This window comes from Gadus macrocephalus, chromosome 14 (genome assembly GCF_031168955.1).
Source record: "Gadus macrocephalus chromosome 14, ASM3116895v1".
Taxonomy (NCBI): Eukaryota; Metazoa; Chordata; class Actinopteri; order Gadiformes; family Gadidae; genus Gadus; species Gadus macrocephalus.
Window position 1 is genome coordinate 8,499,241 of NC_082395.1, and position 144,179 is coordinate 8,643,419.

The window sequence follows — 144,179 nt, forward strand, 5'->3', positions numbered from 1 at the left end:
ACATCTGATGTTTTTGCAGTCCATATTTTCAGCCAGATGAAAATGGGATTCTCTTTCTTCCCCCATCTCGTTTGCTCATCTCGTTCCCATCTCTCTGGCATAATAAGCACACCAACTTGCATGCTGGAATGGTAGATTGGCCCACTGTTTGAGGGTGCCTGTGTTTCGCAGTTCATAGAGTGAGCACTGCCAGAACATATCACCACGGAGTCCGGACTGATTAAACTGGTGGACTGGGGGCCTTCCATCAAGACACCATCAAACCCACCTGTTTGTCTTGTTGTTTAAGGGTGGGTTGGCAGTTGCCACATTCAGTTTGTCTCCATGTCTACACCTCCGAAAAGCTCTTTGAAAAGCAAATAGCCCCTGGAGTTGATGGAACATTTATCTCCATTTTCTACTTCATGGTTGACAGAGCACCAACAAGTCCTATGTGACCCTTTATGTTAAATTATAGCTTCATCTGTGCCCAAAAGGGTACATGTATAATACAGATAGCACAGGTATGCATTGGAATTAAATCCCCTCCACCTCCACCAATCCACCATCCCCTCGGCATGCATTTATTAAATACATCAATGAAAGCTATGTGAGATAAACACAATCAAATATCGTAACGGTGTCCATACTACACACCACCTGGGTGGCTGCAAATCTCCACCTAGGTGGCTTGTACTGGGCTCCACCATGACAAGTTAACAGGGTGGTGATGTTGGAACTGGTTATTGCATAGTTTTAGTATAGCGATACAAAGCAGATGGTGTAACATGCTCCCATGTAGAATATCTTCTTGAGTGTATGTGGTGATGGCTGGATTAATCTGTGCACATTGAATGAACAGCAGGTGTGCAGCCACACCCAGCCCCAGAGTCCAACTTTCCAACTAGGGGGAAACTGTAAAGCTCCTAGGCCAGAAACCAGAAAGAGAGAGGGGTGGAGTTTCCTGTTATTTTACAGAGATACTCTTCCTAGATAAACTAATTCACGAGTTGCAAGATGGAGGTTACAGGATACGACTTTAACAAATGTATTTGTACAGTGGCCAGACTGCTACATAGGAGTGATTAAAAGTCTTTGCAGACACTTGGACTAAGGACGTTGGTGTCCGGAAGGACGTTCGGCTTGTCTTCCCACTGGCTTGCAGGAAAAGCTTAGTTAATCAATGCTGGCCAGGTTTGTGGTCAGTTTGCCAAGGAGGGATACGACCATGGGAAGACAATCCTATAATTGTAGTTATCAGTCCTCTTCTGGAACCAAGATTTTATCACGTTTGTGGTGTTTGGCCTGGTTGTTTCGAGAACTCTCACAAATAAGGCTTTATCCTACTTATTTAAAATCTCACGGCAGAGAAGCTCGCATTTTATTTAAATTTCATTAGCTTCACATTTGATCATTTTGCTGAAAGCTGGGATTTGTAAGAGGTTAATTTGTTATAAACAGCCTCACTAACTCTCACTAGAAAAAACAGAAAACAATTGTCTGATAAGGTGTCAATTCAACACTGCGTAGACCGGCCACTGTAGAGATACACTTATTAAAATCCCTTTCAGAAAACCTACAGCGCGAACCAGTTCGTCTTCGGTAGAATTTCTCCGTTACTGCGTCACCCCGCTCCTTCCGTTATTCGGTCGTTCTCACGTCACTCCGGAAGTAGAACGAGAATTGAATTATGGCAGGTGCCATGTTATCCGGAACATTTGATATTGTTGAGGCGATGATAAAGCAAAGCACGGACAACGTACACTGTCGAATCATTGATTCACAGCCCAGAATGTTGCGTTCAAAGCAAGTAAGGATCCAATCCAAAGTAAGGATTGACGTTCATTGCAGAGCCTACATTAATACAAACACAGAAGCATTTTTTCACATTATTGACATATACGATCCGTGATCATGGTCAGCGTTCACCGATGTATTGTGTTAGTATGTTTACCAGCTAAACTAAGTCACATCACTAAACTGTGCATGTTAACTTATCCTCCTGTTTGGTAGCCTATTCCTAAATCATTATTTTTTTTGAACAGTAGGCCTAATACTCAATACTATATTCCGGTGTACTATAATTTACCATCAAAGGGAACAAAATGAATTAAGCTATAGGCCTATACTTAATCATACGGATTAGTGCATCGGCCATGGGTCTTAGGTGTGAATTATATTGATTATCTTTACTTCAACTCGAATGCAAATATAATGTGGTAATTTCTATTGAGTCTACGTGTATATTGTATTGTGTTTATTAACCTTGTGAAAGGAACTACCATGAAAAATACATCTCTTTGGATGAGAGGTTGAATGCAGTTGAAGAAGGATGATCTTTGCAGATTGACCAATTCACTTACCTTGAACTAAGTTAATGCTTCACATCTACTCTTATACTTAGAAAACTGATACATAGATCGGTTGTTGAACGTAGTAGATTTATACATTGCTTTGGCTACAACATTGACGTTTTTTGCCTTTTACCTTTTTTTGATTTGTTGTGCTATTGGAACTATTGTTAGCTTCCAAACCAAAATATTAACCACAATCAACTATTTCACATATGTGGCCAATGGATACAAAATATAAACAAGCATAAAGGGGAAAACTGGTGTCATGCCATTCTATTGTAACTGTAATTATAGCTTCCTGTGGAAGTTGACACATCTTTCCCAAAATAGCCATATATTCTACCAAACACACGGATCAATTAACCCGAGGTCATATTCTTCTGACCTTCCCTCTCTGTCTCCCTCTAGAGTGAAGCGGAGTGTGCTGCAGTCCTTTGGTGCAGGTGTTGTGTGTGAGTGAGCAGAGACGAGTGAAAGCACCAGCCGGGGCTGGCTGAGGCAGCAGAGGAGAGAGTGTATAAGACCGCACAAAGAGCTTGAAGGTAGGTTTAGTGATCAATGGCATTGATCAGCCAGTCAATGCCACAGTCTATATCCCCCTGTGTTTATGCTCTCTGAGCACTACTGTGTTAAACTGAGCGTGCTCTAAGCAGCCACCTCAGGGAGCCCTCTGAAAGCTTGCCTCACCCCCGCCATTGATTGACATGTCGATTAGCTGGGAAGCTGTCGACAGCGCTGTTGTTAGGCATCTTAAACATTAATGATGATTGCAAGCGGTGGCCTAGAGTTACACCCCTGACGAAGAGACAGTGACGTTTCTCCCCACAACCTTATGATACCATTGACAAGTGGCTTTAGCATACAAAAGCTTTTCACGAAATATTGAATACTTCAGAATGGAATGCTTCCTTCTATGGTTGCAACATCAAACGGAATGAAAAAAACTGACGATCCTCGGAATAATATCACTCTGTAACTGAAAGGGTTCATTACGATTTCGATATCCTGCACACTATACTTTCATATGGTATGAATAGAGATCTCGCTTGCAGTATTGCATGGGTTTATTTGTATTTGCTTACTTGCGGTACATCAATCTGAAATGAAAATAATTCTGATCGATAGATATGATGCTTTGAGTAAATCTCACTATGGTCGTACCTTTCAGCTGTTCAACCATAAGGCATGTACGAGCGTATTTAAACTGTTATCAATAATACATAATATACATAGAATCTATAGATTAAACAGTCTCCACAAAAAATCAATGCATTAACTTAATTTCTCCCTAATAATGGTCCATCAAATAGTCTCTATACAAATAGGTCTTTTTTTTGGTATTGTAACTGACAAAGTGTGTGGTGTGTGTGTGTGTGTGTGTGTGTGTGTGGCATGCCCGTGCAGGAAAAGATAATTGCATGAACTATGCACTCTCCCACCACAAGCCTCAAGCCCTTATCCTCAACCTCAAACCTGTTTCCCCTTTTGAGCATAGTTAACTGCCTGTAAACAGTTTGTGTAAAGCGGTTAACAGACTATTTATAAGAGCTCCAAGAGCCGACCCAAAAACGTGTGCCCAAGTTAAACTAACTTTGGTTTTAATAGACACACTGCAATAGGCCTGGCTGTATGAGTCAGTGGTCTTGAAGTGGTTTAAAGCCCAGTCTACCTACCACATAGCTGGAATAACTTGTTGTCCAAGCACACAGATCTATTTTAGCGTTTTTTCTTATTCCATACTATCCTATCTTCCTCTAAAAGAATTCTCTCATGGCTGTCGGCTTGTGTAGAGCTTGTAATGGTCGGTCAAGGCGTTGAAACTTGTGCCTTTACAAGATTGTCCTTAATCTTCCGTCTCCCTCATGTCACCTCCAAACGTGTGGAGGCTGATATGATAATGATGTGTGGAGCTGTAAGGGGTGTTAGAGTTAAGCTGACTGATTAGGCCCTGCATCGATTAGTCCATCACTCGTCACATACATGGTAGCCTAGTCTGGCCAGCATGCAGTAAAGGGGGGGTGGAGGGGGTGGGGGGGTGGATGGATGGTGGAACTGCCTTACTGAACTGGGATCAATTCTCATAGATACTACAAGAAAACATTGCTTGTAGTGATGCCCACACATGCACTCCTGCTGTTTTCACCCCCTGAAGTGAATGATTATTGAGTCAAATATATATGTTGTGGAATATTCCTTACGCAGTACTGTCACTATACTACAAATCTTCCTTATCATTAACCAACTTTTCCATCTTTTCTACATTCTTTCCATTGTATTATGAATTACCAAAATGCAACAGTATGTTGAATGAAATATTATTACACAAAACATCTGCTAAGGGTAATACAATTTCGAAGATAAAAAAAATATTTCAACAAGGCGCAGAAAACTCATTTGAGAAGGTTGTTGGAAAAAGTGGGCAGCAGATGTGAGATAAAAAATAGGAGGTAAAAGGAAAGAGTAAAGAGAGTGAGAGTAGACAGTTGGGGGTGGGAGAGGTAGAGCGTGGGGGGGGGGGGGGGGAGTCAGAGAGGAGGAGAGCAGCTGAGGAAAGGTTAGGACCCTCGCATTGCCTGAACATTCTGAGCCTTTTAATCCAGGAACAAAGTCATTAAGGTTCACCGCTACAGAGGAGGCCAATTAAAAACCGTGTAGGCTTGCTTCTGGAGAAAGGCATCATTTGCTGTCGGAACCCTGGCTGTTTTAATAGACCAGTGGGAGCCCTCCCTTGTGCATCGGGGGAATCAAAACGCCTTGCAGACATCTCTCTGAAATGTTTTTCCTTTTTTCATCTTGCTTCCCTTTAAACATATTCGCTTTTACTGAGGAATAGGCTAATGGTGAAATGTTGTAAGCCATGACAACCCAGAGTTTTTTTTATTGTTTTTGTGAGATACATATTTACTGGCGTTGTTTTTTATAGTAACAACCAAAACAACCTTTTGAGATTGTTGAAAAAATGCAATAAAATTATAAAGTTTTTTTTTCTTAGTATGTGTTTTGATATGCAATCTCTATTATACTTAATTATAATCTACTAAATTGTTGACTTTCATAACTCGCTAAATCTTTCCTGATACTTAACCACCACTTCCACCATTCCTCAATTGTACCACACAAACTCTGTTTTAATCAATGAGCTCCAACATCTTCCTCTTTGTTGGAATGACTACAAAGGTTGAAGAACAGACTAAGGATTGATCTTGGCGCACTTGTTCACCTCCATAATTGTAATATAAAATCCTTTCTGTTCATAAGGATTAAGACTTAATCTGCTATTTTACCAATTTAGCATAAACAAAAGATTAATATTCATATGACTCAGCCCTCTGCAGTCAACTAGAATTTAGTTTAGACTTATGTTCTGTGCATTCACAATGTCAAAAAAAAAGTGTAAAATGCAAAAAATACCACAATAACATACTCAAAATATTGTTTAGTACATCATGCAAATATATATTTTTTCAGCACTTTTCGCCCAGATTCTATAAATATTGCTATTCCAGAGGTACTTCTTTTATAATCACAATCTATTCAACAGTTTTTCCTCCCAAACTTACCATTCTTTATATTCATGATAACAACATTAGAAAGATTAACCATCCAACCATAATAATCCATTCATTTAATGCCGGGCTCCTCTCAAATATGAGCAGCTAAATTTATTGCACATTATCTAACTATCTTGGCTATGTTTTGGAAAGGATGAGACTTGTTTCAGTGGGCCACCATGTGAGACAACCAGGGGCGTTTCTAGGATATTCGAGGCTTAAGCGTAAAACATACTGCCGCCGTAGCCCCACGGCGTGCATTTGTCGCGTGTTAGGTGCCGCCCCTAGCACCAATAGGAGGCGATACGCTGCAGCGTCAACAGGAAGACCCAGGCATACAAACTCGTGTTTTCAGGGGCGGAAACGTTGTTCAATAGGACAGTGGCGCGAAGGGTCGCGGAGCGGCTAGCCGCAGCTGGTGTGGGGGTTGTGCATAGAAAATAATAGGGCCGGCTACAGAAATGTTTTTTGATGCTTCTTTATGCACTCTGGCACCCTATTTACATTCAATGAATGTCTTAATCATAGGACACTTTTTATTCATTCACTTTTTCTCATAACATTAGATGTTGTTAGTAGTTAGTAGAGTAATAGAGAGTATTGAGTAGAAGCAAAATACCTCACAACGGCTTTCATTTAACATTTTTGGACATGCTACTGTACAGTACTAGAGAAAGACGGTTAAATGTATTTATGTTAATATTACTTTATTAGAATATGTAATTTTCTTTCACTCTCACACACACACACACACACAAACACCCACACACGCATGTACCCACACACGCATGCACGCACGCATGCATGCATACAATTCATACAGTTTAGTGCAATGACAAGCCCTGTAACAGGTCGATCTCTCTCTCTTCCGCTCTCTCTTGCTAACACAAAACGTGCAAGTGCCAAGAAGTATGTATATATGCTACTTGAATGACACACAGAGGTCCCAAAACGTACTTGCGTTTTTGATTAACAGTATCATATTACTTTTGAGGACTTCAATGCATTATCAGAATGACAGAGAAAACAAAAAAGATCCAGAGCTATTCATAAAACATTGGTGCCTATAGCCTAACGGCACCACTGAGGACAACTTCTCTCTCAAGTTTAGACGGGTTGCTGTAATTGTGGGGACTATTAATTATAAAACACCATACCAATCTGTACTTTTTTCTACTCAGGAAATAGTCATTTTGGCCCTGAGGCCTCTCTGTCAAAGTTATTGTTGTGTAGGTGTTTCTGAGAAGAACAAGTGGAGCCGAGCTTCTTGACTCTTTGCGTGAATGTTATGTAACATAGGCTTCTGATAGCGTGTAATCTCTAGATTGTATTAATGTCTATACATAAAATAACCATGTCAAATACATTTGAATTGAGTCCCATATTTAATATGACTCTTCCTCATTCAAAGCAACGTCAATAACAATGCAATACATAAAATACATGTTGCCAGTTGCCCAACTACCGAAAACAATTACAAGCAAGCAGCAGTTTTACATCCACCATTAAGTAGTAAACATTCATAAGTGTCAAACAAATTATGATTTGTTTGATTATTTTATCATTTATCTGGCTCCGGCAACAAAAAATGTGGGACTTTGACCGCACACTACCTTGCTTCTTTGTGCAGGTTTACGGGTAGCCGCAGGCCAGCTCCTTTTATCACGTGCATTTATCTGTATGTTTCTATTAATTGTACAACCATGGATGTCTGCTGACAGTCGATTTGGAGGAGCGTGTGATTCCGATGAGTGCACAGCTTACGATCATTAATGTAATTAACGTTTATTAAGAAACACCAGTTAACCGGAGTGTGCTCTATGTCAGTTATATGTTATACCCTAAACCAGCACTCTTGGAAAGTCTCTTGTCCAATCAAATCACTTGGTTGGAACCAACTGTTTAACAATCCTTATACCGGTACTCGATGGTTATGATGTGTTGGACTCTTATATTCCTACTCCTGCTGACTGTATGTGTTTGTTTGTGTGTGTGTGTGTGCTGTCACAAAGAGACAGAGAGCACTCGTATATAGTATGTGTGTGTACGTTTCATTTGAGTGTGTGGGTTGGCTTCTCTCTGTCTCCCTGTATATATCGGAGATGGCACACCGATTTGCATTGCCTTGGTTCAATGTGGAACAAGGGAGAGAGCTGGAATGGCTAAATAATGTATGTATAGAATAGTGTATATATTGAACTGGGAAATCTCACATTTTCACAGAGGTTTGTCAGAACACGGTACAAGACCACAGTTGAAGGCAACTGAATCATCATGCCACAGCCAAACCCGCACGTCAGCCTTGTTGATTGATAGCTCTTTTCTCTTACCCCCGCAACCTCCCCCCCACAATCCCATCCCTTATCGACTGTGCTTTGCTGCCTCTTTATTTTGGCGTCTTTTTGTTGTTCTATCGCTTTCTCCCTGCCTCTCTGCAGACTGCAAGCTGATATCATGCTTTGAAAAGGTAATGATCCCGGTGTGTTGAGATTATGTATGAGCGGCGCGCAGTGTAATGGCCTGGCTTTTTATTGCCTGCCGCATACTAATCCCACATCTGAAGGAATGAGATGACACCTGCAGGGAGATTTGTACGCGCTGTAGCCGCACATGAAAGAGCGACCATTAAAAATGATCAAAGAAATGACTGCACACCCACTGCACAACACTGCTCTCACGCCTGGTTAGGTGTACATCCCTCCTGCCCCAACACTCATCCAGAGACTCCATGCAGATGTATACAGTTGCAGTTATAGATGCACACACGCAAACACACACACACACACACACAGACACATACACACACACACACACACACACACACACACACACACACACACACACACACACACACACACAAATACAAAGGCACACATCCTAATTAGCATTTTTCACTTATGGATATTTTCCATAGGATTCTCTCTGGATTTGTCCTGAGCCTAGTTGCCCAAGGCAGTTGCAGGATATTGAAGTACCTGTAGGTATGACATCTAAGCTCTAGATGGGTAAAAAAAAAAGCGCCATACATTTCTTCCTCACTACAACCTATAAAGGAAATTAAGAGTTTCCTAAATTCCTTGCAATGTATAATTTATTTGTGGTAGTTCTCACCTCCTAGATCCTACAATTATCCTACAACCACCATTAATTAAATATTCATCTCACCTCATTTAGGCTTCAAAATTGAATAAACTAAACAGCCAAACTAGCATTGATTTGCATGTTGATTGATTTTGCAAGTACATTATGTTTTTCCCCCTGTGCATCAAGTCGAGTGCAGCATTTCCATTCTGGCAAGACTGCACAGTGTAAACCAGACAGTTCTTATCAGGGACTCCCATTGCACACTGTTTGAATTATGACATTATACCACTGCAACCTGCTACCCCTCTCTATGAATTCACTTTCAGTGCGGGACCACGCTGATGAATACCATTTAATTTCCTATAGAGCCCAGAACAATAGCTTCTCTCTGTTAAGTGACTGGTTTCAAATTACAACCTTTTCTCAATGGGCCATTGGAATCTGCACATGCAGCAATAAAATAAGGTATTATTTCTGCAATAAAGCGTTGGAGGAATTGTGAACAGATGAATTCCTAAATTGTAATTTTAAATAATTAATTTTAACACCTTTCTGTGGTTATCACTGGAATCCATTTTTGGCTGGATGTGCCCCAGCCCCCCCCCCCACCCCCTCACCCCCTCGTTCCCTCAGCAGCCCCATGCCAGCCCCATGCTTGATCGGTAATTTCACTGACTTTTCCTGTGTCAAGGAGCGATGAATCACCTTGCATTAGGTGGTGTGTTCTTGAGATGCATGATATATGCACAGAAAGGCAACCTGATGTTTATTCATGACTTTCAAGGCATGGCATTGACTCGCCCACTGATTTCCTTTTAGGGAACAAAACTATGTCGGATTGAAACTTCATCTTAAAGACGTACAGACCCAAAGTAGAGCACCTCCTTTCTCCTCCCATCTCATCCACTCTCTCCTCCCCCCCCCCCCCCCCCTTTCCTCTTCTTTTAAAATTTCCCCTGATATTATTTCTGTCAGATTAAATTTATTTGACCCTTAAAAAAAGATCACTTGCACTGATTTCCTTCAGATTTTGCCCAACTCTTTTCCAATCTCGCCTCTGTACTTTGCTAAGGACTTTGATGAAGAGACGACTCTTGCTCGGTTTTTGAGTAGCTGGCATGTTAATGAAGCACTAGTAATATGAGACTAAAATGCCCTGCAGACAGACAGACCGACGGATGGACTGAAGCATGCGCACGCACGCACTCACGCACACGTACAGACACACGTGCACACGCACACACACTCATCCAGTTCTGGTTTCAAAACGGAGGTACGCTGGCATACTTTGGATAGCACTCCTCTCTGTGCTCTCCAAACGTGTGAACCCACTTATTTCACTTATTATTTCCCATGGTTCTTCGTCTTTCGCAATGCTACACATTCATCCAAGCTTTGTTTGTATGTCGTTTTTTACTTTTGACCTCGTTTTTTTACTTTTGTCCTTTATCTGGAGAGTTACAGGAGTTTAAGTTTTCCCCTCCCCTCCTCCCCAGCATTCCATGTCTCCACTTCCCCCGTTGCTCTTCCACTGCTGGGGCTACCTTCCTACCTGTAGCTACCTGGCTCTGGTCCCTACCCTGATCTACCCCTCCACCTGTAGCTACCTGGCTCTGGTCCCTACCCTGATCTACCCCTCCACCTGTAGCTACCTGACTCTGGTCACTACCTTGATCTACCCCTCCACCTGTAGCTACCTGGCTCTGGTCACTACCTTGATCTACCCCTCCACCTGTAGCTACCTGGCTCTGGTCCCTACCCTGATCTACCCCTCCACCTGTAGCTACCTGGCTCTGGTCCCTACCCTGATCTACCCCTCCACCTGTAGCTACCTGGCTGTGGCCAATACCCTGATCTACCTCTCCACCTGTCACTACCTGGCTCTGGTCACTACCTGGATCTACCTCTCCACCTGTCACTACCTGGCTGTGGCCACTACCTGGATCTACCTCTACACCAGTTGCTACCTGGCTCTGGTCACTACCGACTAATCTGAAAAATAGGCTCTAAATTAGCCATTGAGATTAGGAAACCAGAAGGGGAAAATATTGAATGTCAAACTGAATTCATCATCACATATATAATGGTGTGTGTTCAGTCAGTCTGAAATAAACCAAATATTCTAAATATCCTCTTAAATTAATCAATCACATTTTACAATAGGCTATAATATAAAACAAACTACGTGTGTTGTGTTGGACACATTGAGTTCTCAACTGCTTGATTCGGTATTATCATTCTTTCATATAGTTATATACTTAAAAAGGTTAATATCCCTTCATCGCGTGGAAATAGGTTGAGCGGGGTTGCGGTTGTTTTCGTACGCTCAGCCCTCGTGGGTCTGTACCATCGAACGACTTGTAATCACACCCGTGCACGTTTTAGCCCTCGCACAGGTGGGTCTACAGTACCATCCACAAAGGCTCCCCTGCCATGGTATGACCAATATAAAAATCCCTGTTATTACTGAAAACACTGCACATGCTTGACCATGCTTTAATGCTCAGCTGAACATAAAAGTTTCACTGTTTTATGGAACTGCCTGAAATATAAACCCATTTGCTGCAATCAGCCCCCTACTGCCAAACGTATCCTATTTATCGCACACTATTTATCGTTTCTTTCAAATAACCTACACTGCCCAATGACTAAATAACAGGAGCCAATACAGATATACTCTTTGTCAACGAGACCCGGCATCAAACGCGATCTTATCAGAGTTTCAGTCAACTTTGTCCACCTGGCTATAGCTATATCCACAAAGCCAGAGACTCTAGGCAGGGGGTTGGACTAGCTGTAGTCTACAGAGAGGACTGACATGATCCCCACTTTTAGAACATGCTAAAGGTTTCTTTGAACATCTGGCGTTTAAATATCTGCAACCTCGCTTCATGATAGCCCTGTTTCTCTTCTGTTCCTCCTAAACCAAATTCCTCCTTCAATCCTACCCATCCTACCCATGCAAAGTAATCATTCTGGGCGACATCAACATTCATATTGACCACCCCTCCCAAGCTGCTGACTTCCCTACTCTCCTGGATTGTTCAAATCTTGTCAGAGGCCCCAATCAACATGTGGACACACCCTTGATCACCTCATAACTGATTGTGAATCAGGTGGAAGCATGCAGATCATATTCCTTAATATCTCCGACCATAAGGCAGTAGCTATCGACCTGCCGTTTGCTACCCATCTCTTAGAAATTTGACTCTCATCAACACAAACAGCCTTTCTGACTAGATCGCCAACTACTACTCCAGTGTAGCAACCCCCCCCCAACCCCCCCCCCCCCCCCCCCCCATCTTGATTTGTCATTGTCTACATAAATTTGCTGCTCTTGACCTTCATGCACGACTTCAACATTTTAGACCCAAACCAACGCCCAACTGCCTTTATCTGACCACTCTGTTGCCTCTCGTCTTACCTGTTCGGCATAAAAGTTGCAATGAAACACACCGCGAAGACTACCTGCCAACCACACAGTAGCGTGTACGGTCTGCGCTTGCGCGAGATGCAGGTGCTAGTCTCGTGGCACTAGTCCGGGGCGGAATAACACATTCTGCATAATCAGCGTCAGCGTGCTAGTGAATCAGCGTCAGTGTGCTAGCAGCACACAACCAATCAAGAGTATCCGATGGCTCAGATCCTCACCCGTCAACACTCTCAGACTTGTTGAATCGGACCAGACAACGTCCGCGCGGTTCCATGAGGGTCCATAGCCTGGCCATCAGAGAACACCAGAAGCCCTACTCTGCTGCCCTTAGCAAGGTGAAGTCCACCCAGTATTCAAATCAAATGAAGAAACAGCCAGGAGATGAAAACAAACATTTCCATCGTAAACTGCATTCTCAAACCAGCTCCAATGGCCTCAGTAACCACTGAGTTTGACAAATTTGTCCGCTTTTTTTAAAAGAAATGACATCAGGCACAACACAAGCCCTTCAAGTACTTCATGCACCTATTCCACACTAAAGCATATATAGAGTGAGTTCAAGGAAAGAGTCTATACCGTTATCATCCACAGCTTGAGAACGGGCAATGAGAGTCACAGTGCTTACAGATAGAAGAACATAGTAGAAATATACCAGCACACATGGTTTAAAAAAGAATATTACAAAGATGACAAAACTCTCAACAGAGACTTCCCTGATAATAACAAGATATGTGCGTGACATGCAGGCACAGCGTTTGTTACAGGAGTAGAGAATGTTCGGACAAGGACATTGATAATTTAAAGGAGGATACATGGCACAACTCCCAATCCTGACCTAGTATACCTGCATCCCTCAAGGCTCAGTCCATGGTCCCATTCTCTTCCTTATCACACCTACGTTGATGTTACCTAGTTATATCTCAAAGCCATCCTTGAGTAGATCAAAGCTAAGATCCGACAACCTTCTCCAACTTAGCAGCAGCTAAACAGAAATTCATCATCAAACCCATAGTAACACCATAACCTCCCTCAACATTGCTGATGTCATCCTGGCACACTGGCAGCTGTTGTAACAAACATTGTGTTACGACCAGGCTCAGCGAGCACAACATAGACAGGAGTCCTCAATTGATTAAAGGATAAGCAAGATATGTATGAGAAATAAGATGAGAATACTATACCAATATAACATGTCATCTGTATAATCAGTGGCGAGTGTAGTTTATGGATGATTGGAAAGTTTGCTTTGAGGATATTGTTGTAGATGGCTGATGTGGATCCCCATATGAAGCCTGCAGGCCATACCTTCACAGGTGCACCCCATCAGCTGACAACCCCCTCAGCTCCGCCCACTGGCTCCATGCACAGATAGGCAACCAGGAGAACCAGCAGGAAGAGGGAGGAAGATAGAGGGTCGTCAAACCTCGGCCTCATCGAGGCCTATCAAGAACATCTGTAAAATATCCTTCTACCATCTCTGCAACATCGCCAAACTCCACCCTGCCCTAACAACAGCTGAGGCCGAGTAGCTCGTTCATGCATTTACAAGCTACTGCAAGAGTCTCCAAACAAACTGCTCCAAAAACTGCACAACATCCCAACAAGCAGCACTGCCCGGATCCTGGGAAGAGTCTGGAACCATGACCACATCAACCTCACCCTCAAGTCTGTCTCTTGGATATCAATCACATATCACAATGACTGCTTGCTCACCATACCAAGATGCCCCCACATGCCTCACAGACCTCCTATAGCTCAACAAATTCCCCAGGGCCTTCAGATCTGCAAGCTGTAACCTGCTCGTAAATTTTTCTTGTAAAGCGTCTCTGAGATGCCAAAAAGCTCTCTATTATTCCAATCGATTATTATTATTATTAGGAATTTCCAACTATTGGTGTGTGTGAGCTCAACCACATCGACCCATTTCTAGTTCAACACACCCCATAGAACTGTGTGCAACTAGTCACATTCCCAGCAATGGTATAAAGGGCTTGGATATGCTCAACCACAACCAGTAAAGGCATTTGTGAACTTATAAGCTTTCTAGTAATTTTCTTTCTGTCGGGTTTAAGGTTAGTAAAGTAACAACAAAATCAAGTGTCTATTTGTCTAGTAAATTTGATTTGAATGGAAGATTTACCTTTTCTATCCATCATAGTTGCATCAGTACATTCATAATAGGGTTCTTCCTTTGAACCAACTGTGTCCATTTATAATCCGAATGACTAAGCTTGTATCAGCACATGCACCCAAATTAAACAAAAGGGCATAGTGCATGACTATCCTTTAAAATGTGTACTTACACTAGCCCGAAAAAAACACAGGTTTGCTGTTTGTATGTGTTTACATGTAGTACGTTTTACATAGTCCTGGGGCTTGAGCCTGCCGCGCCACCTGTCAAGTAGCAGGGTCGATGCACACATCATGTTCTTCTTATAGAAGTAGCTAACCGAATCACTTCTTGTGTGGTATTAAGAACCTACGTAATATAAGGAAGAAGGGGATGCAGGTAATATACCACAAGCATGACAAACACACACAAACAAGGCCTATTTATATCACACGTGGCATGGGTAAGCGTGGTACTATAGACAAGATCAGTCTTTTATTTTGTGGGGCTTTTGTTCTTAACATATGTAATGCCGCACTAATCAACGCATGGCAGTGAGCGGTGCCTATTCGAACCTGATATGATAAATAATGCAAATGGAGCACCCTCTGCAAATGCCAGACAAAATAGTGGGTAGCGGAGAGAGGGCGAGGAGCCGAGTGGGGAGGACGAGAGAGTGAGAGCTGGCGGAACCAACTGATTGTTGTGCTGTCAAATTGATTTGCATGAAAAAGGGTGGCCTAATTGCAGCACTTAACTGCAACGTTCAGATAATACAGAGCAGGATTACTTAAGGACACGGAGGGGCTTTCATTAAGAGGAAGGATTTCCTGGGTGTCTTTGAGAGACACTCCAACAACTTCTATTTCACAAAGGGCCCTTTTTACTACAGCATTTCACCCAACACGTCTCGTATGCTGTATTCACCATAGTACACACATACAAACTGCTCTCTGAGCAAAATATTAGTCTTGACTACCATATTTCTGATTAAAAGCACTGGTGTGTTTTTATTTGTTGAATAAGGGATGTGTGTTTTAAATTAGGCAAAGCGATATATGTTTTAGTGTGGCTATTATAGGATTTGACCGGCCTGCTATGACCTCAGGTTAATTGTTGACATTATCTGTGTCGAGATTTCAATCTGCCGATATTTTTGTTCAACTCTGCCCCTCTTGCGCTGTGAGTGCGTGCCGAAATTGGGCAGTTGGACAGCCAGCCAGTGTTTGGCTTCTCTCATAGCTGTATCTTTGTTTGTTTAACACGAGTAAGCGCATACGAACTGGTTGTGTTCTTAAATACTGCCCACAAATGAATGAATCCACAAGTTTTGATTCTGTGTAGTACCCAACACTGCCCATGCTCACGAAACTAGAGAATAAGGCGAACAGTTATTATTCAGAGCAAAGATGGGGGCTTTTATTTACGCAATGGGATATTTCAGAATTCTGAGTTTAGACCAACATTTCAATAAGGGTAACTGTTGGAGAGGTCTTCTTTAACTGATTGGAACGCAGCCTAAGCATACAATTTTAAATCAAAATGAAGTGCTCAGTTCCTGTTGTATGAATGTGTGAATAACAAGACTGGCACCTGAACACAAAGAGAACTTTTTCCCACTGAGCCAGTCAAATTTAACCGGTGGGTCGAAGCAATAACAAAATCACAGTTTGATTCAAAATTCAAAACCAAGCTAATGACCAGGACATTTTAAATACAGGCATTCTATCTGCACTCCTCTCCATCTCCGCACAGTGGGCATGTAAACACAGAATTGCAACTTGTGGATTAGCTCCTTTGTTGGATGTCAACAGCTCACAAACTGCCCAATTTCAGTATACACATACACCAGGAGCAGGGGTAAGTTTATCAAAAGTCATGTCTGATTTACATCTGGATAATGACAATGTCAACAATTGAGCTCGGGTCTTAGCAAACCGGCCAAAATTCTTTCATCATGCTTTGCAACCAGCCAATGTGAGATTTTAAACAGCTAGAGGTTTTTACATAGACATGTCCATTTCCCACATAAAACCAATTCCAATTGCATATTTCTGGCAGAATTTGGAATTTGAACAAAGGCTTTCCTATAGATTGAGTAATGTCCTTTCGGGTAGATTAGTTGGGGAAGCTGTGCAATATGCCTTTTTGTCCTTTTTACATTTTTCCAATTTCCTCCTTTCCTCACTCACCTTTCTCTACAACCCTGACTCCCATTACTGTTCCTCTACTTTCTTTAATTCCCATCTCCCATCACCATCTCTCCACTGTCTCAGTGTGATTATCCCTCCAGCTGCAACACGTGTGTCTCTTGTGATGGTAGGCAGGCACATCGTGTAGGTCCTAATGAAGCCAACGTGAGCAGCACAGAGCCTAGGGCTGGAGGAAGTCTGGTGTTTTACTTTGCCCCGAGATTGGCTAACAAGTCCACCACATTGAACAATGTATGGAGGAATAGGCACTTAGTTTTTTTAATGAATCATGTCCTGAAAGCCTCTACACAAAAAGAAAGCTAATCTATAAAAAGTCTGAGAAATAAAAAAGGCAGAGAGGTGCTTTTAGCCGTAAAAAGGCACATTTCCTCTTTTTGTTCTGTCCGTGATCGAGGTAATTCTCTGCATTTGCTCTGAAAACACCACTAATGTCTTTTGCTCGTGTGAACAGGGAAGAAAGAAAGGGTCTCAAGGTCCCTATTAGAAGCCTTTTATGTCAATCATTTTCATACTGAGTATTCATCTATTTCCATTCCTCCTTGCCTCCCTTTAGATCCTTAAAACTGGACATAAAAGCAGAGATGCTATTAAACCTAGCTTAACTCTTCTCGCCAGGTGTTTCTCTGACTTTCTGGAAAAGTCCCACATTTATAAAGCATTCTTTTCAGTCTGCTTATCTAAAAGCCGTCATTTTATTTTGAGATCAAAGATAGTCCATAGCAATTATGTCTTAATTACTGTAGCACAAATGGCGCACACCAAGACCAGGCTGTAAAATATGTTCCTTTATCATTTGTTTTTGCCTGTGAAGGTCTCTCGACAGGTCTTATTGAAGTTATTTCTCACAATTTGCTGCTTAAATCTGACCACGGTGTAGTTGATCAACTGTTTGACAAAACAAATGAACCCTATACTGTAGCAAACAAGGTATAAATGATTAAGCTACAATATACTTATTTGGCTATCGAAATGCCTTGGGCAAATGCAAATTAAGCATTAATTACCAGAATAATTTTGTATAATCAGTATTTAAAAACACCAGCATGAAAACGTTAAATGCTCTTTGTTTGGGTGGTGATGCTACAGCCTCTACTCCAAAGCAGGGAAGGGCTGAGGTTGGTGGTGGTGGTAACTGCCTGTTGTGTAATGAGAGAGTGAGCTGTCAGAGGCACGCGTGTAATGGTTCCCTTGCTGGGTGCCCCGTTCAGGCCCTATGGGAGCACGGCAGAGACACACCATTTCTTTCAAGCCTTCTCCTCTCCTCTCCTGTTTCCCCTTCGCTCCAACCTCTCTCTCTCTCCTACCCCCTCTCTCACAATCGGTGATCTCAGCAGAGACCATGCTAGACCTCTTGTATTGTTGTTGCTCTTTCTGTTTCTGTCATCAGCAGGACAGGCATTTGTCTTCAAGATACACATGCATGTACAAACAGGCACATGCACACCCTCACCCACACCCTGGCATACACACACACACACGCACGCACGCGCACAAGCGCACACACACATGCACACACATTGAATCTCAGTGGTAATTTGGGAGGCCTCCTAGGAACCCTTCTTTACTGCTTGCTGTTGAATGTACAGCTGTTCAGCAGAGCAGTCATTCTAGCTTCACCGAATGTGTCAGACAGGCTGCACAAGTCGCTTCTATCTGATGGTACATCTCTTTCTACCCTGACATCCCTCATTATGTTGCAACTACAGCACTGCCACAGGCTGCATCCGGTTCATATTCCTCCCCCTACCATACACTCCTCGAAAGGAAGGGGAACGTCTAGGTCCATAAAACTGACCACATTCGTTTGTAACTCAAATGTTATCAATGTGGTCGAACGAGCATAGTAATGCAGGTGCTTCGGTACACCTTTTCAGCTCTTGCTAAAATCATTCTCATACTGGCTTTTGAGGCTATCATTATATTATGTAGGTTGATTGGTTGAATGACATCTGACCTCCACCCCACTTTTTAAAAAGATGGTAAGATGTAGCGGGCCTGCTCGATTGCTTTAGCAACACAGCATTAATACTGATACTGACTAACCAGGAACCAATTAATCTACAGACCTTGAACTCAACAGCAGTTAAATGAGAGAGCCTTGCTATCCAGATGGTCTAGTGTGGCCGACACAAGTATCTCTCACAAGTGAGAGATAAGTCAATTATCTGTTGGAAACACAGTAAAAAGATTTGTATTTAGCATAACGACATTTTCGTCATCCACCTTCGGAAAAGTCTGCTTTGCTAGTATAATAGCTTTAGAAGGACAACAACTTTTGCATAATAATATCTAATACTAAATAAGCTTTGATATGGCATACATAATGGCATTCCTTTGTATCATAGTATAGCAATCGATAGATATGTATTCACAAAGTCACAGACATTGTTTGGACTGTTGCACACATTTTCACGCCTGAAAATGGACCTTACTGACAAGTAAACATTTTGATAGCATAGGGAAAAGAGTTGTTGTTTCAGAGAGAGATGGCATTAAACAGACAGTAGCGAGGGCATGGGAGAACAATCCAGCAATACAAGCCCACACTGTGCTGCATGCTAAAGAAATTCCTTATGCATATTAAGTGGCACACTCTGCATAATATCTGCACAATGTGACACGCTCGGCCATACACGGACACCCAAATGGTGTGGCTATACCTTAGTGGTTTTTAATCGCTATCATTTGCATTCTCCCCAAAACCTGACAAGACTCATTTAAACTCTTTAGCTGTGGGTGCCATGCACGGTCCCACGTGTCTCGTAGCCTTCTGCGTATTAGCACTGCTCCTTGACTGCGCAGCAGAGGTGTGTGACGATACCAAACGAGGTCCTCGTTACCTCCCACTTGGACGGTGGAAGCCTTTGAAAGTACTACAGCGACATCTGCATGTGCCATGGCAATAAAGCGCCAGTCTGATACCCACTATTCGCTATATGCGCTGGGTTTCTTCTGCCAGCCTCCGCACTGCCCCCCTCTTCCACAGCCCTGCGGCACTCATTACTCAAATTGCTAAACAGGGCTAATTGTGTGGGGCGTGAAGCTGACTTCATTTGAATATTCGGTGTATGGCTTAGGGGGAATTTGACTTACAGGCGTACAGGAAGGAATTAGTTAGGGAATCGGTAAATAGGCGTTCATAAATTTGAAAAACGCAAAGTCTCTTTTGGATTATAATTATACCTGGGAAAAATTGCGATTGTCTTTCCTTTGAAGAAAAAGTCCATAACGTTTTCGGGGACTTTGGATGTTGTTGTTTTTTATTCAAGCCATTTAGAATTCTATTATTCCGAAAATGGGAAATGGCATTGGTTTGATGCTGAAAATACAATTGCATTAAAGGGAAGATAGTGAGCACTGAGTCCGTAAACATTAGGATTATGGGCTAAACTGTACCTGAAATGTGAGGAATGGGTATCTTTGTAATAATGTGTGGATTTAGTTTTTTCACAGTTTTGAAGATATCATAATCACAGTATTACTTTCTCTTTTCTGTCGTATTCATGATCCAATATATCTGTGGCGCAGTCACCCCTGTCTCCTTGTCTCTGAGCATTCAACCAATTTGGCTAAAATCTGCTGCCAACAGTCATTAGCCAGCGTCTTCTTACCCAATAAAGAATGTTAAAATATTACAGTTGATCAGACCAAATAGACATCAGAACAGGATTTTTATACATCCATAACTGCAGTTGGTTAAAAACAATCCCCTTTATAGTACATTTAAAAAAAGCAATCATTAAACATTTCCCGATTCTAATCGTATCCGTTTCTGCTACATGGATATATATATATATATATATATAGATACATATCTAAACAGACTGTATGCGAAACGACCTCCCTCACAGATTGTCTGCCCCTTAATTATTCCGCATCTTAGCTTAGCCGAGCCCACTTTTTTAATTAATGTCAAATTAGGCAAATTAGCATTCGGCAGGTTGCCAGAAAGCAGGCGCGCGGCTTTGAAGATTGTCATCTCATAATGAGTTGCTTTTTTTTTCTTTTACACTTTGGTCTCCTCCATTTCCACAATCTCGCTCTCCAGCGGCGGTTGCCTGTATGCCTTAGCGATTTAATGATATGCAAATGAAATATGCATAAAACCATTCTGCTGCAGGATGATTAAGCACAGAGGACATTAGCCAGTGCCCGCCACAGTGTCTGTTTTCTCCTCTTCATTTCGCTTCAGCCAGACGCCGGGAAACGGCGCGCTAATGACGCTCAATACTATTAATGTGCGAACGCTAATCATTTCAACATCACCAATAATATCCAGTGGAGAAATTAGAATCCAGGCAGATTTTCGTCTCGCTCCAGTTTTAAGTTGTAAGATCCAGAGCCATGGGTGGCAGATGTCTTCATTGGTGGTGTGGTTGTGTAGAAAGAAGGCAAAGAATGAGTCTTTTCCAGAAGAGAGCACTTGAACATCACTGGCAGTGCAGTACCTTTTCTTTGCTTGTTTGTGAGGGCTGGCATTATTTGACTACTGGCATATAACGAAGGAAGAAAAAATATGCTCCTTCTTGCCTTCTCCCTCACTCACATACACTCACTCCACCCCCATTCCTTCCTGCTTTCTCGTGCACAGCTCTTTTTTTTTGTAATCCATTTGTGTAATGAAGACATGGCACAATTAGCATCCCCCATGGAATCAAATAAACGACTTGATCATCCAAAGCTCATTAGCTCCGAAAGATTATATCCACATGCGATTTGCAATGAAGTGTACGGGGGAAAAAATAGCAAAATTACAAATTAGATTGTATTTCGTTCGTGATCGCGATTGTGTGAGGTTATTGTAAATGCCCAAAAGATGCCACCATTCCATCTGCCCTTGCTGTGTGGAGGCAAAGCAAGACTCAGACATATTGGTGGTGCATGCCAAGGTAGGGTAGCAAGCACAAAGATCTTTTAATCCCTCCCTTTGGATGACTTCTTCAATTATTCATATTCCATAACCATGCCCCTTGTCCAGAAATCCAAGAAGAATCCAAATATTTAGGCCAATGGAGGTTTCCAGAGACTGATGAATTCCTAATCATCCCTTCAATTATTGTATTCTTATTAGCAATTTAGAAAAAAAGCGGGTGAAAATCCTAAAATGTATCAAAGCCTATAAACCCACAACACAAGGCACTTGGTATGTTGGCATTGGCTGTGCTTCACAGGAACACAGGATCCAAACATTTTAAGATTGAAGGATGTTGAAGGATGTTGAAGGAGGTTGCGAGAGGTTTCCATGGCCCAGCTGCCCCCACCTCAGTAGCTTCCAGGCCAGCAAAGAGGTCACATATTCTCAAGTGTCCCAACACTGCATACCCTCCATATCCTTTCCACTGTCCATCCTGGATCTGTGCCATCCTTGCCATCTAGTCCTTTTGGTCCAGTTTCAGTTTGGAGCCCATTAATCCATTTGGAGACTGCAATAAACGTAGATAAGCCATAGGCAGTCCTAGTTTTTCTTGTTCATGATGAAAATGACAAATTTAGTAAGGATAACTGTAGTTTCCTTTTACCTTTCCCATTTCCCTAGCAAAAGTCGGTGGCGAAACGAACCCAGAATGTGTCATTACATCCAAAAACAGTTAAAATGACGAAAAAATAAGTCCCATCTGTCCGTTGATTTTAATTAGTTTTGGCACTTCATTAGTATGCGTCCTCATGTTTGCTGTTTTTTTTTTTTGTAAACAGCTGCCATTGAGCTTCTGGCATGGTCCCTAGGTCTGCTCTCCCTCCCTCTCTTGTCACATGCAGGCTGGCGATTGGCAGATTGGCAGCGTATTGGACAGCAACGCCTTTAGTAGAGATCCTACACCACCAACAAGGCTGGCAGCCGCTGCAATGAAAGACGATGGTGGTGAAAATTATGAGGCAAAGGACGGGCTGGGGTGTGGTGGTGGTGGGGGCGGGGGGCGGGGGGGTGTTGGCACAAAGAGGTACCCGCTTTACACCCTCCTTCCAATTCCCAACAGCTCGTTGCTTTTGTCTTGTTCGTCATGTTTGTTGTTTTTTTCCACCCTGGCGGGTTCTCCTGTTGGTTAATTAGCCCAGAAATCCTTTTAATCGTGTCCGTCACGCTAATTAACAAAGCAAACTTTGTTGTTGTAATTAACCGTTTGAACGCTTAATTATCCTTTCTTCTTTTTCCCTCTAAACTTAAAACAAGCGACCCGTGCATCGTATCCAATCGCGTTGATTTGGTTAAAACGCTGGCGTCCCCCTCGCCGTTTGTTTCGTGGCAGATGCCACCATATTTCCCAGTGGCACACCTCTTAAGCCGGGAGATCGCCGATAGTTGTCCCGTTGGCATTTTCCAAAGCGATGACTGTGGCATGAGTCTACAAACAAGGCTGCTCACGTTCGGAATCGGTCGCAATTGTCCAAAGAAGTACATCCTCCTCGATTGCCAACGAGCAGTTGGCATGGCGTGTTCTGCCCTGCTGGCTGGCTGATTGCTTGGCACAGAGTTGTGCCTCAGCTGGTAAGAGACTGAAGAGAGGGAGAGGGAGCAAGTGGGAGGGGCCTCATCTTATGCCACCGCCGCCACCCCCCCCCCCCCCCCAGTTATCTCTAAAACAACAACAACCTGAAGTTTATTATTTGTTTTACATCGCTGCCGTTGGTCCCAGGTGCCCACTTCTCCGCCAATTTTCTCCCCTTGCGTTGATCGTGGCATGGGTCATGTGCCATCTTGAGTCATCTGCTAAAATACTTCATGACGGGTAACCGCACCAAACCCTCCGACAATATGGCACCAGGCGATAAGCGTCACTTAAGTCCTGGAAGCACTCCAATAACTCTTTAGTGAGTATCTTGTCTTGGGTCTTCTTCTTGGTCTGCAAATGTTTGTATCTTTTTTCCAGGGTGGCATCAAGTTGATGAAGGATTCTGGCTCTTGATTCCATGTTTTCCTTTACTTACAATCTTTTGCAATAAATTCCCAACACCGTGGCACGCAGCTCACCAAATGGCGCCGCCCGATCTGTCTGTGTCCCCAGCTGCATCTAACCATCTACCCACGGGAGCAAACCCAAGTCTGCCTGGGTACCACAATTGGATGGATGGCACTGTGCCAACTTCTCTCTACCATCAACTGCATTCGCTCTCTGTTTCTCCCATTTGCCCAGCCCCTTTCTCCATCAGCCCCCCCCCCCCAACCACCCCCGTGTAGCCAGCCTCCTCTCCTCTCAAGCGTTCTTACCACACGCTTAGTACCCCCACCCCCCGCTCCCCCATTGCCCATGAAAGCCATCTTCCCACTCACCACCCTACCCCCTTTTGTTCTATGGAGTTGACATTAATTAACGCCTCAGTTAATTGATTCTTAAAGGCGATGAATAAGGCTTATGTTTCTCATTAATCAGCTACTTATGGTCCGCTCTGCAGCATATGTCTTTAGGTTGCCTTCGCTCCATTCTACTCGGTCCTACGTCCACTGTTGAAAATAGTTTAGGGAAAAGAGAGCCAAGCCCGGGCATCAGCAGCTCTTATCGTGCTAAAAACCAGGGCAAGTATTGCTTCTATACTGAGTGGTCACCAGGGAAAGATATGATTGGATTGTAGTCTGGGGAAGTTTATATTTTTCTGCCTGAGAATGCAGTGCTGGAAATTTGCTATTTTCAATCAGAATCCTGTTGCAGCAACTTGCCATCCTCATTGCTATAGATTTTCACTCCTTTCCTCTTAACCACCTCTTCAGACTCCACACACCTCCTCCTCTCTTGCTCAGCCTATACTCATCGCATCACCAAGAAAGATGGCACGTATCCCATGCTTTTTACCGCAGTGGGTTTGTTTTTACTTTTCACGTAAAGTGGATTATAGATTTTTTTAAAAGATTGACCATGTGTTTGGATAATTTGCGATAGCGCACAGTACGTACTTGCGGTAATTATCTTTTTATACATCGTCACATCGTTAGCATATTTTTTCTTAATTCCCTTGAATTAGCGATATATGTCAAATTTGATTAAGTCATTATTCAGCTATATTGCCTTTTCTCTTCATTGGCTTTTGTTTCAGGTTTTCGCTCGGCGCTGATGAGGTTGAAAGCGAGAGACGGAATTTATTTTAATAACGTCCCCCCACCCGTTGACGAAGATATGCCCACCGCCGTTAATTAGCAATCCCACAGCGTTGATAGTCAAGGTAGAGTAGACAATTAAAATGGAGAAATGCACATGCTTATACATACTGCATGCTAAGCTTCTGCTCTTTAATTGCGGAACATTCTAAATTCAAACATTTGGTCCGTTACCTTTCCACGTCAATGAAAAAGTATTTGGGAAGCAATCACACTGTGCACTGCTAATTTCCTACGAAAAAACCTTTTGTTTTTTTTGCATTATTTAATAAAAAGGAGGAACTGGGCAACAAGGGAAATTCATTATGCAAATGGTGTGATATTTGCATAATGTCTTATTCCAAGCATATGCAAATGAAGTGTATAATTTATGAGCGCCTGTGTCTGTCTCATAGTGTTCCCATAACTTACAAAGAGATTCCCCCCCCCCCCCCGCCACCCCCCCGTTCTTGTTTCTCTCGTCCTATCCAAGCTGGCATGACATGCGCCACACTCGCAGACCAGACTCACTAAACAAGCACTGACAAAAGGGCTTGCAAGCTGGGTACTATGACTGGGTGGGGAAACGAAAACTTGTCTGGTAGTCTTGATGGGAGGGAAAAAGAAGGGCGATGGTAGTATGGGAGGAATCGTTAAGGATGGTGGGGGAACATACATCCTTCTACAAAGGCTCAGTAGCAGAGGTTAATCCCGTAAAACAACTGCAGAAGCAAATAAGTTGAGCGACAGACGCACGAGAGCGAATGGGTGGAGCAACGGTGGCTTTTTAATTATTTTTTCCTCGTCGCCTCGTTAGTGGAATGTAATTCTTGCAGTTTTTGCGGTGCTATTCCATGATGCCATCGTTCGAGCTCCATCTCCGGAGCTGCTTCTTCTTCTTCTTCTCAGGATTTCTCAGGACACAAATGAGAGAAGCAGCTGAGCCAGGGGTAGGATGGAGGGGATGCAAAGGATTGAGAGGAGGAGGACGCGGAACGGTGGAGAGAACTGTGCACTAGTGGGCTCCGTTTTGTCCCTAACCCGTACCTCTGGATGTCTCTGCCCAGACTGGTCCGACCCAAAGTTTACACTATTGTAAGGCACTGGGTACACCTGGAGGATCGGACACGCTTTCTTTGCCATAATAGAGTATTTTCTGTTAAGCAATGGGCTCTCTAATGCCTAACTGGAATTTTCCTTGAAGCTGCTCCATTTTTTACATACACAACGTGATTGATCTGCTTTGCATTCTGGATCAGAGGCTCTAGGATAAAAAAAAAGAAAAAGTAAAGCCTTAATACGGTCACTTGGCTGAGTTTTGTATCGCTGCTAAACTATTTTTATAGTGGATTCGTATGCGTGTTGAAATCTTCTGACCTTTTTTTAATGGTAACCCAACCAGCGTTTACACTGTTTCCCAAGGTGTGTGGCATAACAGAAATGCCATGTTACTGCCACTGTCAATGTGTTTGGGGGCATGCGAGTGTGCTCTTGTTAGTGTAATGAGTAAATTGTTTGAAATGTCCCTACACCATGTGAGCTCTGGGATACTTTCAGAGATACACATAACTTCATGCAATGCTACTTTTCTGCTCATGAGGCCAGTTGGAATTCCCTTCTGAGTTTCTCTGCTTGTTGTGATATTGACACTATAGTGCATCTCTAATGCATTCCTGATTGTATGATGGTTGCTGATTTGTTAGCTCTGTGTTTATTGCCTATTCTATTACTTTATTGAGTATATTGCTGAAATGTTTTTTTTAAGTTATTCAAAAGTCAATATTTATTTTGTTTAGTTGTTTTTGTTGACATATGATTAATGGTTGAGTCGTTGGGCAATATATGGTAATTAATACAGTAGAATGAGCTCTTCAAGGTTGTTTACATGAAATTCAATTGAAGCTAAACTCAATCAGAAACCAAAAGTGTACTTTTACCTTCATACCTGTATGTTTGGCAACAGAAGTTAACCTCAACAGCAAATTCCCAAAGATTGAATAAGATGTGATCTGACTGAAAAGATGCATTTTGTGTTTGGAATACTTGATGATTAAAAATGCGTACTTCATTACATGTGTATATGTTTATCAGTTTGTGCCAAAGCCCCAACATTAACAATGCTACCCTATATTGTCAACATATTTCAGTCTTCATCATCAAGTTATCGCTCTATTGTATCCATGAAAATGTAAATATCAACTGACTATCAAGCTGGTAAAAAAAATACTTTGTGTTATAAATATAATACATAGTGTGTGTGTGTGTGTGTGTGTGTGGGGGGGGGGGGGGGGGGGGGTGTTCGTCCCTCCATAGACCAACCATGCCCTTAAAGTATTTGATCACAAGAACACATGTGCTATCTGCCTACCCCTTTGATTATGGCCCTCTAATCATCTATTTATTTTTTAATTCATATTTCTATCTTGTTTAACTCAATTTCAGCAGTTGTATTGTATTATATGGTTTGTTAACTGTCCTTGTTTCATCTTTTAAATAATTCAATAAGTTGGTCCTCCCATATCATAGATAAATGACATATTTTTACTTATCTGCTTCTATGTTCTTCCATATGTCAGATCTTATAGCATTGAGCTTGATAAGCTGTTCACTACTTGCTTTTGACATCTGACTTGTTCTTAAAGTGGCTTGACTTGTTCTTATAGTGGCTTCGCTTGTTCTCATAGTGACCTGACTTGTTCTTATAGTGGCTTGGCTTTTTTCTTATAGAGGTTTGACTTGTTCGTATAGGGGCTTGGCTTATTCTCTAAACTTTCAGAGGTCAGAGATAGGAATTAACATGGAAGCACTTTTCCTAAAAGCCATTGCAAATCTAGCATCAAGCCCAGCTGTTTACAGCTGGTGATATCAAAGACGGCTATCTAATTTGATCCCCTGTGTTAGAGATATTGGCAGCAGCTGGTGAAGGGCACATATCTCATCAGTTTGAGCAGGAGTTCTTCATACAGGGAGGCTAAGGAAGGAGGTTTGGTGGTTGATGATATATCCGACTCTGAGCTATGTCCCAGCTACGCGCTACACCGTCAACCTGATTGCGTTTCATGACCAGTTCTGATCAAACTACACAAGATACAATCTATTAGAGATGAAACGGTAAGAAAATGTCGTATCAGGATTATAGTAGCCGAAATTATTATCGTTATCGTTCATCATATATATAAAGAATGTGCTGAAGTTGTTCAAAAAGTACTTAAATACATTCACCAAGTTTTATATTGAAAACCAGACCAAATGTTCTTTTTCAGGAGGAGCTTTAATCTCACAGTCAAAGTTAAAGAAAATGTTCAATCAATCAATCATAACTCTTGCTTCAACGTAGCCCAGGGACTTGAACCTCAGAACTTGCTTACTAGCCTTGCTAGCATTAGCAGGTTAGCCTGGTCACGATAAACTAATTGGCTCATGCAACCACATGCTTTTTCTTCAGAAAATGCAAATGTCCACATGTGAAGTCGGTTGTGAAGTAAGCCATGCTATTGTCATTCTGTATCTTTTTGGGAATATCTCAGTGCAGTGCGTGTCTAGTTGTTTTTGCAGTGGCGTCACATAGTTAGTAGTAGTACCACTCCAGTACTACTCCGCCGACAACCACTCCAGACAATTGCAAAGCAGCAGACAATTGCTATGTCTGTATGTAGAGTCATAGGCTCACCATTCAACTCCTATCCTGCAACCCAGCCATTGATCAGCACCACGGACAGCAGCCGAAGCGCCCCATTGGTCAACGCTAATCTAAGTGCCTGCACTGGCCTCAGTCAAACCACCACAGCAATCATTTTTCAAAAACCAAATATCCAAAATAGGTGTAGCCAGCCTACAATAATAAATCGACGCAAAGGTATTTTACACACTATGTGGATAAGCATAGAAAAAATAGCCATTGCACAGCATTATATTACATCGAGCCAAATTATATAAACACGCTATGGCTGATAGAATAGAAGAAGCTCAAAGGAAAACATCCATGTTTTAAATTGCTTAAGTTTCATTGCTGGAATTGCTCAGATAAACCAAACATAATAATAGCCGGTGGTAGCTCTGCTTTCAGGGATTATACTGCCCCACCCTAAGCCCCGCCCACCGAAGAAGGTTATTGTTTACTAAAAGAGTGGCTTCATTTTTTCTTATATAGTGGCTTCATCTGTTCTTATAGTGCTTCAACCGTCCTGATAGTGACTTCACTTGTTATTATATAGTGGTTACACTTGTCATTATAGTGGCTTCACTTGTTCGTATAGTGACTTCACTAGTTCTTGTATAGTGGCTTCATCTGTAATTATAGTGGCTTCAGTTGTTCTTTTGTAGTGGCTTCACTTTTTCTTAATTAGTGGCTTCACTTATTCTTACAGTATCTCAAGCAAAACTTTGCATCCTTCCCATAATTGTAACAAACAAAATAGCACTGTACTGTGTGTGTGTGTGTGTGTGTGTGTGTGTGTGTGTGTGCGTGTTGCACCTGGCTGTTTTTCTCCTTGTGAGTGTCCTCTATCTATCTTGCAGCCTTTTCAATCTTCCCCACCATCCCCATCCCCACGTATGCATGTGCGTGTGTCCGTGCGCATGTGCATACGTGTGTGTGTGCGATGAACCAGAGAAAAGTGCCACGGGGTAAACATGTCCACTGCTACGTCTGTGCTCCTGGATGGGTGAATTAAGCATGCACCACCAGGCTGAGTGGATGGATATTCTCCCAAGCACACACGCTGGTACACTCACCAACATGCCCACAACTGTACCTTTAATGAGGCTAGGCCAGAAGCATACACCAGCCCAAGGGAGCTCGGTGCTGTGTTAAGAAACTGTTAAATGTTAACTTGAACATGCAATCCACACTCACACACTTGTAAGCAGAATCCTGCATTATTAAATGTGTGCCGGTAGGGTAATTAAGACTCTTGTAGTTCCTTCATAATTCATCTGCATTAAAAGGGGCAATTGTTTTGCTGGTATAAACGAGAGCTGGCACATGATGTGCTGGTCGATGAGCCAACATGACACTTGGCATGGCTGTCTTTGTAATTCTGTCTGCAGGCTGTGTGGCTAAATGACTGTGGAAGTGATAGAGGGGTTAATCGGTTGATTACAGCTAAAGTGCTTGACCTGGCTCAGCAGCTTTACCACAGGCCATATGCAAGGAACACTGGTTCTGTTTACTCAAGCGACTTGCACCCATCTTAATATTTTCTTAGAAACGGTTGAACGATGAAGACAACCGTTTTCAGAACTTCTGCTAGTTCTAGAATCTAGATATTTATGTTAATTAGGCAGGGCCTTTATTATTTAGAAATACCGGGCAAAGGTCAATGATTGTCTCATATATAGCAAGCAATACCAATATGGAAGATACTTGTAAAATGTGTGTGTCTCATGATATATCTTACCCATATTTGTGCATTGCAATTTCTCATACATGATCGTATTGGGTCGACGCATGTTCTGAAGTAAAAACATAATATCATTAAAAGCAAAGTTGCATTTCATCACAGACGAAAGCTTGATATGTACAAAGCATTTCCCACACAACAGAGCATAAGCCTATGTAATTATCTTCAATAAATGATATACATAATAAAAGAGCAAAAAGTAATCTTATATTAAGAGACAAATTATAAAGCTATACTATGCAAAATAATAAAAGCTCCATTAAGCTTCAACTTATTATTATTATTATGTCGCCATTTAAATGTTAATGAAAATATGGTGAGTAGATATTGTTGCATATTCCTGTCCAATTAATTATGCATGAAACAAAAAGATAAATGAAATTTAATAACGATGAGCAGTGAAGAGTGTTCAACTGAAGGATACTAATCTTTTCTTGAATAGTTTATGGAAAGGGAAGACAAACATTGCTCCACTGTTGTGATGAAAATGAAGAAGCTGGTATTCTAATTGATGCTCTCTGGTTAGGCTGTATAATGGCTAAGATAACAATATTACAATTAACTTATCACCTATTTACTAGGTATTTATGTTATTTAGTTGCCAGTATTTTCCTGTGAGCAGTAGATGAGAGCAAGAGACTTATTCCCCAAACTGCCTCACCGTGATCTCCATAATAACACTTACCACATAATGCGTAGATTAATATTGATAATTTGGATTTAAGTCTTAGCCAGTAGCTGATCCTTTTATCCACCCTAAAGATCAGAACAGTTAGTAAATGGTTGGATAATAATTGGACATAAGCGGGCCATTGATCATGAATACTTAGTTACTCTCCCCCAATAACTGATTAAATAGGTTCTTACAAATGTGCAGCTATTGAGTGACATGTGCAGCTATTTAATGACACTAGCAGGCAGTGTGCTGGAAATGGAGAGCAAGTACAGAACATATTTGTTGCTAATATATGTCATTCGTATATCTTCAAGAAGTAATGACTATGACCCCTTTATGTTAAAAAGAAGCATAAGAACATTTGCTAATTACAGTAGCTCAGCATATCAACTATTTGTGCTCAACCTTTTCTCCCCAGTTGAAATAAGTGTTTATCCTATACAGTAGGCGTACTTTAGTATAACAGCACTTGGGTTAGTAAATAAATCAAAACAACCAACTTGAATTTGAAGTATTATTCCTGAAAAAATATGAACTATTTACAAAAATTTAACGTGTAGAGTCAAAATAGTCACAGCTCATCTTGAGCATCTACTGTCTCCTGGTAGCCACGGTACTGCCCATCTTGTGCTGGGTAATTAGCTCTGATGGCCTGGACAACACAGAAAGAAAGAGACCAACATTAGGAAAGCAAGATAAATTATGCTTTGAGTAGCCTATACAGCATTACACAGACTTCAAGCTAACGTAACGTAGCCTATGCTCTGCCAATAAGATCGGCTACTTTCGGATAGCTACATTGTCAGTTTCCCCGGGACTCAAAACTATTGTAGTAAATGTGTTAGTAAAAAAACAAAACACTTACTCTACGCTCAGAACTCTGTTTCTCCCGACGGGCTTTGCCTAGCGTTTCCAGTTCACTTTCTGGGTCTGGAAATATGTATCCAATACCCAACTGTTCAGATGAGGCGTAAAGCCTGGTTGAGAGGTTACACACATGGCCCCGGCCTCACCAGATTCGCAGCAGCCTCCTCCTCTATGTGTGTCAATTCTTCCTGGCTGTATTCTGGCTCCAACAATAGATTTTCAAAATCCACTTGGCTGTTTCACATTGCAAATTCCTCCTCTAGCTAAGCGGTGAAGAAACATGGCGGACATTGTGTTTACATCTCGTACGCAAGCTCCCGCCCCCCCTCATTCCTTATTGGTGGGCTCACAAATTTGCGGAAACAGTGGTTTGTAGTCCTCGGCACTTCTAGCAGGCAAGCAAAGTTCTCCCGAGATGACTTCAAACGCGTCATTTGACGTCATCTCGGGAGAAAATTATCTAAAGAAAGCTGGGCCAGGGGAAGACTGGGTTAACTTTTTTTATGTTACAACAGTGATTTTATAATGATAGAACGCCGGTTCTGAATGGGTGAAGTATCCCTTTAAGTTTGAGTCCATCACATAACATTAGGTTTGATTAAAACAAATCACACTTTCCATTTATCAATACACGCATCGCATGGAGTATGTGGCTGTTACAGCCACATCCTGGTCCACTTTTAGTCACTTAGGGCCCTATCTTGCATCGGCGCAATTGACTTTCTCACTGGCGCATGTGTCGTGTCTAGTTTGCAACTGGCGCAGAGCGTTCTTTTCCCTCCTGCGCCACACGTCGGTAAATTAGGGAATGATCTTGTGCCCCAAGGGGCGGTTCGGCGAAAGGAGGAGGCATGTTCTGGCGCAAACGTTCCCCGGTGCTATTTTGCAGTTTCAGAAATCACTTGTGCCACAAACCAGGAAATACCAGGAGGCGCATTGTTCAGATGCGATTTTAAGGGCGGATGCATAATGTTGCTTGTGCACCACGCGCATGCACTTTGCTTCTCTCATCTACCTAGCCACACATTCTTGGTAAATTATTTGGGAAAGAACAGCTGATACAGTGGTAATAAGTTGTACTTTTAAATCAATGCATCTGCAAACACCGTACAGCAAACACATATTTTCTTGACACAGACATCATGTACATGCCCATACCTTTTAGGATTGGTGAGTATTTGATCGTGAGAAAACATTGTTTTACCACGAGTGAGTGTTAAAAAGAACGAATGCGGGCGCGCGTGTGTGCATCCATCTGTTTAAACACACACAAACTAAACACGTAACGCATTATACAGTCAATGCATATTAGGAACACAAGTCGATAACGATAATGCATACAATACTGAAGAAACAATGTTTATAATGTATTGCTTATATCATTAAAATAGAACCACAGTTACCGCATATCATATGTGTGGTAAGTTTTCTTTGCCAACATTTTTTTGAGGACTCGAGATGGGAGCTGGCACTCTCATTGGTTTATTGCACGTTACGCCCAAACCACACCTACAGATAATTAGGCTACTTCAGACCAACCCTTTTTAGATTTGCGCCGGGGGAAAGATAAAATAGCACCGGTAAAATATCGCCATAGAACCACCCACAAAGCTACTTGCGCTTGGCGCTTCTCACTTGCGTTTCAGACTGTTAAAATAGGGCCCTAAGTCACACATTGTGTGTTCATTGACATCCTGGTATTCATACAAGATACATGTTGCCTATTAATGGTATGTGGAAAAAAAAACAAAGTTAAAGTCTGGTGTTAGTAAATTAAAAAGTTCATAGTTGCTACACCTTGCTATTTTAAAATGTGGTGTTCTTGTTTGTCTGCCTTATTTGTTGCATTTCAGAAACACAGGAAGTTCTCGCAGAGCTCTTTAAAAAGGTCAGCTCGGCTCCTTGTTTCCCAGCATTGACATTTGATAGACAAAGGGAGAGATTCTGCGATTTGTGGAGATGATGCCAAAGCTCATTCACATGTTACACAGAGCAATCTGAATATGTGACACAAAGGGTTTCTACCCCTCCAGGTTTCAGCTTCACGTTCACCCAGCCCTTCCTTCAGCAACGTTCTTTACTGTGAGACACCTTGTGGGTTTTACATGTCATTTCACTGAAACGGTAAACATTGATTGTTTGGCACATCAACTTGCGAGCAAGCGTGTTGAACAACCACCCAAGTTGAATTGCGCGTCACAAACACGCAAATTCAACCACACCAGGAACCAGAATGCTAGTGTGGTTATGGTTTAGGTGAGCTCCGTTCTGCGAGAACGAATAGAACCGACTGAAGCCATTCTATCCATCGTGGCCCAAAACAGACTACCATTCCTATACCTATCCTGCTCCTTTTAGCACAATGTTTTGTGCTTCCTGCAGTCTTGAGTGCAGCATGCTGTGGTAGCTAAAGGCACTCGTTAACGGCAATAACTTATCTCGCGTTTGAAGCTAATGGAGGAATACTGGCCGCAGTGAAAAATAAATTACATTCAACCCCCCCACACCACCCCCCTCCCATCGTCCCCCCATCTCTCTCTCTCTCCACCCTTCTTGACCTGTAGTGTGATGTAGCAGCGGTGAGAGTGGGCATTACAGTATTAGAATTTATCTGTGCTGCATGACGCTGACTGATCCATTTGGAAATAATGTACTGGGGGCTGAGCATTACAGGGACCCTGTAGCTAACGGGCTTGCCCGTGGCCCACCGATGTAGATCATTCAAGCTGGCCGAGCTCATCAACTCCTACAGTTCTTGGCAGGGCAGCACAGTCTGACCAGCCGTTCAAGGTCTGCAGTAAAGCCTCCTTCTTGCAGTAAAAGAATATAAAACATGAATTACTTGATCCTGGTCTCATTCTTGTTACACACTTATTCTCATTCACCTGTTTAGCCTCCTTTTCATTTATAAAGGTCTTTTTTTTTACTTTTTTCCCTCCCTATTATTAAATGCCATGAACCAAACAGGACCCTGGCATTGTGTTAAGGGAACTTGTCTGACCATTCGCCTTGAGTCAGTTATACTCTGCTAAAGGGATATGCTATTATGGATCCATCCCTTTTTTTCAGTTTTCATCGATTTTGAGTCATAACTGAATACGTTAATACCCTTGTTTTTGACCATAGTTTTAATGTGTATCATGCAATCCAGTTAAATCTCTGAAGCTCTGCCCAGGTATTATATTACTTTATATTTGATTTATATTTGGATGTCAAACTTAGTTTGAAAGCATACCAAATGCATTCTAGCAAAAAAAATTAATAGCTGTTTTTGACCAAAGCACCTTTTCGTAGGAAACCAGGCTTTAGACACAGGGGCTGCCTTGATGAATCCCAGCTACAGAGAGGTCAGAGACGGCTATTGCATAGCAATGTGTTTTTCGCAGTAGGTAGGGGTAGAGAGGAGACTAATAAGATCATAAGAGTTGAGGAAGAGAGGGTACCCACGGGAGCCGGCAAAAATGTTTTTTTAGTAACATTTTTAAAAGAAAGTGGTTTGAAAATATAATGATGTCTACTTTGAAATGCATCAGTAATAAGGAGTGTACTGTTTTGTTCTCGGATATGGAGGCGGATTGCAATTCCCCAGTCCAGTTGAAGTGCGGGGGTTAGAAGGAGCGATAGGTGAGAATCACGAATGGGAAATGTGTGATTGCGAGAAGGAGGCATTTTTATTTCCTTGGTCTTTGTCCAGGTGTGCTGTGCAGGCGAGGGAATAAAGAACGATCTCATTATTTGTTCTTGTTCTCTTTTCTCTTAATATAATAATGTGCTTTATATCTTGTGTTCTTTTGTGCATTCTAACAATGATATTGAGCACAAAACGTTTCAGGCCATGGATGAATGATGAACAATTTTGTACGTCTAAATTATCTGATCTTCATAATTCTCCCAACTCCATATGAGGATGCAGACTATTAACCCAATGTATTATCTATTATACATTCTGTAATCAGAACGGTCTAATATGATACATATATAAGCCAAGTAGCCCTATGTTTTTTCTTGATTTATTTATTATTGTAAGGGACTGCGAGATGCATCGTCCACTGCAGTATCAAGCAGATTTTTTTGCCCCTCGAATATTTGACCAAGCAATAGTCAGCAGTGCTACCTAATATTTTTATGATACACTGTAGCCAATATATGGAAGTCTGGTACTTAAATGTAGCTAGTAATAAGAATCTGCATGAAGATATGACTTGTGTCTACCCCATTACCCAATATAATTGAAATGATCACAAAGTGTGTGTGCATGTTTGTGTGGGGGCGGGTTGGATGTGGTGATGTGTGGGTATATGTGTGTGTGCGTTGGTGTGTGTCTGATGACATCTTAAGTGTGAAATCTCTTCCAATGAGAGCATATGCTGAAGTGTCAGGGTGGGGTGTTGGTTGAGAGCAGTCATGGCTATTTTCTGACTCACTAGCTGTGCGAATGGGTAGATTAGCTGTGCACTGTCCTGTAACATAGGTCGTTACGACAGTGTAGGAGATCCATAGGGAATTGAGGTCAAGGTCAAATCTTGGACAATGACCTCCACAAACCTGTCTGGCTCTTTCTGAACTCCACTACCAAGGTGGGCTGCTAAAATAATTCAGGAAAAAAATTAATCGCTTGAGCAGGCTTTGTTGAAATTCAAACTGCAGAGATAGCTATCATCTACTGGTCCACCATTAAAAGGTTTAACTGTGCCAGGGCTGCAAGAGAGATCCCATGCAACCAGCCCAATTTCAGATAATCGACACAAAAATTGCACATTTTAGTGTCCGTTCATCGTGGCTCCGGTAGATGTTTTATTTTATTATCTCTTTCGTCTTTTTACTGTGGATAATCATTTGTAATTTAGCAAAATACATCATACCATTACTGCGTGGCTTGGTTCAGACTGGGCTCGTTATCTCACTGCCCAAAAAAATGAAAAATGTCTAATTTTTGGGATGGTAGACAGATAAAAGATGTCAATTATAGAGCAACAACTCATCCAAATCGTCAACTGTAAATGTCTAGTTTGTTGTATCTATTTCAGCTGCACATGTGCACCACAAGCGGCCCCCATGTGGATGTCCCAACGCTATCAGTCTGTGCTTTGATGTGGTTTATCTTTAAGCCTCACCGCCACCCCCAGCCATCCGCCTGCCCCCCTCGGGGTCAGCACCTTTGATGTTTCTCATGTGCCCTGCCAAATAGAATATTTAATAAGGAGTCATTATCATTTTGATTTCTTGCTCAATGGGAAAGGGTGACCTCTGGCATTTAGCTGAGGGTATCTCATTGAAGGAAGGGGTAATTGAAGCAATAAGGATGTGTGCATGGTTTAGGGTTTGGTCGAAGCGTGCAGGCAGTATCGCTGTTTATAATTTGTGTTGACATTTTTTTTTTTCTTTGGTAGGACAAAAGAGGATTTATTATCTTTTTTCGTGATATATATATTTATATAGTCAAGGCTAGACACACATATATATATATATATATATATATATATATATATATATATATATATATATATATATTATAGGTTATGGAATCACAAAAAGTATTTTATGTTAGAAGAAATTATCATGCTGATCCAAAGCCAGCAATAATATTTTTGGGTGCTTGAATACCTGAATAATTCCAAGACGAATGTGCTAGCATACTTCACAAGCTTTTGCATCACAGTTTTTGCTGCAGCCATGTTTGGTAGCAGACTGCATACTGTTCAGGCTCTAAATGGTTACTCTCAGGTCCCGGTACCGTTGGTAATACTTTTTCACAGTTGTTGAGAGATGAAAGACTCTGCGTTATGGCAAGGTTCAGAGGACCTCTTTGCTTAAGCAGTGCCCTGGTTGTGCTGTAGATAGCATCAGGTATACAGATAATGAACACTGAATAATAATCCCTTTGGTGGTGCATGGCTTCTCACATTGGAGCACCGTCAAGGGTAATCAGGCTACCTAAAATACCCAAAAGCTTGAACTGTTAGAATAATGTTAAATGTTGCAAATATAAGTCAAGATCACAATTGATCTGATGAATACTTTCTAGGTCCATTCAAAATCACATGGGAGCGGGACTCCCTGAGGAATTGTAATATGTTTTCCATATGTTGATATTACTTGAAAAGCAGTGTGAAAGAAGCTCCTCTAATGGGATTGTGAGGTTCTTGGTATACAAGACTTATTTATTCTGTAATGATTGAATACCATACATGCATACATACAGTTAATTTTTCCAACATCGAAGCTTCAGATGGTTTTAGATAGATAGATAGATAGATAAATACTTTAATAATCCCAGAGGGAAATTATTTTTGTCACGAACGACGTTGAGACGTTGTTTGTCAGAATGTGTCCTTTACAATTATGTTATTCCTACAAAAAATGTTACTGCATTGGTCCATTCCTTGAATTGAGTGTACAGTTCTATGAATTTTCCGTTGATACATACAAAGAAGATCATTTAGATGTCACAGGTCACAGCTGTAATTGCTCCCACGCAAACATTTACCGACGTTTACCGTACCAGGCATTCGCTTATTGAGGTTCATGGAAAGAGTCGAGTCGGTAGCAGCCGGTCCTTAAAAAAAAATCCTCTGGGAATCGGAAAAAAATACGCTCTGTTTCTATCTTTTGTCATTTCCACACATGTGGCACTCAGCCAAGACACGTTTTCAGTCAATTAGCCGGAATTAATTATAATAGTTTGCCGTTTTCATCAGCTCATAATGTGGGTGTAATTACTGTATTATTACTGGAATGGTTTGATTGCAGCACAAAGGAGACCAAGCATCTTAGTAAGGTCTCATGCAGCATTGCTAATTGAACTATCTTCATGGCCTTTTTATTTGGCGTTCTTATTTCAAAATGTGTGCAAAGAAAGTAAACAAAAAAGATGCAAGAACTTCTTCTTCTCTTATTGAATTAGGGAGGTCAAGGATAACAAACAAGTGTGTAATTGTGGGTCAAGCAACTAAGATATTAGATTGCCCAATTAGAGTGTGGTGCCGTCGATGATAAGCTGGTTTCTCCTTGCTGTAAAGCACTACGACCTTGGAGTTATAGAAAATAGCATGGATATCGTTCAATCGCTGAATGGGCTTCTGTCTGTGATAGCTCACACTGGAGTCACATAGACAGTATCTTTCCAATGCACGCAAGCGCACACATCCATGCACGCGCACACACACACAGGACACGCACACAAACAAACACACACACACACACACACACACACATACAGTACACACACACACACAAACACACACACACACACACACATACACACACGCTGCACCAAACTGTTCCAAGTGCATCATACATGGACGAGCATCTCATCTTAATGGGCAGCATCGTTTGCGCCATGGAAGGAGATACTTTGCAGACGGTCGTTTTCTTTGCACAATTCCCAGCAGTTTTTCTTTTTGTCTTTTGTTTTAAATGCATCCTCAACTGGGGGGATGCGCCCCTTCCCCCCCCGATGGCAGCCATTCCCCCCCCGATTTCGCTGTGCCCCCCCCCCCCCCCCCCCCCCCCCTGTACCCCTCTACCTCATTTGAAAAGCGAGCCAAAGTCACACAACATTAGTTGAGTGGTGGCTGCAGCGTGGCGCTACAGAGGGCCCATTACTCTTCCTTGACAGTATCAAAGAGAGCAGCGGAGCCCTGCCTGCGCCCCGGCCTCCCCGTCGTCACTCACCACGCGCACCACTCGCAGGAAATTGCCTCATACTTCAGCAGGCAGGAGGTGACACAGCAGCGACACCCCGCGCACGTGCCACTTTCCAGGCCCAGGGCACGGGTGGGACGCACGCGGAGGCACGCGGACACGCACCGATGGGCACATACACACAGGGAGACACACATTAACCCACGCACACGTATGCACGCATGTGCTAAAGCTCGAATGCGCGTGCATGTGTGTGCGCACACACACACACACACACATACACACACACATATACACGCATGCATGCACACACACACACACACACATACACACATACATATGCACGCATGCATGCAACTACACTTACACACAAACACGCACATATGCATGCATGTGCATAGATCACACAGCGGGGTTTGGGGCGGAAGAGTGCCGTCCAGAGGGGGTGGAGCCAAGCAGGACTGGGCATGGAACTCTGCGTGCTCACTCTTAGACCTATGGCCACTGATTGAGTATGATTACAGGTATGGGTCGCTCATTTCCCACCGCAGTAGCACTCATGAGAATGTTTTTAAAAGACTACATTTGACCTGTGTATTGGATCGGATTTTTACTAATACTAACACAATTGTGTAGAATATCTGTTTTTTGGTTCATGATAGCGTTGAATGTATAGAACATATATATATATACACAAAAGAGGGAGTGCTGTCTTATCTGTATATCATTACGGCTGTGATTCGGTCCGAGGAACAAGGCCACAGGCCGAGTACCGAAGTTAATCACAGCCGTGCACATAGTGCTACATTTTCAGTATGACAGCACTGCTGTGAGTGTGATATGGCTTTTATACATAAACAGTTCCACAAGCACCATTTATTAGTTTACAGTCAGAAGTTATAACATATTACGATTTGTTTGTTTATTTGATCGTTTATTCGGATCTGCCAACTCAAATAGTTCCACAACTGGACTAGGACTGGACTTTTGCCAAGCGAAACATAAACATTTTCCAAACTTTCTGCTTTGTGTAGGGCAACACGTGACCACAGGCCAGCTATTTGTGTCATGTACATGTATTTGTATCTTTCCATGAATTGTGCAACCCTTGGAAATACGGTCGGTTAATTAATGGCTACGAGAAACACCTGTAAAGCGGAGTGATACATGTGTAGTTAAATGTCCCAGTGCTGTTTTACTCTATATCAGCATCCAATGAAAGCCTCTTGTCCAATCAAATGACTTGAATCAGAACTTATTGTTGATAATATGTATAAACGAGAAAGGAAAGGGTGCAGCACAAGATAAATGGTGTTGTTTTGGTGTAATAATCGTTATCTGGTGGATTCTGGCTAGCGATGTGTGGAGATTAAGGGTGACATAGGCAGGGTTAGGAGTGAGCATGGTATGCTATCTCTACCATACAACCAAGAACACAGCGAGCCCCTTATTAGAAGGCAGAGCCTTGAGGTAGATTTAGCTCATGTTGGAATCTTCGTATTGCCCACACATGTTTTAAAAGTGGCCTCTGGTCTCTTACCCCTGTCCATGACAAAAGATGGGCTGATCAGAATGTAGGCAAATGCTACCATGATAATGTGTTTGCCAGTAAGTGCTATGCGAGTGATGCACTCCCTTGAAATGTTTAAAGGTTGAGGTTTATATAAAAATAAAGTAGGCTTATAATGATGTGTTTCAAAATCAATATCATAACTTGCGTTATACCATCACAATGCTACGGTTAGGAAAAGCTACAGGCTCCGGAATCTGCAAAAAAGGGAATTGTTTGTTGTTAACATATAGTGAGCGTGTTCATGTATTTTTGTATCGGAAGGGGGGGGGGGGGGGGGGGGGGTATAGGAGGCACCCAATTTTCTCAAGGCAGAAGAGGTAGTTACATATCTGTTTATACCATCCCAGAGTTTCCCTCACTATACAAGGCTGCCGCCCTCTGCACAGCTCTCCAGAGGATCCCACCATGTTTATTGCAATTGTGAAAGCGGCCTTTGTTTGTGATTGTATGTGCTCTTCATCCCCTTCCCCTTGTTTATCCACTCCTTTCATTTCATGGTGCGGTGGCGGGGGGGGCAGTGGGGCTGGGGTGGGGTGGGCTGGGTGTGGGGTCCTCGGGTGGCGGGTTGGAGGAGCGGGGCACTGTGATTAGGGAGAGGGAGAGTGCTTCTCAGCAGGCCCTCTCTGTTTTGTATTCATCAAAAGAAACTGCCTTTGATTCGCTCCCTCTTTGACGGGGTGACATCGCGGTCTGCAGCACAGCATCCGTCGCTGAGGAAATTGTGCTCCTACCACACCCCTCTCTGCCATCCCCACTTCTTCAGCCCCCTGCTCCTCTGTGCCACCCGGCGCCCCATCTCCACTATTTCAGCACCTACGCTCTCGGCCTGACCCCCCCCGAAACCCTCCTCCAGTGCAGCCCTTCGGGCAAACACCACGCCAGCCTAATTATGTCTCCATTGTTATTGCTATTTTGTTTTTTATTAGGAATGTCTGTTTGCCAAGGAATCTCTAAAGGTTCTCTGTTAAGACTTTGCCCCCACTTCTTGCCCTTGACCCCCCTCCCCCCTCTCTCGGGACCCACAGTCGGACCAACGTGGTGAAATACAAGAGGATGATTGATGCCAAGAATACAAAGTGAAATGAGGACATTTTAGTTTCAGAATGGACCAAAACACGATTCTTGAATGGTATGCCTTATAAATAAAATGGTAGACCGAAGATTAGGACATTATGGTCTTATTCCAATAAACAGGCTTGATTTCACAACTCTGGTTTAGCAGAAGTAGAATAGGAGTTGTTATTTCAGTTAGTTTAAACCGTTTTGCTAGCATGTGTCATGTTAACATGTATGTAATGTTTTACCTAATATTTTCAAGTTAGCATGTTATAACATTTGCTTTAATGGTTGTGTGAATGAATACCTTTCTGTCTTGATGGCAAAGCATTTGATTGTTATTGGAGCCTGTGGCCAAGTTCTTAGAAAAGTACATGACCATCCATTCATACTAGATGACAGAAGCCATGCAATTGTTGACACAGAAGCCCATCCTAAAACTACCCTCAGCTACCACATCAGTCATTGGGTTGAGTCTGTGATAGCTCACACTGAAGTCACATAGACAGTATCTTTCTTACCGCACACACACACTTGCACACACACACACACACACACACACACACACACACACACACACACACACACACACACACACACACACACACACACACACACACACACATGCGCAATTGCGCACGTATGCAAGCGCACACACAGGCAGACACACAAAGACATACGCTGCACCAAACTGTTCAAACACAGCTCTGCGTGAGCTCCCAGTGGCCTGAGCAGGACTAACAACACATATATACGATATACGCATAATAACGAATACTTTTGTTTGAACAGGACTGCTCTGTCCCGCAGAGACCAAGCTGGTTATTAACATTGTAAATTATTAAAGCAATTCCCAACTCTTTAAACAATACTGCTGCAGTGTGTGTATGTTTGTGCAAGAGTTTAAGTTTACTGTCTGAATGTATGACTTCAATACCATTCTAGATTATCCGTATAGCAGTATTCCCTTTTATATAGTGCAGTGTCTTTTTATGATTTATTGGAAGGGACAGGCAAACTAAGGTCATTTGCTGGTTTACTCTCCATCGCAGCAATGGCACAGCTAATAATGTGACGCGTGCCCAAGGTTACTTTCTGAAGAGAACATGTCTGCGCAGTGTTTCACCCCCAGTCTTTATTAGACACTCACACACACACACACGAGACACACAGAGACAGGCAATGCATGCACATTTCTTCTTTGAATTTTCTAATCATATGCCATTTGCCAACACTTTGTCCTGTGGCACAAAACAAAGTATGAGCCATTGAAGTTTAGCTTCCGAATTCCGAATGTACCTGTATATTTATACTTTATTGAGATTATTTGGGTCGGGCCAACCTTGTAGTGTTGCTGCACATCCTTTGTCTTCTTGTCCTCTGGTATCCAGCTGTGCTATGCTTGATGGAGTGAGTTTGTGTACCTTCTTTTAGTTTGTTGTTTCTTGCTCTGGCTACTTTAACTTTGACAAGAAAAGCCCACAAATCATCAGTGTCCCCGAAGCTTTCAAAAGCTTTGTGCCTTGGTGATCAACACAAGCGCGGCAGGTGAAGAAACGTCTTCAGAGCAACAGCTTGTCACAGTGCACGCGTAGTGATGCGGTACAGAGGTTACACCACCTTCTTTTTCCCCCAGTGGCCATAGGCATCCGTTTGATTTTGCTGTCAGTTGCAGTGTAGTTTGATTGGAGTTTGACGCTGTGCCGCGACCGTGTGATTGCCCTCCTCGGCAGATTACACCAGGCTGCTCAAGGTGAACGCGATGGGGGTCCTGTCTACATGCGTGCATCTTATCACCATCCCCCTTAATGGCCTTTGCTTGGCTCCGAGGCGTCCTCTGCAGCACTAAAGCTAATGTCAACCTCTGTCATTTCAGATGTTCACTTGCCCCAATAAGCAGTAAGTAAGATGTTCAGCTCCTCTTTCTCCTACTCCACCACTTGATAGAAAGAGACGAGTAGATTGGACGAGAGGAAGCAACGTTGAAGAGGGTGTTACCGTTTGCAACGCTGCACTTTGTGTCAGATGTGTCGTGTGTAGGCGTCCTGCACGGTCATCTCTGAAGGCCAATGTTGGGTTTGTCAGTGTCGAGTCGGAACGCAGCTTTGGGCGTCTGTCTGCGGACTTGCACATTAAGCTCCATCGTAGCACCCATAAAACCCATAATCCTGGCCCAAAAAGGAGCACCGTAGCCAAGTTGGGTTTCTCAAGATTTACTGATCTTTTCTCCAACACACACTCACCTTTTCTAGTTGCAGATCACACTTCCGCCCCCAGCCAAGCGGGCAAGTGGTGGGTGCTTCCAGTTTGTATTATCCCCCATCAAAGTGACACTGTCCGGGGAGGGGATTTGATACCTCATCCTCTTGGATCTGCAGACTGCTTGGCCCTAAATGCCTCATATCCTATATATTAAATTTAAAATTAACATTTAGCAACATTGACTAGAACTAAGAGACCTGGTGGGGGAGCTTGATTCGCCAAAGTCTGTCTTTTGCAGGCTTAATGTTTTGCTCTTGTGGCCAAATCCAAAGTGGTTCAACAAGATCTACGTGATGGACTGTGATGAGCTTCCATCTTCCCAGATGGTTCTGTGTAACAAACCAGCTTGCGCGTCAGGTTAAGAGAAGCGTGTTTTGAGGAAAATGTTGCCTTTTTTTTTACCTTTACGATGTCTGAGAGAGGAAATGAATGAAGCGTTGCTTCACAGCAGCGACCCCAGCCCTCCTTTGAAGTCAAGGGTTGGTTGACATCAGAGGTGCAGTGGCGTGTTACGTCTCTTGGATATACAACCCATCTGCAGAAATATTGCTATAATCTAAAGAGCATATATACCCCGTCTCCCTGCCACACACGATGTCTTTGTTTGTGTACCCGGGGTGGGCTTCTCTTCTCTATCTGACAGATGACTGTAGCAATGCATGTTGGGAAGAAATAAAAAGAGTCTAGGGGGCGTGGTTGTTTGTTTTGCTTTTTTGAAGCAGCTACCAGATTGGGCATCACTTAGGTATTCAGTGCTTTAGTAGGCCTACTTTATTATAGGTAGGCCTACGTTTTTTTTTGGAGCGCTGCTATGGGGTTCTTCTGAATTATCATTTTGTTTTATCCATCCAAGGGGGTCTGTTCTCCCTCAGTTGTGTGTAGTCAAGGTTTGGGTCGGGGCTCTCAACACAACCACAGTTTGGCAGCTCCCCCTCTCTGCTCACCAGACCGCGTCTCCAAACGCAATACTTTTCAAGATGGAAGGAATAAACATATGCGTGTGCTTGGCACAGGTCCGGGTCCACGTGTTTGGATGTAGCCAAAAATAATAAACAGGCAATGTTACCATCGAAGCAGATAGAACATGATCCGGCAAAGCGGTGGCCTCATCTTATCAGCGACACATATTGCTATCAAGTGAAATCTTTTAGTTTAGCAGAACTGAACAGATCATGATAAGTCCCAGGGACATTCAAAAATATCCTATGGCTACATATGGGAACACCTGTACCTTACTTGGACCAGCTTTAGCAGAGCCCACTGCAGGCAATTATTTGCCGGCGGTCAGCATTGGGCCTATCTGCAGGGATTAGCTGGGGGATTGCTGACCTAGGAGCTGGCCAGCCGTAATGTGGTCACACCTGAGTGAGTGAACTCTAGGCTCAACTTGGGCTACAGATAGACTCCTCTCGCACGCGGGAGAGAAGGGGGTAGGTAGAGAACAGTACATCTGGCCTTACAGTCACAGCTGCAGTGGCTGTTTGTATCCTACCAATCACCTCCAATAGAGGTGAAACTTCTGCCATGAACTTCTGCATAATGCAGATAAACTCAGGTCACTGGTCATAGGGAGAGATAGAGAGGCTGTATTTAACTAGGTAGTTTCATACATCGCCTCTATGCTCTGAGGCAAGAGCTGGGCTAAAATGAGCCTTTTGTGTGATTGCATGGATCAAAATGGGCTCGCCCATGTGTGACAGTAAGTTGATGTTTCTTTGTGTGTGTGTGTGTGTGTGTGTGTGTGTGTGTGTGTGTGTGTGTGTGTGTGTGTGTGTGTGTGTGTGTGTGTGTGTGTGTGTGATTATGTGCAGATTTGGTTAACTGTCGTTTGAGCAAAACAGCGAGAGCGAGAGAGAGAAAATGACTTGAGTTTACTTGAGTGCAAATGTGAACCAGGACTGTATGTGCAAGCCAGCGTGTGTGCATGTGTGCGCATTTATGAGTGTGTGCAGGCACACACACACGTCTGTATAGGTGTGTGTATCCGTGTGTCTGGTCTGTCAGCAGTCAACGTGATTGTGTTTTGATGAGGTCTCAGTGGTGCGCCAGGCTCTGGCCTTGTTGAGATTCTTGCCACCCTTGCATCCCCCATCGCTTTCCCAATTGACAGTTGATGGGATCTTAGATGGAATGTGTGAGTGTGAATAGCCTGCAATATACATAACAGTCTCATTTCTGTGTTCCATTCCTCTTCTTGCCGTGTACCTCCATGCTTTTCTTTCCCCTCCACTTCTCTTGCCACTCAGGCAACAGTCTCTCTTTCTCTTTCTCTTTCTCCCCCGTCTCTCTCTCTCGTTCTCCCTTCACACCTAGCATACAATTCACTGGGTGCAGGAACATTGCCGTGTTGAGCATTTGTTCTCGATTGGTCCCATGTTATCAAAATGACCGCAACTCACGATTTCCATAAACTGCCGTCATGAAACTAATCGTAATGTATTCGCTACGGTTGATGCAAAGGATGCACGTTATCATCTATGTCCATCTTGCTGTCTGTCTGTCTACATCTCACTATCTATCTACAGACAGATATGGATTTATATCCTGTCTTAAGTAGTCACTGCTCCTTGCCCTCACTGTGTGAAATGTTCCGACTTGGCGTTACATAATTTTTGCTCATGGTCTTATTTTCTAAGTAACTAGCTCTTGGATATGACGATACAATATCAAAACATAACAATTGAATGAATTGCACATTTATGTATTCAAATGGTTTAAGTTGTATTATGTATACGAAGCCGTTGGACTAAAACATCCCAGTCAGTAGACCAGTTCCCATGGGAAAAGAGTAGATTTGATTTGCATAGTCTTTGCATCATGTGTCCAGACCCCCCCCCCCCCCCCCCCCCCCACGAGCGCGCAAGCACGTCTGTCTATATATACGCGTGTATATATCTATCTATAAATATACACTGACATACATGCACATGCATAAATAAGGCGATTCTATTGGTGTGGGTTCTACGTTATACGTCGGTGTGTGTGTGTGTTCCCGTATCGTAGTGCTGCAGTAATGAGCCTGGGCAGCCGTCCCGGCTCCGGTATTAAACGCACATCTCCCTCCCTTAAAAGGCAGTAAAGCATGTTGGAAGGCAGTGAAATGTTTACAGCGCTGCGGTCGGCTCCTGCAGCATGCCTGGCCGTGGAGGATATTACTGCAGCTCGCAACCCTAATCACTCATCCTTGACCATCAATCAGCCCCCCACCCCACCCCCCCGTTCCCTATCTGCCTCTGCAGTGGCTGCACTGAAGTCCGCATCACAAGGACACATTTAATGCCTTCTCACACAGTGCTTGTAATGATGAACCCCAGTTAAATAGTTTCCCCATCATTGCTGGTTTGTGTCAGGTGGGGATCCATAAATATAGTATTGGGTGCTTTTGGTTTGTAACAAGCTGGTAGATGGTTGGGTATGATGACCGAAGGGTCTATCGACAATGTTTACTGTGAATAGATAGTATACAGCAGACTAGTAAAGATGGTGGATCAATATACGGTTAAATCCATGTTTTATATCCCAATACAAATAAACAATACAAAAATATATATACGCAAGAGTGTAGACAATATGCTTGCACACATACTTTTTCAAATGAACATAGGTTACCTCAGTGTGTACAAGGCAAAGACCCACAATTTTGAAACAGCAATACATTGGGTGATGAAACCTTTTGATGGCTTATTTTACCACTTTAACAGACTAGGTTAAGCAACACAATTTGGGTGTTTACTGTTATGTAAAGTAAATAAGAAAAGAGAACATGTCTAACATGAAATTATGAGTTTATTCTGGTACTGTGTAATCCAGCAATTTTGTCGTCGCTTAGTTTTTTGAAAAATGTACTTTTGGTATGTATTCTTGTACCAAGGTATCAAAGACACATGTGAGAATACATGACAACATATTAATCCCCAGCATTTGGTAACTATTAGTTCTTTCCTATAAGTTATTTAAAACCTTTCTCTTTCAAACTGTGAACTGAAACCTTAAAGACCCAGTCTTTCACATTAAATGTTATCTTTTTAAGGTTTTGTACCTTCCCAGACAAGCCAAGATGGGGTTATAATGTATCTTGGAGTGGCTGTGCCTATCAGCCCTATCTAAAGCTATGTGTTTTTGTTCAATAAGAACAAATAAAAGGCCTGGCATTGTTTATTAGTAATAGTAGAATAAGGGTCATTCCAGCGCCATTTGATATTTCTGTTTTACAAATACAGTTCTTGGTCTGCATAAAATGAAATGACTGAAATTATGAAACAATGTGTTGTCCATTTCATTGTTCTTATCTGTGAGCGTTTCATAGTCTTTGTCTTGAGGTACATGAGAAAGTGATGGCCAGCTCTCTGCCTCTGCCCCTTTATTAGGAAGTATGAAGGCACACACACACACACACACACACACACACACACACACACACACACACACACACACACACACACACACACACACACACACACACACACACACACACACACACACACACACACACACACACACGTACACGCACATATCGGCATGGACATACCCTTACATGCACGGATGTACAGAGAAAAACAATCACCAGGACTGTATAATGTGATATATGTCTGCATGCCCTCTTTGGTGGCCATAAAAGTTAATTAAAGAAAGGGATTTTTTTATTGTGCTCTGTTGCTCAAGCATAGAGCGGTAGCGCTAGGCAGCTGCTTAATAATAGTCTCCCCCAGAGCTGCTGCAGAGCCTCACTTCATTCAGCTGTCAATGGAGGGGTACACCTGAATAATAGCTCTGTGTGTGTGTGTGTGTGTGTGTGTGTGTGTGTGTGTGTGTGTGTGTGTGTGTGTGTGTGTGTGTGTGTGTGTGTGTGTGTGTGTGTGTGTGTGTGTGTGTGTGTGTGTGTGTGTGTAACGGAGAGATAGCACATGCGAACACATATGTGCTGCAGTAGTTGATTGATAGATGATTGCATATTCAATCCAACTCCTGGCTAGTGATGCCTTCATAGTGTTGTATTCTATTTATTTTATTGCTTCTGTTGAGTGCGATTGGTCCAGCAGGCATCATTTATAGTTGGATGCCAATTGCATGAGCTCAATCCACGAATGACGATTAAAGTTGAAACGATATACAACATTTGCATGACTTCCCTACGTACATGCTGTTTTCAAATTTACATAGTTTGCTATAGTGACATGTTGACAGTATTTCCAGTGTTGTACATATTTCTCTTCACAATAATGACAGAATTTGATTCGGGGAACTCAGGAAAAGTAACATGCTTTATAGTACCTGTGAGGTACTATAAAATTGTTTGAAGCAATTGAGAACAAACATAAACATACCATCATATGTCCCTTTAAATCTTGTAGCATGTTGAATGTAATTCAACCTACTCCATAGCCTGATATAAATAGCTGGATTGAGGTCGTTTTCAACACTTTGGCCTTCAAAGGCTTTGCAGCTCAAAAAACTTCTCAATAAAATGTGAAATGTAAATAAGGGCCTTTTTCTGCACTGCTTGGCCTTTATCAGTCTGCAGTATCTTTCTTATCAGGCCCTATGCTGTGTTACTCTTTCTATTGCAATCCTGCCTCCACTATAATGATATTTGTGCCGCTGTTCTCTAGGGTATTCTCAGAGGGTCCCAGGGGACTTCAGGGGGATTCTCTGATTTTGAACACTGGGACACAATTTATTCTCCTAGAAACAGCATAGGCCGCATTTTCTGAAATATAAAAAAGACGAAAAGATGCATATCTTTATTTACAAACGCTTTTGACGTACGCATCCATATTTTCACCTTATATGATTAATTGCTGATTTATTTATTGTATGATTTTAACTAGTCAGTGCCATCCCCTTCAGTTATTTGAGTGATGACCCAACAACCCAAATATATGATAAAATGTCATGTTATTATATGAGTTGATATGAAGTTGTCTGGCAAGTTTGTGACCATAACAGAAAGTGGAGTGCTATGTTTTAAATTGCAAACAAGGGCTTGCACATAAGAATACATCATGGGATTTTTTTGTTGCTGATACACTGCCATTTTGAGAGGACTCAAGAGAATTGTAGGACTGTAACATTTTAAATCAACATAAATATACCTTAACCATATATGCAATGTGGTTTTGCCACGTCTCGCAGGAGAAACGCTGTGGCAGTTTCAAATACAAACATGGCTCACCATAGCAACTCATTATTTCATGACTAATAACTAAACCACAACCAAAAATCCTTTACTACCAGCATAATAACTGACCTTCCAATGCCCTTATGCTCCCAAAATGGAAATGGTCATTGCGTGACGTTACATTGTACAAGCCCTGTATACTATTAAGAAATCTGATGGCCTTGAGGCTGTATCCTCAGCTATCCTTCATATTTTTTTAACATATTGACATATTGATCAAATGCAGGATTTTTCTAATATAATAATACAGTCCAAGATAACCAAGTCTAACAAGTATCTAATGGCAAACATTGCAGAGTAGGGAACCCGAATGGCCAGCACAAATTCAATACAGCCCTGGAGAAACGATCAGGTTAATGCCGTAGGGTTGTGTGTTTACACAGGACTAACAAATATACAAAACGGGATCACTCAATACTGAGTCTATGTGCAGGTATATTTGCACATACCAGGTAGCCTGTAAATGCAGCAAACAAAGAGCATACCATAGTGTGGGGAGATGTGTTTGGGAGGGATACGGGGAGCAGCCCGGCAACAGAAGAGGATGCATTAAGCAATTAAAGTTTGAGAGCTGCACAACCATTTGATGTGAGGATTGTATTCCCGCTGCTATTGCCGCCGATCACGAGAAAGCCGTGCAGAGAGAGAGACAGAGAGGGCAGAGCAGAGATGTTGTGCTGCACACGAGCACGCTACCCTGTGACAGTTTGTCACACACAATCACAGTCAACTGAGTACACACACCGATACACAGTGGATACATTACAAATCCCCTGTTCGGAGTCGACACGCTAATTGTGTGTATGCCCTCGGTAATTATGTGAGCCCTAATGAGATCCCCCAGAATGAGACGTTCCTCTGCAGACTCTGTGATTAACACGCCTCCACTTCAATGAGCGCATGCATAGACTTGCACATATGTGTGCAAGTCTTTTGCATTTATAATTACATTTGCATTCATATTTCATTAGCAACAAAGGCTGCAACGTGTTGTGTGTGTTTTTTTTTCCCCCACTGGAATTGTGGGGCTAGGTTTGCAGCATTGCATGCAAGCTCATCCATGATTCATCTATTGCCTGAGCCGAGCTGCCACTGCTTTGCTCTTCAGAAGCATTTATCTGGCCTGTCCGTGGGAGATAAGCTAAAATACTGCAGCTAGGATACAGTATGGATGAAGAAAGGGGCGAGATATGGAAAGGAAAACAGTGGGATGATGGATCAGTGTAAGCCTTTGATTGATTGTGTGTGTGTGTGTGTGTGTGTGTGTGTGTGTGTGTGTGTGTGTGTGTGTGTGTGTGTGTGTGTGTGTGTGTGTGTGTGTGTGTGTGTGTGTGTGTGTGTGTGTGTGCGCGCGCGTGTGCGTGTCATGTGTTAGATCAGCATGTGTGATAGGCATGTTTTCTAGCCTGCGACTGCGGTCCCCCCTTACCCCTCCCATAACTTATTTATTTTATTTAGCTTTGCTTCGGAGGAACGAGGCGCCTGTGTGTTCCTTTTCAGCCCTCTCTCGCCACACTTCTTCCTGAGCCCTGATGAATGGTAATTTATGCAGCATGGCTGCCACAAAGCCACCAGGGAGGGGGAGGGGGACCTCTCCCTTGATTACCAGCAGTGAGATTCGGGGAAGGGGATGTGGGAGGCTGTGGGAGGATGTGGGAGGCTGGGGGGAGGCTGGGGGTGGGGGAGCTGACCTGGACAGACACCTCATTTAATTTAATACATTTGAGCGCGCAGCAGTAGGGAGCGGCTGCAGGGAGCGACGGCGAGGGAGGGAGATAATCAAGAAACCGGGCCCTTATAAATGTGCGCTGAGATGACATGGAAGAGATTGGATTTGGAAACGAGGAGCAAAGAAGAGCAAAGCCGAGCGCAGCAGGATTGATTGATTCCATTCAAGTGATTGCACCGCTGATAAGAAATGAGTTTTTTTTTCCCTGAGAGGGAGAGGGATCGGATGATATTTTATTTTTATTTAAGTTTTTATTGCCACACCTATTCCTTACTCAGCAAACTGGGCGCACAGAGTCGACGACTTGCAGAAATAAATAACAACATATTCCTTGTTATGTGGTGGAAAGTGCTTAAAAAAGTCATCAGATTGTAGACTTGACGCAGCAAAAGGCTTGTGACCAAAATGTCTCCCCCGTCAGTGTATTTTATCTGATGTACTGTATATACACTGGAGTATATTTCTAATATAGAACATCTCCATCAGATGTGCTGTATTATACTGCAGTGTACCTGAAGTACATTTCTAAAAAATAAGTATACAGTACAGTAGACTTATACTTGAAGTACATTTTGTACATTTGAACTATCTACTTTAAACCTGCAATCAGAGATTATACAGAACACCAAATTATTTGTTAGAACTTAAAAGTGAAATAGTTAAATTGTGCTATGCATATTAATAAAACTATCAATGTGAAAAATTGAGGTTCATTGTATCTTTATTGGCCGTTTTCATGTGTGTTGGATCACTGTTCAGTACTCAATTACAATGTATTGTTAGTACAATTTGTGTTTATATTCTTTTATATTCTATTATTCATTCACATGTCAGCCAGTGTTAAAACCTATTTTACCAGTATGTATTTGCAAGGACTTTCAGGGTAGGACACGCTAACGTGGCACATGCAACCCTTGATTACTGAAGACCATGCCACACCTAAGACTAGACCCAGTGGTGTGTCCATCCAGACTCATTGAGTTGGGGTGTGTCCGAGGAGTGGGCGACTGCAGAATAGCCTTCGCAAAGTGGTCCAGCAAATGTATATGTCACGTCGTAAACATAATTGTATTAATATGACAGATTTAGTAGGGGTTGCCAATCGCAACATAATTTATTTATTTGACTTTTCCTTTTTTGGGGGGGGGGGAGGGATGGGCCACAGCTGGCCCCCTGTTGGACACGCTCCTGCCCTGCAGAGCTAATCGCCGTGTCACCCAGTTGCCCCCATAGTTTCTGCTGCTCTGCGTGGTTGTAAGGTGATACCTGCATGGTTCCCTTGAAGATGAGCAGAGCCCATGCAGGGACTGTCCCTCAACCCCCAGTGTGACAAATGGCAGGAAATCAGGGGCGCAGCCATTACGAGCTGATTATGAAATCCCTCTGTCTACAAGACTGAGACATGTCTCTGCCCTCTGAATAGTTAAATGTGATTAAAGCAAACAAACGTAAAGCATTATTGGATTAGTTAGAAGGACATGGAGTCTTTGGGGCTGATAATCTCCTCGTTTTTTAATGAAATGCCGCTTGAAATTAACATTGCTTTGGCTAATTTGATTTAACATTGCCTCAAGAAATGTCAAACAGCCCTCAGTTTACTGCAAACCGTTGGGAGATCCTTGTCAGGCAGGAAAGAAAAAACTGGAGGGAGATGGACATGTCCATGTGTTTGACCAAGTTCAGACACAGGATTGAAAGCAAACACTTTGAGATAGGACAGGAGATTTGAGAATGTACCGAAGAAGCACAAAAAAAAAAGATCTGTCTTTGGATTCAACCCAGTCACTGTGTTTCTATGGGTCTGTTTTTAAAAAGGAGACCACTTGCCGTTTGTGTGTGTGTGCGTGTGTGTATGTGTGTGTGTGTGTGTGTCTGGCATGAGTTTTATAATGAATATGCTTGTCCAACAGAAGTGCTGAACTGAGGCCCTGCTGGTGTGTGTAATTGGCAGCGGGTGTTGCATTGTTGTTGAAAATAATCCTGTCAGCATAATCCACCGTTGTAGGGTTCATTAATTGCATTTAAGATTGGATGCAATCTAGCTGATTCAGGGGCCCGGTTCTGAGCCTTCTCCAGGCTCCCGAGCACAAAGACCTTGTCACTTCAAAGGTTAAAGGGTCTAGCTAAGCGTGTGTTCAGATTTTTTATTTAAATTGCCACTGCCTTTTTTCATCACGATTCAACAGCAACGCCTTCAGATTGTGTTTGCAGCAGCAGAAGCAGCAACTGAATGGAAAATCTTCTGCCATCAGCATCACATCTATGCACGGCAACTGGGGAAGACAATTTGGTACCAGTAGTTGGTATATTAGCATATGTGAGAGTATTGTCTATTCTAACTCTTTTCAAATATCCTCAATATCTTAGATAAAAATGCTTTGTTTTACAATGTCCACAATCTAAAACAAATTGATCTTAAAAGCATACATGCCGTGTTGCACCATTGTGCGACACTGAACTGGGTTACACACGATATGTCTCTATGATAAGTCCATAAGGAATATAGAAAGAGAACGTGGCTAGATGACCACACTTGCACACTTGAAGTGTATTCATATAGTGAGTTGGTACTTGGAGAAGCCCAAGCACCCTTTCCCCTAATAGAAACACTCCTTTTCCCACGCTGCCCTGCCTTTTGAATTACATCCCCTTTTTTTATTTTCTTGAATTAAACTTTAGGAAATCCATTTGTGGTGACCTCTGCAGCTTTGGCAGTTGAAGACATGGCCACTTAAAACCAGGGGTCACCCAACACTTGTTTTATAGCTACTCAGAGTGCCCAAGTGAATGTGTATTTGCCCTGACTGGCGATAAATATAAGCTGGCCCAGTGTAGTGCCTTTGCTTAATGTTTTAAAGGGACACCTCTTCCATGTTCTCTGCTGTTAGAAGCATCTTTTTCTGATTGGCTGGGGAGAACTCTGTATGAATAGCATATGCCAAGGTAGTTGTATCTATTCATGTTGATTTAGAATTATTGTAATCCTGTACAGCCTTGCTCAGTTGTATTAAAAATTACTCAGCTCTCGGAACAATTTTACATGCACCGTCCGTCCCCCCCGGCCCATCTTTACCTTTGAGCAAATGCACTAAAAGGCTGCGGTTGAGCGGCTCTGAGACTTCCTTCCAGGATGAAGGTTTCCCCTGTGAAGTGTGTCACTGGGGACCAGGGGGTCACGGCCTTCAGAACATTTGACTGAGCTCATCAGCTGCAGGGAGGAGCAGACTGAGTCCTTCAGACTGCCATACCAGATGTGAGGATATAGCTTCACTTCAGAAGGGTCATTATTGTTGTACAGGAAATCACCATGGAGGGGGGTGTGGGGAAGGGGGGGGGGGGGGGGTGAGAGGCACCACCTGCTCTCTATTCACACAGGCTTCTTTCATTAACATTGGTGCTTTTACTTGCAGAGAGGCACACACTTGGGTGATGCGTGCATGCATACACTCTCTCTATCACACACAGACACACGCACAGACCCACACACAGAATTAAAATGTCGAATAGTGGTATATTGTCGTAATGATTTTTGTCAGTTAGCCAAGTCTTGGGAATCTGGAGAACCTTAAAATAAAACGTCAGTTTTTCCTGCTCTTACCTGTCTCTGCACACGGCATCTTTTTTGTCTATTCACACAAGTATTTGTACATAGTCGTGTGTTTTTGCTTATAGTTTTGTTCTTTCAGGCATAGCTGTCTCTTTACCCCCCCTCCTCCCTTCTCTAGCTGGTGGCGGTAGAATGGGACTTACCATGCTATTCACGTTTAAGTCAGAGTGTGTTGCTATGGTGGTTGCTAGGGAGTTAGTCGAGAGTGACGTGAGGAGTCTGAATATTAAAGGTGTCCTTCTGATGCACAGGCTTTTGAAGATGCTTGCTGTGCAATCACCACCTATACTTGGCCTTCCATTATCACAACTTACCTCTGATTACATTATTGCACAAATAATTGCATACAAACGTATTGAAGGCAAGTGGAGTAAAGAAAGATATGCACACAATAGTGTGTGTGTGTGTGTGTGTGTGTGTGTGTGTGTGTGTGTGTGTGTGTGTGTGTGTGTGTGTGTGTGTGTGTGTGTGTGTGTGTGTGTGTGTGTGTGTGTGTGTCATGTCCGGCTGTGGAGTAATATAGCTGTTCAGATCTGAATGTTAATGGATGCTTATTGTTAATTAATCTACCAAGGCAAAGCCAATGTGTGCATCTCAGTCCCCAAAATTGTTCTTTGGCAAAATGGCTGCAATTAAAAATATTTATATTATGTTACAACATGTATGATTGTTTCTCCCTGAGATAAAATGATAGCAATATCTTGTTTATAGCTGTAATTTCTACCGAGTCTTTGAATAGGGTTGCAGGATATGGATGTGGTCAATGTCTTGCTTGACGCCAAGCAATCATCGGATTGACGACAGATAGGCATGGAACTGCTCCATGGGGGTTGCAGATATGGAATAGCATGCAGTAGTAGCATTAGCCTATTGTCATAGGTCTTGAAGATTCAGGTTAGCTGTCGCCGCAGCACGAACTAAGGAAAGGTAGAAATACTTTAGTGGTCAACATCATGAATGTACAAGTCACCAGTTGAAGGTTGTAGTCTGCCTACACTCAAAGATAAATCATGGCTGCAGAGGGTGGTTGGTTGTGTGGAAATTATATTTCTCTGCCTTGACAAATTATATCTGTTTTGTCCCGGAGCAATTGGCGATCCTTGACATGAACCCTGACACAAGGGTGAATATGCAGAAATCCTACTTCTGGGTTGTCACAGGCCCGACCAGGCATGATTAATCATAGTTATTCAACTAAAGGTTAAGCATTGTTCAAATCAACTCCGGTAATAAATAAAGATGACAACCCTCAATGATTTGAAGGCATAAAAGTTAGTAAGAAGTATAAAGAAAGAAATTCCAAAATAAAAAGTTAGTAAGTTGAAGCAACCTTAAAATGTAATCTTTTCCCACAAAGAAGAAACTGGCAGCTGCTTTACATGGGTGTTTTATTCAAACTTGATGTGACATCGGAATATGGCCCTTCGTGCTCATAAATTCAGCGTAACTGGCCCGGCCCAGGGACTGCTTACAAGAGGGGGGCAATTTCATGTATAGCCTTTTCCTACCAAAATTAGCTTGTATATCTTGTGTGTCACATTCAACATCATGAATGCCTGGAAAACATGGTTGATAAACAGGAAGCTACATCGATGCCAATCAAAATGCTGCAGTGGTTATTTCTTTTGTATATCTTTTAATTATTCAGTCTCTCAAACTCTGTTCAAAGAACAGCAACGGCTTTGCGTGTTGTTCCTGTCTATTTATGTAGCAACGCCCTGAAATTCAATGAGCATTAATAGCAGCGGTGGCGGTGGAAAAAGAGGCGAAAAATTTGTGCGATCACCATTTCCGCCGATCAGAGTGGGAGCCGATAAATACCGCAGATACTGCAGAGTAATTTTCCCAGGGATTGAATACCGATTGTAACCTTTCCCATTGAAGGAAAAAAAACAGTTGTTAGTGGGTAATAGTGGGTTTTTAGGTACAGTGGGAAATGGGCTTTACAGGGGGGGTAATTAGAGGCACTGTATGAACTAGATGGCCATCAAAGAGATTGGCGTTCAAGCAGGCATTCAGAGGCAGAATGGCATAACCCAACCAGCATGCCAGGGAAGATACAGTACAATTTGAAGCCATGACTGATTACGGATCATGCGGAGTAGAGTTTATGTAGAACTGTTTGTCTGCTGACCCCTCTTTAGTCTACTTCTCTCATATAGTGTGAATCTGTTGGACATTTCTACTTTGTTTGTCATTTTGGTGCCCCAACATATGTAACAGCCACCTAGTGATCAATATCTTTATAAATCAATGTCAATTCATAGTGATATGGGGTTAAGATATGTGTTTGTATTTGGGGAAAATAAAATATATACTCTATATGAAGGCACATTCAGAGCTATTATCCTGTTATTTAAAACAGAATACCAAAGTATTGACCAAATATCAGTGATATTAGTTATTTCTGATTGAAAGTTCACCTGTTATTTACCGCCTTGAATTCTGTGTGTGTGACTGCATGAGATGCGGGCCTGTTTAGCTTGTGCCAATCAATATCCGCCTAAATGATAATAGCAGTTCCGGACTCAAGAGCTCAAGGCCTGGGGAGAAAACGTCCCTACCCTCCCCATCCTCCCCCCTACATCTCACACCGCAGCCTCCAGCTCAGGCAGCCATCACAAAAACCTCAGGCAGGCTAGTTAGCCCCTGAGAAAAACAAGAGCCCCAACGATCAATAACTTTAGTCTTGTCTGCCTAATTGCTCATTGGTTGACATTGGCGCCAAGCTATATGTAAGTGCATGTTCCCTCGAGTGAAAGGCTCCTTCTCCATTTCCAGCACGTCTTGGCTGATGTTGGGCTTTCCACCCTTCACTCCTCCAGTACCTCGTTTTCTCTCGCCACCGTACACCCCTGTTTTGGAACGGGGAGAAGCTGACCTGCTTGGCTTTATCCTAGCTATCTCGGTCGGGAATGCTACCGTGCAGAGACTGCACTTCCGCCAGGCCCGTGACTCCCAAGGCACTCAGGTAAATATCCGGGATTAAAGACAAAGCCGGAAGATTAGCCAGTCACTTTTGCAAATTCCAATGAGCGCTCAGGAATGAGCCGGGGTCATTTGCAGTTTTTGGACCGGTTATTATACAATTCCAGGCAGGCAGACAAGCTATTTGAGCACCGGGCAGGATGTTGATAGGAACATATTGATTGTGCTCGTTGTAAATTATGTGAATAGATAAAAGCGTGAGAGTGCATATATATTAAGCAATTATGCGCTCAGGTGCTAATGTAAAAAAAATCTGCTGAATAAATATGAAATATGCCTCTATCAGCATTCAGTGTCGTCCCCTTGACACTGGTCATTTGAGATGATAATTGCAATAGCGTGTTTGTCTCTGACGAGACGAGATATTGTGATGGCTCTTCTCAACCAAGATTTAAATGTGCTATTGATCAGCGGGTGGCTCAGCTGAAATCAGACAGCAGTACAGCCCTCCCCCCCACCTCCCGCACACTTGAATATAGTTCTGCTTTTGTTTTCCTTGTTCTAATGAAGAAAAATCTTTAGAACCTATGCAGTGAATCATGTCTAAGCATGTCGCTAAACAAATGAAGCATGTTTGTGTTCCGTTTCTCTATTTTCTTTGCAGTAGTAGTAGTGTGTGCTAATGCCATGATTTAAATGAAGTATTGATCAGTTTAGGAGGGGAGAATAGAGAGAGAGGCAGCGATTGTGAGGGAAAGAAAGCCAGACCAGGGTTATCGGTGGGGATCGCATACAGAAAGAGAAAGCGAGGGGATGAGCCGCGTTTTATGCGATTCCGTGAAATGGATTCCCGCATAATGTTTTTTTTTTAATGCAGGAATATTCGGCATGCTATTCATTTTACTTTTAAAGTGGTAAAACTGGACATGGGAGTGCTGGCAATGCTTGTGAATGGGACAGAAATGAGGTTTGCTTTGATGGACACGTGGAATATTTGACGGCCCGTTTGCAGATGTTTTGACCATCGGTGACTGTCCGGGTTGGTGATTATTGGTTATTGGGTTATTATTTATTGTGTAACGAGGGCAGCGGCAGTCATCCGCAACGGGGACTGGAGCAGTCTACACTGTTTGTCCATGTTGACGAGGGTCTGGATCTGTTTAGCTTCCTCTGTTGTTCCTTTCTCCCTCATCCTAAATTCACCTTCTTTCCTCCTCTCCCTCAATCTTTGTCCCTAACTCCCCCACCCATTCTAACCCTCCCTCACCTGTAATGTATGAACGCAAGTTGGTTCACTAATTAAAGGCGTGTTTGATAGTGTTCTGCTCAGCGTTGGTGAGTTAGCGTTGTATGTGTAAAGAATATGCTATCAATATGCTACTTGCTTCTCTTAAGGTATTTGTGGTATATTTTCTATCGTTCATGTGTTTTATATTTTCAAAAATCTAATGTTCTGTCTAAGACCATGGCATGCATAATTCCAGTTTCGCCTTTTTTTTTTTTAGGAAGCATGTTCATTTTAATTGCATTATAATTAATATAGGGCAGATGGTTGATATTGATGGTTAGAGTTTATTATTACCTTGTCCAATAAATTACTAATCATGTATTTGGTAAACGAACTAATCAGTTAGTATTTATGTTTTACAATTTTATTGATTAATGTTTTATATATTTTTTGTGTTCATTAATTCTTTGTTATCACTGATGACAAGCTAGCACTCGGCTCTGAAAGACGCCAACACCATCTGTCCAGCTATCAGAAGGAGCTATGCTTGTTTGTCTTCCCTCAGCCAAACCAACCCCTGCAAACAGCAACATCCCTTTGTGTTGGATTGATTTTTCTCTCTCGCTCTTGCCGCCCTGGATGTTTTGGGAGTTTGATAGCCAGCATCCTGATGTCATGTGGGTGTCTGGGCTGCAGAGGAGACCACTGCTGTGGCTTTCCACCACTCCAGAGCCTGCTTAAAAGCAAAGCCCAGCAGGACCCAAAATCAGGTAAAGATCCCACCATCAGTTCCTGAGCCCTGCCTGCAGGCCCTGGTTTAGCACATACACTTGTGCACTGTCACAATAAATATCTTATTATTTTCAATGTTGTTGCTTTTGGGTTAGGGTCAGTTAGTGTTATCATACATAGTAATAGTTGTATGTGATTGGCAGGACTAATGGATGTCTGAAAACATATGCTCCGGCTATGATCTGTAGCTGGAAATGTACCCTTAAGGTTTGATTCTTTCAAACTTCAGAAATGGCTTATAAAAACTGGGTAGGTTTAAATCTATACACGCTAGTTTATGAGGTCAATCGCATAAACGTTGGGTATGACACATAGTCGGACAGATGATTATATTTTTTCTCCAGGCCTTGGGATGATTGTGCCCATGGGGCAAAACCTGTGTCATCTGTGGTTGGAATACCCACACTGCCGCTCCTTCCTTCACCTTCCTTTCAGCACTCTACCTCCTTCACCATCCATCACTGCTTCGTCTTTTCTTATGCATGTGTTACGTGATGATAACAAGTCGGACAGTGTTAAGTCCTAGATAAAGCGTTTTGTTCAGTCGGTGTAGTTATTTCAACTTTGTCTTTATTTCCTGTTCCTGCACTTATTTAAGCTTGTGAGCTCAATACAAAACAGTTTTCTCAGTGTGATTCTACGGCAACAGTAGAACAACAGTGAACTTAGAACAGACATTCATGAGGATGGACGATTGAATGTCGTCAACTTACCCAACAGGCACACATAGTTGAGGTCAAATGTGTAAGCATACATTGCGTGCAGTTCTACAATGCATGTGTTGTAAGTGTTGGCCTAGTATTGCATTGCTTCACAATAGTGCTGTCGTCAACTGATTCTCACGCAATGCCCACCCCCCCCCCCCCCTTCACATGCAGGGTCAGAAGACCATCCAATGCAGGTGGGAGAAGAGAGTGATTCTATCCTGGATTGTATGCCGCAGCAGAGGTCAGAGGTCAGCCTAACTTCAATGTCTTCACCTCCATCCCTACATGTGATTATTCTTAGTGAGTAAGTGAGCGTGTGTTCATGCATCTCTTTCTTTGCTCATCTAACAGTGCACAATACATTTATTTGTGCACTGTGTATATTATTGTTTGTATAGACGTTCATCGATAAAGCCGTATTATGGGCTGTGAAATTGCTCTTTTTTTGTAGGTTGCAAGCAACTAATAATGCTGAAACCAAAAGGAATGGTTTCTCCGATCTTACCAAGCTATTTTGTTCTTCTGTGTGTCTGTGTGTCTTGTGTGTGTGCATTTGTACATGTGCCTGTGTGTTGTTGGTATGGGGCTGTCTTACAGGTGGAGAGGTGGGCAGCAAAGTAGTGGCAGATACCTTAGAAGCGGTTGGAGGAGTGGTGTGGAGGACCAAAGACGTTGAAGACACAGAGGTCTGCAGAGGTAATTGAGGGCCAGTACAGGGCACAGCATCCCAACTAGAGGAGGAAGGAACTGCTGCTGAAAGGGGGATAAGGAGACTATGTAGTGGGTTCAGAACTGCGCGAGCAACTGCCTATCTGTTGTTGGGGATGGCATGCTTTATGAGACAATATGAAAAAATTACCATTTTGATGTATTATAATGTCGTATGAGTCATGATGTCACTGGGAAAGTGATTACATTTACTAACATGTTGTTGAGAGAAAGGTAAAAAATGTCAAGCTGGTAGAATGTCTAGACGGTTCAATCTGCAGGGTTCCAATCACATTTCACCGTGTTGATTCTTGTAGGGCCTCATGTATGGTATTGGGGCTGCATTTTCAGACGGTCCATTTCAAAAGCCTGGCAAATTTATGTGTCCTTTCTTAGTAAAAACATACCATCGAGAATATGGTCTCACGTCAGTCGCAAAGTATTTCATGCTTTCTGTGGAGTTTATTTAGTTTCGGAGTACTATAAACGTTGATATAAATGACTTGGCTAGCATTCTTAGTGTCTGGGCAACACATAATATAGTTGAACGATATACCTCATAAATAATTGGTTACGCTCCCTAGGACCACTGCATTGCTAAGGATAAGATCAAAGCTGTAAGCTTTTGGTGTCTAAAACTCAGCTGATCCCACGCTCACATGAGATTGTCAGAGAATGGCATATTTCCAGCCGTGTTCAGTCAACAAGCTGTGCTTTCATTTCAACACATTATTTTTCAGTGCTATTTCTTGGCCCCCACACCTTTCAGACTTGCCTTACCTCGACTCCCTCAGTGCCTTATGTCAATTTAAAAAGTGGCCCCAGCCCGGCATGTCTCTCCAGACTAGATCTGCAGCGGGACTACAACACGTTGTTATTGTTATTCACCGGAGGTTAGGTAAATTGTGTGGGAGCGAGTGGATGGGATGATTGTGTGTTTTGCCTGTGTGTGTGTGATGTGTATTTGTGTTTGAATGGGAGTGTGTCTGCTTGCAGCACAGACGTGGTTGGTTTATGCATGCAAAGTGTACGTCTGTGTTTGTTGATGCTTTGGCATCGGTGTGTGTATGAGTGTGTGTGTGTGTGTGTGTGTTGCGTGCTATTCTACTGCTCTCCCTGCATGTCACCTTTGTTGACTTTGTCTCTCTCTCTCTCTCTCTCTCTCTCTCTCTCTCTCTCTCTCTCTCTCTCTCATCTACAACGCAGTGCTTTCTGCTTTAATGACGCATATATCCTATCTCCAGTTGCTGGATAATCCGGGCAGTGCTGGCTCAGGAACAAATGACTTCTTCCAGACACCAGACGAGAGCGGGAGAGTGAGGAAGGTGGTCCGTGGGATGGGAAAGATGCCTCAATGAGACAATATGTAGAGAACATGGGCCTCATTTCTATGCACATTCACGGCACACACACACACACACACACACACACACACACACACACACACACACACACACACACACACACACACACACACACACACACACAAACATTTGTTTGCTAGCATTTAATTGTGCTTGGAAAGTTAGAAATCAAAATAAATGATTAAATTAACCTCAGTTTTTTTTCAAAAGTTACAAACATACCAACGTTTCTGACACACAAGAAGGCATTTATCTATGTTTGAAAAGTCAAACAATATAGTTATAGTGTGTTGTCAATTTGTATGGTCATTAAGATCAATACTTCATGTCATATTCATATTCAGATAAATAATTATATATTCTAAATGAATGATGGGAAAGGATAAAAGCTTCTTATTGGAATTTTTATTTAGTAATTTCAATAATTTAAATGGTATTGGATCATGGTACATATATTGTTGTATATTGTTTACTGTGTAGAATACCCTACGATTGGGATTATAATTTAATTTAGACACCATAGGAATGAAACTGTGGACAGAACAGTGTGGTCATATTAGCGCAGGAAAGAATCCCGGGTTTGATCCCCAGTTTTCCGCAGCCTTACTTAATTTATAATCCTATGGTCAAAATGCAAATGACATGAAATTGTGTGTGTGTTTGTGTGAGTGTGTGTCGGTGGGTGTGGATGTGGGTGTGCATGTGCATGTGCGTGTGTTCGTGCGTGCTTGTGTCGGCGTGTGTGTTCGATAGCCTTGGACATGACCAGCTGATAGCTGATAGGGGGCTGCAGCTTGCACGCCTACCCAAGAGCAGGTCTCAACTGCTGGCTAGGTGTTGCTCAATCTTAGTCACCATAGGCAGCCTGGCAGTGTGGAGAGGAAGGTGCTACTTATACATATACACTCATACCCTTAAGTGTGTGTGAACCTCTGCACATTTTGAATTCCAATATGTGTGTGAATCTCCTTCTTCTTAGCATGATGGATGTATCATTAGAAGCTTTCGGCCAACCTCCAAGGTCTAGGTGTCGATATATAGGTGTGGTTTGATGATCCTTCCCACAACAGCTAGCTCTCTCTCTCTCTCTCTCTCTCTCTCTCTCTCTCTCTCTCTCTCTCTCTCTCTCTCTCTCTCTCTCTCTCTCTCTCTCTCTCTCTCTCTCTCTCTCTCTCTCAATCCACTACATGACTTTTTAGGACAAATGATGCTTATAAAACATTTGATTGAAAGGAGAAGAGAGGAGGGTGAGAACCATAAACTGGGAGGATTCTGCCCTTTAATTTCACCATCTCCAGAGAATTGGTTTTGCTGTGCTGCAGAGCTGGTCCCAAACACAAGCAGTTAGCTGCCTGCCTGAGGAGTGAGATTTAATTTAGCCTGCAGGGCTTTGTGTGTGGCTTTGTGTGTGTGTTAGTGTGTGTGTGTGTGTGTGTGTGTGTGTGTGTGTGTGTGTGTGTGTGTGTGTGTGTGTGTGTGTGTGTGTGTGTGTGTGTGTGTGTGTGTGCGTGTGTGTGTATACGAGCGCGTGCGTGTGTGTTGTATTTGTCTGGTTTTGCTGTTCGATCTTCCATAATGTTTGTCAGCATAATTTTTCGCAAATATTTGTATTCCAAGGTATTTGTGGATACTGAGTACTATTCCCTTAGGTTTGGCTAAACGGTTAATGGGTTGTTTATGTCTGTGTATTGTGTTTTTTCTTTATCATTATTGCCTCTCTCTCTCTCTCTCTCTCTCTCTCTCTCTCTCTCTCTCTCTCTCTCTCTCTCTCTCTCTCTCTCTCCATCTCTCTCTCTCTCTCTCTCTCTCTCTCTCTCTCTCTCTCTCGCGCTAGGACCATATATATATTGCACCAGCTGAATTGTGTATTAATGGGTTTTTGCAATCTAGGTGTGGCCATCCATGTACAGACTGTGTGTGTGTGTGTGTGTGTGTGTGTGTGTGTGTGTGTGTGTGCAGGTTTCCTAATGAAAGCCTGGAGCAGAGCGTATATCAGAGCATATATCAGAGTTCCAGCGCTAATAAAAGGCCAGCAAGCAGTGCTCCTCTCCTTCTGGGAACAGCGGCGCTTTTTACTGCGTGTCTGACAGCAAGATAAAGCACTTGTCCAATTAGAAAAATATTTGGCCACATACCTACCAACAGAGCAGCGGGTTTTTATTTTTTATGTCATTTGATCAGGAATCCTCGCTGGTATTTTTACTATGTGTTTTGTTCTATATATCATCGGGCCGCCATGTGCACATTCTTCGGCGATTCCGCGCCACTGTTGATGCACGGCAGCGTAGCCCTTTCTTAATGACACCAGGGTGGTATCTTGTGTTCCTATCATAGCAAGTCTGGGCTTAGTTGCAGTGGTGGTTCTTTTTTTTTTTTTTTGCATGAGGAGGATCATACTGTTGTATGTTTGGGTTGTGGGGATCTGTCACTTCTCTATAATTCATATGGGGATGTGTGTATACATAGTTAATTCTTAGCAGCCAATGCGTATCTAACATTTCTGCCTAACAAAAGATGCCTGCCTAGATGTGTTTCTTTTTTTTTTGTTGCAGTGCATTAAAATTAAATTTTCCCTTGTTGTGAAAAGAGGCACACGCACAAAATAATAATTGGCTGTAGGAGAGAACAAAGGGCTGGTTTCCCTCTCCTCCCTGCACACACCATCCAGGCATTAATACTAAGCCTGCTGCATTGTTCTGCTGTCTGCAGCCATCCCCCTAGCCAGACTCTCAGAGCCGGAGAAGTCACTTTTAATGTCTGATAATCAAGGTGAATTTTCAAAAAGCTGCCATTTTCAAATGATGTGTATATGTTATGTGGAGATGGGAGTTCAGCAAGGGAGGGGCATGCCTCCCCCCTCCCTCCCTCCCTCCCCTCCACCCACTGAGCGAGGTAGCCCCTACCCATGCATGGGGAAATAGAGACACCTTAAGGCCAAAGAGGGTAATGCAAACAAACATGGCTTGTCAGTTCACTGCCATTGTTACAATTTGTAAACCGTCGCATTTACAATTTTAACATCTGACTTGTGTTAATAATTTGAAGACCATTATACCACACTTAAATTCTTTATTTCCTCTTAACCTCTATTATCCAACTGCTCTTCAACATGATTTTCTTTTCAGTCAAAACCTCCGCTACCGGTATCTTTTGGGTACGATCTCTATGGCGCAGAGCCACCAGTAAGCAATTCTCACCCTATCGCATGCCACTGACAGGTGCTAGGGAATGGTTTTGTTTTTTGGGAGGGAACAGCAGAGAAGCATCATTTTTCTCTGCTACAGTGACTTCTCTGTGCCTCTAGCTCCTCCCATCTCTGTGCCCCCCCCCCCCCCCACACACACACACACACACACACACATACACACACACTTCTCTTCCCCTGCTGCTCGGAGCTATGATTATTTCTCCTCCACCGCTTCACGCTTTTCAGGTCTGCCCTCTCCTCCTCCCCTGCTGTCATTTTTCATGGCGTGTTTTCTGCCCGTGTGCCGCCGCGCACATTTGCACCGAGTCTGTGTGCAATATGTTAAGGTGGTGAATATATGCAGTGTGCACAATGTAATAAGTATATATTTATTCTCCCCTACTGGTGATTTACTGGTGTTTCCAACGGGTTGGGAGGGGGAAAAAAAACTAGCTTGGCCCTACCATGTATCTTAACAAACATGACTGCTGCGTGTGCATTCACCTCTGGGCTTTCTATATTTTTTTTATCTCACTGGGGAAACCAAATTATACATCTGAGCGAGGCTGCGCTTGTTTTCTTCCATGCTTTGAGTGTTAAGAGCCTGCTTGATATGTTTGCTAGCATACCTTCATGAACGGCAACGCAGAGACGAATGGGATAGAGACTAGCATCGCGGATGAATGGCGTCGTTCTGGCAAAGGTGGCTCTACCGACCCGACTTCCCAATCCAAACGCTTTTCATATATTTTAACAGCTTGCTAGTTACTGGTTGTACTCAGTGACCCTGCCCCGCCACGGCCTTGGGACTGCTGGAAGTGGGATGGAGACGTGCGAGGCAGCTGTACAATAAGAGCACAAATACAAATGCACGCTTCTTGGAAGCCTGAAATTGGCATTATACTCTGGGGGGAAGTAGATCTAATCCCATGAAACACTGGGCTTCAAATGGATTCTATGCTCAGAGCGACATGGTGTACGAGGCTTCCTCTAGCTGTGAGGCCATTGTCATCACACAGAAAAGAAAAACAGAAAGCATAAACTACTATCAAAAACGTTTTGGAGAACGTTTTGTACCGGCTTCTATAGCTAGTTGTGTTATTGAGTTGGAGTGATGGAAGAAATAACACGTATATATTGACATGTAAAACGTTTCAGGTGTAATACACATGAATGAATGTGTGTTTGTGCGTGTATGGAAACCTTGTCAAAAGAGTAATATACATCTGATATGATGGACTATGGCTCAATGAAATGCAAAACATTTCTCAGCTACGAGCCACTAATGTCAAACACAGTGTTGATAGAAGTTAACGCTAAGCACAATGTAGAGAGTACGCATAGTCTTTAAACACCGTTCTCTGTCTGTGTGAGTTGCAATACCTGTTACTTATCAGTGTAACTTTTTATGTGTGTGCCGAGTCCCACATCCCATAATGCTGGCAAGAGATTTACTCTGTACCCTTCTGCTGTGTCTGTGTCATCATGCCTCTTTTCGTTTGGATGCTTAGAAAGTCCACCCACTATTTTTCTCCCCAGTATGAACGGAAGTTGCATTGTTTATTGGTACCTTGGTATTGCCTTTGGTACAAATGCATAATAACAAAGCGCTGTAATGAACACCTGATGGTTTGTTTCGGGCAGTAGAATTAACGGTGGCATTACTTTTCATTGGGTGGTTGGAGGGCGTGCTTTCTAACTCTTGTGACATTGCCACACTAGAGCCTTCTAAGAATAACAAAATAATGAGGGGAAATCAATTAAAGTTCAATTAACTTATATCTATTTAATATACTAAAATGTATTCGTTCTGAGAAGGTAACATGAAGAGTCATACAAAATGACTTGACGTCCCTTTAAGAAGGGGACGAGAATCAAGGGAAGTAGGGTAGAAGAGGTGATTTTATCCCGGGAGACAAAGTCACAGGAAAATCTTTGTGGCGCCCCCTTTGAGTGTTCGGAGTCTGCAGCCTGATAGTTTTGTTTTCGTACTGCAGTAGGAGTTAGTTTGGTGTTAAATTCAATCGTGGGGGTTAAAATAGATATGACAGTCGGATCGCAAGACGCAGACACGCATATTCATCAAGTCTCCCGGTGAGATTGTTCGGTGATGGAGGAATTTTGTTTGAGACATTTCGGGAGACTACCCATGAACTAAATAAACTCAAACAGAGTTCAATTTGGGGATTTTGGTTTATGAAAAATGGTTTATTGTGTGGCATAATTTGGTATATTGTATTTTCGCTATTTGGTGGTTGCAATCCTGAAATCGGTTGTATAGGTTGACAAACTTCCTTCTTCCGAGTTGTTTTCATTATCTTCCTCACCATGCATCCTCTTACATGATTGCTATAGAAGTGGTCGCCCGTACGGATAGTTTTTTATTTTGGCAAGCTGTGTATTAAAATAATAACTCTCAACCAAAAGCCAAAACCAAACAGAATAAAATAGAACACAACATATATTGAATAATGTTTAAATTTTTGAATGCATAAAACTGCATGGACAATAGAATAAATAAGCAACATTTATGAAAACCAAAGAGATGTGGAACAAATATGTCACAATGAAACTGAACAAAGAGTGTGGTTCTGATCAACGCCCTGGGGAAATTATTCATGCCACAAAAATGTATCCTGAAACAGCAATGGTGTTTGGGCCCTTTGTCACCCGGACAATCCTGTTTGGGAAATCACATCACTGTGATTTATGAACTATACATTTCTGACACAGAGGATGATAATAGAGATGATGAAAGAGGAGGCCAGCAAGGAACAAGAGGAGAAAGACCCAGAAAACCAACTTCTGTTAAAGAGAAAGTAATCTGGAGGCCTCACAAACCAAATCAAGGAGCTGGAGGAGGCTTTGCAAAGCTCAGCTCCAAGTACTTCACACAGAGAGGAGAGCTTGAGAAACCATTTTGAGACGCACAAGCAACAGATGAATTAGGAAATCAAGGACTCTGTTAAGCAAACAGAGCAAGGAGTGGTTGAATGTCTCTTAAGGAGGGATGAGAGATGTAAGAATGAGGTTAAAATTAATTCAAGACAGTAGCTATAAGGGCACCTGCTCATGGAAAATCCTTGATTTGGATCCCCTGGAATGAACAGGCTTGTGTCCAACATCTCTGGCCTATCACTTCTCCACACCTTATTTGTGAAAGTGAATTGCGGTGCCTGAAAAGTCATCCCAGTAATTTAACTGGAACTATGTTTGAAAGAGTCAGTCAAGTCTCACAGCACGCGAGTCAAAGCAAATTTAAACATTTATTTAAACATTGTTGGGATGTGTTTTACTAACGTGGATTTAAGTAACGTTACCTGTTAACGTTAAGCAGATAAAATTACCTAGCATAAGTTAACTAGAGCATTATTTAACAACATAAAAATATTTAGTTGCACATGAACATCCATAAAGAATAAATTGTGAAGGTTTCAACTGTAAAAATCAATCCAACTTAATGTTTACTAGTTTATTATACCTTTTTCCTTGTTCATCAGTTACTTCATCCTATCCTCTGCCCCGGTTGTCACTCGAGGTGTACTCGTCTCGCACTGTTGTTTATTTGGTTTTCATGACTTCACCAGTGACTGACATCCTGTCACTGTTCCAGTTGCTCATCCGGTTTGAGCTCAGCCAATCGGACTGCTCCACAGAGTTTTGTTATTTAGACTCAATGATATTTCATTCATTTGAGGAGCAGCAGCTACATTTTGTTGGCCGGCGTTGAAAAAATTGATTGTAACAGAAACACTGAAGAGAAATGGAAGTGGACCGAAGAGTATCAATCGAGTTCTGAGCAGTTGTAACAGGCTCCGGTTAAAGGCCTCGTATTGGCTCAGCCAGACAGTGAAGTGAAGTTAAGGGCTCTTCCCAGACATCTTTTACACTCGTGCTATGTAACTGCAGGAATTGTAACTGCAGGAATTTCAGTTCCATGTGCATTACCGGAGAGAGGCCATCAGACCTGACACTCTCTCCCGGGCTATGGTTCAGACAGCCAGCAAAGCAGCCTATCTTGCCCTCTGCACTACCTAATGTCATCCATGCAACAAAAGCCATCAGTTTTTCTTCAATGAAGCCAAGTCGGCGGACCAGGACATTTTTTTGACATTGACCTGATTGGTCCTTTGCCTATGGGCATAAACAGGAACATCTTTCTATTGGTCATAATGAACTTGTGATGTTTCCCCTGAGGGATGAGATCTTCAAGGGCTCTTGGTACCTCAATTCTTCTTTTCCGATTGAGGGTCTCAGTTCAAAGGAAAGGTAATTGAGGAGTTATGCGAGACATAAGGCATGACCCACAAGTTCACCACAAAGTACCACCATGGAGCAGCATAGAGGGGAAATCGAACAATCAATTCCATTATTGTCTCATTTGTTTCTGATCTGGGACCAATGGATTCTGGCATTCCGATATGTCATCCATATGCCAAAGCATGGGTGGACAGGCAGGACACCTGCCAGGCTTGTCATGGGCACAAGTCACCAATGACCTCTGGAGAGGCTTGCTGTCGGCAGCCCAAGCTCCACACCAGAACCTGTTCGACCTATTGTAAAGACAGCAAGCCAGGTCCAAGGTAAAAGGGGAGTTGCCGTAAGTCAAGCCAGACAAGCCAGGTAGTAAACTTTCACAGTTCCAGAGGGGAGACTTTGTATGAGTGAGGACACATCCTCTTTCAAAAGCCACAGAGCCCTTGATGATGAGTAAAGTACAATTCGTTTTTACAGCCAAAGTAATCTGGGAGTCTTTCTAATTGAATTGACGAGAGAATAGGCAAAGGGGAATAGGCGAGGGGTAGAAGAGGGGATTTGGTAACGATACGACACAGGAAAATCATCTGAGGCGCCAGCTTGGAATGTTTGCATGTGCAGCATGATACTCGGGGTTCCCTTTCACTTGTAGCAGAAAAAATAACGAAAGCATTGTTCTCTTAGTCCTTGATACAAATCGGCTTGGTATTCATTTTGATCGTGGGAGTTGAAAGAAAAATGACCGCTAGTTGGATCGCAAGTTGCGGACAGGCATATTAATCATGTTTCCCGATGAGATCGTTTCGGTATATTTTACAGGTTGAGAGTATTATGGTTGCCCTTAACAACAATTAATTAACCATTAATGTGCATGAGTTAATGTGGTAATAAGCCTTAACTAACAGTTCATTAACAGTTAACTAATGGCCTACTTCAATCATTTACTAATGGTGTTCATGTTTAGTAATGTTGTTCAGGTTAAGTATGGTAATGGCGTTAACTTATTCAATTATTCATTATTTTAAAGGACCCCCAAACCCCTAAATTATAATGCTAATTACTGCATTTACAAATTTTTATTGATGCTTAATTAATGTATCTTTATTGTACCTGTATGTATTCTCCTTCATCATCCTTACCTTGCTATTTTAGTTTTGCAGGGATAAACTTTATTCTATTATTTTGCATCGACATATTCGAGTACATTGGTCATGTCGAGTACATATTGTGACCACTTTTGACATTTCTGTCAAGGCATTAAGAGCTGTTAAAAAGAAAAATGGATTATAGTTAAAAAAATACAAGTTTAGTATGTGATACTACTCACAAACTAAATGAACTGATCAACGTTTTTTTGGATTGTAAACATTCTAAGAAAGCCTGAGAATTGTTGGGGTTTATGAAGGAAGGAACATTTTGAAGTGCCATTTGGTTTATTGAATTACTGCCATTGTGTGCTTGCAATCGTGAAATCTGAGGCTGTTTTGGGGATAATCTTTATTCCATGTTTAGTTTTTTTTTGGGGGGGGGGGGGGGGGTGACAAACTTCTTGCTTCGGTCCCGTTGTTGTCTTTTTGCTATGCGTCATCGTACAGATGGCTAAGTGTGATTATTATACTGTGATGCAGAATAAAGAGAGGGAGGAGGAGGAGGAGGAGGATGTGCTGGGAGTGTCGACTACTGAGGGAAAGCCAGCCTTTTGCCAGTCCACTGTGTCTGAACAGGTCTGGGCGGTTGCCAGCATGGGCAGAGTGCCCACGGGGAGGCAGTATCAGGCTTCTACCACCATGGCCTTTTCTCTCTGTCACTATCTCTCTCTCTCTCTCTCTTCCCCTATTCTATCCCTTGCTCTCATTCACAACAACACACGCATAAACACATGCACACGCTCACACACACACACACACACACACACACACATGAATGCATGTGCGCACACATTCACATATACACACACGCACACTCCAGTGTGTACTTGAGCAGTGGGAGAAAGATAGCAGGGCAGGAAACAGATAGACCAATAGAGGGACAGACACACTGGCGTTGGAAAGCTGACTGGCAGAACTACTTGCATGGCATTTAAGAACCGGCCTGAATAATGTTTTTTCAGAGAATATTCCGTTACAGCACAGATCTTATTAGACCTGTTTCACTCTGTATGTTTAATGAGTACGAGAGTTACTCATCGTATTAGCAATGACTATTGGGGTGAGACGAGTGAGACCGCTGTCCTCTTTTCCCCATCTCTCTCTCTTTCATCTTTACTTTGTTCGTCTTCAGTCAGCATGTTGAGTTTGTTTTCTTTTATGTGCATTGTTTGCGTACACATTGTTTATATATCCCCCACTCCATCTTTTCCTCCTTCATTGTATTCTCAGATATGCAGTGTATACCCCACAGCAGTTCTGCAAGGTGGACGGCCCTAATATACTCTGTGCGTCTGAATTCTAATTTATACCGCCAGGATAAAATAAATAGTCTGCAGTTAATTAGGGGGAGCCGGCTCCTGGCTTTGTCCTGGTGATTTATGAAGTGCGCCTAAGCGTTGCGCAACACATTTTTCTTAATTTATTTTTAATCTGTCTTTCAATTATTTCTTTACTGCAGACGTCTTAATGGCCGTCCGAGGGCTGTGTCGGTGACGGATGAGTGTGAAGCTAAGATGGGAAGCTGAAACAAATGCTCTCGGGCCAAACTGGATTTGTTTTTCCGGAGGTGTGAGGAGCTGATGCCTCATGTCCTGGAGTAACCAAGTTGAACACAATCGCCATGTTTCCATGGTCCCCCTGTCTACTGACTAAAGCATAGATGCAAGCCAGCTTTGATCACCACGATGTGCACTTATTGACAAACTAGACTATAGTTGACTCAATGTGTTGCCACCTGCTTTCCCATCCTCTGTTTCATACCAGTGTGGCTCTTTAATCCCGCTGGTTCATTCATTTGTCCTAGTATTACCGTGGCTGCTGGTGTGCTTTGTGGAGTTAGGACAGAGATAGCTCAGGTTGTTTATCTCAGTTGGGGAGAGAAAAGGCTTCAAATGATTAACATTCTCTCTGTCTTTTTTGCCCTGGCTCTCAAATTAGACCAAAGTCTTATGTGTAGTTGTTATGCACCAACCTTTCCCACCAATTAGCATGAAGTGTGTGTGTGTGTGTGTGTGTGTGTGTGTGTGTGTGTGTGTGTGTGTGTGTGTGTGTGTGTGTGTGTGTGTGTGTGTGTGTGTGTGTGTGTGGTGCAAGGGCTATGCATGGCCTTGTGTGGTGTGGGCAGGCAGCCAGACGGCACAGAAGCACACACAAGTCAGCCCACCCCATTAGAGATATCCACACACTCTATGCATCAGGATGCTCTCATTTACCACCTCCGCATACCACCATTTATCTCTCTGTCTTTCTCTCTCTCTCTCTCGCTCTCTCTCTCTCTCGCTCTCTATCTCGCTCTCTCTCTCTCTCTCCCTCTATCTCCATTTCCCCTTTCTCTCTCTCTCTCTCTCTCTCTCTCTCTCTTTCTCTCTCTCTCTCTCTCTCTCTCTCTCTCTCTCTCTCTCTCTCTCTCTTTAATTCTCCCTTCTAAAACAGATCCCACATTAAGCATGGCTGGCTGGCTGCAGCTCCGGCGCTTTCTGAGGGCGCACGGGGATGATTTAATTTCTCCTGCCTCTCTGTCTCGATGGCCTCCTCTCCTCCTCCTCCTCCTCCTCCTCCGTCTCCTCATACACAGATCATTACACACAGAGGCCTCATTTTCATCCCCCTTTGAGGGCACATGCGGGGCTTTAACTAGTCAGCCCGGCCGCGGCCGTCGCGGGCGAATCAATACCTGTGGTCAGGATGGAGCACGCAGCAGCTCCTTTAAGAGGCCCGGCAGGTCCAGCCATAAAACACCTCCGAGGCCGTACATGCCACCCCATAAATCGCCACGCTTTTCCCTTTTTTTGGTGAGCTGCCATCGAGGTTCTAGCGGAGCGGAGAGTGCATAGGATGAGATGGAGGAGGACCTAGCCCCGACCTGGGGGCTGCAGAGAAAGCAAATCCGGACGTCTTGATTTCCCCCAGCAATAAAAAATAACTGTAATTATGAGTACTACAACCGTTGTTGTTATTAATAAACGACGCAAGTCATATTCCGATTGAGCCGAGGCATTCCAAATGTGTTCGACCACCTTAAATAAGACGATTACTTTATTAATTAAAACAAGTGGAGCAAGCGGAGATTGCTTGTATAAGTAGGAAGGTATGATGCATGGAGGGTTCTGCCAGAGTGGAGGAGTGGATAAGTGTCCCTGGTCTCCCTCTCTCTCTGGCCTCAAGCCCTTTGCAGAGCACGGTCCCTACATTAACCAAACAGATAGTCAACAACTTTAATTACCTTTGCATCCACTCACTCACCGCGTCCGCCCGCTCCACACTACTCCGTGCGAGTGAAAGAGACGGATGGGAGGAAGCGGAGCATAATTACTTATTTTACTGGAGTGCGGCAGAATGCCTTTTGCCAAATGACTCTAATTCCAAATGGTTAACAAGATTTTTCTCTTTTAATAGAGCCCAATCCATGTGACAGCAAATTGCTTTCCTATTTGTGGCCATAATAGCTTTTCATACTTTTGCATTTGCAATAAGCAGTAAACTCGGAAATTAATATTGCAGGCTGTTATGATGCAAATGGGAGCGAGATAGGAGAGCAGTACCTTCATGCAGAAAGCCTTGATTAGATCCATAATTGCTTCAGTGGAATATTTTTTTTCCCCCAGTCTGTTTGTTGAAATATATTTATTTATTTGTATAATTTTAAGCTATGCTTTCTTTTCTCCACCATCATTATCGGCGGCACTTTAGCATCACCGTTTTAACGACTTTTCCCTCCTGAATCGCTAAATAAATTGGAAACCCTGAGTATTCTTTCTCTGAGGTCCATACATTTTTGTTAAAAGCCGAGAAATAAAGCAGGAACGGATTCTTAATTGCGTTCTCGAGGAGAGTTTGTCCTCGGATTGAAAGAAAGACACAGTTTAAAAGAAAACATTTTCTTGGCTTCACCCATCAGAGTATATACCTCTGTCTCCTGTTGCCTGCAAAAGATAGGATTGGTTTGAACTTTTCATGATCTCTTCTAAGCAGAAGCAATCTGAAAAGATATATTTGTGCAAGGTGTCTCATAATTAACTTTTGATCCCAGTCATTCCATTTCCCATTCCATTTTACACAAGCTCAAATATTAATCCTTGTCTGTGCATAAGGTTTTGTATTCTTAATAAGGGGGGGGGGGGGGATCACAAAGCAAGAGCCAATTCACAGTGCACACATAGGCAGGGGGGTGTCCTGTTAACAACGCACAGGATGTAACATATTCATTTGTTATACAGTCGACGGTGATCAAATATTCAGCTCCTAACAGCACCCATGGGCAGGTGGCTCAAGCCTGCATCCTTAAGTTATTCTACCACAGCTGGCTTCTGCAGTCCCAAGGCTCCCTTGCTATACAGGTTTTACACACATCAACGTCTGCCTATGCTGTGCACTTGTTTGTATACCGGCTCTGTGTGATTTAGTACATCTATTGTTTCTCATACCAAGGTGCAGCACTGTCAAATGCATCTTGGAATGATGGTTTTAGTTGGCCCGCCTACAAAAAAAGACAGACGTTGTCTTTGGCAAGCATATGATGATGTCCTGTGCAAGCCACCGCCTCTCTGGAGCTCCTTGCCCCAGACATACAAACACCCAGACCCATGGACAGAAATAGCAAATAAATTCAGCTGTATGGCCCCGCGATTGCTGCTAGCTATTAAGGTTAAGTGTTCTTTGGTCTTGAGGGCCTCAGTGGCTGTATGTTGCTCAGCCAGATGGGTCATGTGACTAGTACACGCACGCACGCACGCACGCACGCACGCACGCACGCACGCACGCACGCACGCACACACACACACACACACACACACACTCACTTACACTCAGACACACACACACACACACACACTCACTTACACTCAGACACACACACACACACACACACTCACTTACACTCAGACACACACACACACACACTCACTTACACTCAGACACACACACACACACACATACAATCAGATTCTTCGGCTGCATTGCCATGGCAACCGTTCATTTCTTTTCAGTGTGCTACCATTTCACCTGTCATTTTGGTAATTGCCTCGGAAATTTTTAGCATATCTGGAAAAAAAATCCTGATGAGGATAATAATAAGACAATATTTATGAACTGAATGGTGACAGGCAACTGTAGGGAAATGAAGAAATGTGGAAAAGCTTTCATTAGACTAGAATATTAATGCAGGGACATGGGTTTTTAGGGACCAATAAAGCTTGTTCTGCCACCGTCCCAGGTCATTGCTTATTATGTGTGTGTGAACCACACTGAATCCCATTGGCTTTAATTGGGTCAGCGGGTTTATTGTCACACATACCGTATGTTCCACTGTTCTCTGTTTAATAAAGAGAAAGACGATTGGGAAAAAACCAGAGAGGTTCCTTTCATATTAAGTAATAATAAGAAGCATATCCTGAATTTCCATACACTGCCAATAATGTACCACGCCATGTATTCGTCTCAAGACAGAGAGTAACGCATAGAAGTGTGTGTGTGCAAGTGTGGGCCTGAATGAGTGCGAAATCCTTCCTGGAAATGGAGTGGGGGTCAGGAGTATCGACTGAAGAGTTTTTTTCTCATTACGAAGGTCAAAATGGCACTGCGCCAAGTCCTGTTGTCCAAGCTCCGAGTCTGAGACGGGGAGAGTGGCATCGTAATAACACAGCACTTTGATACTTCTCTTCATGACACAACAAAGCCAGTCCCAATCCTTTGCAACAAACAATGAGTCTTCTTCTAGGACCCTTAAGGATAGGATGCTGTTTCACAAATCTGTAGAGACATGTTCTTGGATACATCAAATTATTTGAATGAATTATGGTTTCTTCTTATGTAAACGTTGCGTCTCAGGGAGTTATGGACACATACTGGTAATTTATTGGTGCTTTTCTGCTGTAGCATGTTTTGTTATGTTATGCCTGGCTTCCAGACATCCATATAATCCAGTATCAATAACTAAGTTACTTTAGTGTTCTTTAAAAATAATAATATTATATGTGTTTTGTTCTTTGATGTTTGAAAAAATCTATTTCGCTTCGCTTCAGAGGGCAAAACCAGTGAGCCAAACATGATTCTGATTTTGATATGTGTTGTTGGGAGAATGTCAGTGGAATTAATTGATTTACCCATATTTATCAGAAGAGAGTAAGGGCCTAATCCCAGCTTGCATTATTAAAGATAATACCACTGTGGTTCATGCAACCCCACCACACTGAATCAGAGTCTGACATGGACTGATGGTGTATGGATATATTATTTAGAGCGTTGCAAAGCTCCTGTATCTGCCCTTCCGTCCAACTGCCCCCCTGACGCACACACGCACGCACACACACACACTCACTCGTGCATGCAAACACAAGCACATATGCTCACACACACATACACAAACCCAAGCATGCCCACGTACACAAACACACGCACATGCACATAAACACATACATACACATATACCTCACACACAAGCATGCATCGATGCACATACGCACACGCGTGTACACATATACATACACACACGCACACACTTAGAAGCATGCACACACACACACATACCCATGCACAGATGAATACACAGACACACACACACACACATACACACACACACACACACACACACACACACACACACACACACACACACACACACACACACACACACACACACACACACACACACCACTCATCAACCCCTGGAGGGCACCTGTGTTTTCAAAGTAAAGACCACTTAGAGAATAGCCTGGGGCGTCTGAATAGTAAAGTGCCCTGTGTAGCCTCTGTACAAGCCAGGAACATAAACACCCTCACCCTCCACACAAGACCCCAAATGCCTCAAAGACATAGGAGCCAACCACATACACCACCAAGCGTATGGAAGAGATGGCTCCCAGGCACAGGGCCATAGTACGGGCCAGACGCTTGAGATGCGCCCCTCAAAGGCTTTGGACACTTTGGTAAATTCAAGCAGGCTGATTTTGCTCTTTGCTGAGTTCTGAATCAAGGTTCAAAATAATACACAAGATGCATGAAGTCATTCAGTTTTTTTTTGTTTATATTATCAGCATCTGTGTCTCTCATAATCTCTATGTTACTGACTTTCAGATTCATTCCCAGAAGTATGTCCTAATGCACATAATGACACTTCATATCATAGAATAACATAGAAAAAGCAATCATGCATTGCACCTTTTAGTCAAACTAGAATGAAATCAAAAAACGACCAAGTAAATGACATATTCAGTTGTATTCCTTTCAGTGCACATTAAGTTGTCAAGTGTTAGGCTACTCTTTTGAGATGGAAGAGTGGGTGCCAGGAGAGACATTTAGAGGTTCCTCTTCAAACGTCTTCAAACGTCCGCAAACACATTGAAGGTACATAAGTAATGGGTTCGTTAAGGTCGTGTGTTTTGGACTCCCAAGGAGGAGGGCGGCACTGGCTACTTGCGGCGATTTGTTTAGATTGTGCAGTAAATGTGTCATCAAGTCTGACCTTTACCGCAGAGAGGGGGATAACTGTGGAGGGTGGACATGCACACGCACGCACGCAAAGCCTCCATTTCATCGGAAAGTTGCTCTCGGATGACTCACAAAGACACTTTGCCGTTCTCTACGTGCGTGTTGTGGTGAGGAGCATTAGCCGTCCGTAATGGTAGGTCTGACTCCTGGACGGCTCGGGACTGCTGGCACGTGACCCCACGTGGGCCGACGCAAAGACGAGCCGTCTCCCTGACAGATAGGGACAATTATAAATCACTTAGACGGAGGGAGGAGCGGACAGCGCCGTATCTAGGCTACAGGGAGGGGGAGGGGTGTGGAGGGTCCTCTGCGAAGGGTTTTAGCCGTGACCTTTCCCATCAATAACCAGCATGGATAACAGGGTGGAGTGGAGCGCTGATCCAGCCTCTGGTCCTCACGCCAAGCACCGCCCGCCACACACACACACACACACACACACACACACACACACACACACACACACACACACACACACACACACACCAACACACCAACACACACACACATACACACACACACACACACACACACACACACACACACACACACACACACCAACACACACACCAATACACACACCAATACACACACACACACACACACATACACACACACACACACACACACACACACACACACACACACACACACACACACCAACACATACACACACACACACACACACACACACACACACACACACACCAATACACACACCAATACACACACACACACACACACACACACACATACACACACACACACACACACACACACACACACACACACACACACACACACACACACCAATACACACACCAATACACACACACACACACACACACACACATACACACACACACACACACACACACACACACACACACACACACACACACACACACACACACACACCCGACACCCTGCAGCCAGAGTCAACAGCGGTCATCTTTCTGTTCCGCATTCATTCATCCTATGATGTGTCTGCTGCGCACTGTGTTTGGAAGCAATCCGTAATAATGACCAGAGGTCTTGTATTGTGTTTTGTTTCTGCAATGTATGTTTTATTTGGGCTGAGGAGCTTCCAGTGATGAATTTCACCCATCACATGCTCCACTGTGGGTGACCAATGAGTTTGGTGGTGTGTGTGGTGTGGGGGGGGGGGGGGGGGGACACTTGGCCTGTGGTGTTTTTCTTTAATAAGTCCAGAGGTGAGGCAATGCAAGTGGGTGATCGGTCAAACTGTCACATTCTCACCCTGTGATTAGCCCCGGTGTATTGTGGGAGAAATTTGAACCGCTGCCACAAAGTCGGCTGTCTACACGCTCAGACTTACGCTAACTGAAATAAGTCCGCCCCTCTGTCTCGTCAAATCTATTACACTCATTTCTCTTTTTTACAAATGGAGAGACGCCGCTGCCTCAGTGTCTTAGCGTGGGTATTTTGGGTGTTTTTCAAATGAGGTCAGGTGAAGGCATACCAAAAATACCTATGAGCTATAATGTGGCGCCATGTTGCTCGGTTTTATTGATTCTGGGTATACGATAAAAAAAGAGAAGACAGGTCTATTGAGTGTTTCTGGGTTGAGAGCATCCCACTAATCCTAGAAGATCAACAGGCTGAAGATCTGCCGGAAGCCTCTTTAGATTCCCGCCTCAGCCTCAGCCCCCCCCCACACCCCCGTTTCCCCTTCTTCTAGTCCCTGGCTGATCCCCGGACCAAGACAGTTGCATGTCCAATGTCATCCCAGCCTGTTAGAAGACCTGAACCGTCGGGTTCTACCCCCCCCTTGGGCCTCCGTCACACACCTCAGAACAGGTCTTTATTTACAGCACAAAACTCGGAAACAGCTGGCCAATCCATTTAGCCTAAGGCCACTGATTTGTTCGTATTTACTACAACAGCCAAAGAAAAGCCGGGGTATTTTTTCCCCTCTCCTTCCTATTGATCCGGCGCTTAGAAAATCTGCTCCGCTGTCTAAACACTATTGATCCCTCCCCTCTCGACGGCAGCCTCTCGCACCAGTGTATAAAAGGACTGGATGAATTGAAATTTCATTTCCGACAACTTGTTCCTGTTATTTTTACCCTTTTCTCTATAGCGGGGAACATGGGCTGGCAGGCAGCCATTCACACAAGGTCGATCGGCAGTAGCAGGCTGTGAGGAAGACTATGAGGGGTGGGGCTGGCTGGCCACATCTGGTTCTCACTAGCAGATACCCTTACAAGGCCCCTGACTAGGCTTTTCCCTTTCACCAGGGCCCTGGTCGTCCTGGCGGAGGACGACCAGGCGAGAGCTGTGTTCGTGTTCTCGGCAGCCAGTCAGTTTCGTTCTCAGTGGGTGCTGGTCTCCGCCAGGGCTGCGCCTTGTTACCAATCCTGTTTGTGATATACATGGACAGGATATCGAGGCGTAGTCGTGGTGGGGAGGGGTTGCAGTTCGGTGGTCTGAGGATCTCGTCACTGCTTTTTGCAGATGATGTGGTCCTCATTGGATCATCGGCCTGTGACCTTCAGCACTCACTGGATCGGCTGGCGGCCGAGTGTGAATCGGCTGGGATGAGGATCAGCACCGCTAAATCTGAGGCCATGACTCTTAGCAGGAAACCGGTGGATTGCTTACTCCGGGTAGGAAATGAGTCCTTAGCCCAAGTGAAGGAGTTCAAGTACCTCGGGGTCTTGTTCGCGAGTGAGGGTACTATGGAGCGTGAGATTGGCCGGAGAATCGGAGCAGCGGGGGCGGTATTGCGTTCGCTTTACCGCACCGTTGTAACGAAAAGAGAGCTGAGCCGCAAGGCAAAGCTCTCGATCTACCGGTCGATCTTCGTTCCTATCCTCACCTATGGTCATGAGGGCTGGGTGATGACCGAAAGGACGAGATCGCGGGTACAAGCGGCCGAGATGAGTTTTCTCAGAAGGGTGGCTGGCGTCTCCCTTAGGGATAGGGTGAGAAGCTCAGCCATCCGTGAGGAACTCGGATTAGAGCCGCTGCTCCTTTACTTAGAAAGGAGTCAGCTGAGGTGGTTCGGGCATCTGGTAAGGATGCCCACTGGGCGCCTTCCTTGGGAGGTGTTTCAGGCACGTCCAGTGGGGAGGAGACCTCGGGGAAGACCCAGGACTAGGTGGAGAGATTATATCTCAACACTGGCCTGGGAACGCCTCGGGATCCCCCCGTCAGAGCTGGTCAATGTGGCCCGGGAAAGGGAAGTCTGGGGCCCCCTGCTTGAGCTGCTCCCCCCGCGACCCGACCCCGGATAAGCGGATGAGGATGAGGATGATGAGGATGAGGATTTTAAGATTCATCTTCTTTTGAGCATCAGAATTGCCGTTACATAGACAGATAGTGATTATGGAATGTGAAGAGCACTCTGATTGGCTAAGTATATAGCCAATGAGGCACAGTGAATAAGCAGAATTAGAAGAGTAGAATTAGTTTAGATCACAATTTGGCCAAAATATGATATGACTTGATGCATTATGCTACGAGGCTACCGATAAGCAACAGGTGATAAAAGCAGAACTACACAAAGCCAGATGGTTCCATCCTAACATGCAGGCCCTTAACTCTGTTTAAAAAAAACTGAAGTAAGGACTCGTCTTGTGTTCTATCATAATCTTTGTTCCATCCCCACTGACTGATCCCATAACAATGTCCTTATTTTATGACCTTGAGTCCCAATATGATTGTACGTATATCAAACTGTTCTCTCTGAGAACCTCCCAGACGTACAGGATGTCTGAAAGTACTTCTCTCCGTGCGCATGTATTAACCTGACTATTGCTAAGCGTGGGTCTGGTGATCTTAACTCACATCCTTCTTAATCTCCCTTAATCTTCGACACTTTTACAGGCAGGGGAACGACAGTTTTCAGTAGCAGGCCCTTGGTATTAATATTCATAACTCTAAATGAATAGCTGAAAAATGTCCATAATTATGCAGTTTTCATTCTGCAGATGTTTTGGTGGTCAGAGACCCAAAATAAATGGATTAAGGTACCTCTTCCCTGTTTAACTGTTTATGTAAAGGTTTCATTTTCTGTGGTGGTTCTTCAGGTGCGAGGTTGACGCTTGTTCAGTAAATAACTTGAAGACGAGAGAGAGAAGTGCCATAGAGATGGAGACAGCAGTGCTCACTGAGGAGCTCTTCAGCGCCACCCACAGGTCAAACAGAACTTCTTATCCTCCGCATGCGCTCGCCATTAGCAACATAAATGGCAATCCTGTTTTAATTTCGATAAATATTAATGTAATGACCATGAGGCTTACCTACAGTATATTCCATTTGAACTTCTTTAATGATACCGCATATTTTAATACATTATCACGACAAGCATCGTAATTCCTTTTATGATGACTGTAATTATGAGATTGATGGGGGAATTATGCTTCCGTTCCCTCAAGGGATTTTCCCCCCTTACGTGTATTAGGCTAGTCTTTCTGATGCTAAGTATCAAACAATCACTGATAAAGATAAACACAAACACCGCCGCCTATTCTGCTGCTTGGCCTGTGTAACGCTCAATCTGAATTGCATATCCGCCTCGCAGCCGAGCCTGTCATAAGCTGTATTAAGAGAAATGGTCACACGGTTTGACATAAATTGGAAAATGACATTTGGAAAATGGCTGCTGCTGTGGAAATTAGAGATATTAAAATTATAAATCAGTGTCTGAATGTGCAGGGGGGAGACATGGTTAAGAACGCCGCCGCCTGTTCTCTCCGGCTGCCCTTCGTCTGGTCTCTCTCTCCCTTCTCTCATTAAACACCGGGTCCTCTCGTTTTCCTCTTGGGGGGTTGGAAGCTCAAATCTCTGCTTTGAGCCTACATTTCAGTCTGAATCATTTCAGTGATTCAGGTTGCAGCTACTAACCTGAATCTCCTCCTTAGATCAGCTTGTTTGGAATTGTGTGGGTCTGTGTGTTTATTTGAAGGTATCTGTCTATACGCGCGTGTGTGTGTGTGTGTGTGTGTGTGTGTGTGTGTGTGTGTGTGTGTGTGTGTGTGTGTGTGTGTGTGTGTATGTCTGTGTACGTGCGCACATGTGTGTGTGCATGCGTGCACCTGTCTGAGTGTGCTTCTGCGGCGTCAAGTCAGCTTATTCCGTAGCGCTCTCACTCGAACCTGCTAATGGGTCAATTTGAGGTGTGATATGCATTATGCAAAAGTACGGCGCGCTGACACCTTTAAAAAAACGACTGTTTCCGTCCCCTGTGGGCCTCAACCCTGATGCCCACACCTCTCCTCAGTGCACTGAGCAGCAGAAAGCAAGAGAGGCAAAGGGAAGAACATCCTTGTGAGCTAAAGGAGAATGCACAACATGAAGGCGCCGCCGCCATTACAGAAAGGACAGATGCAAGCAAAGGTTAGTTGACGTCATCTATCGACCACAGAGGTCCACATGGGTGCAAACTTGTTCTATTTTAACGCTCAAACAGGCACAAACACATTTTCTGTAATGGCGTCTGAAGGATGTGACAATGATTGACAAACGAGGGTGCCTATGTGTGCCTTTTGAAGCAGTGCTTATGGACTACGCTTGACCGTTGATCTGCTCAAAGACGACCTCTAAAGATGGCGCGGTGCCCTGGTCCTTGACATTGTTGATCTTGAGGAACAAAACCAGTGTGTCTGCCTCAAGGTGAGAAGAAGCCTAAGCACATATGTGCCTTCAAGCTTCTGACTCGGGGTCAGCGTTTTTTCATCCATCTCCCCGTGGCAGAAAAAACCTGTTATTTTGTGTCTTTGAAGGTTGGACTGTTCCATTCAACATTTACACAATTTGTTTTGTTTAGACGGTTGTCCAAAGTAATTACTTCTGTTCACCTCGCAGGGCATTAGAAGAGGTCAGACATTTGAGGAGCAATTCATCAGAGCTCCACTGCTCTGCCGCAGACCTTGCCGCCCACCTACGCACCTTGGCGAGCTTATTGTGAAAGTTCAATTCTTTCACGATGGAATTGCTTTTTCTGGTTTGCAGCGGTGGTTTGGTATTGAGGCTGTCTAATGTTACATTTCTTCCTTTATCTCTCCCCTTCTTACAACTGGAATGAGAAATAGAAAGAAACCTGACACTCAAAGAGCACATAAAATCGTAGAATCACACAGATTCTGAAACATGTTCTCAGTGTATGTATTTGTACAAATATGTGTGCCGAAATTGTGAACTTTCAAGTGTACAAGCATTTCAAGCATCACTCTGTGTTGAAACATCGCTCAGCCTTAGACTCTTTTGTATAGGGCCGTCTCCCCCTTCCCTCTCATTCAATCTATTAATTCTTCATACTGGCCCTCACTCTTCTTGAATATTTCAATATTTAAAGAGGTGTTCCCGAGGAGGTCAAGTGAGACTGTACTTTATTAAAGTTTTTAAGGAAAGATGAAAGGAGGGAACAATAGCATTAACTCAGCTAGCCTTGCAGCTGAATAGACAATAGGGACATGAAAGTCAGCACATTTGTAATACCATATATATATATATATAAGTATATATATATGCCATCTTTTTGTTATCCAGTCATTATACCAAACATAACTTATTCTTGAATTTCACTGTGTTATTCAAATGCACTCAGATTCATAACAAATCCCATACTCTCTATGCTCACTCAGCATAAACAGCAGTGCTAGGTCACTCAGCTGTGTGTGTGTTTCTTTGTGCCTTTGCGTGCATGTACGTGTTTGTCGATTTATGTAGGGAAACAAGAAACAAGCTTGTGTGGAAGAAGAAGCAGCCCCATAGACGTGTCCCCTCTAAACTCTATCATTAAGGCTCGGCTCACTCAAACTGCTGTCAGAGCCGCTGGAAGCGGACGCTGAGATGGATGTGCACGCCGCAGCTCTCAGGACATGACACCGGTCATCTTCCAGTGCAGACACAAGAGACAGGGCCATATACACTGCGTTCAAAAGTTGGAAGCGAGAGGAAAGGCCATGCACCTGTATGTGTGTGTGTGTGTGTGGGGGGGGGGGGGGGGGGGGTCTAAGGTGAATAACCCCAGGCAAGTGTTGAGCGCCAAGATGATGTGTTTTTACAACGCACCCTTGCTGTGCTTTGGGACGGTAATAAACCATGGCCTTCAAAGGACGACCAAGCACCACTTACTGTTGAGTGCTTCTGCTGTGGTTGGACGAGGTTGCTCTCAAAACAAAGTGCAGACAGGTTGATTAATAGAAGGGTCTGCAGAGGTGCGCACCTCGGTATATTTTCACGCCCGACCAACACTTATTCATTTTATATACGCATGGACTTTTATGTGCCCGTGCTGTCGCTGCTTGAGTTTGTCAGTTCATGGAAAAATGACCTCTTTTCTTTTGAGGCTGTTTCGCTGGAAACTCATTAGAGCTGTTACAGCCGTGTTGTTTTAATGTCCGGGGAACGAGCGGGGAGCAGGGGAATGGACCAGCGGAGCCCACTGTAAATATTCTGCCCAGATGAAGGCATTTTGTAGCGTAGCACTTTCAAATCCCCTACTTAGTTCGTACTCACTTCCACTTTTCTTCCCTCATTCTACAATGATTAAATATATTCTGGCCAAATATGATGGTGTTGCATGGGACGCAAATATTTCTGAAAGCTAAACAAAACTTGATTCTAGCTATGGCTAAAGAAGTTATGGAACCAGCCTTCCAGAAGCCTTTAAATTACAACAACACAAGTGTTAGATGGGATGCTGAACTATATTGTACCTAGCAGAAATGTGTTGGTGTTTGTGTGTGTGTGTATGTCTGAGTGCATGTGTGCATTAGATTGGCAGCGTTAATGTTACTTCTGTATTTATGTATGTGCGTGTGCAGGCAGAATGAATGATATGAATGGTTGTCATTAATGGGACTAACAGGCAAAGTGACTAATGGGATTATGGATTTACAAAGATTTTTACTACTACATGTTGATGCATGAAGGGAAAAACAAGTTTATTTACACTCGTCTTGTGCAGTGCTGTCCAGGACTTGCCTTCATCTCTGCAGCCGGCTATGCTATGGGAACCAAGAATACATGCTGGAGATGAGATTGCAGAACCATAAGCACGGGGGGGGGGGTCCACACAAAAAAAAAGAACACATAATAAAATAATTATAATTTCGAATAACAAATTAAACCTTTTGTCATCAATTTAGCAAGGAAATCCCCTCAAATTGTCTGTTGCAATTGTGCGAGCCGTTTTATTCCATGTTTTCTGGCAGAGCTCTGTTTTGAACTGCCTATGCTTGTAAGGGGGGGCTTTGTGCTGCAGAGCAGTGCCAACGGCTGTCGGACAGGCTGCGGGCCAGAAGGCCCTCCAATGGCAGCAGAGCAGACGGCAATCGCAACAAAGCCGCCCCCCCCGCCCCATTCATGCAGCCCCCTTCTCCCCAGTGCAAGGAGCGCCCAGCCTCCAGGGGTAATGAACAGCGCCTCAAGGGTGATTGCGGTGTGAGATGAGGTGGCCGGGGACAGTGGCAGGGTGCAGTGGGGTGGTCCCCCCACCCCTGTCTCTGCCACCCCCCCACTTTTCATCACATCACAGGTTTCTAATTAACTTCACCATCAGACTGCAATCAGCCCGGCGCCATGGGAAATGAGGGTCTTTTTTTCTCGTGGCTTTGAGAAGCGCAGTGTTAAGATGTGCATGAGCCCTTTTGTTTTTAATGAACATTTTGCGCTTAGGAGGCATGTTAACAGTATCTCTTAATGAGCTTTGTGGAAATTAGCCACTCGCAGCACAAAGGGCAGCTCTGCTTTTTGATGGCTGATGGGCCTGTACTTATAGCAATGTGTTTGGTGTTCATTGTTTAAATAAATGCTCAACACTGCCTACCTAACCCATGGATTGACCTCTAATTATATACAATAGAACATGCTTTTCAACCAGCTCTTTTTGTTGTTTGGCAAATTTGTAGTGATCAGCCACACATTATTAGCTTGGTAATATGTCACCATCCCTTCTGTATTCATTATTTCGGGAAAACTGAATAATATGTTTGTGTTTGTTGCTATCTCATTTACATCTCCTTTCTCTGTTCTTTCACTCAATATTAATAGTTTACCATGGTTTCCTCGATGCCAATTACATATTGTTCAATGCAGACATTCATAACCATGTTTGGTATTCTACCATGTTCTTGCAACAGCTACTTTTTCAAATAGTATGCATGATATAACCATTTTCAAATAAGCATTTAAATAGGACACAGAAAATCTTCGTACCATTGGCATTTTTGAATAGTGTGTGGGCACGTATTTGAAAGTGAATGTTAATATGTTAGATGATAAGAAAAAAACAAGGCAATTCTCCTGTCTCATAATATAATTTGCCTTACTCTTTCCATGTGCTACAAAAGTGTCTAACATTTCTCGGACTGATTTTGCAATTAATTATTGTTCCATCTTATAGGCCCACTCACAGGAGTGGAAAAAAAAATAACATTTCAGATGTTTCATTTCCTCGGTTGAATTAGCATTCGAATAAAGATACACAGATACTAATTTCAGGTAAAAGCATCCTTCAGCTAAAACAGTTCTCCTTACAAAAGTCATGGCAGGCGCTGCATCTCATCACAAAACTCATCTTTCTCCATCTAGATAATTACAACACAACATTTATTTTGTTTTAACCGTCCCTATTTTGTGTTTGTTTGTGCGTGTGACTTTTATTATTTACGGCCCAATTTCCAGAGCATTGCTGGGGACATCCAGACACTTTCCCTTACTTTTAGATGTTGTTTTGTTGTTGTTGAGAGATTGAACTATATGTATACATATTCAATGCAGAAGAACTCTACCATGGCTGCTAGCGTCTCTTTATTTGTCCAAAGCAAGTGACCGGTCAGTTATTTTCCTTGTGAGTGTCCTTGTGGGTTTTCCAAATGGGCCCCTTGCCTGTCGCGTCACTTCTAGAACTGAGGGGAATGTTTCTGAGTTTGTCCCCTAGATTCTTGTTTATTACATTTCTGGGTAAGCACAGAGCAGTGAATAATGCATCTTAGATTGCTACAAGTACTGTTTTTCATCGTCATCAGCATGCAACCTGAGGTATCTGCAGAATACTTATGAGTGCCGGGTGAAATGTTTGTGATGTTATTTATTTATGTTGCTTCTTTCAATTATTCATTTGTTTATTTATTCATGGAAGAACTAACTGCAATTGGAAAATTCATTTTTGCTGAAGGGCACTTGCCCCCCCCTCCTACTCGCCCCCCACACCCCACACCCCATCCCCCATCCCCCTCAACCTCACCCTTTTCCCCCTCTCTCTTACACACACACACGCACACGCACACGCACACAGTCACAGTCCACCCACAATGGTGGGGTTAGGCACAGGCTGGGTGCACATCAGGCTTCTTAGTTATTAGTCCATGTGGCGATTTCTGAAGACTCATGGGGGCTCTGGTTTTGATTGGACCAGAAGCCTTCGGGAAGATGAGTGAGTCTATGTTTAATGGTAGAACAACTCATAGAGAGACAGAGAGAGAGAGAGAGAGAGAGAGAGAATGAGAATGTATGGAAACTGTTGTGTGCATTATAAATAGTGAGAAGTGCGTATGTGCGCTTGTGCGGCTTTAATTCTTTCCGCAGACTTAGTTGTGGCGTAAGTAGTCTAAGCTAAGACGCCCCATGCGGCGACAGGAGCGAACGTGCGTGTCCCACTCAGGAGAACTCCACAGGTGATGGGCGGCTGCAGCCCCATCGGCTCCGATAGAGACGGAGCTAGACAGACCATAATAATGGGACAGCGATGCAGTGGGTGCCTTTGGTTGCCATGCCTTCACGCACCCCTGGCTCCACTGTGTTACCGTGCGCTGCTCACTGTGTTTTGTTTAATTATACGGAGTGGGATTTTGTTCAATTTCACACTCGCGCGCACACATGCAGCAATTATTCCTAATAAGTGATAACGATTCACTGAACAGTAAATGAGTGTGTGGGCACGCAGGCATACGTGTTTGTGTCTCCCTGGCACAGGGATGCGCCTTGTGTCGCAAATTGCTCATAGAGGTGGAATACCCAATTAGACTGTATTATGTTTGTGGTGTATTTTTCGGGGGGGGGGGGCGTTTGAAGCATTGCACGGCCAAAATGTGTTTATGGATGTATATTAACGTCCCGTTTTCTACCGTTCTTGGGACCCTGACCCCTTGCTTGTGTGTGTGGGTGTATGTGTATCTGTGTGTGTCGGGGTGGGGGGGAGAGTGTAGTGAATTCATGTGTTCCACTGGACATGAGGGTCCATCATGTGTAAATTAAGGAATATTATGTGCTTAGTGCAGCAATGCAATTAAGAAAATAAAAAGTTCAACAATGTGCTCTGTCTGCGACAGTTGATTTAAAACCCCTCCGCCCTCAAGTAGTAGTTAAGCAGAGTTCGACCAAGTGATCGCAGCCAGAGTACTCTCTCCTCTGACTAAAGTGCCTGCATGTCCCTGTAAGAAGCAAGAGAGCCTCTGAAACCAGCCAGTCCACTTGGGTCCTGAGTGATGGTGCCTCTCGCACTAATGAATGTGGGAGAGGGGGAGAGAGAGAGGGGGAGAGGGAGAGAGGGGGAGAGGGGGAGAGAGAGAGAGAGAGAGAGAGAGAGAGAGAGAGAGAGAGAGAGAGAGAGAGAGAGTGTGTTTTAGGGGGGCAGTCAGGCATGTCACTCCCTCCCTTTCCACAGAGGCAACAAACAAGGCTCAGGCATGGAATGACAATTAGTATCATTTAATTAGCAGCCGCTGTGCTTGTGGCGCAGTTCCTTCATTTATTTTAATCTTGTTTATGCACCTTGATTGTTTCACAATGTAGCCTTTTTTTTAATTAGCAGAGATTGATTAAATTGTATTGATCGGCGTCCTTATTAAAACAAAACCCCCTTCATTCCCTCGGTTATTTTTCATAATTAACGGTAAACTGTGGTGTTTAAGATTACATTCCATGTGTGTGGCAGAGGTATTAGTAAAAGCTTTGCCTATCTTTGGATCAGAGACAATATATATTATTAATATTATGTCTGTTATATATGTATAGCTTTCAAGGAAATACCCATCAGCTAAGGACCCAGCTCCTGGCCAAAACACAAGCCAGGCGTCCTTTATGCTTGTTATTTATTTATCTGTGTCTTATAAATACAACACATCCCTTTGTCAGATATTTTATTTTCTTCAGCAAAATGATCAGATCACAGCCTCCCAATCCATGTACTCCCACACACTCTCTCTACCAAGTCTGGACCCTGTGTGAGTGTTGTGCTTGTGGTTGTGAGCAGACGTGCGTGCGTGCGTGCGTGCGTGCGTGCGTGCGTGCGTGCGTGCGTGCGTGCGTGCGTGCGTGCGTGCGTGCGTGCGTGCGTGCGTGCGTGCGTGCGTGCGTGCGTGCGTGCGTGCGTGCGTGCGTGCGTGCGTGCGTGCGTGCGTGCGTGCGTGCGTGCGTGCGTGCGTGCGTGCGTGCGTGCGTGCGTGCGTGCGTGCGTGCGTGCGTGCGTGCGTGCGTGCGTGCGTGCGTGCGTGCGTGCGTGCGTGCGTGCGTGCGTGCGTGCGTGCGTGCGTGCGTGCGTGCGTGCGTGCGTGCGTGCGTGCGTGCGTGCGTGCGTGCGTGCGTGCGTGCGTGCGTGCGTGCGTGCGTGCGTGCGTGCGTGCGTGCGTGCGTGCGTGCGTGCGTGCGTGCGTGCGTGCGTGCGTGCGTGCGTGCGTGCGTGCGTGCGTGCGTGCGTGCGTGCGTGCGTGCGTGCGTGCGTGCGTGCGTGCGTGCGTGCGTGCGTGCGTGCGTGCGTGCGTGCGTGCGTGCGTGCGTGCGTGCGTGCGTGCGTGCGTGCGTGCGTGCGTGCGTGCGTGCGTGCGTGCGTGCGTGCGTGCGTGCGTATGTGTTTGTATACAATCTCTAAAATCTCATTTCAAACCCGGTGCCGTTTTAATTTTGATTGATGACTCCGTTTATCTTTGGCATAACAATTCTCTCCCCCCCCCCCTTCCTCCTCCAGCGCTCTGCCTCTCACTCCCCGTTTTAGAAGGCCTTGAATCAGCTCCCCAAACACACACCACCAGTATGAGAATTATATTAGAAACAGAATGAGATTTGATATTTTTTTCTTTTTTGTTTGACAACCAACTTGATGAAAGGGTTTCATTGCTGGTCCTGATCCATGGAAATTTTATGCTAATAATACTGCTGGCAAAGCGATCTAGTCGGAAATTAATCAGAGGGGCTGCCGGATAGAAAGAGCGAGAGAGGAAGAGAAAAGAGAGGAAAGGGGAGAAGGAGAAAGGTAAGCTTCATAAACACCCCCCCCCCCCCCCCCCCCCCCTTCCCATGCCCCCCTCCCCCAGCTCTGAGTCTCATCAGAAATAGCCATGGGGTGTAGTCTGCGCGATGGGGCTGCGGAGTGAAATGAAGAGTGAGAAAATTACACTGCAGCTTAGCACTGATTGATCCAGTAATGTATGCAGTAATGTATGGAGCAATGTATGCAGGGATGTACGCAGTGATGAAGGCGGTAATGTACGGGAGTGAGGCATGCAGTGATATATGCAGCAGCAGCCATGTACTCGTTTGGCCATGTTATATATTGGACCTCTCTCGTCCAGCCACGTTTCTCCTCTGCATGAAGGACACGATAAATAAGCATATACCGACGCGCAGACGAAACCCCTACACATGCTTCTTTATCCATATCGGAGATTGTGCTATTATTACATTTATCCTGCTGTGTTGTCCCGGCTATTTTTTGCTGCATGCATCACATACTAGTGTCTGAGTCTGTGTCTGGCCGGTGTTTTTGTAAAGAGCACCCCATTAAATCTGTTCCTTAATTTGACCATCCCTTCCCGATGTCCTATGTTCATTGTTTTCCTCCCTTGTTCATGTCTTAACCCTCTCTGAGCTGTGAGAGTTGCCTTGGAGTCACTAATGGAGTCATTATTAGATTTATCTCCCGCTTGAAAGAACGCAATTAGTGGCACTGTGTAACAATAACAGTCAACCACATGTAAGATGATGTACAGAGAAAGAAAACAGGACCGAATTAGGGAGTTTGTCAACCGCCCCCCAAAAAAGATGTCACGATTGCAAACACAAAATAGCAATCATACAAAACACCGAGTTGTCTCATTAACAAACACAAATATAAGCATTAACAGAGTGTTTCCAATGCACAAAACCAGCATTTCAACTAATTTAGTTTGTGAGGAGTCTACTGATATGTCTTTTTTGTCGCTTTTGTATAAGTGTCTCTCTTAATTCCTTTCACGGCTATTTCAATAATGGTCAAAGAAGTTCCCACCCAAAACTGAAACAGTAGGCTAAAATTCCTATGTTGTGCTTGTCTGCGACTTTGTGATCCATTTTGCTTTCAACTCCTGCAATCAAATGAAACACCAAACTGATTCCTATCAGTCAAAAATAATCAATAAGAGACTTTTTTTAATCTGCTACAAATGAAAGAGAACCGTCAGCATCAGGCTGCTGACTCCAAACATTCAAAGCTCCTCTACCCCTCTTCCCTTTATCTATTCTCTCGTGGCCTTCTTAAAGGGACTTGACGTCATTTTGAATGGCTCCCCATAGTACCTCCTCAGAGCGAATATATTTTAGTATATTAAACAGATATTATTTAATGTTACTTTAACATTTTATAATTCCTGCAAGACTCTTGTGTGCCAATGTCAAAGTGGCCCTAATGATGATAGTGCCCCTTTAAACCCGGTCGCTAGGTAAAAGAGGAGAAGAGTAAACGAGTCACTAGGCAGGCTTGCGGGTGCATGTGTGGGCGTGTGCCTTTTTTGCATTGTGACCGACCACACATTTCTCCACCGTGTTGCTCCTCGCTGTGATTTATGATTTTCACCCCGCGAGACGTCTGTTACACTGTTTCTTATTTTTGTGATGCATCATCAGCCACAGGGAAAGAAGAACAATATGAGTCCAACTGGGGGGCTGTCCTCTGGAGTGTACTAATCTAATGTACAGCCGAGCCGGTGTCATTAAAGGGCCTTTGTTGCTGCGGGGAGAAGGTTGGCAGCACCCTGTAGCCCATCTGTCTGTGACGACGGCCTGATGTCAGAGTAATGCTTAACTCCAGACCAACACACTTTTACTTACACACAAACACACGCCTCATGCAATATGGCTGTGGGAGGCCAAAACACACTATTTTCTACCAGCAGGAGGCAGTGAGTGTGATGCGTTGCATGTGTGTGTGTGTGTGTGTGTGTGTGTGTGTGTGTGTGTGTGTGTGTGTGTGTGTGTGTGTGTGTGTGTGTGTGTGTGTGTGTGTGTGTGTGTGTGTGTGTGTGCTTGCACATGTGAGTGCGGCATCTGGGTGTGTGCGCTTGCGTGAGTGTGCGTGTGTGCATGTGTGTGTGCATGCACCCTTGCGGGCAAATTCGTGTGTGCATGTGGGTGTTTGTGCTTGCACGTGTGTGTGTGTGTGTGTGTGTGTGTGTGTGTGTGTGCACCCTTGCGTGCATGTGCGTGTGCGCTATGGTCGAGGCTACAAGCTGGGCCCCAGGAGGTGTGCAGAGATGCAGCGAGCCATTCCCCCGCTAAGCACTTCCCACATCTCCTAACCCTGACCCGACCCCGCCCCCAAAACCCTACCCCCTTCCTCTCCGGAGACGGGCTGTTGGTATGGGGGCCTGTCAGAGGGAAAAGCTCCAAGTAGGCTTTAAGACTAGGCCTCTCGATGGAGTCCAGGCCAGGCTGCAGTCTCTTTAATGATCAATGCTGCAGCCAGGAACCAACAGGAGCTTACCTGGAGATATAGGAGCCAGTCGAGAAGGAAGTCTGAAAGTCCTCCAGCCCACACCTGATCCTCAACACACCACTGAGGATATAGTATGATTAATCACACTTTATGGCATAATGATGTATGTTTGATGTCATTCAAAAAGTTCAACATTTCCTTTTCATGTTGTCAATCTGTGCAGTCGTTAGCCTGGTCCTACCCGACCCTCGTACTTAATTGAGCGTAAGTATGTAGGGGGGGCGGAGCCACTAGGCTATGCAGTCGTAGCTCAGCTAAGAAATTAATGCGATTTACCCACCCTGAATAAAACAATAAATGTAGCCTAGCATGGAGCGGGGATTTCCAACATAGACATGTTTTTTATCTTGGCTAGCCCTACCCAATACCTATCTCGTCGACCTGTAAATTCAGGCCAATTATCAGAGCTCAGTCAACTCACTTTGGCTTCTGTCACCCTGTGGTCAAGGATAATAAACCTGAGCAGATGTTAGAAACAGTGGTGCCTCTACCCTTGTTTACTTATTCGACGGAAGGAAAGCAGTCCCCCCTCTCCCCCCAGTTGGCTGCTCTGGGGCCTGGGTCGTCACTAAGTGTTTGTGCTCATTCCTATTGATCTGCTGTACAGCATGGAGAACCATAAGAGTGTGAAGCCCAGCGCCCGGCCCTCAATGTCAGGCCAGAGAGAACTCCACAGAGGGAGAAGAAGACGACGGACCGGGATGTGATGTTGTGATGGGAGACGGGATTACTGGGTTTAGATCAGTCAAGAGAAAGGATTGATGTTTTGATAATGGGTGAAGTTGCAAAGTGCCTGCTCGAGTGTGTGTGTGTGTGTGTGTGTGTGTGTGTGTGTGTGTGTGTGTGTGTGTGTGTGTGTGTGTGTGTGTGTGTGTGTGTGTGTGTGTGTGTGTTTGACATTCCGGTGATCCTGCATGTAGACTTACAGAGTGCACTGGTGTGAGGCATGGCACAATGTGTGTGTGTGTGTTTGACATTCCGCTGACCCTGGTCCCTGCATGTAGACGTACATAGATAGTGCACTAGTGTGTGGCATGGCACAATTTGTGTGTTTGTGTATGTGCAGGTGTTGTGTTTGTGTGTGTCCAAGAGACAAAGGGTGAGCTCCAGTACACTGATGGATTCAAGTGGAAAGTCACGCTGAGGGAGCCATAATAAGTTGTGTGTGTGTGTGTGTGTGTGTGTGTGTGTGTGTGTGTGTGTGTGTGTGTGTGTGTGTGTGTGTGTGTGTGTGTGTGTGTGTGTGTGTGTGTGTGTGTGTGTGTGTGTGTGTGGCTGTGTCTAATAAAAGGTGTTGTGTCCTTTGTATGTAGGGGAGAGTGTTGCGTGTGATGGTAGCAGCAGCTGGATATTCTTACCTACCCCTCATGCTCACACACACCCTGAGATCCCTTACACACAAAGGCCTGATCCCATTCAGGGGAAGCAGACAAAAATGGTTCACAGGCCTACAGGCAAACCCAAGTGGAGCCGCCCGCTACGTTGGGACCAATCCGAACAGGGCATTGCAAGAGACAGCTGATAACAATAGCTATGGACGAATGATCGGATTCAGGTTACGGTTTTGCGACGCTTGCTATCGGAATACAGACAGAAGTGATCGGTCTGAACCCAATGATGTCAATGATGCATAAGACCAATACAAAACCAATGACGTGAGGAGAAATCAGTCAACTCTAAAGGCCAGCGACTGGGAGAGTTAGGTATCAGAGGAACTTTTCATCATCTCGGGGTCTTTAAAGGCAGGAGAGAGGAGGGCACCCTCCCCAGCACAAAAGCTTCATACCCACAGCGCTGACTAATTGTTTGTTATGTCAGCGAGTGTCGGCGCCCGTTTTGCCTTTAATGGAGTGTGGTGCGGCGATCCATCAGGCTGTCGACCGCGGCCCTGTGTCAGCCGAAGCGGTGGCATGTCGTCGGGAGCGACCGCGTTGCGGCGGGGGTTGATTTACTGCCCCCGCTCCCTGCGCCACGCGGCACACACCCTCGCGCTTTGCCACACCAGCCAGCCCCTCACACTCACCCCTCGCCTTGCTCCTCGCCTTGCCTCCCCTCCTCACATCCCCTCCGCTCCTCTCCTCTGCTCCTCCTCTCCCCCCCCTGCTCCTCCTCTCTGCTCCTCATCTCCTCCCCCCCCCCCCCCTCCGCTACTCCTCCCCTCTGCTCCTCCTCTCTGCTCCTCCTCTCTTCTCCTCTCTGCTCCTCATCTCCTCCCCCCCCCCCCCCCCCCCGCTACTCCTCCCCTCTGCTCCTCCTCTCTGCTCCTCCTCTCTTCTCCTCTCCTCGGCTCCTCTCCTCTGCTCCTCCTCTCCTCGGCTCCTCTCCTCTGCTCCTCCTCTCCTCGGCTCCTCCTCTCTGCTCCTCCTCTCCTCGGCTCCTCCTCTCCTCGGCTCCTCTCCTCTGCTCCTCCTCTCCTCGGCTCCTCCTCTCCTCGGCTCCTCTCCTCTGCTCCTCCTCTCCTCGGCTCCTCTCCTCTGCTCCTCCTCTCCTCGGCTCCTCTCCTCTCCTCTGCTCCTCCTCTCCTCTGCTCCTCCTCTCCTCTGCTCCTCCTCTCCTCGGCTCCTCTCCTCTGCTCCTCCTCTCCTCTGCTCCTCCTCTCTCCTCCTCCTCTCTCCTCCTCCTCTCTGCTCCTCCTCTCTCCTCCTCCTCTCTCCTCCTCTCTCCTCCTCTCCTCTGCTCCTCCTCTCCTCTGCTCCTCCTCTCTGCTCCTCCTCTCTCCTCCTCCTCTCTGCTCCTCCTCTCTCCTCCTCCTCTCTGCTCCTCCTCTCTCCTCCTCCTCTCTGCTCCTCCTCTCTCCTCCTCCTCTCTCCTCCTCCTCTCTGCTCCTCTCTCCTCCTCCTCTCTGCTCCTCTCCTCTGCTCCTCTCCTCTGCTCCTCCTCTCTGCTCCTCCTCTCCTCTGCTCCTCCTCTCTCCTCCTCCTCTCTGCTCCTCCTCTCTCCTCCTCCTCTCTGCTCCTCCTCTCTCCTCCTCCTCTCTACTCCTCCTCTCTCCTCCTCTCTGCTCCTCCTCCTCTCTGCTCCTCCTCTCTCCTCCTCCTCTCTCCTCCTCCTCTCTGCTCCTCCTCTCTACTCCCTCCTCCCCCCCCTCCCCTCTGCTCTCTTCCTTCCCCCCCCAGCCCTGCTCTAGTCCCTCCTCCTGCTCCCCTCTGCCTCCTCTCCCCCTCTCTCTCTCCCCCCTCCAGATTGATTACCAGCACAACAGGCTGACGACGCCCTGCCATCTTCTGGCAACCCTTTAGTGCCGTTTTATAGATGGTGGCCGCGACTCGTTTGGCTATTTATACATCTGTAAGTGGTCATGAAATATAGATTTGTCTTGACGGGTGTCAGCACAGGAGCAATGGATGGGGGCCCGCTGACACCCACCTGCTTATTTTAATGACCTGACAGGAGCAGGGCCTCCCGACAGAAACCTCTCAGTCCACTACAGCAAAATGATGCAACTTTTATTATTTTGTATTTTTTCCACATATTTTCCTCAAAGCTACTTGCTGCTTTGAATGCAGGGTTTGATTGCAATCAAGAGAAGGCTGTGTGTGTGTGTGTGTGTGGGTGTGTGAGTGTGTGTGTGTGTGTGTGTGTGTGTGTGTGTGTGTGTGTGTGTGTGTGTTGGTGTTTATGTGTGTGTTTGCTTGTGTATGTGCTTACACACAAATGCAAAAGGTAATGACATACACACACACACACACACACACACACACACAATGCGGTTCACAAAGCACGGCCTTTGTTCTTGTCTTGTTAGTTCAAAGTTCCAAGGACCTTGAACAGTGAAATGATGCATGACCTGTCAAAGCTCCTCTTACTCTGCACGAACTCGCACGCACACACACTCACACACACACACACACACACACACACGTCATACGTTCTCAGTGAGGTCTTGTGAGTAATTAGGTGCTGGCAGTGAGTCTGTGCGGCAGACCTGTTATTAATTGAATAGTTAACACATCAGACCGGGTGCTGTGCAGATTTAAGGTGGCACCTGTCATGAATCTGCTCTTTCCTGACCGGAGGTGTTTGCTGCTCCACCTGATACATAATCCATCGCAGAGGAAAAAGCTAAATTAGTGGTAGGGAGTGGAGGAGTGGAGGAAAGGGGCGTGGGGGGGGGCGAGAAAGTGAGGCGACGTTTCGCCCAGCTTCTGTCCCTGGAGTGAGGCTCGGCAAAGCTGACGACAAGCCCTCCCCCCTCCTTACCTCGGGGCATTACAATGTTCGCGTGACAGCGAGGAGACAGGTGTGTGTAGGTGTGTAGCCGTGTGTGTGAGTGTGGGTGGTAGGCCCAAGGCATATGGGAGTTGAATGTGTGTCAGGCCCATAGGCTGAGAGATGTGGTGCCCTAGACTCGAGCACAGTCCTATCTGACCGATGCTCCACAAACCGTTCAGTCAGCTGACCCTCTTTACCACAGTGTGATTCTACACGCCCAGCTACAGAAATGACGTTCCCCTCTGCGTGTTTTAATTAAACACTCACCTCTTTCTTTTTGTCCATAGGTATGAGCGTGCCTGCAGGAAGACGGGTCACAGGAGTCAACCTGTGAGGAGGTGGTTGGACTGGGGAGATGGGGAGATGGGGCGACGGGGGTTACGGCCTGAAGCTTGCCCGTAGCTACACCTCCGGCAGACAGCAGGTGCACTACTTTATCTCCAATGCATTTACACAGACTCAGACTTCCCTCTCCTCCACACACTCTGACCACATACCTGCTTCTTATCTCTCTCTCTCTCCCGACGCAAAGAGTCTTATGCCCGTTGTGATCCATGAGGCTCTCATGCAAAAAAATGCCTAATGTGGGACAGGGGGTGGTGGGAACGGCCAGAGTGAGAAGGTCCTCCCAGCAGCAGCCACAGTTCAAGGTAAAGCCTTCTTAAGGCCCTGGAGGCTGTGCAGGCCTTGCAGCCCTGAGGCAAAGGCAGCGCTGGATGTCCCAACGACTGACCCCCACATCAGTAGGAACGCCATATCATTACGCCATTATCCCGTCGTGCAATCCTCAAAGAGAAGAACGCCCTCTGATGGATCCTAGCGCGTTTCCCAGGCGGACCAGAGAGCTGAGCGAGTGGTGTGGCGCCGTGACCCCCCCCCCCCCCCCCCCCCATGGCATGCCGCCAGCTCCCCTCTGCCCCTCCCTCAAAGGGTCCGAGCAGAGTGCGCCGGGCGGGCCGTGTGGGCGGGCTCGATACAGGGATCATCCCGGGTCAGGGCCCTCCCCTGGAATCAGATGTTTAACTGGCCAGGAGGAAGAGGGCCAAGCGAGGGCATCTCAACCAGCACCTTGCCAAAGGTCTCCTGTTCACTTAGCCACCGGGGTCTCCACGAGCCCGCCCCGCCGCCTGCCAATAGGCATTAGGGAGGATTTAGTAATTAAGTGATAGGCTGAGGACTAAATTGGGTGTTTGTGGGCTGGCGCGCCACCCCCAGGTCCCTACAGCCATGCAGATAGGGGATTCTAATTGCCAGGGATATTGATCAGCCCTGCGAGGGGGCCTGCGCGGGGATCTGGCAGCCCATCGATTAGCTGTTACTGCGGACCCGCTTGTCAATAGACGAGGGAGGTGAGCAATGGAGGCAGGGCTCAGGGCTTTTTTCCCACACTGCTCTCCTCGACCACAAGCCGCGGTTGTTCACACACGCACGCGGTGACACACGCGGCCTCCTGTTGTGTTTTTTTTTAAAGCGTGCCATTATTATGCGCTCGCCTGGACGTACTACTACCGCCGCGCACACACACACTTACAGACACACACACACACATACACACACGGGGAAACACATGGGTTGGACTTGTCGAGCATGACTTACCGCCTGAGTAGACCACCCTCACCAAACAGCCTTACGAGGCTAAAGGTGAGGCCCAGGAGCAAGATCAACACCTGTGGAAGAACACCTGTGGCTTGGGTCCTTCCCATCACCTCCTGGTAGATACTGAGGATTAGAGTGGTCTGTTCTGGCTGGAATATCATTAGCTGCTCCACTAAGCAGTAAATAGACCAGCTGCAGCCCTCATGCAAATTTGCTGTTAAAACACAATGCAATTATACATATATATATATATATATATATATATATATATATATATATATATATATATATATATGTGTGTGTACGTGTATATATATATATATTCTTTTTTATTTTTTTATTTATATAATGTATATATACATTTCGATATTATCTATGTATATATACATACATATTGAACGCATATTTATATGTATATATTTTTATAGATATATTTATCAATATATATTATGTGTGTATACATATATTAAGTACCAAATCATAATGGTATTATGGTAGCATTCAAAATGACACAATTGGAGATTGTGTTTATGAACTGTGAATCCTTGCATGATGAGAGCCTATCCAACCTATTGTCATTGTTGACCAAATAAGAGTAGAAGTTAATTTAGGTTCATGTTTTTGTTTCCTTGGGTTAAGATGAGAAGATTAGAAGTGGTTGGTTTTGGCGACCCTTTGTTTTGAATATTAAAGGTATAAATGTACGATACATATTCGCCTAGTGAGCTACCTATTCCTCAATATACCCATATATATACATTGCGGTAAAAAAATGTATGATCAATTAGGGCTGGCTACATTCTACATTGTTCAGTAATGAGCGGGTCATTTTCATGTATCTGGCGTGATTGGTTTATAAAGTTTTTCTATAAATCTAAACTGATAAAATAAAGAATGGCCAGCAATGTTAAATTCACCCAAGGAAAATCTGCATGCAGTCTGTGTATTTACCACACACTATATTAGTTCCTCAGAGAAATTTTGATTCAATATTCCAAGAAATGAACCTTGAATTACCCCTTCCAAGCACACATCGGAAGGAAACGTACATCTCTCCATCGTGGCGCCTTCACTCCACTAAGAACATTAACAACAGGTCACGTCCTTCATTCCACCTAGTACATCCATCCATCTGTAAAGGTTGCTTCTTAGATTCTAGGATAAGAGGCCTCCTTCCATAAATAGAATATTCCATTGGTCATCGGCTGACCCTGGTGTGACCTCTGCGTCACTAGCAGAGCCATTTGACGGACCGGGCTTAAGGAGGTAACCAGAGCCTAATCTCAGCTGCTAGCTAGCGGGCTGGGCCCGGGCTCCAGAAAGAGGCGACAAAGAAAGCCATCACCAATTTGATCTCCTTGATCAGGGATTTACTTCACCTGATTAGCTCATTTTCAGTGAGCAGAGGGGATGTGTGTGTGTGTGTGTGTGTGTGTGTGTGTGTGTGTGTGTGTGTGTGTGTGTGTGTGTGTGTGTGTGTGTGTGTGTGTGTGTGTGTGTGTGTGTGTGTGTGTGTGTGGGAGAGTAGAGTAGTGTATTTGTGTGTTTGCTTGTGTGCGTTGGTGAATGTATGTGTGTGAAGAAATACAGTAAACATGAAAGGTTTCAAGATTTAAGATCTTCCTTGATCTTCTTTCATTAATGATGTATCTTGGAATATCGCATTCATTTTATAATAATGTTGATCATATTTGTTCTAGTGTTATTCCTCTGCCTGGCATGCCGACAGGCATGCCAGGCATGCCTGTCGTTGTTTTGTTGTCCAATCGGTTCCTAGGTCACCTTAGCCGTTTTTCTGAGGCAGTGAAGTGAATAAACACTGGGATGATTGTGAGCAGGGGATGCTGCACAGCCCCTTCCTTAACCTGAGTCATTTAGAGCCTATTACAGAACATCAATATATCGATCGCGGCGGGTGTCTCAGTGTACTGCTCGGTAAACACACGGTTGGTTTGCCGTGCATGTTTTATCTGCTTGCATCTTATCACAATTGGGATCTTTTCATTTTCAGTTGAGTTAATCATGGTCGGGAATTCTGCCTCTGAGACAGAGATGTGTGGCTGTTTGGGTCTGAACATACCCATGGTTTTTGAATAAGGATGCATTGGATTTGGCGGGGGGGGGGGGGGTTTGAGTTTCGTATTTAATGTTCTGACAGAAAAATGCTGTCGTGTTTTAGTTGATTCTTTATTGGTTTTTAATTTGTTTGTTTGTATATCTGAAGGCTGCTATCGTTCCTCCTCATTTTTAAGTACCTTGCTGTTTAAGTAACACAATGTACTCAATGTGGGCCATAATCGAACTTGATAATAATTCATTATCATTCATTAACTTGTCCTGCACCTCTTTTCCCTGCGTCGCTACACCGAATAAGATCTCAATAGCATCGATGTGATGTGATGCACTCAGGGGCTATGTGACTTTGTGAAAAGACGATAATTCCACCGCCACACATTCATATTTCACGGCCGTGGCTTCGATGTGTTGCCTACATTGTTCACATCGGTTTGCCTGGACCCGTCAGTGGTCCATTTGTCCTTCCCCAGAGGGGGAATAGTTTCCCCTCCTGGGCCTCTGACTGAGGCCTGCCCACACACCTCTGAATGCCACTCAGAGTCCCCCTGCAGCCAATCCTACAAATTGAATTAGTTTCCATCTAAATTTGTTTCACAACCAATTATTGTTTTTAACCCCAGAGGAAACAAAGAAGAAATGAGTCGGATCTAGCGAGCCATAAACTCAGAGTATATTTATATATATATGCCTCTGCACCAACCGGGGGGACACAGACCTGAAGCACAGCAATTTTACCAACCGTTCATCTGTTAGCAAATTAAATCACACCACATTTTGCGTATTTAAGAAAGTTGGATCAATCTGATGGAAAAGTTAGCCCGTCAATTACCATCTGAAAATTAATCTCCTTAATCCCTCTTTGATCTCTTTCATGCATAAAAGTTGATCTTTCATCAGCCCACCCATGTGCTTTAAACCTGCGCCAAGATGATGACTTGTGACCACCACCCAACTTGGCAGTATTTGAAACACCAGCAGGTGCATTAGATTTCATCATTGATAATTGGAGTAGAGTGTAGTCAGGTCTGCAGGAGCATGTGGCAGAGCGCCATCCAGAGGTGGCAAGAGGAATTGGAGTGACAGAAGAAGCAGGGGATGGACGGCAAGGTGAATCTGGAAGCCAAGGTTGGCCATCGAGAGAGTGCAGTAATGCAATTGTTGGGGAGCCCGGGTAGGTGGCTGAGCTCCCCAAATATAAATCTGAACTCCCCAAAAAATAAAGTTTAGGGTCTCTAACGTTCTATACATCTAATTTATTTCAAAGGCTATTTTCTTCATTACATTGATATCTTAAACATCAACAACGGTATTTGTTCAAATGATTCTTTGAAAGCAAATACCCTCTTATGCTGCGTACAAAACACATTAATGATAATACTAGCCTGCCCAATTTAGACCCGATTCGGCCCCTTGCTTGTAGATACGAGCCTGTACAAGTTTTACATAGTGTTCAACAGGGTGCATGCAGAGTGCATTAAGTGTAACGGAAGTATCGTCCTTCACGGTAATTAAGCTGAGCACGAAGGCGTTAGCTCTGATACAACGGCTAGTTTCATTGAGATCACTCACTTCCAACTCTAGAGAATATCATACAATAAACTTGGATGTATTGACTTGAACCATCAATGTCATAATAACGAACAAAAGTCAACCTCATTCTTTGGGATGGGTATTGGGACAGCAGGGATCGATAACAGTTTTCTTTCCCCCATCTTATTTGGAGACTGCCCCCTTTAGATCAGCTTCTCTGTCGTCTGTCAGGGAGAGCAATGTAACCAGATGTCGGCCCGGTCGACGATCTGCATGTTTATACGCTATGTTTGTGTTTTACGTGTGGATACATAGTGTGTTCCTAAAGTGCACAAGTAGGCTCTTCTTTCACATTTCTCCTGCATGTTCGCAAGCGGTCAAATACATGAACTTCAGCTTCCCTCGCCTGGACTCCCGCAGCACCTCGGCAACACACTTGTTGTGTGTATGGATATTAATGGACCCTTACTTTTCCATCTGAATGAAGCCTATTTTAGCTGTTCTTGCTTGCCAAGCCGTCAGGCTTAGCTGATTGGCAGTCTGCCCCCTTCATTTACTCAGTGCTTAACTTTATTTTTCTTTTATTACAAAATCAGTAAATGTATGGAGTATATTTAGCCTTATCCTTTAGAAACCACCACAATCATCATCATCGTCATCATCAGCAGCAGCAGCAGCAGCCTTTAGAGAGGCAGCTAATGGCCTCCAAGCCCTAGAGCACGAGGTCTCGTGCTTCAACCCTTGAGTGTTATGTAGCAGTGAGGAAAAAGCACTGTTAATGTTATCTACATTCTTAGCAGCAGCCATTAGTGTAATACAGACAGAGCTGTAACAATGGAGGCAGTAGAAGTCACTTTACAGAGTTCTGGTCATTAATGTGAAGCAAAGAACCCCTTCAGAAATACAGATTTGACCTGCGGAGGTCGCATTGTTCACTAATTGTAACACCGCAGGCAAGATATGGTTGGGAGATGGCAGATGGGAAATGTATAGGGGGCGGGATGTCTGTGTGTTGCTAGGGCTGAGGGGATGGATTTATATCTCTTCCAAGCCTGGATGTAGATACAGTATGTTTGATATCAGGAGACATGCACTGCTCATAACGAAATACGAACCATAGGCTACAAACTATTTGAACCTGTTGTATTTTAAGGCAACTTGGAGGCATGTTTGTCGGCATATTTTTTATGAGGTACCAGACCAATAATATACCAATTTATACAAAAGAAAATTGTCCTTTCTATACACTATACACGTGAACAAGGCTTGTGAAGCTATGGAACTTAAAATTAGAGAAAGTCTCAATCACAGTGTTTTATTTATCTGATTGTATACATTATGTATTAAAGAGGAGCCCCCCTAGTGGACAAAGTGTCATTATCCTGTTAATTTAGTGATGGACACGTCTGTATGCATATGTTCAAGTGTGGGTGTGTGTGCGTGGGTGTGTGTGCGTGGGTGTGTGTGCGTGGGTGTGTGTGCGTGGGTGTGTGTGTGGGTGTGTGTGTGGGTGGGTGTGTGTGTGTGGGTGTGTGTGTGGGTGTGTGGGTGTGTGGGTGTGTGGGTGTGTGTGTGGGTGTGTGTGCGTGGGTGTGTGTGTGTATACATACTGGAGACCGAGCAGAGGGCACAACTCCGGTTCGTCTTTAAGGTCCGGCATCAGGCTGCTTAAGTGCTGTCAGAGTAGCTCTGAAACAGCAGCGCGGCGGCGGCCCTATTAATTGCTTTATGGAAGCGTCTTTGTCAGTTCGCGGTCAGCAAACACTGGAGAAAATGAAGTGCAAGCAGCTGCCCCCGCCTCATAACCGGAATAAAAAAAGTAATTATACGCTGTAGACGGCGGTGCATTGGCTGTCTGCTTCTTTTTTTTTATGCTGGTAAATAATTGGTGTCGGCGGTACGGCCACATCAGAGGAAGGCCGTTAACGCCTCTCACTGCGGCAGAATAAACACTGTGCTGCGGTGGACTTGTGTTCTAGATCTGAGCCTCACGGGCATCTCTCCACGTCCCATTGCCTCTGCACCTGATTGCATTTGGGTCATTTATGTGCGGTTATCCCTTGGCCGTTTTTTTCAGGGGGGTGCATGCAAATAGCATTTGAAGCTTGACTGGCAAATCAGGAAATGTGTGCGTGAACGTGTCAACTTTACGGATTTAGCTGGCGAATGCTGGTCAACGATGACCAGCCTGGGAGCACACTGGGGTTGCTAGGCGATCGCAGGGGGATTAGAGGAGAGGGGGGCGGGGTAGGCGTAGAGCTGCAGTGCATTCTGGGGCCGCCTCCAGTCAGACTCATCTCAGCCACGCTCCCCCTACACACACAAACACACACACACACACACACACACACACACACACACGCACAAACACACCAACACACAAATACACACACACGCGCAAACACACCCACACACACACACGCACAAACACCCCAACACACAAATACACACACACGCGCAAACACATACACACATGCACACACACACACAAACACACCAACACACAAATACACACACACGCGCAAACACACACACACACACGCGCACAAACACCCCAACACACAAATACACACACACGCGCAAACACATACACACACACACAAACACACCAACACACAAATACACACACACGCGCGCCCCCACACAGTCACACACACGCACAAATCCCCAACACAAAAATACACACACGTGCAAACACATACACACACACACACACACACCCATGTGCCCCCACACAGTCACATACACACAGACACCCATGCGTCCGCACACAGTCACATACACACACATACACATCACTTTAATTGCCTTTCCTTCTTTCATTACTTTTATTGCCTCTCTGCATTGCTGGCTCCCCGGGCTGGTGGAAAGGTCATTGTGGTGGCGGTGGCGGCACCGGGGTGGGGGGCTCTACTCCTCCCCTGACTGTCGGGATGTGGCTCTGGGGCTGCCGGACAGACAGCCACGGGGACGCCGGGCTCACCACTGCTAGGGCTGAGCCCGGCCTTTTTTAATGGTGACACCCATGATTTATTTTTACCGACCAATCACACCTCTCGTTTCTAATTTACTGGGCTTAAATACAAACTGCTAAATTAGTGTTATTCATTTCCGTCAGACGCGTATCAGTTGGGACGGAATTAGCTGCTTAGTGAAATGCAATTTGATGCAGATGATGCAGATGGACTGTTAGTGTTGAGTGTGTTGTTGGCTCTGCTGAAAGCAGAAAGGCCATGGGTTGAGTGCATACAAGACCTCTCACACCGCTCGGAGCGGAGGTTTTGACATATGTCGAACCCACAGAGGATGTTGAATTAAGGGAAAAAGGACTGTATGTCTCGGTGTCTGCCCTGAGCCACTTTATATTCAGGGCATCCAAAGTCAGTTCAAGGGCTATTCAACGGAGACAGCCGGACCATGAGTTGACCCCTGTTTCATTCAATATCATCCCACTGCAGACGCAAATGGGCGTTCTCGTGTGGTGGGGGTTCCCGTTTACGCAGACTGGAACGCCCCCTTCTTATTCTTCGTCGCCTTTCTCGCTGAACTGTATTAAAATGTCAAAGTGTACTACTCCGAAACCATGTAAATTGTGTTGTAAATAAACTTCCAAAGCTTTTCAAATCTTATTTGGAAAATAACTTCACATGGTGTGTCTTTTTACAATTTATTCGTCACCCGCATTCGTAGTGTTGATCAGCAGTGAAATAGTCCGCTATAAGACGTTGACGTCGCTTAGCAACCGAAGACGCTGGGGTTGACAAGTTACCGGACTCTTACCCATGCATGTGAACGGAGCGCTCCACGGCATTGAGAAGACCCGTGTAATAAAGGCCTATAAAATGTCTGTTTATGGCATAGATTTCTCCTCAAATTAGGCCAATAAAGCAATGATAACAAAAACAAAAAAAACTCAAACGCTCGATCAAAGGCCCGACCCGACAATCAAAACCCTCATTGTTTATCATAAATTGGCTAAACAAATGACCACTGTAGCATATTTAAACACCATTCAAATTGTGCAGAGAATTATTTCCATTGGTCATTCTCAGTGGCGGCTGGCGATCAAACATGTTGGTGGGGCACAGTAATAGACAGGGGGTCTGAGGTTCTCCCCCCCCCCCCCCCCCCCCCCATATTTTTTTGGGAATTTAATAGATTTGATTTCCTGTATTCTGGTGCATTTTGGGGATGGCCACTACCTATTTACTTGCTTTTCATTCAGATTCATAGCCTACATCCTGACTTGCAGGGCCTGGACAAGCTTACACTGCATATACAGAGCTACTTCATGGCCATTCCACCAGCCATTGCTATTTGACCCATTATTGTTATTCTGATATTGAGACAAATCATGATCACTGTCCTATAGCGTCAATTTTTTGTGAGTCTCAATGTCTACTTCAAATGCAGTTAGAAATATGGGACAGTTGCTTCATTTTGTTTAGATGCTACAGGCCGAAAGACTCAATTAATATGTAACTTACTTGCTCCTTTTAAGTATAACATTGCTTGGGGAGTCCAATTCCTCCACTGAAAAGGGTGGAAAGTGCTTACAAGTCTCTGCTAGTTAGCGATCTATGACACTGTTGTTTTTTTATTGATCATCATGAAAAAAAACATAAGGGGTAACACTGTTGTTTTTTATTGGTCGTCATGAAAAAAAAAAAAGGGGTAACACTGTTGTTTTAATCAAATGAAACACAAGGGGTAACTCTGTCGTTTTTTATCAGTCGTCATGAAAAAAACATAAGGGGTAACACTGTCGTTTTTTATTGGTCGTCATGAAAAAAACATAAGGGAAATAATAGAAATACACACATACATTTTAATGTCATGTATATCCTCTTTATTGATGATTGATTATTGTGTATTGTCATCGCCTCAGTGGTGCAGTGGAGTGTACTCTGCCTAACCCACTGGCGACCGTGGCTCAATTTCTGTGGAAAACACAATATCTTTAATTTTAAACGTAACGCTATCATGTCTATTGCACTGACCTATATAACCTCAGACATTATCAAATTACAAATCTCAGTGGGAAGTGGAGATAACTGTGAGCTAACCCCCTGGAGACCAGGGTTCAAGTCCGGTTGATGGCCTCTGTTGGAAGACTCTTATTTCTATTTCATGCGAATTCTAAAGTCAAGTATAACCATTGTGATGACTTTATTCGGTGTCTTGATGGTGCATTGATAAGTTCTGAGGTTAACACTCTAAACAGCTCAGGTTCGGATCCCCGCAAAAACGTTGACAGGGGTACCACTGTCGTTTTTTATTAGTCAACATGGAAAAAACATGAGGGGTAACTGTCGTTTTTTATCGGCCGTCATGAAATGAACATAAGGGGTAACACTGTCGATATTTATCAAATAAAACATAGGGGGTAACACTGTTGTTTTTTATTGGTCGTCAGGAAAAAAAACATAAGGGGTAACACTGTCATTTTTTATTGGTCGTCATGAAAAAAAACATAAGGGGTAACACTGTCGATATTTATCAATTAGTACATAGGGGGTAACACTGTCGTTTTTATCAAATGAAACATGAGGGGTAACACTGTTGTTTTTTATTGGTCGTCATGAAAAAAAACATAAGGGGTAACACTGTTGTTTTTTTATTGGTCGTCATGAATAAAAACATAAGGGGTAACACTGTTGTTTTTTATTGGTCGTCATGAAAGAAAACATTTGAAAAAAAAAAGAAATTGTCCTTGTCAAATAAAATATAAAAGGTGACACTGTTGTTTTTATCAAAAGATACGTAAAGGGTAACACTGTCGTTCTTTATCTGTCGTCATGAAAAACCCATAAGGGGTACCACTGTCGAAATGTATCGAATAAAACATAGGGGGTAACACTGTCGTTTTTATCAAATGAAACATGAGGGGTGACACTGTTGTTTTTTATTGGTCTAAATTAAAAAAAAACATAAGGGGTAACAGTGTCGTTTTTTATTGGTCGTCATGAAAAAAACATAAGGGGTAACACTGTCGTTTTTTATTGGTCGTCATGAAAAACACATAAGGGGTAACACTGTTGTTTTTTATTGGTCGTCATGAAAAAAAACATAAGGGGTAACACTGTCGTTTTTTATTGGTCGTTATGAAAAACATAAGGGGTAACACTGTTGTTTTTTATTGATCGTCATGAAAAAAAACATAAAGGGTAACACTGTTGTTTTTTATTGGTCGTCAGGAAAAAAAACACAAGGGGTAACACTGTTGTTTTTTATTGGTCGTAATGAAAGAAAAGATATTTGAAAAAAAAAAAAATGGTCCTTGTCAAATGAAACATGAGGGGTGACACTGTCGTTTTTCTTTGGTCGCCATGAAAAAAACCATAAGGGGTAACACTGTTGTTTTTTTATTGGTGGTCGTGAATAAAAACATAAGGGGTAACACTGTTGTTTTTTATTGGTCGTCATGAAAAAAAACATAAGGGGTAACACTGTTGTTTTTTTATTGGTCGTCATGAATAAAAACATAAGGGGTAACACTGTTGTTTTTTATTGGTCGTCATGAAAGAAAACATATTTGAAAAAAATAATAATTGTCCTTGTCAAATAAAATATAAGGGGTGACACTGTTGTTTTTATCAAATAAAATATAAGGGGGGACACTGTTGTTTTTATCAAAAGATACGTAAAGGGTAATACTGTCGTTCTTTATCTGTCGTCATGAAAAACCCATAAGGGGTAACACTGTCGAAATGTATCGAATAAAACATAGGGGGTAACACTGTCGTTTTTATCAAATGAAACATGAGGGGTGACACTGTTATTTTTTATTGGTCTAAATTAAAAAAAAACATAAGGGGTAACAGTGTCGTTTTTTATTGGTCGTCATGAAAAAAACATAAGGGGTAACACTGTCGTTTTTTATTGGTCGTCATGAAAAACACATAAGGGGAAACACTGTTGTTTTTTATTGGTCGTCATGAAAAAAAACAAAGGGTAACACTGTTGTTTTTTATTGGTCGTCAGGAAAAAAAACACAAGGGGTAACACTGTTGTTTTTTTATTGGTCGTCATGAATAAAAACATAAGGGGTCACACTGTTGTTTTTTATTGGTCGTCATGAATAAAAACATAAGGGGTAACACTGTTGTTTTTTATTGGTCGTCATGAAAGAAAACATATTTGAAAAAAATAAATAAATTGTCCTTGTCAAATAAAATATAAAAGGTGACACTGTTGTTTTTATCAAAAGATACGTAAAGGGTAACACTCGTTCTTTATCTGTCATCATGAAAAACCCATAGGGGGTACCACTGTCGAAATGTATCGAATAAAACAAAGGGGGTAACACTGTCGTTTTTATCAAATGAAACATGAGGGGAGACACTGTTGTTTTTTATTGGTCTAAATTAAAAAAAAACATAAGGGGTAACAGTGTCGTTTTTTATTGGTCGTCATGAAAAAAACATAAGGGGTAACACTGTCGTTTTTTATTGGTCGTCATGAAAAACACATAAGGGGTAACACTTGTTTTTTATTGGTCGTCATGAAAAAAAACATGAGGGGTAACACTGTTGTTTTTTATTGGTCGTCATGAAAAACACATAAGGGGTAACACTGTTGTTTTTTATTGATCGTCATGAAAAAAAACATAAAGGGTAACACTGTTGTTTTTTATTGGTCGTCATGAAAAACACATAAGGGGTAACACTGTTGTTTTTTATTGATCGTCATGAAAAAAAACATAAAGGGTAACACTGTTGTTTTTTATTGGTCGTCAGGAAAAAAAACACAAGGGGTAACACTGTTGTTTTTTTATTGGTCGTCATGAATAAAAACATAAGGGGTAACACTGTTGTTTTTTATTGGTCGTCATGAAAGAAAACATAAGGGGTAACACTTGTTTTTTATTGGTCGTCATGAAAAAAAAAAAAAGGGGTAACACTGTTGTTTTTTTATTGGTCGTCATGAATAAAAACATAAGGGGTAACACTGTTGTTTTTTATTGGTGGTCGTGAATAAAAACATAAGGGGTAACACTGTTGTTTTTTTATTGGTCGTCATGAATAAAAACATAAGGGGTAACACTGTTGTTTTTTTATTGGTGGTCGTGAATAAAAACATAAGGGGTAACACTGTTGTTTTTTTATTGGTCGTCATGAATAAAAACATAAGGGGTAACACTGTTGTTTTTTATTGGTGGTCGTGAATAAAAACATAAGGGGTAACACTGTTGTTTTTTATTGGTCGTCATGAAATAAAATATAAGGGGTGACACTGTTGTTTTTATCAAAAGATACGTAAAGGGTAACACAGTCAGCCATCACGACGGACGATGACATCGTTCATCGGCACAACCCTAGTAGGCAGTGTATTTTTCTTTGTTCCATTACCTCTAACCCCCGTACTAAGTCCCCGGATCCACCCCCCCTCGGCGTTCCGGGACCTCCCACTTTACAAATTAAGCACTGGTAACACTGTTGTTTTTTTATTGGTCGTCATGAATAAAAACATAAGGGGTAACACTGTTGTTTTTTATTGGTCGTCATGAAAGAAAACATATTTGAAAAAAAAAAAAATTGTCCTTGTCAAATAAAATATAAGGGGTGACACTGTTGTTTTTATCAAAAGATACGTAAAGGGTAATACTGTCGTTCTTTATCTGTCGTCATGAAAAACCCATAAGGGGTAACACTGTCGAAATGTATCGAATAAAACATAGGGGGTAACACTGTCATTTTTATCAAATGAAACATGAGGGGTGACACTGTTGTTTTTTATTGGTCTAAATTAAAAAAAAAACAGAAGGGGTAACAGTGTCGTTTTTTATTGGTCGTCATGAAAAAAACATAAGGGGTAACACTGTCGTTTTTTATTGGTCGTCATGAAAAACACATAAGGGGAAACACTGTTGTTTTTTATTGGTTGTCATGAAAAAAAACCGAAGGGGTAACACTGTCGTTTTTTATTGGTCGTCATGAAAAACACATAAGGGGTAACACTGTTGTTTTTTATTGATCATCATGAAAAAAAACAAAGGGTAACACTGTTGTTTTTTATTGGTCGTCAGGAAAAAAAACACAAGGGGTAACACTGTTGTTTTTTTATTGGTCGTCATGAATAAAAACATAAGGGGTCACACTGTTGTTTTTTATTGGTTGTCATGAATAAAAACACAAGGGGTAACACCGTTGTTTTTTATTGGTCGTCATGAAAGAAAACATATTTGAAAAAAATAAATAAATTGCCCTTGTCAAATAAAATATAAAAGGTGACACTGTTGTTTTTATCAAAAGATACGTAAAGGGTAACACTGTCGTTCTTTATCTGTCATCATGAAAAACCCATAAGGGGTACCACTGTCGAAATGTATCGAATAAAACAAAGGGGGTAACACTGTCGTTTTTATCAAATGAAATATGAGGGGTGACACTGTTGTTTTTTATTGGTCTAAATTTAAAAAAAACATAAGGGGTAACAGTGTCGTTTTTTATTGGTCGTCATGAAAAAAACATAAGGGGTAACACTGTCGTTTTTGATTGGTCGTCATGAAAAACACATAAGGGGTAACACTGTTGTTTTTTATTGGTCGTCATGAAAAAAAACATAAGGGGTAACACTGTCGTTTTTTATTGGTCGTCATGAAAAACACATAAGGGGTAACACTGTTGTTTTTTATTGGTCGTCAGGAAAAAAAACACAAGGGGTAACACTGTTGTTTTTTTATTGGTCGTCATGAATAAAAACATAAGGGGTAACACTGTTGTTTTTTATTGGTCGTCATGAAAGAAAAGATATTTAAAAAAAAAAATAATTGTCCTTGTCAAATGAAACATGAGGGGTGACACTGTCGTTTTTCTTTGGTCGCCATGAAAAAAACCATAAGGGGTAACACTGTTGTTTTTTTATTGGTGGTCGTGAATAAAAACACAAGGGGTAACACTGTTGTTTTTTATTGGTCGTCATGAAAGAAAAGATATTTGAAAAAAAAAAAATTTGTCCTTGTCAAATGAAACATGAGGGGTGACACTGTCGTTTTTCTTTGGTCGCCATGAAAAAAACCATAAGGGGTAACACTGTTGTTTTTTTATTGGTGGTCGTGAATAAAAACATAAGGGGTAACACTGTTGTTTTTTATTGGTCGTCATGAAAAAAAACATAAGGGGTAACACTGTTGTTTTTTTATTGGTCGTCATGAATAAAAACATAAGGGGTAACACTGTTGTTTTTTATTGGTGGTCGTGAATAAAAACATAAGGGGTAACACTGTTGTTTTTTATTGGTCGTCATGAAAAAAAACATAAGGGGTAACACTGTTGTTTTTTTATTGGTCGTCATGAATAAAAACATAAGGGGTAACACTGTTGTTTTTTATTGGTGGTCGTGAATAAAAACATAAGGGGTAACACTGTTGTTTTTTATTGGTCGTCATGAAAAAAAACATAAGGGGTAACACTGTTGTTTTTTTATTGGTCGTCATGAATAAAAACATAAGGGGTAACACTGTTGTTTTTTATTGGTCGTCATGAAAGAAAACATATTTGAAAAAAAAAAAAATTGTCCTTGTCAAATAAAATATGTGGGGTGACACTGTTGTTTTTATCAAAAGATACGTAAAGGGTAACACTGTCGTTCTTTATCTGTCGTCATGAAAAACCCATAAGGGGTAACACTGTCGAAATGTATCGAATAAAACATAGGGGGTAACACTGTCGTTTTTATCAAATGAAACATGAGGGGTAACACTGTCGTTTTTTATTGGTCGTCATGAAAAACACATAAGGGGTAACACTGTTGTTTTTTATTGATCGTCATGAAAAAAAACATAAAGGGTAACACTGTGGTTTTTTATTGGTCGTCAGGAAAAAAAACACAAGGGGTAACACTGTTGTTTTTTATTGGTCGTCATGAATAAAAACATAAGGGGTAACACTGTTGTTTTTTATTGGTCGTCATGAAAGAAAAGATATTTGAAAAAAAATAATATTTGTCCTTGTCAAATGAAACATCAGGGGTGACACTGTCGTTTTTCTTTGGTCGCCATGAAAAAAAACATAAGGGGTAACACTGTTGTTTTTTTATTGGTGGTCGTGAATAAAAACATAAGGGGTAACACTGTTGTTTTTTATTGGTCTAAATTAAAAAAAAACATAAGGGATAACAGTGTCGTTTTTTATTACAATGTTATTCATGTTACATTGTCATTGTACAAAGTCTGACAGAATTTACACCTTGATACACTGTTGTTTTTTATTGGTCGTCATGAAAAAAAACATAAGGGGTAACACTGTTGTTTTTTTATTGGTCGTCATAAATAAAAACATAAGGGGTAACACTGTTGTTTTTCATCAGTCATCATGGGAAAATAATGTAAGGGGTAACACTGTCGTTCTTTTTCTGTCGTCATGAAAAACCCATAAGGGGTCACACTGTTGTTTTTTATTGGTCGTCATGAATAAAAACATAAGGGGTAACACTGTTGTTTTTTATTGGTCGTCATGAAAGAAAACATATTTGAAAAAAATAAATAAATTGTCCTTGTCAAATAAAATATAAAAGGTGACACTGTTGTTTTTATCAAAAGATACGTAAAGGGTAACACTGTCGTTCTTTATCTGTCATCATGAAAAACCCATAAGGGGTACCACTGTCGAAATGTATCGAATAAAACAAAGGGGGTAACACTGTCGTTTTTATCAAATGAAACATGAGGGGTGACACTGTTGTTTTTTATTGGTCTAAATTTAAAAAAAACATAAGGGGTAACAGTGTCGTTTTTTATTGGTCGTCATGAAAAAAACATAAGGGGTAACACTGTCGTTTTTTATTGGTCGTCATGAAAAACACATAAGGGGTAACACTGTTGTTTTTTATTGGTCGTCATGAAAAAAAACATAAGGGGTAACACTGTCGTTTTTTATTGGTCGTCATGAAAAACACATAAGGGGTAACACTGTTGTTTTTTATTGGTCGTCAGGAAAAAAAACACAAGGGGTAACACTGTTGTTTTTTTATTGGTCGTCATGAATAAAAACATAAGGGGTAACACTGTTGTTTTTTATTGGTCGTCATGAAAGAAAAGATATTTAAAAAAAAAAAAATTGTCCTTGTCAAATGAAACATGAGGGGTGACACTGTCGTTTTTCTTTGGTCGCCATGAAAAAAACCATAAGGGGTAACACTGTTGTTTTTTTATTGGTGGTCGTGAATAAAAACACAAGGGGTAACACTGTTGTTTTTTATTGGTCGTCATGAAAGAAAAGATATTTGAAAAAAAAAAAAATTGTCCTTGTCAAATGAAACATGAGGGGTGACACTGTCGTTTTTCTTTGGTCGCCATGAAAAAAACCATAAGGGGTAACACTGTTGTTTTTTTATTGGTGGTCGTGAATAAAAACATAAGGGGTAACACTGTTGTTTTTTATTGGTCGTCATGAAAAAAAACATAAGGGGTAACACTGTTGTTTTTTTATTGGTCGTCATGAATAAAAACATAAGGGGTAACACTGTTGTTTTTTATTGGTGGTCGTGAATAAAAACATAAGGGGTAACACTGTTGTTTTTTATTGGTCGTCATGAAAAAAACATAAGGGGTAACACTGTCGTTTTTTATTGGTCGTCATGAAAAACACATAAGGGGTAACACTGTTGTTTTTTATTGGTCGTCATGAAAAAAAACATAAGGGGTAACACTGTCGTTTTTTATTGGTCGTCATGAAAAAAAACCGAAGGGGTAACACTGTCGTTTTTTATTGGTCGTCATGAAAAACACATAAGGGGTAACACTGTTGTTTTTTATTGATCATCATGAAAAAAAACAAAGGGTAACACTGTTGTTTTTTATTGGTCGTCAGGAAAAAAAACACAAGGGGTAACACTGTTGTTTTTTTATTGGTCGTCATGAATAAAAACACAAGGGGTAACACTGTTGTTTTTTATTGGTCGTCATGAAAGAAAACATATTTGAAAAAAATAAATAAATTGTCCTTGTCAAATAAAATATAAAAGGTGACACTGTTGTTTTTATCAAAAGATACTGTGGCAACCCGCCACGTTGAGCGCACCAACTCCTCCCAAACCGGACACAATTGCGTTGCGCAAAAGCCAAAATGAGGCATGTTTATTTCCGAACATAAAAGTCTCTCCAAAATACAAATAACATAAACCTTGGGAGGAATCAACGGTCCCCTCCCTCGTGGGTGGAATCCCGTCACCCACGAGGACCGGTCTCTCCGTGCTGGAGCTCCAGGGCTGGGTGAGCCCCGAATGAGTGGAGAAGCGGGCTATTTAAGCCCTGCTTCTCCACTTGTTCCTCAGGTGCTCTGAATATCCTTAATTGGCCTGGGCCGGGTTGCCACACTCCTCCACCCTTTGCTGAAGCCTCGGGTGGCCTTTCGGAGGTGGCAGCGGTCCGGCGCGCAGCATGGCTGCTTCTGCTGCCGGCGTGGCTCGTTTCGCTGCCTAGTCTCCCGCAGTCTCGTCTCAGCGGCCTCGTCTCCCGCGACCTCGTCTCCCGCGGCCTCGTCTCCCGCGGCCTCGTCTCCCGCAGCCTCGTCTCGGCTGCGTCGTCTCTGGCGGCGTCGTCTCTGGCGGCGTTTCGTCTCTGGCGGCATCGTCTCTGGCGGCGTCGTCTCTGCTGCGTCGGCTCCGGCTGCGTCGGCCCCGGCTGCGTCGGCTCCGGTTTGGGGGTGGCTTGAGGTGGGCGCTCCCACCCAAAATGGCCCGTAGCTCGGTCGAGTTGCCCGCATTCTCCACCATATGTGGCAACCCGCCACGTTGAGCGCACCAACTCCTCCCAAACCGGACACAATTGCGTTGCGCAAAAGCCAAAATGAGGCATGTTTATTTCCGAACATAAAAGTCTCTCCAAAATACAAATAACATAAACCTTGGGAGGAATCAACGGTCCCCTCCCTCGTGGGTGGAATCCCGTCACCCACGAGGACCGGTCTCTCCGTGCTGGAGCTCCAGGGCTGGGTGAGCCCCGAATGAGTGGAGAAGCGGGCTATTTAAGCCCTGCTTCTCCACTTGTTCCTCAGGTGCTCTGAATATCCTTAATTGGCCTGGGCCGGGTTGCCACAATACGTAAAGGGTAACACCGTCGTTCTTTATCTGTCATCATGAAAAACCCATAAGGGGTACCACTGTCGAAATGTATCGAATAAAACAAAGGGGGTAACACTGTCGTTTTTATCAAATGAAACATGAGGGGTGACACTGTTGTTTTTTATTGGTCTAAATTTAAAAAAAACATAAGGGGTAACAGTGTCGTTTTTTATTGGTCGTCATGAAAAAAACATAAGGGGTAACACTGTCGTTTTTTATTGGTCGTCATGAAAAACACATAAGGGGTAACACTGTTGTTTTTTATTGGTCGTCATGAAAAAAAACATAAGGGGTAACACTGTCGTTTTTTATTGGTCGTCATGAAAAACACATAAGGGGTAACACTGTTGTTTTTTATTGGTCGTCAGGAAAAAAAACACAAGGGGTAACACTGTTGTTTTTTTTTGGTCGTCATGAAAGAAAAGATATTTAAAAAAAAAAAAAATTGTCCTTGTCAAATGAAACATGAGGGGTGACACTGTCGTTTTTCTTTGGTCGCCATGAAAAAAACCATAAGGGGTAACACTGTTGTTTTTTTATTGGTGGTCGTGAATAAAAACACAAGGGGTAACACTGTTGTTTTTTATTGGTCGTCATGAAAGAAAAGATATTTGAAAAAAAAAAAAATTGTCCTTGTCAAATGAAACATGAGGGGTGACACTGTCGTTTTTCTTTGGTCGCCATGAAAAAAACCATAAGGGGTAACACTGTTGTTTTTTTATTGGTGGTCGTGAATAAAAACATAAGGGGTAACACTGTTGTTTTTTATTGGTCGTCATGAAAAAAAACATAAGGGGTAACACTGTTGTTTTTTTATTGGTCGTCATGAATAAAAACATAAGGGGTAACACTGTTGTTTTTTATTGGTGGTCGTGAATAAAAACATAAGGGGTAACACTGTTGTTTTTTATTGGTCGTCATGAAAAAAAACATAAGGGGTAACACTGTTGTTTTTTTATTGGTCGTCATGAATAAAAACATAAGGGGTAACACTGTTGTTTTTTATTGGTGGTCGTGAATAAAAACATAAGGGGTAACACTGTTGTTTTTTATTGGTCGTCATGAAAAAAAACATAAGGGGTAACACTGTTGTTTTTTTATTGGTCGTCATGAATAAAAACATAAGGGGTAACACTGTTGTTTTTTATTGGTCGTCATGAAAGAAAACATATTTGAAAAAAAAAAAAATTGTCCTTGTCAAATAAAATATGTGGGGTGACACTGTTGTTTTTATCAAAAGATACATAAAGGGTAACACTGTCGTTCTTTATCTGTCGTCATGAAAAACCCATAAGGGGTAACACTGTCGAAATGTATCGAATAAAACATAGGGGGTAACACTGTCGTTTTTATCAAATGAAACATGAGGGGTAACACTGTCGTTTTTTATTGGTCGTCATGAAAAACACATAAGGGGTAACACTGTTGTTTTTTATTGATCGTCATGAAAAAAAACATAAAGGGTAACACTGTGGTTTTTTATTGGTCGTCAGGAAAAAAAACACAAGGGGTAACACTGTTGTTTTTTTATTGGTCGTCATGAATAAAAACATAAGGGGTAACACTGTTGTTTTTTATTGGTCGTCATGAAAGAAAAGATATTTGAAAAAAAAAAATATTTGTCCTTGTCAAATGAAACATCAGGGGTGACACTGTCGTTTTTCTTTGGTCGCCATGAAAAAAAACATAAGGGGTAACACTGTTGTTTTTTTATTGGTGGTCGTGAATAAAAACATAAGGGGTAACGCTGTTGTTTTTTATTGGTCTAAATTAAAAAAAAACTTAAGGGGTAACAGTGTCGTTTTTTATTACAATGTTATTCATGTTACATTGTCATTGTACAAAGTCTGACAGAATTTACACCTTGATACAATGTTGTTTTTTATTGGTCGTCATGAAAAAAAACATAAGGGGTAACACTGTTGTTTTTTTATTGGTCGTCATGAATAAAAACATAAGGGGTAACACTGTTGTTTTTCATCAGTCATCATGGGAAAATAATGTAAGGGGTAACACTGTCGTTCTTTTTCTGTCGTCATGAAAAACCCATAAGGGGTCACACTGTTGTTTTTTATTGGTCGTCATGAATAAAAACATAAGGGGTAACACTGTTGTTTTTTATTGGTCGTCATGAAAGAAAACATATTTGAAAAAAATAAATAAATTGTCCTTGTCAAATAAAATATAAAAGGTGACACTGTTGTTTTTATCAAAAGATACGTAAAGGGTAACACTGTCGTTCTTTATCTGTCATCATGAAAAACCCATAAGGGGTACCACTGTCGAAATGTATCGAATAAAACAAAGGGGGTAACACTGTCGTTTTTATCAAATGAAACATGAGGGGTGACACTGTTGTTTTTTATTGGTCTAAATTTAAAAAAAACATAAGGGGTAACACTGTTGTTTTTTATTGGTCGTCATGAAAAAAAACATAAGGGGTAACACTGTTGTTTTTTTATTGGTCGTCATGAATAAAAACATAAGGGGTAACACTGTTGTTTTTTATTGGTCGTCATGAAAGAAAACATATTTGAAAAAAAAAAAAATTGTCCTTGTCAAATAAAATATGTGGGGTGACACTGTTGTTTTTATCAAAAGATACATAAAGGGTAACACTGTCGTTCTTTATCTGTCGTCATGAAAAACCCATAAGGGGTAACACTGTCGAAATGTATCGAATAAAACATAGGGGGTAACACTGTCGTTTTTATCAAATGAAACATGAGGGGTAACACTGTCGTTTTTTATTGGTCGTCATGAAAAACACATAAGGGGTAACACTGTTGTTTTTTATTGATCGTCATGAAAAAAAACATAAAGGGTAACACTGTGGTTTTTTATTGGTCGTCAGGAAAAAAAACACAAGGGGTAACACTGTTGTTTTTTTATTGGTCGTCATGAATAAAAACATAAGGGGTAACACTGTTGTTTTTTATTGGTCGTCATGAAAGAAAAGATATTTGAAAAAAAAAAATATTTGTCCTTGTCAAATGAAACATCAGGGGTGACACTGTCGTTTTTCTTTGGTCGCCATGAAAAAAAACATAAGGGGTAACACTGTTGTTTTTTTATTGGTGGTCGTGAATAAAAACATAAGGGGTAACGCTGTTGTTTTTTATTGGTCTAAATTAAAAAAAAACTTAAGGGGTAACAGTGTCGTTTTTTATTACAATGTTATTCATGTTACATTGTCATTGTACAAAGTCTGACAGAATTTACACCTTGATACAATGTTGTTTTTTATTGGTCGTCATGAAAAAAAACATAAGGGGTAACACTGTTGTTTTTTTATTGGTCGTCATGAATAAAAACATAAGGGGTAACACTGTTGTTTTTCATCAGTCATCATGGGAAAATAATGTAAGGGGTAACACTGTCGTTCTTTTTCTGTCGTCATGAAAAACCCATAAGGGGTCACACTGTTGTTTTTTATTGGTCGTCATGAATAAAAACATAAGGGGTAACACTGTTGTTTTTTATTGGTCGTCATGAAAGAAAACATATTTGAAAAAAATAAATAAATTGTCCTTGTCAAATAAAATATAAAAGGTGACACTGTTGTTTTTATCAAAAGATACGTAAAGGGTAACACTGTCGTTCTTTATCTGTCATCATGAAAAACCCATAAGGGGTACCACTGTCGAAATGTATCGAATAAAACAAAGGGGGTAACACTGTCGTTTTTATCAAATGAAACATGAGGGGTGACACTGTTGTTTTTTATTGGTCTAAATTTAAAAAAAACATAAGGGGTAACAGTGTCGTTTTTTATTGGTCGTCATGAAAAAAACATAAGGGGTAACACTGTCGTTTTTTATTGGTCGTCATGAAAAACACATAAGGGGTAACACTGTTGTTTTTTATTGGTCGTCATGAAAAAAAACATAAGGGGTAACACTGTCGTTTTTTATTGGTCGTCATGAAAAACACATAAGGGGTAACACTGTTGTTTTTTATTGGTCGTCAGGAAAAAAAACACAAGGGGTAACACTGTTGTTTTTTTATTGGTCGTCATGAATAAAAACATAAGGGGTAACACTGTTGTTTTTTATAATAATAGACATACAGACATACACACATACATTTTAATGTCATGTATATCCACTTTATTGATGACTGATTATTGTGTATTGTCATCGCCTCAGTGGTGCAGTGGAGTGCACTCTGCCTAACCCACTGGAGACCGCGGCTCAAATTCTGTGGAAAACGCAATATCATTCATTTTAAACGTAATGCTATCATATCTATTGCACTGTCATGTATAACCTCAGACATAATGAAATTACAAATCTCAGTGGGAAGTGGAGAGAGCTGTGAGCTAACCCCCTGGAGTCCGGGGTTTAAGTCCGGTTGATGATCTCTGTTGGTAGACTCTAATTTCTAATTTCATGCGAATTATAAAGTCAAGTATAACCATTGTGATAACTTTTTTTGGTGTCTTGATGGTGCATTGAAAAGTTCGGAGGTTAATACTCTGAACAGCTCAGGTTCGGATCCCCACAAAAACGTTGACAGGGGTATCATGAAAAAAAACATGAGGGATGACACTGTCGTAATTTATTGGTCGTAATGAAAAAAAACCTAAGGGGCAACACTGTTGATTTTTTATTGGTCGTCATGAAAAAAAACATAAGGGGTAACACTGTCGTTTTTTATTAGTCGTCATGAAAAAAAACATAAGGGGTAACACTGTTGTTTTTTACTGGTCGTCATGAAAAAAACATAAGGGGTAACACTGTCGTTTTTTATTGGTCGTCATGAAAAACACATAAGGGGTAACACTGTTGTTTTTCATCAGTCATCATGGGAAAATAATATAAGGGGTAACACTTTCGTTTTTATCAAATGAAACGTAAAGGGTAACACTGTCGTTTTTTATCCGTCGTCATGAAAGACCCATAAAGGGTAGCACTGTCGAAATGTATTGAATAAAACATAGGGGGTAACACTGTTGTCTTTGTCAAATAAAATATAAGGGGTAACACTCGTTTTTTATTGGTCGTCATGAAAAAAAACATGAGGGAAATAATAGACACACACACATACATTTTAATGTCATGTATATCCACTTTATTGATGACTGATTATTGTGTATTGTCATCGCCTCAGTGGTGCAGTGGAGTGCACTCTGCCTAACCCACTGGAAACCACAGCTCAAATTCTGTGGAAAACGCAATATCATTAATTTTAAACATAATGCTATCATGTCTATTGCACTTTCATATATAACCTCAGACATAGTTAAATTACAAATCTCAGTGGGAAGTGGAGAGAGCTGTGAGCTAACCCCCTGGAGACCGGGGTTCAAGTCCGGTTGATGTTCTCTGTTGGAAGACTCTAATTTCTATTTCATGCGAATTATAAAGTCAAGTATAACCATTGTGATAACTTTTTTTGGTGTCTTGATGGTGCATTGATAAGTTCGGAGGTTAATACTCTAAACAGCTCAGGTTCGGATCCCCCGCAAAAACGTCGACAGGGGTATCATGAAAAAAAACATGAGGGGTGACACTGTCGTTATTTATTGGTCGTAATGAAAAAAACCCTAAGGGGTAACACTGTCATTTTTTATTAGTCGTCATGAAAATAAACATAAGGGGTAACACCGTCGTTTTTTATTGGTCGTCATGAAAAACACATAAGGGGTAACACTGTTGTTTTTCATCAGTCATCATGGGAAAATAATGTAAGGGGTAACACTTTCGTTTTTATCAAATGAAACGTAAAGGCTAACACTGTCGTTTTTTATCCGTCGTCATGAAAGACCCATAAAGGGTAGCACTGTCGAAATGTATCGAATAAAACATAGGGGGTAACACTGTCGTTTTCACCAAATGAAACATGAGGGGTGACACTGTTGTTTTTCTTTGATCGTAATGAAAAAAAACACGACCAATAAAAAACTGTCGTTTTTTATTGGTCGTCATGAAAAAAAAAAAAAGGGGTAACAATGTAGTTTTTTATTGGTCGTCATGAAAAAAAACATAAGGGGTAACACTGTTGTTTTTTATTGGTCGTCATGAAAAAACATAAGGGGTAACACTGTCGTTTTTTATAGGTAGTCATGAAAAACACATAAGGGGTTACACTGTCGTTTTTTATTGGTCGTCATGAAAAAAACCATAAGGGGTAACACTGTTGTTTTTTATTGGTCGTCATGAAAGAAAACATAACATCACATTTGAAAAAAAACGAAAAATTCTCCTTGTCAAATGAAACATGAGGGGTGACACTGTCGTTTTTCTTTGGTCGTCATGAAAAAAAACACATGGGGTAACACTGTTGTTTTTTATTGGTCGTCATGAAAAAAAACATAAGGGAAAACACTGTTGTTTTTTTATTGGTCGTCGTGATAAAAAACAAAAGGGGTAACACTGTTGTTTTTTATTGGTCGTCATGAAAGAAAACATATTTGAAAAAAAAAGAAAAATTGTCCTTGTCAAATAAAATATAAGGGGTGACACTGTTGTTTTTATCAAAAGATACGAAAAGGGTAACACTGTCGTTCTTTATCTGTCGTCATGAAAAACCCATAAGGGGTAACACTGTCGAAATGTATCGAATAAAACATAGGGGGTAACACTGTCGTTTTTATCAAATGAAACATGAGGGGTGACATTGTTGTTTTTTATTGGTCTAAATTAAAAAAAAACATAAGGGGTAACAGTGTCGTTTTTTATTGGTCGTCATGAAAAAAACATAAGGGGTAACACTGTCGTTTTTTATTGGTCGTCATGAAAATAACATGAAAAAATTTGGTCGTCATGAAAAAAACATATGGGGTAACACTGTCGTTTTTATCAAATGAAACATGAGGGGTGACACTGTTGTTTTTTATTGGTCTAAATTAAAAAAAACATAAGGGGTAACAGTGTCGTTTTTTATAGGTCGTCATGAAAAAAAAAAAAGGGGTAACACTGTAGTTTTTTATTGGTCGTCATGAAAAAAAATATAAGGGGTAACACTGTTGTTTTTTATTGGTCGTCATGAAAAAAATATAAGGGGTAACACTGTTTTTTTTTTATTGGTCGTCATGAAAAAAAACACAAGGGGTAACACTGTTGTTTTTTATTGGTCGTCATGAAAAAAACATAAGGGGTGACACTGTCGTTATTAGTCTTTGTCAAATAGAATATAAGGGGTAACACTGCCGTTTTTTATTGGTCGTCATGAAAAACACATAAGGGGTAACACTGTAGTTTTTTATTGGTCGTCATGAAAAAAAACATAAGGGGTAACAATGTAGTTTTTTATTGGTCGTCATGAAAAAAAACATAAGGGGTAACACTGTCGTTTTTTATTGGTCGTCATGAAAATAACATGAAAAAATTTGGTCGTCATGAAAAAAACATATGGGGTAACACTGTTGTTTTTATCAAATGAAACATGAGGGGTGACACTGTTGTTTTTTATTGGTCTAAATTAAAAAAAACATAGGGGGTAACAGTGTCGTTTTTTATTGGTCATCATGAAAAAAAACATCAGGGGTAACACTGTTGTTTTTTATTGGTCGTCATGAAAAAAAACATAAGGGGTAACACTGTTGTTTTTTATTGGTCGTCATGAAAAAAAACAACGGGTTGTTTTTTATTGGTCGTCATTAAAAAAACATAAGGGGTAACACTGTTGTTTTTTATTGGACGTCATGAAAAACACATAAGGGGTAACACTGTAGTTTTTTATTGGTCGTCATGAAAAAAAACATAAGGGGTAATACTGTTGTTTTTTATTGGTCCTCATGAAAAAAACATAAGGGGTAGCACTGTTGTTTTTTATTGGTCGTCATGAAAAAAAACATAAGGGGTAACACTGTCGTTTTTTATTGGTCGTCATGAAAAACACATAAGGGTAACACTGTTGTTTTTTATTGGTCGTCATGAAAAAACAACGCGTTTCCAGTCCAATACACATTGCATTGGGCTGGTGGGGCTAGAGCCCCTCTTGCCCCTCCAGACGAACTCAGCCGGAAGACGCAAGCCAGGGTCGACTAAAAATTTAATAAAAGCGCCAAACGTATTATTTTATAGTACTTTCTGGGGAGATTATTAAAAAAATATATATATATATATAAAAAAATATATATATTTTATTTCTTATATATTTCCTTTTTTTCATTTTCTTTTTCTTTTCTTTTTTTCTTGTGAGAGTAGCGACTTGCCCCGTACTTGAAACAGCAGTTTCAAGTACGGGTAGCATAGAACTAACGTTAGCCAAGTGGGGGCTCCTGATTGCTAAATCGAATGAGAGAGGTAAAATTGCCATTAAGGAAGGAAAGCATAGTATGCCTTCCTTGCGACTGGGTTTCGCAGTATGCCTTGCGAAACCCAGTATGCCTTTCAAAACACCTTGTGATTGGTCGATGGTCGATGGTCTTGTGTCATGACGGAAACGCCCAAGCCTGCAGCTGGACCCTTCTCGTTTCATTTGACTGATTATGAGGTTATGCGTTTATGCACGGTACTCAAGCTTCGACCATCATACATGCTCTAAGGTGAACCATGCCGGCCTGCCAGGCGTGCACATGGGAAGACTCTGAGCCACTCGTTATCCTTTAGTTCACAACAATCAAACACACCAGCAAATACCCTGAGATATGTATTCATGACAGGATTCAGACGTGGACCGACGTGGATCGCTCTTGCAGCCATCAACAGGATTCAATCTAGAGATGTTGCTGGTTTGCTCCCCATGTTTATTTCGTATGCATTCCACTCTTACTTTCCCTCATACTCTAATGGTCCATACCTTTCTTGTCATGATGGTATTGTGTCTGGTGTCATCACAGAGAACCGGATTTTAAACTAATAGGTAAACCAGTGCAGAAATGACACAGCCCACTTCACAACCCGATGACATCTTTTTGTATTTCTGCAAAAGGCAGTGCGACCATCCGTCTGCCACAGTAGAGTTAAGGTGGACTAACGGAGGTTGTGTATATGTGTAAGACCTTTAAACGCAGCAGTCTGTGATGTATTGTTCACTAATGCACAGATAAGATGAGAGATTGTGTGTGGGTGTGTTTTTGTGTGTGTGTGTGTGTGTGGGGGGGGGGGGAATGTGTGTGTGTAGCAATTGCAATTGATTTGGCATGATCATAAACATCTAAAATGGGATCTTTCTGTTTTGTTTTTAAAAATATGAATTCATTCATACCGTAGACGAATGTAACATGGTTGCCGTAAGAGTATGCATAAAAGTTACAATTCAAAATGCTTGGTGTTATTGGGTTGATACTTCCGTACAACAGACTATACTTCTGAATAGCCTTGAAATCATTTCAGCTTCCAAGTTTAAAGCTATTGCAAGTTGTTGTTTCATTCAATTTCATGTATTTTACAGGCTGAATTGCATGCTTTAATAGCACAGCCAACTTTTCTTTACTATATATTCGAAACGCTGAAACACAAACACCCCCCACAACCACCACAGTCTAGTGGAAACGACACCATTGGCAGATTCTCAGCCTTCAACTGGAGGGCCTTGCATCGGGCCGACGGACACAGACATCCTAAACAATGGCAACACAACGTGTGTGTATGGCCTCATGAGACATCCAGATCTCGCTAGTTCAAATCATGTTTCTCTCTACAGATCTCTCTGGCCTCCAGCTAGGTGAAAGCCTTTTCACGAGTATTGAAAAAGGGTCGGACCGGCCATGGCTCAAGGGACAGAGTTTCAGTTCATGACGGACAAGGTGCGCTGTAGACCTTCACAACAATGGAGGCGCCCGAGAAAAGTGCAGAAATGGACGGAAGCGATCAGAACAGTCTGAGATAGACTGAATAACGATGATAAAACATGAACAGAAATTGTCACGGAATGCTTTTATCAGAGGACAATATGTATTTTCTCTCCATCTTCTTTGAACCCCGTAAGGCACGGCCATATGTGGAACTCATTGGCTGCACAGCCAAGGCCAGATTGTGAAAGTCATTGGGAAATGCAATGCAACAGGGATATCTGGATGGTCTCCCCAGGCTAGTGTATTGAAGCCCTCATGGCAAATCAGCACCTTTGCTGGCTTGGACACGTGGTCAACACCATCCAGACCGTCGACTAACATGGAGCATAACACTTTATTGCCAACTCCCCAGGGCATAGCAACCGGCAGAGGGCCACAAAGAAACGCTTTGCTCATGCTAAGACCTTGCAAAAGCCATTCCTCAGAGGTGGCTCATGTCTTGGGCAGATCTGCCAGTGGCAGATCTGCATGGGCTACCAGTTGCTGCCAAGGATGTGATGAGGTGGAGCGCTGACCCAAGAGAGACAGGGAAGATCTGGTGGGCCAGAGCTAGATACCCCCACTCCCTCCCCCATTCACCTGTCCCAGCTGTAGCACAAGTTCTGCATCCAGCCTCGTCGTTCCCAGCCGCAGGAGGGGCCAGCGGGGATGACTCAACCTCCCCCCCCCCCCCCCCCCCCCCCCCCACCACCACAATCCCAGGGTGCACACGTGTCTGAGCAGGGGGGGCTGCCACCTTCAAACCCCTGGAAGGGCATCCGGTCTCACATGGAGGGGCAACGAAATCTCACTCCACCAGTTATAGCCCAGAACATCTCGACTGGATAAGACCAATGATTATCTATGCCCCCACCTCCTGTTAAAAGGTCATAGCAGCGCTTGGAAGTTTTATGGGGAGGTCAGTCTGGATGACACTCTCCAGACTCTCTGTTCGGGAAAGTGCCATCCAATGAAGTGCTCATCATTAATGGAGTAATTTTCCTTCAATAGCTAGCCTCTACAGAGAGCCTTTCTTCCCCCCGAACTAGTATCAGAATATGATATATCCGCCAACACATGCCACTAATACATCACTCTGCCCGGACAAAGACTGCAAAGGCACGGCGAAGCTCTCCTGTGACTAAACAACTCCAAACGAACACAGAGCTTCATAACGTGTTTTCTATGTTTTCGCTGCCTTGCTCCAGAGACCAGGTCAGTGCTGTACCAGTGTGTGTGTGTGTGTGTGTGTGTGGTTCCAGCAGGAGCTTGAGTGTTCTTTTTTCAAATGGGTCATCTAAAAGACAAGTCAATAAACACATCCGTGGTATCCGTGAAAAGTGAAACCACCACACACACACACACTCTACTCCAAACCCCCCTCCCCTTCCTAGATTTTTATTGACTGTCATGTTTTGTTCTATTTTGGGTCCGGCCTAGGGTCTCACAGTGATTCTGTACTTAATGTTGTCGTTTTATCTTGTGGACGTTTCTCGTTCCGAGAGCCCTGTGCTCTCAACATCACACCACACCTCTGATGCTGGCGGTCCTTGTCATGACCTCCGATGTACTCTTATGATCCGTTCTGAACCACCTCCTTAAGACACTGTGTGTGTGTGTGTGTGTGTGTGTGTGTGTGTGTGTGTGTGTGTGTGTGTGTGTGTGTGCGTGTGTGTGTGTGTGTAACTCGCGAGTTACCCCCACCGCCCATTCAAACCCAAGGACGTCTCCCCAACTGGCCACATGGACAGACAGACAGACAGGCAGACAGACAGGTTAACGTTCTCTGCCGAGAGCAGACCAGACATGTCCCCCCCAGTGACCGTGGGGAACCTTGAGTATCTTTCTCCAAATTGAATATGAATTTTAGATATGTGGCTCAGGGACTGGGTATTTGCGAGGGGAAATGGTGTTCTGGACGGCTGTGTGACGCTTGAAGCCACCTCGCTTTTTGGCCCCTGGCCCGTACCACCTTTCCCTCAAAGAGAGCTTAGATTTGTGTTGGCTGGCATTTTGCCTTTAATGCATTCCAATCTGACGCCTGTTCAAACCCAAGCAAGGGAAATAGGTGGTGATTGGGAGGGGATAAGTTCTGCGGCGGGAGGCCAAGGGAAGGGAGTGGAGGGATACGAACCCAATCAGGGCTCCGTGTTGACCGTGCTGATTAGGAGCTTGAGCTGTGAAGAGCCCCTCCATCCCCTCATCCTCCTTCCTGTTTGCTCCGAGCTTCCTCACAAGCCTCCTCTTCCTCGCCCATTCCCCTCAAAGCTATCTATTCCCCTTTTCCTAGATTGATGAAAGCCTATATCACATATTAGAATTACAACATTCAAAAATCAATCTTGTTGGCTGGAAGTTGAGTTTGGCAATACATCATGACAGAGTGCAGTTGTCGTCACGGACGCTGGTCTATAAGAAGAGCTCCGTGTGCGTGTCTGTCTGTGTGTGTCTGTGTGTGATTGTGTGTGTGTGTGTGTTTGTGTTAGCGATATTGATGATTGCCTCCACTGCCGTTTACTTATGTGTGTATATTTGTTTGTCCGCCTCGCCACTGACCTCAAAACCAGACGAGGGGGGAAACGAACGGCCCCAAGGCCATTAGAGGCATCGGGCTAATGTTCCTGGGACATCCAGCGGAAAGCCTGCCGGGGGGGCGGGGGGAGGGGGGGGGGAGAACAGTGGCAGGCTGAGAGCTGCCCAGAGGCCCAGGGAGCAGGGCAACAAATAAATAGATAAACACGAAGAGGAGCTGGGGGGGGGGGGGGGGTGCTCTCTGTCCTTTCTCACGCAACTATGTTTTGTTTATTTATGCCGTACTGTCGGACTGGATGGTGGGTAAGACGACATGGGAGCGGGGGGGTGGTGGCGTGGAGGGGGCTGGTGGTAGTGGTAGTGGTAGATGGTAGTGGCGTTTAGGGAGTTCACAGAGAGACTACAGCTCGGGCGAAGCAGGCCCCGGCTCAACAAGCAGCTCTAACGGAGGCTTTTATCGCCGTGGTAATCTTTTTTTACTGCCGCTCATGTGATCCAATAGATTTCGATGGCTGTAAGAGCGATCCACGTCGGTCCACGTCTGAATGTCACGGTCATCGTCAGCATGTGACTTTACGGCCCTGCGATGATCATCAGCATGTTTGTTTTTATCCATTCCTCCAGTCAACTCTTTCGAGTGAATACCCTCCCCCCCCTTTTCGATTGACAGACGTTACCATATTTGTTTACCAGGGGGTCTGAAATATTCATATTGTACGCCTTTCCGAGCAGAAGTTATCAGGCGTAAATGCTACTTGGGATCAGGAGATTTTCCAAGGAGCTGGCTGTCAGCAAATGGGGGAGGAGGGCCTCACCCCTGGTGGGCGGTCATTTTCTTGCGGGGATCCAATCTATTCCTCTGGCGAGGCCGCCTGCAGTGCACCCAACCCGGCCTTTTAATGCACTGAAGCAAAAGTGCTCTGCTCCACAACCTATCACGCCTTGGGCTCCCTCTTATGTGATTGAATAGTTAATAACTACGTGTCACCTTTTGAAAGCCAGAGACGTTGGCCTCTCCCGGAGCATTTCCTTCTCTTTTTCCCCTCTTTGTCTCCGCGGCTGTTTAACCTGTCCATCGCCGCTCGCCTCGTCTGCTCTCGCACTCAAATGCCAAAATTGACTCTCGGGCGCCCTTCTTTTCTTTTCAAGCCGCCACTCTAACTTTTATCTTCTTTCCTTCCTGTCTTGACTACCTGCTTGTGTGTATCTGCTGTCTCGGGCTGGAGTGGCAATCAGTCATTTTTAGCTTGTGTTCCCTTCCTACCTGTGTCTGTCTCTCTCTCTTTATTTCTCTCTCTCTCTCTAGCACTCTCTGTATGCCTCTCTCTCTCTCTCTCTCTCTGCCTCACCCTCTCTGCCTCACCCTCTCTCTCTCTCTCTCTCTCTCTCTCTCTCTCTCTCTGCCTCACCCTCTCTGCCTCACCCTCTCTCTCTCTCTCTCTCTCTCTCTCTCTCTCTCTCTCTCTCTCTCTCTCTCTCTCTCTCTCTCTCTCGTATCACACAACACCCTCACACACCTCATTAGCGCAGCCCACGTTCGCGGGCTCCTGCAGAATGTGACCCGGCCTAATTGTGTGCCGTGCTCATTTGTTCTTCCTGCATGATGAGGCGATTGCTTATGTATTCTCCTCAGGGCTTCCATCGCACATTAAAATGATTGACTCATTTCATTCACAGCACACTTTATTTTTTTCTTTCTTTCTCGAGCTGCATTTGATAAGCTCATTTCCCCACACTGCTCGAGTCTATTCCTGTGCGACTGAAAAAGTTATGACAATACAGACAACGGTGATAATTATTCGGATTGTTTCCTTCAGCTAATTATCTGTGTCGCAGAAATGATATCACGTTTGTGGGCCTGTTTATCCTGCCGGCGTTAACCCTCACAAGAGGACAGTTGTTTAGGATGCAGCCAGAGTGGCTAGGAGCCTATCGGACACACTAAACTGTCACAGTCAACAAGAAGCTTAAGAGGGATTTGGACACAAGTAGAAGGCCGCCACATACTCAGGGGAGCAAATTAGCATTCTGCTGGAATTATCATGTCGCTCAGTGAACTGTTCACGGGGTTTCCTTTGTCCGGTCGAGTCGTGAAGGATTTTGGTGTTTGGTGCATCAAATCTAACATATAAATAAAAGCTACTTATATTTTTGATATACATACATGTTGTATATATTAGTATTTAAAAAGCACAGACACAATCAATACAATCATGTTTTGGACGTTTGGTTATTATTTTTATTCTTCACATTTGTTTTTGCATCTGCCTTTAATTGATCGGGTGGATTAAATGTTTTTTTTCTAGATGTGCTCTAATCGTGAGACGATCTCTAACAGGCAGACTGGTAGCTGAGGTGCGTGTGTTCTTGCATGCATGCTAGTGTGTTTACGTGTGTGAGTGCGGTTTTGTGTGTGTGTGTGTGTGTGGGATCTTTGACCACATAGGCGATTCTTTTTTGATACCATTTTTTGATACTTTTCCCACCATTATGAGATAACTAGTTGTTGAAAATATACATCATTTCCACCTTGTGTTAGAAAAGACAGAATGAGCTTTTGCTTTAATATTAAATGTGCATTTTACAAAAACTTTTTTTTTAATATTTCGTCAACATAGGAGATATAAAAGTATGCAACATTTTAAAACGTTTACGCTATCAAGCCAGTTAAAAAACACATCATTTACTTAGACAAATAAATGAATGCGAAGAAATAAAATAAATTCCGAGACTTGTTTTAAATTTCAAGCTCTAGCAGTCCCACTTGTCCTAGAGCTATGTCTGCAGCTGTAAACCTAATACATGTGAACAGATCAACAAGATATTGCAGTGAAAGAGAGCAATAATAAAGGCATCTAAACCTTTAAAAGTCCTTCTTTGTTCTTTTTCTCTACTCTCCATAAGTTGCCTTTGTTGCAAGTGGGCATTGCTACAGCTTTGAGGGCAACTCGGAGAGTTCCATGCCCATCGGCCTTCGATCGCATGGGATATCTGAGTTTGACAGTATAACGTCTTTTCTTCTACAACACAGTAAGACCCTTAAGCAATAGTGGATGAGCTGTTAGCATGCACATCCACAGGGAGATACACAAGCCCTAGTTGTATACCGTGTAAGAATAAGACACATGACACTGGAAGAATGAAAATATTACTGGATGCTGCAATACTTTGAAACTCCCTGGATTCACTCATAGAGGTACAGTGGGCTTTATTTGATGTGATGTATACTGCTTTCACTAGGGAAACAAAAGGAAAATTAAAAACAACTGCTTGGAATAACAAAAAAATGTAGTAATTCTACTTTAAAAAATAACCTGTTCAACTATTGATGGATGCACAACATATGGAGAACATTCTTCCTTCTTATAGCGAAATTGGAGTAATTGATGCCCGCTTTCTCTTACCGCAATAACAGCAAGCCATTACCACTCCTCTTCTGGTGTAATAAAGTATGATCCAAGCTATTTTCCTGCAGTGGCCTGCCGTCGTGTTCTAGGTTGGAGCGTAACCGTAAAGAGTGGCAATGAGCTCACAGAGATACAGGCTGCAGTGTCCCATTGAGGTGGAGGACAGGCCCACTCTGGAAGGATTAATCCCATCCTTACAGGAAGAGGACACCATTGCTTTCTTCCTCTGCCAAATCAATAGGCAAGATTCTTCCCAGCATTGCCAGTCAATACCCAACACTTAAGGTGTCTCAGGAACCTAAAGAACACCAATAATTGTTATTAATGCTCCGGGTATCTCCATGCACTGCATTAAGACGAGGATTCCTGATTCCCCAACAGCCCATTCGCTAGCATGCCAGCAATGCCCTCGTAACGTCACTAAATGGGCATGACTATATGCATTATAGGAATGTAAATATATAAAAAAAAATCTGGGAATGGTGGCACATCCTATTTTCTTTAATACCGAGTCGTAAGAAAATAAAGATAAAACATTTTTTTTTACAACCAAGTTGTTAAAAAAAATAGGAGCCATGATACTGTTGACCTTTTTTGATATATTTTTTACAATCATAAATGTGTTTTTATTAACAGCTGAAATGCACACTACGTGCCCAGAATTGGATTGTGACTGGTGAATGTGATCAACATTAAAAGAGATTCAAAGCAGTGGTAAATTTGAGTCTTTTATCTTCATAAATCCCCCCCACAGAGTGCAAGAAAGGTAATGGATATTATGTTTTATTGCACAATGAATTTGTGTCACATTCATCCTCATATTGGTTGATAAAAAATGTATATAATATATTCCACATACATATTTGACGTTTATATGAAAAAGTTTGCAGTCTTACCTTGTTTGGTTCGACATTTCACCTCGCAAACAATCCGAATACCAACTCCGTTTTGCTGTCAATGGACGAAGAAATTCCTTGAAGCAACCAACACTGAAAATTGACTCACCATAAGTATCTACTAAACCTTGAACCAATACTGGCTTGTTTGGATTTCTAAATCACATGAAATCACAGTGTTTATTCCATTAAAAAAAGCGAAGGGTATACGGTTCACTAGTTGGAAAGACTTCTCCCAGCACAATGCCGAAACACAAACTATATGTTGCAAGGACGCTTTGCCATACAAAAACTGTCCGGCCTTGAGATGAGCGTTTGAGACGTAGCACGTGAGAGGGCATCAGAGGGTTTTCTCCGCACACATTTGATATACCATCTCCAACAGCCTGACCGCCTTGCATAGAGAATAACCCCACTATCAATGGAAAGTGAGGTTGGGTTCACTGCAAGGATTCTCTGTGTTTCGTGGGGATAGAATGCGAGCGCAGAACTTGACGAGGGTCGGCACAACTCATGATTAGCACTGGGGTCTGTGCTTGTGCAACAAGAGACGCAGTATATGTGTCTGTGTTTGTCCGTCTGTGCTTTAGTGTGCGGTTTTGTGTGTGTGTATGTATGGCGGGGGGGGGGGGGAATCAGGGGAGTTGAAGGTACCATTCAAAATTCAATCAAGTCAAGGCCATCCCCAGCCGGCTGGGAAAGAGTGGAGATTGGTGATGAGGGAGAATTCAGCTGAAGTTTCCAAGGGGGCCCCGCCGCGGCCCTTAATGCAGCCTTGGATGTAATTGGGTCCCAGAAGGCTGTTCATTATCAGATGGCAGCGAGGCAACAAAAAAAACAAAAGGAAAAGGAAAAAAACAAAAGGAGGGAAGGGGGAGAGGCATTGTCCCATGCAGCACCATTACGGGACAGGAGTTCATTAAAAGAGCAGTTGATGCCGCTGTTTCTCTCATCAATCTCACTCGCGCTCTTATTACGTTTGTAATGACAGCGGCACGCTCGGTCCAGGACACACTGTGATGGGCTAGGAGAGAGACGCCCCGCCCCCCCCCCCCCAACCCCACTGTCCCATGAAAATAAATCTTACTAAGGTCAACAACGAGACGAGCGGCCTATGTCCATGATAACAAATGGCACAGTGTCAACAACATGGCGTCAGACATAATCTGCCTCCAACAAGTCTCAGAGAGGCGCCGAACACTGGCCAGTGGGGATATGAAGGCTACTGGTATGAAAAGGTATTAGCTTCTGCAGGGGTGTGGTCTCATAACAGGGCTCAACTGTGTTCTGCGTGCACTCCATCTACCCATAATCCTATGGGCTTGTGTCTTCAACGCCTTGAAGTCCCTTTTAATTTCCTCCATCATTACAGGGACCTTCTCTGGAAAGCCTTGGTAAAGGTGACTCCCTCGCTCTTGTCACTCAAACGGGCTATTTCAAAATGTCAGCTCAACAGCAGAGATTTGCCTCATTAAAGTGCCGGGTCCATTATATGGGACCCCCTCTCCCCGCCTGACACTCTCGATCAAGACGACTATGGTGGATTGAAGGGTTTCAGCCAAGGACCCCCCGTCGTCTTCATCATCATCCCTATCCCTGGGAGGCTGTTAAGACACAGCCACACTGACCATCAAGAAAGGATTATTTTCAAGGAACAACGTCTCCTTGTACACAGCTCCGAGCTGTGGGCATTTAAGTTGCGTATTACTGCCAACCCGGCTTTTGAGAGGGTTTTGTTCTCGCATCCTCCAACTCAAAGACAAACCCCGGAACACCAGTGTGTGCGGCATGATCCAAGCTTTAATCCCACACTCTTATCACCTTGAGGATTTACATATAGGCTCTGCTTCAGTACAGCAGAGCCTATACACTCGCACATAACTTTTCTCCCGCCGTAAAGCACCATCAACATGTTCCCAGATGAGGTCGATGACGAGAACGGTGGGCTCATTCACAACGTAGACATGTTGCATTCGAACGCATTCGTCTCTTCAGTACATAGCTAGCTCGCTGTCTCGCACAATACTCCAAAAGGGGACAACAATAACAACCAACACCACTGCAGAGGTTATTTATTGAACCGAAGATTGCGTCGTGTTGATTCTGGCCATTTCGCCTTCAACGCAGTGCATGATCGATTACCTGGAAACTTTTATGCTCGGCCTGCAAGCAAAGGGAAGGTGGAGAACGTTGGTAAAAGCGGACAAGATGGTGAAGGACACTGCTTCGTCGGACACGGCGGGTTATCCATCAGAAGTCTAATTAAAAAGTGTCAATTCATCTTTGGGTGATCCGTCCCCAGTTTAATATTGTCGAGCTGTAGCAAGTAATTGAATTATAGGCGTGTGGCCGAGTGTAAAAACCTGATACCTGTCAAGAAGAGCTAAATTAATTATAGCTCAAATCACGCCTATAATGAACTGCCCTCAGAAGCACATCTTAGTTGGGCTTCATTTCTCCCTCAAAGTCAAAGTGTTAACACAGCCCTGAGCAATGGCCTTTCATAAACATTATACCGTGTCTACATACATGCGTTAACACCAACAAGGACAAGAACTTCAATACCAAATGAAACACTAGCAAAAATAGTGTTTATTACTTTAAAAAGAAGTTGCAATACAAATCATATTGAATTGACTGACCACTACTGTAAGACACATAAGCACAGAACATGTCAACCCCCCTACACCCTCCCAAAAAAAAACATGTCCAGCGCATAGATGGCGATAATGAAAAACACTAACTTTTTGAAGGTCTACAATAGGCACCCATACTGTACCAACACAAACTTGCCAATTGTCATTAAAAAATTATAAATAAAAATAAGATTTGTTCACAAAGGAATAGTGAAGAGAACACTGATGAGGCAGCATACATTACCAACACAGGTAATTAAACTGAAAAATTACAAGTTTAATCCAACATGTATTGATCAAGGTGGATGTTACAATGCTGAGGCAAGGTTAATAGAGAGACCGAGAAAGATCAATTTTGTAAGCTTTTGTGTTTGTATAGGGGTTGGGGGGTTGTCTTACAATAACTATTCTGAAGACACTCATGCTCCGAGTACGGTTTGAATAGTGCTTCAGTTGGTTGAGGAGCACTTCATAATGACACGCACACACACACACACATGCTGTTCAGCCCACAACACACAACACAGTAGAGTGGGGTCGGCCCAATGATGCAGTATGGGAGATTGATCTCGAGTGTGAGAGGAAAGCTGCAGAAATAGCCACAAGACCAGCAATCACAGGGACACAAAGACGCAAATTACAACAATGAAATTGGATCATTTGCAAAATGGTCATTGCAAGGTACTCTAAGATATTGAATTGTGGATAAAAACATAATTCTTCTTTTAATCCTTTATAAGCAATCAGAGCTGTTAAAAAAAAAAATTGCATTGTATTCTGTCACTGACATGGCTGACGGTTGATGCATTGTGATGGAGCTCAACGGCAGGTAGACCCGGGGAACCTTATACAAGTTCTCCCTCTAGTGGCCTCTAATGGAACTGCAGTGGTGTCCGTAATGAAGCGAGGTGTGCCTGTCGCTTTTTTCCCCTTACAGACCGAAGCGCGCCGGCGTGCGTCTGGGCGTCATGGGTGCCTCTTCTTTTCGTCCTGGGGTGAGGATTTTCACCGACCTGTGGTGTGCAACGATACAATGTCAGCATAGGCCTGTCAGCGATGGCAATGGAGGACTGCCTGCTTCACTGGATATTATACGTTCCCATTGAGAAACCAAGCAGCTCGTACAACTCCCCTTACAGATGAGGCCAGCAGAAGCTCTAGCTTAAAGGCCACAATATATTTAATAGTATATGGAAAATAGTGGATTTGCGACCCAAGCGCTGCATTGGGTTTCTATTCTATAGCTTCTATTGCTGCAATGTGTGAAGGGTGCTCAGTAAAAACAGGAAAATCGTCTGCTCCCTGGCCCTCAAAGCACCGCTGCCTGCGATTGGTCAACAATACCACAGAAATGATGACGCTAGTATCTGGGATCCATAAACATTTAGGGTTCTGTGAAATCAGTGTCCTACTCTTGGTTTCATTGAATATGAACCAGTTCCAAGCAAGCTGGCTAACGTTGCGAGGGATGCTGTGATTCGGTATGACTGCAAGGCGACCAGGAGACGGAAGGAAACTGAACAGCGGCGTCGCTAAAACCAACAACGCACACATCACTGATGCCGATTTGGGTCAATTTTGTGGCATGTATACGAGGGGGCCTTCAGAGGCGGATAGAATGAGGCTTCAGGTGGGGGGGGGGTTGGGGGGGTTTAGCAGTCGGCTGGAGGGGAAATTAAAAAGGGCCTGTTCGTTGGGGTCTTCGCTGCAGATTGGTGGCTGGTGGGATCCGTAGCCCGACGCCGGTGACAGTACAATCTATCATCTTTAATTACAGCAACGCCACGACACCCCAGCATCTTTCGCACCCACAAGTAGCAATTACAGCCAATCCATCTGCCCCCCCTCCCCCCAACCCCACCAACGCAGCCACCACCCCTTCCTTCCCCCGACGTCACGTAGAAACCTTCCTTTGGTACTCCTTTCTGGGAACGTTTGTTCTTTCAAGACAAGAAAGCCAATTATTTTATAATATGGATGGATGGTTGAATAGAATGAAAGAGGGGGGACCCAGGATTTCTCGGTTTGCCAGCGTGTCTGGTGGGCAGCTCTAGAAGGACTCGGGCTTTATTAAGTCTTAAAAAATGTGGACACTGGGGGGCGCACCGGCATGAACAATAACATTAACAACAACCCCTCCTTATCCCGCCCATACCCAACCCTCCATCCCCCCCCCCCCCCCATGATGTGGCTATTCTCTGACATATCGGTCACACAAACACGGAGGGAGATAAATCGACTGATTAATTAAAAAATAATTGTGCTTTTTACAACCTTATTTCTCTTTCTGTGAGGCTTAAGGATGGGGTGTGAAATTATGATTTTCTTTTTTCTTTTTTTTAACCAGGGTTGTAATTTGAAAATGAACGCCGCCTTCGCCGGCCGCGCCGCGGTTTAAATTGCTGCAGTAATGGAGGTCAGCCAGGAGTCAATATTATTTCTTTTTGTCTCGTCTGAAGGGATCAGAGGTGAGAAAAGCTCATCATGCAGAGTGAGAGAGGAGCAGTAGAGAGAGAGAGGAGAAGGCCGGGAGAAGAGCGAGGGACAGAGAGAGAGAGAGAGAGAGAGAGCGCGCGAGAGTGAGCAGAAGAGCGAGTGAGCAAGAGCTAAAGCGCGAGCGAGAGAAGGGCGGTGTGGAGGGGTTAAGGACATGCAGCCAGGTAAATTGAACAGTCTTAAATGCAAACAAAGCGGCAGGCCGTTTTCCAAAATGGCTTTTATAGCGCGATGTTCGTCCTAGTGCATCCGGTCTATTATGTGGTTATCCGATACCGTGACGTCCATTGCATTCGGCCTTTCATTCCGTTTCCCTACGTTAGTCCTGTTAAGGCCCTTTGTAACCTCTGGTTGTACGAATAAAGCTACGTTACCGAACGCTGCCGGTGTTGGTGCTCTTCTTCTCCTGCTCCTCCCGGCGCGAGCGGAGCTGCTCCTCAGCCATCGACATCTCCTCCTCCATGATGGTGATCTCCTCCTTGGCCCGCCGACGGTTCTCCTGCAAGTCCACAGAGAGGCAAAGGGGAGGAGGAGGAGGAGAGCAAATATTACGATTTGGATGTTTTCCTGTTTGGATCGATCTACCAACTTCCACAGCGTGTGAAGAGCAGCTCGTTTGGCGTTCTTCTGCTTCTTACCCCACGGCTCTTGCCGGCGTGTTTGATGCTGTAGAACATGGGCCCCAGCTCCGCCAGCCACTCCCCGTCCACTGCGGTCACACACTGCATGTACTCCTACGGGGGGGGGGGGACCGTGCAAATCATGTTTAGAGGACAGCCACAGAAACCTGAACACATGAAATAGGTTTGCTGTTGTTTCGATGGGGTGGTAAGCGGTTGTGCGTTACCTTGGTGGTCATGACCAGCTCGTGGTAGGTGATGTAGTCTGGTGTGTAGCCCATCCCAAACAGAGAGCTGGTGGGGTGGAGGTGGCACGGCATGCCGGTCCTCACGTTGACATACTCTCCGATACCCTAACCAAAACAGCCAACCGTTGATTAAATACACATTGACTAGCCAATTGGCTCAAGCTAGTGTAGGGCAACCATGAAAGTGCATTGTTCATGCATGTTTTTAAGGTTAGAGTCAAGCCAGCATGGTTCTCAGGGCTAATTTACAAACCGGGATACATCTCTCCAGAGACTCTGGAGAGATGTTTGTTTGGATTTGTGAGCCCGGGCTTTAAATGGAGAACCCGGGCAACGATTTAGAACCCGGACTTGCTGCCAATGATCCAGACATATCCAGTACCTTCAGCTTGGCCGCCTGATGGAAGTAGGCAGCGCAGATGCACTTCCTGATGATGTCCCAGTCGGAGCCGCAGGACATGAGGTTCATCTTCTGCTGCACCATGATGTCCTTCAGCTGAGAGCGTACCTCACGCACCTAATACAGGCAACAAGGAACGATTAGTATTCTTTAATACCTAGAGAACAACACCAAGCCTTAGATCGCAGGGATGTTTGGTACCACAGTGATGGGACGCAAAATCCAATAGATTGGGTTCAAATCAGGTGATCTGGTGCTTCTTCTTGACCAAAATTTCAGAATAACCAAGCGACCAGTTGTTGTAATACTGTAATATTGTGAGAGAGCACTGAGGTGGCGATTTGGAATCTGCGTCGCATAGTTAGAAGCCTTCTAATAAGTGGAGTTTGAAAAGTGAGAGGCAGGCTTTAAAAGCCCCCATCAAACAGTAAATTGCATATATATTTTGCAGTCATGGTTTTATCCAATATCTGCCTTGTTATACTTCAGCCAAACAAGATGGATGTTGTGATGGCGTATGATGTATGCAGACTCAAGGCACTTATAGCCTAAATACTTTGAAGGGAGCAGGAAGGAATTATGCAGATAAACAAAAGGAGTTAATATATATGACCATATCACACCTGTTCTAGCGTCTCTACATTGGCTTCCCGTTTGTTTTAGGATTGATTTTAAGATTTTGTTGATTACTTTTAAGGCTTTACATGACTTGGCCCCAGCTTATATCTCAGAGCTTTTAGTCCCCTATGTGCCGTCTCTAGTCTGAGGTCCTCAAGCAGTAGACTGCTGTTCCTTCCAGTGTCCAGGCTCCAGACTAAAGGGGACAGAGCTTTCTCCATACGGGCACCGAAGCTCTGGAACGACTTGCCTGAGGAAATTAGGTTGACTGAGTCACTGGCCATCTTTAAATCTCTCCTCAAAATCCCCTTTTATCTGAGAGCTTTTCCAGATTTCATTTTAGCCTGCCTTTGTTTTTATTCCTGTCTGTCATCCTTTTGTTTTGATATGGCTCATTATTGTCTGTATATCACGTATGCATTTTATGCTTTGTTCTAATTGTGCTTTTATTTGTTCAGCACTTTGTAAATGTGTTTTGAAAAGTGCTATATAAATAAATTGTATTATTATTAATAATATGAAAAATATGAAAGATAAGATTTGAGTATGGCACTCGAAAAAGTTTTACACAAATCTAGCACGCCAGTGACCGATACCAGTACCTTTACAAAAACAACAACCTGGTTTGCATCAGAGCAAAACTCCCTTGCGCTCCACGGTTGTTTGACCTATAGGTCATTCATTGGTATTTCCATTGAATCTGGCGTAGGCTTTTGGTGGCTTAATTGGTGCTTCGGCCCCCCCCTTTAACACGGTTAGTAGGATTAGGGGAAAACGCAAGGTGAGCAGCAAAGGACGCGGTATGCGGTAGGCTGACCTTGCGCATTGCCTTGGTGTGGATGAAGTGATCGTTGCACCAGACGCTGGAGTAGTTGTTGTTCTTCCACTGCGTGTACACGTTGAGGTAGGTGAGGTGATCGCTCTCGGGCACCGCAAACTTCTCCCTGACCTGGTCGCTCTCCTCCTCGCGACCCTGCAGGGAGAGGGCGGGAACACGTGGGGGGGGGGGGGGGGGGGGGGTTAGAGTTCAGGTACCACGACCCTCCGTCAGGCTCCGATCAATTCTGTATTGATCACTCGTCCAAGGAGCCTCCTGGATGCCGGAAAAAGGTCACTTCTTTCCTGACGTACCGCTTGTGACATCCTCTCCCTCTGCTCAGATAAAGGGGTACTCTCAAGGGCAGTGGTGCACAAACAGTTTGCTTTGAGGCGGGACTAGTTGTGCCGTGACATTTTGTGGGATTGAATGCATAATCCTGACATGGCTTACTCATAATAGGTAAATATTTGATGCGTATAGCAGTTGCCTGTTGAAATTGTTATGAACCTGTAGTTATTTGAAATGCTGCTGTGTTTGAAATAATTGAGAGAAATGCTAAGAACCTAGTATATAATCCTGGATATAATGTGTGGGACATTTTTCATAATCATGCCCTACAATTATAAAAAGGAGTGTGCTTTCAATTTACAGTTGGCATCATGGCGTTGCTTTGCCAAAAAAGGGTTGGTAACAACTGCTCTAGCAAGCAATCGACACTGTTTACGAGGTAAATAGACAAAGTTACATATTTACATGTCGTTTAAATGTTTGTCTGTTTGCCAGCCAACAAAGTCTGTGGCCTTGGCTTATTTATTTTTTCCCCACCTTAAAGTACAGCCAAAGCCATCACGTCGAGTTCATGCAGTATTAAAACGCTTTCAATTTGACTCGTGTGATATGACAAGCTAATATCAGACCCCCAATACCGTAGCGTCTACCGGTTGCAGGCGGGCTGTTCAGCAGTACCTTGGGTCTGTAGAAAATGGCGGGCACCGACAGCAT

The 144,179-nt window shown here is 43.3% G+C and overlaps 2 protein-coding genes and 1 long non-coding RNA gene across 3 annotated transcripts in view; 2 read left to right on the forward strand and 1 right to left on the reverse strand.

The window, feature by feature from the left end:
* Positions 1 to 2,204: 2,204 nt before the first annotated feature.
* On the forward strand, positions 2,205 to 26,860 carry LOC132472023 (uncharacterized). The gene is made up of 2 exons (XR_009528971.1): positions 2,205 to 2,875; positions 25,699 to 26,860. It is a non-coding gene; the product is annotated as an uncharacterized LOC132472023 (long non-coding RNA).
* Positions 26,861 to 58,526: 31,666 nt separating this feature from the next.
* On the forward strand, positions 58,527 to 101,336 carry LOC132472418 (uncharacterized). Its single transcript, XM_060072022.1, has 5 exons — positions 58,527 to 58,754; positions 60,505 to 60,709; positions 61,610 to 61,738; positions 62,036 to 62,134; positions 99,802 to 101,336. Exons 1-5 carry the CDS (start codon positions 58,527 to 58,529, stop codon positions 99,846 to 99,848), a joined length of 708 nt encoding a protein of 235 aa, XP_059928005.1. The 3' UTR covers positions 99,849 to 101,336.
* Positions 101,337 to 137,913: 36,577 nt separating this feature from the next.
* Positions 137,914 to 144,179, reverse strand: part of dhx38 (DEAH (Asp-Glu-Ala-His) box polypeptide 38) — a 24,306-nt gene continuing 18,040 nt past the window's right edge. The window contains exons 21-27 of the mRNA XM_060071874.1: positions 144,144 to 144,179; positions 143,175 to 143,330; positions 141,722 to 141,856; positions 141,319 to 141,444; positions 141,110 to 141,205; positions 140,846 to 140,970; positions 137,914 to 138,988 (exon numbers count right to left, since the gene is read on the reverse strand). The exon at positions 144,144 to 144,179 is cut by the window's right edge and continues 119 nt beyond it. Of these exons, the coding sequence (XP_059927857.1) occupies positions 138,907 to 138,988; positions 140,846 to 140,970; positions 141,110 to 141,205; positions 141,319 to 141,444; positions 141,722 to 141,856; positions 143,175 to 143,330; positions 144,144 to 144,179 (756 nt within the window). The 3' untranslated portion in view covers positions 137,914 to 138,906. The remainder of the gene's footprint in view (positions 138,989 to 140,845; positions 140,971 to 141,109; positions 141,206 to 141,318; positions 141,445 to 141,721; positions 141,857 to 143,174; positions 143,331 to 144,143) is intronic.

What these genes read in the sequence shown, in the direction of transcription:
- LOC132472418 (XM_060072022.1), top strand. Translation starts at nt 58,527, where the DNA reads ATGTTCCCTCGAGTGAAAGGCTCCTTCTCCATTTCCAGCACGTCTTGG. An exon ending in GTGACTCCCAAGGCACTCAG is followed by an intron (nt 58,755 to 60,504) that starts GTAAATATCCGG and finishes GTCTTCCCTCAG; the next exon opens with CCAAACCAACCCCTGCAAAC. An exon ending in AGACACAGAGGTCTGCAGAG is followed by an intron (nt 62,135 to 99,801) that starts GTAATTGAGGGC and finishes TTTTGTCCATAG; the next exon opens with GTATGAGCGTGCCTGCAGGA.